This window comes from Mesocricetus auratus, unplaced genomic scaffold, assembly GCF_017639785.1.
Source record: "Mesocricetus auratus isolate SY011 unplaced genomic scaffold, BCM_Maur_2.0 Super-Scaffold_100003, whole genome shotgun sequence".
NCBI lineage: Eukaryota > Metazoa > Chordata > Mammalia > Rodentia > Cricetidae > Mesocricetus > Mesocricetus auratus.
In genome coordinates, this window is record NW_024429188.1 from 75,772,039 (window position 1) to 75,908,906 (window position 136,868).

Below are 136,868 nucleotides of genomic sequence, written 5' to 3' on the forward strand. Positions count from 1 at the left end.
ACTGAAACAGATTGTGTTTAGTGATAGAATAAGGTGTCAGGGAAAGAATCTACAGGCATAGGTTACAAGGAGATACTGAGTCTAGTTATGGAAATGACAGATGGCTTCATCAAAGGGGTCATATTTGAACTAAATTTTCTGTGCGGCAGGGAGGAAGGGTTAACTCAAGAAAATGATGTGTAAAGATGACATATGTAAATCTACAACTTTAAACTTTGTGTTTTATTTTTGAATTGTAATATAATTACATCACTTATCCCGTCCTCCCAAACTTATTTGTTCTGTACGATGTTATTTATATGTACATACTCAGAACTGAACATTTGGTATTCTGTATCCAAATGGTGGGCCTTCTCTGGGGAAGACTATTTCTCCCACTCTGAGCATTCCCTAGTTGCCTGTAGGGCTTTCCCTCATCTACTTTCAAATGCCTATTGGTATCTTCCCTTCCAGCTCACGTTTAGGAGGTCATGTTGGTGGGACTTTGTGGGTGTATCTTCTGACTTTACTAGGAAACACAGTTTCCCAGTAAACTCCTTGATCCCCTGGCTGCTAATTTTCCTGCCACCTCTTCCACAGTGCTCCTTAAGCCTTAGGAGCCAGAGTGTTTTGTAGATGTATCCAATGGTACTGGGCTCCACAACTTGTATTTTGATCAGTTGTGGTCTTTATTAGAAAGGAGAGTTTTCTTGATTAGGGGTTAGTACTAAGAACAGATGTTTATATTGTTGTTAGAGATTATGCTGGTTTAGTAAAATAGTGGTTGCATGTTCTCCAAGATCCATAACTTCACTACCCCTAAGGAGATGGCTAGGTTATCACTTGTTGAATGGGTCTTAAGTCCAATTAGAGAGCTGCTGGTTACTGCCAAGACAGGTGTGCCACTATTGCAACCTTGGGTTATTGTGTCATCCCTGTTGTTTAGGGGTTTGTGAACTTCATTGCTAGATAGAATGGTTCCTGAAGCTTGCATGGCACTTGCTGGTACTATGAAAACTGGTACTCAGGGAGGTGGCTCTTAGGTCAGTTCCAGCTCAGGAGTCTCTGAGCCCTGTGTCTGAAGTGCGTTGTGTCTTCAGTCACTTCTTGATGGGAACAAAGAGCAATATCAAAATGTTACATGTTTTGAGAGTCTCCTGGAGTGCCTTGGTCAGTAAGTTAAAGAAAGCTTTTCATGTCTGGTACTGGCATTTTTAGGTGCTATTCATTTCTATTTATTGTTGTGTCTTTACCTGGTTTTGGCATTAGAGTGATACTGACTTCATAGAAGGAATTTTGGAATATTCATTCTGTTCATACTGCTTCTTTTCCTCTTCCTCCTCCTTCTTAATAGTTTATGAAGGATTTGCTGTAGATGTGTGACTGTCTGTTAGAAGTGTACAGTGAATTCATCTGGTACTAACCCCTTTTTTGCTGGAAGGCTTTTCACTGTTATTAAAATATCCTTATTTATTAAGGTTTTTGTTTAGGTTTCTGACTTCTTCATAGTTTAATTTCAGTGGTTTGGATAAATCTAGAAATTCATCCATTTCTTTTAAGTTTTCCTGCATAATGGGGTATAAGTTTTAAAAATATTCCTGTATAATATTCTGTATTTCTTCATTGTGTGTTGTAATTTTTCCCTGTTCATTTCTGATTCTGGTCATTTCTGTCATCTCTTTTTATCAGTTAAGTCATGGTTCTGTCAATTTTGTTTATCCTCTCAACCAACTCTTAGGTCTTTAATTTTTTTTGTATTGCTTGCTTTGTGTTTCATTGATTTCTGATCTGATTTTTATCATTTATTGACATCAACTAGGTTTGCATTTGTTGTGTTCTTGTTTTTTTCTTCAACTTTTTCAGTTGTGTCATTAGGTGATCATTTCTGATCTTTCTGACTTTTAAATGTAGGCACCTAGAACTATATATTTTTTCTCTTTTTTTCCTTTTTTCTTGTTTTTTTTTTCGAGACAGGGTTTCTCTGTATTGTTTTGGAGCCTGTCCTGGAACTCGCTCTGTTGACTAGGCTGGCCTCGAACTCACAGAGATCCGCCTGCCTTTGCTTCCCGAGTGCTGGGATTAAAGGCATGTGCCACCACTGCCAAGCTATATTTTTCTCTTAAGACTGTTTTCAATGTCTCCAGTTCTTTGTCTGTTTAGTTCTTTATATATTTTTGATTCTAACTCATTATCAGATAAGTAATTGGTAAAAATATTTTTCTATTCTGTGGGATGTTGCTTTTCCCAAATGACAGTGTCCTTTGCCTTACAGAAGATTTTCAGCTCCATTAGGTCCCATTTAATAATTGTTGGTCTTAGTGCCTATGCTAACAGTACTCTGTTGAGTAAACAATTCCATATACAAAAGTTTATGTCTATTCCTTACTTTACCTTCTATTAGATTCAGAGTATGTGGTCTTATATTGAGATCCTTCATCCATTTGGACTTGAATTTTGTGGGGTTTTTATTTAAATTAGAAATAAGCTTGTTTTACATGTCAATCCCAGTTCCCTCTCCCTCCCCTCCTCCCCTGGCTCCCACCAACCCCCTATCCCATCCCCTTTCAGGTCCCCAGGGAGAGTGAGGCCTTCCATGGGTGATCTTCAAAGTCTGTCAGATAATTTGGAGAAGAGCCTAGGCCTTTCCCCGTGTGCCTAGGCTGAGAAAGTGGAATGGGCTCCCAAAGTCCACTATTATACTAGGGATAAATACTAATCCACTACCAGAGACCCCACAGATTGCCCAGACCTCCTAACTGACCCCCATATTGAAGGGATCTGGGTCGGTTCTGTGCTGGTTTCCCAGCTATCAGTCTGAGGTCCATGAGCTCCCCCTTGTTCAGGTCAGCTTTTTCCGTGGGTTTCTTCAACCTGGTCTTGACCCCTTTGCTCATCCCTCCTCCCTCTCTGCAACTGGATTCCAGGAATGCAGCTCAGTGTTTGGCTGTGGGTGTCTACTTCTGCTTCCATCAGCTACTGGATGAAGGCTCTAGGATAGCATATAAGGTAGCCATCAATCTCATTATAGGGGAAGGGCATTTATGGTAGCCTCTCCACTATTCCTTAGATTGTTAGGTGGTGTCATCCTTGTAGATCTCTGGGCATTTGCCTAGTGCTAGATTTCTCTTTAAACCTATAATGGCTCCCTCTATTATGGTATCTCTTTTCTTGCTGTCCTCTATTCTTCCCCCCCTCACCCCTGTCTCAAGACTCAACTTCCTGCTCCTTCATGTCTTCCTCTCCCTTTCTCTTTCTCCTAACTCCCTCTCCCCTCCCCATGCTCCCATGGACTTGAGTTTTGTATGGGGCGATAAACATAGATCTATTTGCATTCTTCGACATGCAGCCATAAAGTTTGACCAGCACCATTTGTAGAAAATGATGTCTTTTCTCCAGTGTGCATTTGTGGCTTCTTGGTCAAAAACCAAGTACCCATAGGTTTGTGTGTCTTCAATTCAATTCTATTGATCAACATGTCTGTTTTTATGTCAATACTATGCTGGATCTATATTACAACTTGAAACCTGGGTTGTTGATACCTTCAGCAGCTCTTTTATAAGTAAAGATTATTTTAGCTCTTCTGTTTTTGTTGTTGTTGTTAGGTTCCTTATGAAGTTTTAGACTGTTTTCTTCCCAATTTCTGTAAAGGACTGTGTTGGATTTTTGATACGACTATCATTAAATTTGCAGATTGTTTTTGGTAGGATATCACATAGCAATTTTTTTACATTTTATATTTAACAAATGTTATTAGTCAGAATTTTCTAGAGGAAGAAAACCAATAAAATTAGTATATATTTCAAGATGATTCATTAGATTGACTTACATGAGAGGGTTTGGGTAGTCTTATAAGGACCATCTGCACCCTCAAGAAGCTAGGAACCCAGTAGCTTCTCAGTCCACAATGCTAGATGCCTTAGCAGCAGCAATCTGGCAAGGAAGGCCTGATGGACTCCCAGAGAGCCTCACATCTTCACTGTACATTGGAAGTCTGAAGAAGATGGATTCCAATCCCAGCAAATAATGGTAACAGCAGGAGCAACCAAGCAGATGCACTAACCACAGCCAGGCTCAAACAATTCACATTTACTTAGAACTCCCTCCATCCTTTATATATTTACTCGAGGCTTCTCCAGTTCCCCACAGTGGGCAAAACCCCAACAGATCGTTTCTTTAGTCTCCCCATATTTGGGCCTCCACAGACCACACTCTGGGAAACTCTTCTCTCTCTTAATCCTTTCAGGAAATATCCTTATAGACCCTCCCAGAGGCATGTATCTTAGTTGACTCCAGGTGCAATCAAGTTGACAACCAAAATTAACTATCATAAGTTAATAAGATTTTTACATTATGTATTTTATTTTTTGAGATTATTACTTAATTACATAATTTGCCCCCTTCCATTCCCTCCTTCCAAACCTTCTCATAAATCAAAGTTGGAGGAGAACCTACAGTCGCCACTTAATTAAGTCATCACAATAATGTTTAAAATACAATCTTCATTCGATTTTCAAGTATATGGTACTTGGTGTGTGTGTGTGTGTGTGTGTGTGTGTGTGTGTGTGTGTGTGTTATAGTCCTGTTCAGATATTTATGTTTATTAATCAATTTTGATGACTGAACACCACTATGTTCTAGGAATATACTGCAATATATTCAATGCCATACCAGTGAGAATTTGGGGCATTTGAAAACATTCCCTGTTACTTTAATACAGTAACTTTCCTGGCACATATCTTTAGTACACATGTTCAGTGTTTTCCTAGAACAGTGTTCCTCAGTCTACTCTACAAATTCAAATAACCCAGGAAACTTCAGGGAACACATAACTATTTCTCCCTGGATATAGATGGAGTAATTCATAGCATGCAAATGTTCCTTAAAAGAATGACTGTGTAAAGTCAGGTCACTTACTAAAATAAAGTTTTAAAAGCATCTGAAAACTGCGGGGTCATAACAACTTAAGGAAAAAGTTCCCTATAGAATAGAGCCTTTTCAAGCAGTGTCAAATGTCTGACTTAAGTTGATTCTATGGGGATATTATCAGTTCCATGAGGACAGCTGCTGGAAGAATCAGCAGGTGATAATTTTTTTGTGATCAGAGAAAAGAGAAAGGAATGACTAATTTAAAGATGTGGGAGAACTTACACGCCCAGACAGAACCATTCTAAAGACAAATGATGGTTTCCACAATTGCAAAGATGCTGATGTTAAAAGTCCATAATTAAAAATAACCCAGAAAATCTGGGTGGAGAGGGAGGGAGGGAGGGAGGGAGGGAAGGAGAAGGGCAGCTCCCTTATAAAAGGGAACATAGTGAATGTGCACAGGTGGTGCTCTTAATGGTTACAGCTGACAATATAGTCTGTCAGAACCCTAAGGATAGGCCTGTACAGAAACCTGAATACTAACAACTTTCTTAACATATTTTGTCTTAGATACATTGCCACAGTAATAGAAAATCTGACTAATATTCTTGCTTAAGTCTTGCTTGAAGTTCCAGTTCAGAAACAATACTTTGAAATTCTGGCTTGTTTAAAAATACAGTAAACTAACTTTAATCATGATCCTCTTTGGCTATATCTCCTATGTCCCCAGTAGGAAGAATCTAAGGCTCAGAGAAACAACAGATGAACAAAAAAGTAACTTTCAATAACCTACTGTGCGATTCTGCTTTCCAGTTTCTACAGTGATAAGCTGGGGGGGGGTCTTGTAAATCATAAAACTATGGGGTGAATATTTTCTCATGAAATTTTATTAGGAGGCATTCGACAATGAGATATGAATGCTACTTAGACCTTTCAGGATGCCTGTGTTCAGGGGATAGAGTGTAGAAAGAAGAATCCCTGTTTATTTTGGCTACCCCATAGACAGAGGGTGGACTGACATGGAACTTTTGTTTCTGAGATGAATACAGATGGTAGCACCATATAAAAGAGTGAAGTTTTCATTACTACAGAATGATACTTTTTGTTAGAGTTAGATAATCTAAAAATGACTTGTGTGTTTTTTGAGACGTCTGCTAAAGTCTCAAGCATTTGAATACAATGTTCATAGTCAATAGTCTTGTTTAGGGAGGTTTAGGAGGTGTGTCCTTGTTGGAGGAAGTATGTCATTGGGGGCTAGATGTAAGGTTTTAAATTTTTCACATCATTCTCAGCGCTCTTTCAGCTTCCTGCTTGTTTTAATACATGAACTCTAAGCATGCTGCTCCAGCTGCCATGCTTGCCTAATCCCATGTTCCTTTGCTGTCGTAGTGACAGACTCTTAAAAAATTTTGAGCCCTAAATTCAAACAAACCCTTTGTTCTTTAAGTTGTCTTGGTCAAGGTGTTTCATCACAGAAATATAAAATTAACTAATGCAGCTCAAGAAAGTAGTAAAACGACCCAAATATATGTTTTTATTTCATATGCATGGAATGTCTGTGAGTATTTGTTAAGTATTGCAGCTCAGATGGAAAGGGACCCTGGCAGTAAGGAGTCAAGGACTATCACAAAGTCACCCTAAGCTAGCAGCTCACAGTTCTGTGCTCCAGGGAAAGGTTTCCCCAGTTTAACAGCTCAGCTCCATCAGGGAGGGTTTCCCCAGGGATGTTGTAACACTTCCTCTCAGGCCCCCATGAGTGTAACAACTCTGCTCCACTAGGGGGAGGTTTCCCCTGCAAAAGTGTTACTGTTCTATTCTGCTCTGGTCTGCTCCAATAGGGGGAGGTTTCCGAGGCGAAACTCTTAAAGCCCTGCTGGGCTCCACTCTGCTCCTGTTCCCAGAAGTTGTTACTTCTCTGCTCCACTTCATTTTTGCAGCAAAAGAAGGTCTCACCCAAGTCTCACTCAAGAGATTTATTGGGAGAGAAAAATCCAGGAGGTTGTCTGCCTCTGCCAGAGTTGAAAAGAGCATCTACCAGCTGAACAGGTACAGGGCTTATATAGGGCTTCTTAAAGGCCCATTTTTAACAGGGTGTAATTTTCAGGGTAGGAATTGAATTTCAAAACGTGAGCTTGGACAAGCTCAGATATTGGCTGAATTTCATGCTCAGGGATTGATTGGTTTCATACTCAGTAATTAGTTGGTTTTCCTGCCAAGGGATTGGTTGGTTTCTTGTTCAGGGATTGATTGATTTCCTGGACAGGGATTGGCTGATTTTCCTGCTCAGGGATTGGTTTGGTTTCTTGTTCAGGGATTGGTTGGTTTCATGCACAGGGATTTTTTTTCCTGCTCAGGGATTGGTTGGTTTTTGGTCAGGTACAGAGTGTGTTTCTTTGCGTCTGATATCAGAGTTAAAGTGTGTTTCTCTCACTAGCCCTTTTAAACTTTTTGGCTCTCGTTTCAGGGCTAGGATGTGTTTCTTTCTCTGGCCTTTTTAAACTTTTTGCTCTGCTTTCAGAGTCAGTGAATTGGCTCTGGTTTCAGGACTAAAGTGTGTTTCTTAGCTCTGGTGGGGGCTTGTTTCATCGGATGGCTTTTACCCTACAGTATCAATCGATGTAAAAAAAAAAAAAAACAAGAAGGGCTGATATAGTTTGAACCTCTCCTAATTGCCTTTCTTATCAGCTGTCTCAGATGTGAAGTACAAGAAATGAGGTAGAGACCAAGCTTAAATGATATCAGCTGTCAACAACTGGAGTCAGGACTCTCCACTTCTCCATGTAGATCAGGGTCATTGACCGCAATGATCAGGAAGAGCAATAGACTGTGTTACACAACAGATTCCACCATTATTTGTTTGACACTCAATGTTATTGATAATCCTTTGCCAAATATTTTTGGGAAATGTACATAAGAAGAAATATATGCCCAAATATAGCTGAGCATTTGTTATAGATATGGTTCTTCCATGTACTGTTCCAAATTCATGCACACATACACATGATAAATACATACATAAATGTAATTTTAAAATTCAAGTAAGATAGTCCTTGAAAGGACCAAAATTCCAGGTCGTTTACTAATAGGATTCACAGGTTCTATAATATATCCTTTCTTGAAGAGATAGTTCCATACTAAAATGATAACAGCTGTATCACTTTAAAAATTTGTATACTGTCATAGCCACTTATAATAAAAATAACACAATTCCTACTTTTACATATTATACACATTGAGTTATGTGTGGGATGACTAAAATTACAAACATTGTGTGTTAAAATTCTGTTTCCCAAGGCATTAGTGTTAGGAGATAGTGTTTTAGATAGGTCATTAGAGCAGAGCACTCATGAAGATCAGCATCCTTTTAAAACCTCTAAGTGAGCACTATCTACCTTGTGTTTCAGCTTGCAATGTGTATATAAGTTAGTATAAGAAGATGGACAACAGCAAGCTAGAAGATAATCCTTACCAGAACTGAACACACAGACACCCTCATCTTAGACTCCAAGGCTACAGTAATATGAGAAATAAATTTCTGTCAATGGGACTTCATTATAACCACAATTGATTTAGACATGTAGCAATAATTTATTACTTGTTTTTATATAAATGCATACACTACTATGTAGTATCAGTAATTTTTATTTGATTTGTAGGTTGTTTTAATTTTTTCACTGTTGGAAATTGAACCCAGTGTTTCACATATACTAGATATGTGATATAGCAATTGCTATACCACTGACCCTTCACTGTATTTATATTAAATATGAGATCTACCATCAAAAATATTTAAGACTATATTGAAGCATTAGTAACTACAGATTCTGTTTTACTGATTTCTAGAACCGTGTTATGTACATTGAATAACAACTCACAATTTTCTGCTCCCTATAGCAGTGGGAATCCTACTTTCTGTTTCTACAAGTATGACTAATCTAGATGCTACATACATATGGAGTGATATAGCTATTTGAATATCTGTGACTATCTTATTTGGATTAATATACCTAAGCTTTACCTATACAAATAGGAAAGGAAATAATCAATTTTATGTACATGTAATATTGTCTTTATCCCTCTATCATTTATTCAAATAACCCAACTTTAAGGTGCTTTAATTTTTTAAATAACATTTTAAAATTAAAATACAAGTTTATCTTTTCCTCACTTCCTTTTTGTCACTCCATGTTCTCTAACCCCTTTATCCCTATCAAATGTATGGCCTCTTTTGTAGCTGTGATATATGTTATATATATATATATATATATATATATGTATGTATGTATGTATAATGTATAAGTATATATTGTTTACTGTTACTACTACATATGTGTGTTTGTGATTTCAGGACTAACCCCTTTGTATTGTATAACCAGTTAGGTGGCTCATCCCTGGAGGAGACTAATTCTCTCACTTTCAGCTTTCTTAATTCTCTGTACTTCTTTGTCTAAGTGCAGGGACCCATGAAATTTCCCCCTTCCACAACAGCATGCATTTTTGGTCTTGTCCTTGTTCACATCCTACTTAGACAGCCATACTGTTGATGTGCCATAGATAAAGTTGCCCTGTCATTTCCAGGACATCCATTCTCAATTCTCACAGAAGATTAGAATTTCATACATGAATAGTAAATTTAATAATTTCTTCCCTTTACTCTCCACCATGTACTTCCTCTTGTGTCTCTTTTACTCCTTCTGAGGTTCAGGACCTTCTTTTCTATAACTATTGTTGTGATATGCACACACATACATACATACATACACACACACATATATATATATGCATGCATATATACATATATTTCTAGTTAACTTTTGTGTTGTTGTTTTAAAATACTGACTAAAAGCAACTTGGGGAGGAGAGCTTTCATTTTATCTTTTGCCTTCAGGTCACAACCAAAGTCAGGCCAGGAACTTAAGCAAGAACAAAAACAAGAAATGTAGAGGAAAGTTGATTATTGGCTTGCTTCCAAGTTGACATCCAACTACCAGATCCATATGCCCAGTGATAGTATTGCATACAATATCAGGGGGAGTTGCCTCATATCAATAAACAAACAATAAAATGCCTCACAGTTATGGTCACTAGATAATCTGGTGGAAGAAATTCTTCAACTAAGGTTCCTTCTTCCAAGGTGTGTCAATGTGACAAGCCAAATTAACTGTCATGTTGACCATGGTGTTTTATGGAGGAGTGTGGGATCTTCTAGAAGTCTGAATAAGAAAAGTGGTCAAATGTTCTAAGCAGAGCTTAATAAGCCATTCTAGTGGGGGCCTGAGTGACATTAGTGCTGAGAGGAAATTTCAAGACAATGTAACATTGAGTCTGTGGTATGATTATCACTAACAACTCTATGTAGGTCTAAACTGAAAAAGTGAAAATAGGATATGAATTTAAAAAGTTAAAAGAGAAAAAAATACTTGGAATCTTAATGTTACAGCCAAGGGACATCCTGCAAAAAGACAATGTACATGTTAAGGAGAAGTCACCTACTCTGTAAAGGAACAATGACAATAGTGCTAAACTTCTAACTGTGAAAGCAGAAAGCCTGAGGGGTTATTGGGTCCTAGAAAGCAATTGCATAAACACACAAAATCTATTGCTAATGTGGTAGAAAGAGGAAAAGTCCATTCTAAGATGGCAGCCAAAACATAACAATGCACTCCATGTTGTACATGCTTTGGTTCATGAATAATGCAAGAATGAGTACAGGTATAGATTTATCCTTCACTGTTTCAGAGAGCTACTGAGGTTCAGTTACTACATGGAAGTGCTTGAGTTTTCTACAAGAAGGCTCTGAGAGGCCATTGAATTAAGCTGTGAAAGTGAAGTCTATGTTGTATTAGAGATCCCTATAGGTTGGATACCAGATACATGAGACATATGCCAAGAAAAGCTGCATATTCAGAGTAGTGCCATGCCAAGAGAGAGATTTATGTTGCAAGTAGCAAAGCTAGACATGCTGGGCCATCAAAGCCCCTGAAAACTAAAGTCCCAAATACTGACATGGAGTTACAGGATTTGCAAATTACAATCACCAAATTACACTGAGTCTGAAGGGGCTGCACTTTTAAATAGTGTTCAGACTGAAAGACTATGGAGGCATTTAAAGTAGAACTAAATGCATTTGACATTATGATATGGCCACAAATCTGTGAGGAACACAGAGTAGAGTGTTGTGGTCTGAATGTGAAATGCATCCCCCCTATAGTCTCACATGTTTAAGCACTTGGATCTGGGTGGTGATACTATTTTGGCTGAAAGTATGGACTTTTAGGATATGGACCCTTCCTAGAGTAAGTGCACTGATAGGGGTAGGCTTTGAAAAATTATAGCCTCATGCAACTTCCAGTTTGTGCTCTCAGCTTCTTATTTGATTAAATGTGATCAGTAACTTTACAACTCTGGTCACCTGCTGCTATATCTTCCTTGCCATTATGGACTTCTCTTCTAGAACCATAAGCCCAAATAAAATCTTTTTCAAGTTGCTTCTGGCCATAAGATTTTATCATATCAAGATAAAGGTAACTAACATATATGCTCATTCTTTCAGAGATTTTGTCAAGGGGTTGGCTCAGGTCTGTTGCGATGGTAATGAGGAAAGGCATTACCTTGGTGGTGAAAGCTTGTGGCAGACATGTTGGGCTATAAGAAGCAGTTTCTGCTTAGGCAGGCTGGAGACCTTATATGAGACAAAATAGGTGAAGTAGGACATCTCTGGAGGGGGGCTCTCAGTCAGCACAAAATGGTTGATAGTAGATATCCAGAGAACCCCAAAGTAAACAGTGATGCAATCTGTCATATGACTGTTTCCAGCAGAATACCACCCTTATTTAGGTTTTGTATAAATGGGACCTCCAGATCAGAGACAAGAGGCTTAGACTGAGCTTTAGTTTTTGCCTTTGCCTCCCCAGCCTGCCTGAGCGTCTGTCTGTAGACCTGTATGCCTGCCTTTGCATGGCCCATGTGCATGCGTGTCTCTGCCAGCATGTATCTGGCCAGTGTGTGTTGGCCATGTGTGTAGGTACCTTCAGGCCATCACCTTCCTAGCATCCTGTTCTAGCAAATAAATTGTGTCCCGTCTGCAGGGAGCTGCTCAGTCTCTTCATCCTCCAGCCCCTGGTCCCCCAGTTTCCTGGCACTGGAGCATGAACCTCAGAGCTTCTTGCCTCATGATAGCTAGGAAAGAAGAAGACATTTCCAGAAAGGGCCAAAGACAAGATTTTTCCCACAAGCATACTCTCTCTCAAGTGATCCACTTCCTCTACCTAGGCTCCATTTTTTAAAATATCCAACACATTCCAAGATAGCACCGCCAACTGGAGACAAAGACTTCAACACATAGGAGTGTTGGCTACATTTCATATTCAAACATTCACATGGGCACACACAGCCAGCCTTGTGATCCATTAATCACTACAGAGAATCCAAGGGACCAGGGAATGTCCCTTGAATTCTTTGTCCCTGGTCATTTCAATGTCCTGAGTTACATTTATTTTTAGTATCTCTGTGCTGAATAGCTCCTCTACTCAGCCAATGGCACTTGCATTGTAAAGGATGCTTCATATGGCTTCAAGTATGCAGTGAAAACATGCCCACATATGTGTACATAGTGGAAGAGTAAAACAGCTTCTACATGGTAAGGGTGACAATCATGTAAAGAACTGCAATGGTATAAGGTTTCATGCTCAAAGTAGTTTCAAGAACAACATAGTTTCTTCCATAACACATCCATGAAAATTCTCCACTTTTACAAGGTAGAATAATACACTTGCCTCATTCTCTGCATCTGAATATGAAAGAACTGAACCTTGCTTTCACCTTCATAGCCATGAAACTCTTGTGGTGTTTCTTGTCACCTGGCAATACTGAAGGCACTTCCCATTCTGACTCATTTGTTTTACTGAGAGGGAGTTGCTGTTTAAATACTAGATCATGAAACTCTGAAGCAGACTTATGGCCATCATCACAAGCTCTATATACCAAATTATAATCTGTTGTATCCCAAGTGACTTGGGTCCTAGAAACATTGGGGCAACATGGGGATGAAGAAAGGACACACACGCAGATACAAGTCCAGTGAAGATGGGATCAAGCTGTAAACATCTGTAAGGAGGCAGCTGCAAGTTGCTAGTCTGTGCACACACTGATCAGTCTTGTAGCTTGACTCCCAAGGAAAGCTTTGCCATTCCTCTTGAGCCTGAAACATATGAGTAATGGCTTTGCCAGCTTCCCTTGTGTTAATTGTCTGTGGAGTCCTCAACATGGACATCCCCATGTCAAAATATACATTCACTCAGGACTCAAATCATGCGGAGATTCCTCCACTCTCTACAGTCATCTCTGAAGCTAACTTATTGTAATCATCCTAAGTTATATATATGTAAAACATCATTCAAGAAGCTTAAGGAATTCAGGGATTAACAATTTCTGAGTAACCTGGCACATTACACATGTTTATTGTTGATGTGATGAAATTTTCAAAGCCTACTCCTAGCAGTGCACTTCCTCTAGGCACATACAAACATAGATACCTACTGAATCTCCATTTTTAGCATTGCTAATATAGACATGTAATTATGATAGTCAATGCTATAGGGAATACAATATATTTATTTACCAGAGAGAGAGAGAATCACACAAGCTGGGAGTCAGAAGCATGGCCAGCTTTCAAAAGATGAGGTCCTTTTTCCTTTTGCTTCCTTTTATCTCTGCCTGTGCTAATTTACTTGTCCCCGCCCTCATGGGCAGATAACTTTGTGGGGTTCAGTCCTACAGACATGTTTAGGGCTAACTGCTTGGTACTGAATAATACATCAAGAGGCTCATTCTTCGAGGAAACTGATCCTCCTTCCCTAGTAGTCATTGACTGTAGTTCTTCATCTAGGAGCGAGGCCTTGAAAAATTTCCCTCATCCATGTTGGCATGCCTGATCATTGTCATTATGCAGGTATGTTAATCAGCCATACTGTTCATGGTCTCATGGGTTTAGCATCCCTAATATGTCTATAAGACACTGTGCAGCTGCAGATATACTGGTTCTCTGGTTCTTAGAATCTTTCCACCCCCTTTTCCCCAATGTTCGCTCACTCTTAGGTATACATGCTGTACTGTAGATGAATCTGTTTAGGTTGAGGAAACCACATTCATTTATTCTCTGCATATTGATCACTTGTGGATTTCTGCAATAGTTTTCATATTTGCTAAAAGGTGCTTCTTTGATGAGGGACAGAGCTACACTTATTAGTGTGTATAAGGACAAGTATTAGAATACAGTTGAAAACCATAGTGCTTTGAGGGAAACAGTAGCAGTAGGTTCTCTAGAGTCTATGACCTCTCCAGCCAGGAGACACTAACTAGGTTTACAATGTCTGGTGCAAACTTCCTCCTATTGAGTGGGCCTTAAACATAATTGAACAGTTGTTGATTACTTCAAAGATAAACGTGTCACTATTGCATCACTAGCAGGCTGATCACCAGTGTGATTCATAGGCTTTATAACTGAGTAGAGCTATTGATTGCTTTTCTCCCTTGGCAGCTTGCACAGTACCTCAGATACTATGAGAGCTAGTTCTCAGGGAGGTTTCCAGCTTCTTTCCACCTCAATTCCTCTAAGCCCTGTATCCTACATGTTCAGTGTCTTCAGCAATAAGGTCTTACATTGCAGTTCTAAAAGGCAACCATGGACAATGGCAATAGCCTATGTTGTTCTTTGGGGGGGTTGTCTTGCATTTTCACTGAATTTCCTAGGATTTGGTGAGGTCATAACAGCATGGATATTATTACCATTTCCATTTTCACATGAGGAAAAGAAGTTGTAGAGATTATGTACTTTGCCAAAATCACAAAATAGTGTACACAACAGAACCAATATTGTAAACTAATTACAGTGAAATGAAGCATTGTGCTAAGGATGAACTTTTTCTGTACCATAAGTCATCACCCTTCTCTGGGTTTCCAATTCCTTATCCACAAAGGCCAAAGTAAGTGTTGTAATTTTTAAAAGACAGTTCGAGAGAAAAAACTGCCATGTGACAGAGTTCAAGTGCATGGGTGTCTTTATTAGGGAAAGGGATCACAAAAAAAGGGAAAAGGGGATAGGGGAGACTGGCCTCTAGGAACAAGAGCAGCAGGAGAGAGGAAAGGGGGGAAGAAAAACATAGGAGAATAGGAGGTAGGCAGGGCCCCCTTCAAAAGTGGAAGTAGTGAATGTGCACAGGTGGTACTCTTAGTGGCTGCAGCTGAGGGCATATTCTGTCAGAACCCCAAGAAAAGGCTAGTACAGATGCATGAATGAAAACAATAAATATTATAGATAGAAAAGATATTCAAGCCCACTACAAATGTATCTAATAAGAAAAGAATAAAAACTAAAAACATATAGCTAAGCATATTTATTTATTTTAATATGGAAGCAAATATACACAGTATTAATACATTTGTTGCTCTTTTCCTATTAGTGAAAGACTGGAGATAGAATTTTGCTACTACATAATTAAATCTCACTGTTATATCTGTATTCCAAATTCTAGTATTGGTGTTTGAATACAGGAAGTGAAGAATAAATCTACTTTGATTGGTGAAGATAGAATAGCAGACATAGGCAGTGGGTTCTGGGGACACAAATATCCTATTTTATTGAGGAATACAGACAAAAGACAGGTTAACCAGGAAATTTCCATGAGACCAAGTGGGACAGATATACAATGCAAATGAGTTATCTCTCCATCGATACCTTATGAATTAGAACAAATGATATCTGCTAGTGAGGATGTGACTTGTGTGAGGAAACTAATTTCTCTCTATTCTGTTGTTGAATGCACATTTGGTAACAAAAGTTACATTTCTAGATGAAAGCACCCAATCTATGGCTTGATAGTATAGTGAAAGAAGCTTTATTAAAGCTAGCAGTAGCTATAATCAGACTCATTTTGAATGTGTAAAAAGAGCAGATGTTAATGTGAAGCTTATATACAAGCCACACCATTTGCATGTTCATTGATCATACTATTGAAATACTATAATGAGAAGACTTGACTTATACTGCAGCTATTGTCCAAAGGCATTTGTAATCCCAGTCAAATTTTCTAGACTTAGCTAATTGATGAGTAGCTTTATAGTGACTTACTAACATTGATCATTCCTCTAGTCTTAGGTAACAATAACTCATTGACTATCTGCATGTGTGGTCAAAGCATTAGCCTCTTCCACAGTCAATGTAGTCCTGAGAAGGTCCTCTATTATCCCTTGCACAAAAGATATAAAGTCCAAGCCCACAGAAAGTACATCAAGCTATGTTAAATGTTTATTTCCCATTATAATACGCACATACTCAATGGCCTCTTCCCCAATTACTCTTTCGCTGGGTTAACAACTTCCCCTAAAAAGAGAATGCTTCTGGTCCTTTTCTCCAAAATCATCAGTAAGAATGGTCTATCAAATCAGATAATAGGGTGAAGAGGAGCTACTTTTGGCTGATGCAGAGACACAGCTTCAGGAGCAGCTCCTTCTTTGGTTCCCTCTTCTCCAATGTGCAGCACAGCCTTGTGAAAAGCCTATGAGAGAAGAACACACACTGAACATCCCCTGAAAAAAGTGGCAAAAGCCTTTGGGTGTGTTAGATGTACATAAAGAAATACAGTGTATTGTGTTGATGGTACTTGAATGTGAATAGTACTTTGATAAATGTAGTTAGTGAATATATGTGATTTTAGGACTACTTGTTTGGGTATCATCCCATACTCCATCACCTTCCATCTCTAAAAGCTATCTCTTTGGTGCCTTTCTCATCTCCTCTAGTACAGTATCTCACAAGAGTCACTTCTGATCATTAAGATTTCCATTGTATTAGAGTCATCTTAGTACATGAGGGTTGGGGATGAAAATTTTATTTATTTGTTTATTTATTTATGTGTGTATGTATGTATTTGGGTGTTTGGCCTGCATGTATGCTTTTGCACCACATGCTTGCATTGTACCTGCAGAGACCAAAATATGGTGTCAAATTTCATGGGACCAAAGTCACAGACGGTTGGGAGCTGCCATGTTACATTGATGATGGAAACCTGAGTCTTCTGGAAGAGGAAACAGTTCTCTTACCTGCAAAGCCATTGCTGCAGCTCCAGAAATAACTTCTAAAATGATTTATTTTGAGTAACAAGAATGACTTTCATATGATACTCACCTAACAGAATCACACTGCTACTATAGACATGATATTTCTCATTGACTAAATGAGATGGGTGAATTAATTGACTCTCAATGTCCTTTCCAGCTCATACTGTAAAATACTAATCCATCAGCTTACATAAGATAGTTGTGGACCATTTTCTTCTGTCATTCCAGAAAAGTCAGCACTTTCAACAAAGGCATCCCTCATGCCCATCTTCTGAAGTGTGCTTCCAAGGTCGTATGTGGCAGAAAAAACAACTCAACCCATCTGTATGGGATACTGAATGGAAGACATTATAGTCACCATACTAATCACACTAAGATCTCCCTCCCTCCCTCCCTCCCTCCCTCCCTCCCTCCCTCCCTCTCTCTCTCTCTCTCTCTCTCTCTCTCTCTCTCTCTCTCTCTCTCTCTCATTCAACACTGCTACTCCTCTGAACATTGACAGCCATTAACATGGCACCAGAATAACAGAAGGCATTGCTGTAGAAATGATCTCTGACACAGAAAATGTTGGGTGGCATCACACAGTGCCGCAGCCCCTTATTATCAGATACATGTATCTCTGTGGTATTGAGCAAGGGTAGGGGTCTAATGGAATGAAGATCAAAGTGTAAGGCACAGGAAATTTCACAGTTTTCTGTCTTGCAGTTTTAGCTAAGAATGACTGCAAACTCCATGTCAACATAAAATCTTATCCATCCCAAAGCTCAATTTGGTCCCCCAAAAGGTATCAGCATCCTAGCATCATCACTCTGGGGAGCTTTTTGGGAATTACTAATTTGACAAATGTTCAAGACAATGTCTCCTTTGGCATTTTCTCAATATGCTTAGATGAAACACTGTGGAAAGTATCCAGAAAAGTGCCAGGCACACAGTACTGGACATACTCTAAATATCATCATACCCCTGCCAAGTGCTTCTGGATAATTTTCTTACCTCTAGGTTTCTTCTGAACTCAGCCTCACCTCCATTGTTAGGCCCACCCATAGTTCCTCATACCCTCTAAATTTTTTACCCTTTCTGTAGTAAGTAGTTCCATTTCTTCAGTGTCTTAGATGACATGGCTTCCTTCACCCACTCCAGGTGTCCCTCCTTTGGAAGGACAAAATGTGCCAGGGCATTCTCACTATAGCATAACTTTAGTACATGGTAAGTACTTAACACATAATAAAAGGTATTTGTGCAATATATCTAAATGTGCACAGGAAGTAGGGACCACATTATTCTTAGATACAAATTCAGTTGACTTGCTAAATACAGGCTTTCCCCACCTCATTAAATATTTTAGAAACTGTAATTATTTAGCCTGATATGATCAGAACATTCATAATATTGTCAAATGCATCTTTGAAAGTGTTATTTCCATAGAAATTTCCTGGAGCTATGTGTCATCCTGGAATGATCTAACACCATGCACAGATATAGACAGTAGTGAAAAATCACTGTGGTATGAGGGACACCTACTAATGCCAGTGATAAAAGACCATAATTCCTCCCCCCAATTCTCTATCTTAACACTAGACTGGAAATTGATGTCTTAACACCTTGCCTTTGAAATGAATATAGTTCACCAGAATCATCATAATGTTCAGTCTAAGGTCTTTAATTAAGCCTATAATTTTCCCTTTGGTTTGCTTCTCCACATAACTGTTGATCTCCTGCTGGGCTGCAGAAACATTGGAGAAGTCCGTAGGAAAGACTTCAGCTTCATAGAGGCTCTTGACATTATCCAAAAACTTTGCCCGTGGTTTCAGATGCTGCCCAATGAAAACTGCATTTCCCATCTGCAATTCTAGTTCATTCTTTGGGAAGTTCAATAAACAGATCAAATGCTGGAAGCCCTGATGTAATTCTGTCGTTGGAGTATCTGTGAGGTTAAACCCCAAGACCTCCAGAATCTGAGTTTGGGTGATAGAGCCAGGTCCAAAAGAAAGCATCGATAAAGCAGCAGATATGCTCACAGGGGAGAAGAAGACATTCCAACCTGGGTTCTCCACAGAGAACCTATTATATAGACTGAATGCAAAGTCAGCATTGATAGACGACATCTTACAGAGAGTGGCATTTTGTTGGCGCAAAGAGCAGGATGTTACTTTGCCTTCAGAGCTGTTATATTGTACACAATGGATTGTATCGTGAAGCCCAAATACCAAGAGAAATAGATAGAGGAACACTGACATTCTGGAATGAAGATGATCTACAAAACATGAAGTGAGATAACCATTGGGGGAGCTTAGATAGATGAAACATTTTCTGATCCTGAAAAACATAAAAGTCACCCACCTTGGTTTACAAAACTAAAGAAAGTATTTGAAGGTGTGTTCAAGGAGGAATAAGGTGTGGTAGTCTCTCTCTTCTCTAAAGACCAGTGACATGTCTACTAGGGAAAGAGAGTAGGATAAATGGTTTGCCTAGGCAACAGAAATACAATGCCATGAATACATTAACATATGGTAATAGAATGTGAAAATGCTAATACTAATTTAAACTCATGGAAATTGCATCATGTGTCATTGGAATGAAGGGCAGTTTTATGGGTATGAAGATTCATTAGAAAGAGCAAACATTGCCTCTGTATATTCTACATGTACATTAGAATTTTGGTTTGTGTGCATGTGTGTATATTAAATTGATGTTTTAAGATAAAATTTGTGATATGACAAGGATTAGTTATAATAGAAGGGTTATGGTTTATCGAGCCATGTACAACATAACAACCCAAATTCATGCATCTATGAAATATATGGAATCTACAAGAGTATTTCCAAAGGATAAGAAAATGAAAGTATAACATTCTTGTTTTAGAGACTTCTTTCTTTCAGTGCCACCTGCAGAGTAACTTCTCACTTTTAACAAATCTTAACCATCTTATTCTTATAAATATGCATGTCATTTTGTAACAATTAAAGAGGAAGTCCTATAGTTTCTAAGTGTGAAAAAGTACAAAGAAACCGGGAGAATGATGTAGAGTCATACACCAGTGGTTAGAAAAAAGGGATTCAAGGAATCAGTATAGGACCCTTTCCTAAGCCTTTCATTTTCTTCATGAATGGTCTCACTTAAAGTACTAAACTGCTATATTATAAATGTCCTTCTATTCCATACTGTCTTACTGAATTTTTACCCATCTATTCAGCTGCTACTAAACATATATACACTGTTTGCACGTTCATACTTCAGCCTCCACTGGGAGAACCCATTTTCCAAATGTAAATGCATTCTATCTCAACTCCCCAAACCCACTTCTTCATTTTCGTTCCATATTCCAATATATTGCACCCCTGGTTATAGATAGACCCATATCAAAAGAACTTGCTTCATTTTTATTCTCCACTTCTAATGCTAATGATGACCAATGAATATTGACTGAATACTTATCAAAACTTTTCTTTTCTCTCCATTTCCAATTGCCATTGCCTAAGTTTAAGGCTTTAATGACTTTATCAGCTTCTAGCATGACAAAGGGACTCTTATCTCCTTTAGCCTTCCTTCATCCACTTTTAGATCAAATTTCCACATTATCACCAGAGTACACTTACTGTTAAAGTCATCAAGGATGGCTAGAAGCTCAGTTACAGGAGGACCACTCTTAGACCTTGCCTCCTGATTCAAATTCAGTTTTTTGGAACTCTGACTTAGAAAAGTTCAATGTTGCTAAGGGAAAAAATACTTACAGCACATGCCCAAGAAGCCACTTGCATCTCTCAGATAGCAACGCCTTTCCATCTTTATAACATGCCCTCTATTGCAAAACTAGAGCATTCTTAGTTACAAATTAACTGTGACAGGAACGCTGTGATAACATTTCCAAAGTTGATGCACAAAACCAAGCCAAGTGGAAAAAAGTTTAAAAAATAAGGTTTGTACTGTGGATAAAATTTTAGATAATACTTTGGCTTCTGCATACATTCCCTCATTTAAAACAGTTCCTACTCCCAATGCCAAATAGTGCCAGAACAGGATGACTTTTGAGAAAATGTTATATACAGAGACTTGGTGAATCTTTCTAATTAGTGCTATAGTATGCATAGGTGAAGAAAATGCTGTCAAATCCTAGATTTTTATAATGGTCAAAGGGAAACTATTCATGTCTTCTGATCAGTAAAGTTCACTATACTGTCCACTCCCATGGACTCCAGAATATGGTACAGAAGGGACCAAGAATATGGAAGAAAAACAAACATTTTCTACCTAATGTGCTATATACAAAGAAGCAGTAGAAACTGGGTGGTGTTGGTGCACATCTGTAATCCCAGAACTTGGGAGGCAGAGGCAGGTAGATCTCCATATTTTGAGGCTAGCCTGGTCTACAAAGCAAGTTCCAGGACAACCTGAGCTGTTACACAAAGAAACTCTGTCTCCATTAGATTTCATCAAGAAACTCCAGTTCAACTCTGTCAGTTTCTAGGTAGTTTAGTAGTAGTAATGGTAACAGCTCCTCCTATTTGATCAAGTACATGAGATGACACAAAGTACCTGACTCTCCAAACAACTACTTTAAGAACTATATTAAGGATCAATGTATTCAGTCAGCAGCATAGATCACGGACATCCACATAACTTTCGGTAAATCCATGTTGATGTCCATGGCCTAGGCAGCCACTGGAGATCACATTGGTGTCCATGACCCGTGTTTCCTGGGAGGCCATATTGATGTCTGTGGCCTGTGCTGATGCCAAGGGCTATGATGGTGTTCATGGCCTGTGCTGCGGCAGAGGGCTGTGTTGGTGTCTGTGGTCTATACTGACACTGGAGACCATGCTGAGGTCCAAGTGGCCCATGTGGATGCTGGAGGCCATGTAAATGTTCATGGTCTGTGCTGTGGCCCAAAACCACATAGAAATCAGTGATCTGTGCTCCTGCTGACTGTAAAGGGCAAGGAATCTTCTTTTGCAGTGGTATTTATGGCTGCAGACACACATTTAAGAAAGACACATAATGCTTCTAGGAAAACCCCTACCCCACTCCACCCCCCAAAAGTAACAGCCTAGACAGGAAGCCATTGAAGAGAACTCTTAAAAATTGTGATAATGATGGCTTCTGGCAAGGGTCAGGGTGGGGAAATACTCAGTTTTCCTTAAGGGGCTAGCCACTGGGTGTTTGACTATATGGGCAACACAAATTGAACTTGTCTTTTTCTTTCTTTCTTGGTGGGGTATCACAAGGGTAAGAGAGCAGACCTGGGAGGAATGGCAAGTGAGTAAAATGGGGAGCATGTTGTTAAATTCCCAAATAATCAATAAAAATATTATGTTGGGGGAAAAAGGAACAACATGTTAATCGAGGGAGTAGTGAAAGTAACTGGGGCTAGTTCAAGTTAATCCTACATATAGTCTATGGAAGGACTTGAAATCCAAAAATAAATTGGACATACTTTAACTGAAACCCGTTAGAAAGACACTGGGGGATTTTTGAACAGGTGGTAAGTACAGTGAGGGTGACTATACTGTGCCACTATTTCTTTCCAATCAAATATAGTAAAGTGCTATTGTATACAAAACAGTATATTCAGCACTGGGATTTCAAAGGTGAATGCAGAATACTCATATTCCATCAAAGTGGCTGTTGTGATCTCATGGCATCACTGCCCAAACTCAACATGAAAGGACACATCTCACAAACAGGATGGTCACTGGCACGTGTCACACAGAAAGGTCATGTCAAGCGTCGGTCTCTTGGCTACCTATTTAGTTCAAACTCAACCCTGATAATAGCATTGTCGTTTTCTCAGATTCTATAAGCTCCAGCAAATCCTTTCACAAGAAACAAAAAAATTAAAAAAGAAAAGAAAGAAAAATAAAGAAAGTTTCTAAGCCTGTGTCCACTGGTGGCATATTTGGACAATGTCACAAGTTCAGGAAACAAACTTAAGGGAACCAGGTGGGACACACACACACACACACACACACACACACACACACACACACACACACGGAAAACAGAGGCAGAAAAATTAAATTATGAATTCTAAGCCTAATCAGATTCAGTCTCAAACAACAACAGGAAACATAAACAACAAACTAAAAAATAACTAATTCAAGGAGACCCCAAGCACCAACTTAGTCCCTCCTGAGAACAATGGACAATGGTCTAACTCTAAGCTCCATTTCACAATGTTTCCAGTACTTTTATACTGGCATGAGGAATATCAGGTCTCTAACACACACAACTCTTAGTAGACACATTGAAATCATCCCCAAACCATAGAAAAGTACTGGCCAGAAGCTGACACTGGGAATCCAGAAACTCCTAATTTTTCTCCATGTCATTAGCAAAAATCAGTTTCTTATCTCACTCAACCCACACTGCTGTTCAGCTTTCAGCAAACACATTTTCTTGAAGATGAAATTGACTCCTTTTATAAAGGTAAATTTAGCAAAATTTTAGGACTGTGTTAAGCCAGTCTCTATAGCATGTCGATGTAGATGTAGAGACGATAATGGATATGGAATGGTGAAATTAGCAAAGTGGCTGTCTTCCTGTTATCTAAGTCTTAAAGGCAAGTCAGGAACTTGGTCCTTAAGCAAAGTGAATAGGAATCCTCTTAAAAGTGTTAGTATACCACCCCAAGTATACACATGGACTTTGGACTCCCATAGAACAATGTGAGGTGCACTCTCACCCTGAACTCTTGGGGAAGGGTCTAGGCCCTGCCCTATATGAAATGACAGACTATGGACACCCCCATGGAGGGCCTCACCCTCCCTGGGGGAATGAGGGGATAATGGGGGGGGTTTGGGGGGAGGGCACGGGAGGAGGGGAGGGAATGGGAGAGGGACCTGGAACTGACTTGTGAAGCAATCTCGTTTCTTATCTAAATTTAAACTGGAAGATAAAATAAAATAAATTTTTTATTAAAAAAAAACTCCTGCCCCCTGCAACACAGGAGATGGGGTAGTTTCAATATTTAAATCTTTCTAAATCACTGTAGCTGCAAAAATTCCTAATGAATTGTGTATTTAAATTGTGTGCTTTTATACAGAGCAAGCTACTAAGGCGCATTAGTTATGCTTTATGCTATTTAATGTTATGTCAAAATCTGTTCTAGCATGCTAAGGTAATTTAACTACAATTAATCAATCAAGGAAATAAATAAATGTTATAAATGCCAAATAACAACCTCTAAAAAAAGTGTTAGTATATCAATTAATTCACTTAGATCTAACATTATGCATGTTATTTTTGATAAATGTCATAATTTATTGCCACACACTATCTTCCAAGTTTTCTTTTATAAATGTTTAATATTTCTTCAGTTACTCTCAAATATAAACATTCCCCCCTGGTTTTACTCGACATTTGATCTCCCAAATAGTCAGTCTAAGAGAAATAATGAGATCTCATTTACTATTTAGATGTAGAGAATAAATGGATGTTGGGTTATACAATCATACAACCAGATAAGGCGGATAAGGAAATGTAGAATGAGTAGAAACAGAAAAAGAAAGTTAGGTTGCTAGTACAAATATTACATTTTCTACTTTTATTCTTATATCCACTCATATTTACATAAAATGTGTTAATTGTACTTCATTTCTCAGCATGACAACCAATACACAAAGCAGGAATGAATATTATCCATAGATAAATGAAAGGGTTACCTTGGTTCATCCAGGATTCCACAGCAGTTTACCATAAACTGAGTTGTTTTTAAACAAGAGAAATGCATTTCTTAGCATCCTAAAGGCTGAGAAAGTCAAGTTCCCAGTGTTGAAAGATTCAATATCCATCCTCACTTTGTTTCTTGCTAATATGATAAAAAAGATCCTGACAAAATCCATTTTTAAGGGGAAAAGGGTTTGCTAAGTTTACAATTCCAAGTGACAGTCCATCACTACTGGGACATCAAGGAAGGAGCCTGAAGAATCTAGTCATACCCACAGTAAAGATTCTCAAGAATGAATACACATAATCTTATTACTCAGCTTTCCTTTTTCACTCTTATACAGTGTGGGACACAAACTCGGAATGGTGCTACTCATAGTGGACTGGGTTTTATGACATCACCTAAATCAATTGAGATGATCCTCCACAGACATGCCTACAGCCTTTTCCAGATGATACTATATGTTTTAAAGTTGACATCTAAAACCCTCATAGCAGAAGTGATAAAGGAATACCTCAAGGCATCCTTTGGGAGGGGACTGTTTCTATTCATTAGAGCTATGCAAGCAAAACTTCATCCCATCCTTGCAGAGCCATCTCTTAATACTTAATACGATCATCTCAAGTAGTAGGGTTACTTTTGTATAATATAAAAAGTAATTTGTGTGTTTGTGTGTACATGTATGTGTTCATGTGACAGTGCATGTGTCTGTTTTCATTTATTTGTTCAACATTTACAGATGTAAGCTTTATTTTTATTTTTTATTTAAATTAGAAATGAGCTTGTTTTATATGTCAATCCCAGTTCCCTCTCCCTCTCCTTGTCCCCTGCTCCCCACTGACCACCTATCCAATCCCTTTTCTGCTCCCCAGGGAAGGTAAGGCCTTCCATGGGGCATCTTCAAAGTCTGTCATATCATTTGGAGAAGTTCCTAGACCCTCCTCCATGTGTCTAGGCTGAGAGAATATCTCTTTATGTGGAGTGGGCTCCCAAAGTCCATTTGTGTTATAATGATAAATACCTACGCACTACCAGAGGCCCCATAGATTAACCAGACCTCCTAACTGACACTCACGTTCAGGGGGTCTGGGACAGTCCTGTGCTGGTTTTCCAGCTATCAGTCTGGGGTCCATGAACAACCCCTTTGTTCAGGTCAGCTGTTTCTGTAGGTTTCTCCAGCCTGGTCTTGACCACTTTGCTCATCACTCCTCCGTCTCTGCAACTGGATTCCAGAGTTCAGCTCAGTGTTTAGCTGTATCTGTGTGCTTCTGCTTCCATCAACTACTAGATGAAGGCTCTAGGATGGCATATAAAGGAGTCATCAATCTCATTATCAGAGAGGGGCATTTAAGGTAGCCTCTCCACTATTGCTTAGATTGTTAGTTGGGGGTAAACCTTATAGATCTCTGGGCATTTCCCTAATGTCAGATTTCTCTTTAAACCTATAATGGCTCCCTCTATTATGGTATCTCTTTTCTTGCTCTCCTCTATTCTTCCCCTGACTCAGTCTTCTTGCTCTATCATGTCCTCCCTTCCCCTCCTCTTCTCCCCTTTTCTTTCTCCTAACTCCCTCTCTCCTTCCCCCATGCTCCCAATTTGCTCAGGAGATCTTGTCCCTTTACCCTTCTCTAGGGGACCATGTATGTCTCTCTTAGGGTCCTCCTTATTTCCTAACTTTTCTGGTGGTGTGGATTGTAGGCTGGTTGTTGAGTGAAGCCTTTTCCTTGCTAGCCACTTTGGTTTTTCCCCACCAGTCGCCGGGGCTCTGCCATGTTGTAGTCCCCAAATAACACACAAGATGCCGTATTAATTATGAAGCTGTTGGCCTTGCTTGTTTCTTACTGGCTAGCTCTGACTTAAGTATTTACTCCATAATTGTTAATCTAAGTATTTCTCTTACCAGAGAAAAGGGTCTGGACTTCTTACCCCTGTGGCAGCTACATGATAACTCCCTGTGTTTCTCCTTCCCAGAGTTCTCCTGGTCTCCTAATCCCATCTATCTTGCTTCCCTATTGGCCAACAGTGCTTTATTCAACAACTAATAAGAGACAGATTTTAGAATGATATCTCCCATCAGCTGGTAATCCTTTACGCTGTCTAAAATCCATATATGAGTGAGTACATACCATGTTTGTCTTTTTGTGACTGGGTAACCTCACTCAGGATTGTTTCTTCTAGTACCATCATTTTTCCAGCAAATTTCAAGATTTCATTGTTTTTTTTCCACTGAGTAGTACTCCATTGTGTAAATGCACCACATTTTCTCTATCACTCTTTAATTGAGGGGCATCTAGGTTGCTTCCAGGTTCTGGGTATTACAAATAATGCTGCTAAGAACATGGTTGAACAGATGTCCTTGTTGTATGAATGAACATCTTTTGGGTATATGCCTAAGAATGGAATTGCTGGGCCTTGTGGTAGCCTGATTCCCATTTCCTGAGGAACCACCATACTGATTTCCAAAGTGACTTACGAGTTTGCATTCCCATCATTAGTGTAGGAGTGTTCCCCTTTCTCACATATCTTTTTAAGACAAGAAGACATTCTTGGGTGTAGTTCCTCAGGCTCCTTCTATCCACCTTGTTTTTTGGAGACAAGGTCTCCAATAGGCCTAGATCTCATTGATTAGTGCATCCTGACTGGCTACTGAGTCCTGAGGGAATCCATCTGTTCTTGCCCCCATGACCGCTGCACTGGGATTACAAACACACACACCCATTACCCAGTTTTTTACATTGCTTCTATGACTCAAAGTCAGGTCTTCACAGTTGTACATTAATCATTTTACTTGAAGTTCCAGGGTGTAAGATTTAAACTTTATATCTGAGAGGAACACAAGCACTCAGACCAAATCAGGGACTTGGTATCTTATTTCATAAAAAGGCTTCACATGTTTTGTGTTACACATGGCAAAACAGCATCCTGAGAGGTGGAGGGATATTTATTGTCCTTCCCATTCCTCACAAGTTAATTATGAATGCACTAACAACTAAGGTTGCTCTGTGCAAAGTTTGTACAATGCTGTGCTGGTTGGTTTTTGTCAACTTGACACAAATCTAGGCATATGTAGGAAAAGGAACTCTTGACTGAAAAAAATGCCTCTATCGGATTAGCCTCTGTAGGGCATTTCATTGGTTAATGAGTTATTAATATAACTGTGGGCATTACCTCTCCTGGGCTAGTGCTCCTGGGTTGCATAAGAAAGGAGGCTTAGCAAGCCATGAGGAGCATGCCTGTAAGTAGCACTACTTCATTGTCTCTGCTTCAGTTCCTGCCTCCAGGTTCCTGCCTTGAATTTCTTCTCTGACTTTCCTCAGAGATTAACTAAAAACTATAAGATGAAATAAACTGTTTCCTCCCAAGTTGCTTTTAGTCATAGCGTTTCATCCTATCCATATAAATCCTAACTAAGACAAATATAAGTTTGCTAAGACCAGATAAATGTCCCAGATAGCTTTTTTGGATGTTTTTCATTAGGATTGCTGGAAACAGAGATTCCTAAGCTTTGTAAAGCAGAAACATAATGGAAACCCTACTTTACTCTTTGAAGGATGATGTAGGTCTGGAATCCTCTTTTCTATCTGATGTTTCATCTTGTTGTCAATGATGTTTGATCTTGTTGTCATGCCTCTAGCTATAAGTGTCCTTTGCCTTCCAATTCTTTAATTTCTGTTCCAGGTTTAAAAGTCATGACAAGACTAACACTTCTCTTCCTGAATAACGTAGCATTGAATCTGTATGCCTAGGAAGGTAGAAAGTCTCTGTGAGATGGTTTCCATCCTAATTTCAAGTCCTGTCTTCCATTACATGTCTCCCTGACTCCATGTCCTACAAGCTGGGGCTCACATTGCTCTCTAGAAAAAGTCAAAGTCCTCAAGCAATTATACTGCTTCTCTACAGAAGTGTGCAGCCAAATGTCTAGTGAAAACACTTCTTCCAGAGAGGAACTTTCATAGTCTCCCCAGAGACTGCATAGAAAAGGAACACTAGTTTCTCTAACAAACATTGTATATGGGAAAATGGATTCCTCCAAAACAAATTTAGAGTTTTTACTCTGCAATCCTAGGAAATCAGTGGCCTCACACAATTACATGATTGAGACAAAAGCATTAGAGGTTTAAAACACCTAAAATCCAAAATCTGATATTCTTCAAAATAAAAAACAATATAATACAACAGGAGAAATTTTATACTTGTGTTTATATGAAAGATCAATGTTAAAATGCAGGTGTACAAAAATATTGTAGACAATTGTGTACAGGAAATGCATATAAAGGGCATATAATAGTAAAGAAATTTCAGTTTTAGACTTAAGTCCCATTGCCAAGATATCAAAATCCAAAAGAACTAAAAAAATACATTTTTAGCATCTAGGATAAATAAGGGATACTTCACCTGTTGATGTATACATGTGTAGCACACCACAATGCTAAATGTGCTTTTATGCCTGCTACTTTAAATGATTCTCAAAGCAGTCTCATGGAACAATGAGGGAATCAATTCATTAGTTTGGTAAATTACGAAACTACTGTTTGGGAATGACAAACAACACACCAAAAGTCACATAGGAGAGCTCAGGATAAAACCAAATTTACATCTCAGAGTGATGTGATTGTGACCCAGTTTTGTTGCTGAGTCAAAAGTTTTCTACATTCCCTTCCACATTTAAACCAAAAGAGTGAGGACCACTGTGCTCTCATGTTACGGTGAGACTGGAGGCAAAATTTAAATTATTGCAATTTGTTTAGAGTTGTGAGTGAGATTTGTTGGTCTTTTTTCTGAACTCTGTTATTTTTTAAGGTGTTCATATTTTTCTAAAAATAACCTCCATTGTTCTTTTTTTTTAAAAAAAAACCTTTGATGTAACCTCTGATGTCTCTATAATTTTAAGAAATATTTTAAATCAAGGTCATGGCTTAGGAGGGGCTAATTGATGAATCAGAGTCTTATTTGGTTACTGAGAAACTGTCTGTTACAAAATTTCTACTCAGAAGCATGTCACCAGGACCAGTGACTAAGGGATAAGTGTTGAGAAAAGAAAATAGCTTTAATGAAGATGGTAGAGACCTGAAAGGGTGAGAAAATTAGTCTCAATTCCTCCTTTTCCAAGATCTTAGGGAAGTACTCGATTTTTTACATTAATCAGTATAGGAGCAACATGCAGAAAACCAGCATTTTCCAGATGCCTTGAGTTGGGCAGTCTGGAGTTATATAGTAATCGAGTGATGATAGAATATGAATTATAGTTTATTGTTAACTAGAAGTCAAGCATTTCTGCAATGCAGAGTGAAGGCCAATTTCTCACAATGAGACAGAAAAAGGAATAAACTGAAGTGGAATTATTGATAGTAGCATAGTTGGTTTTCAAAGTATTATTCCTATGCACCCTTTGGAGGTTTGGTGTAATTTGAGAAGTATTCATTAAATATCTTCGACTGCTGTTTGTTTATTCATTGATTTTTTATTGTTAGTTGTGATGATGGATTAGTTTCTTTTTTCTTCTTTCTTTCTTTCTTTCTTTCTTTCTTTCTTTCTTTCTTTCTTTCTTTCTTTCTTTCTTGTAACTCTGGCTTGCCTACAGTGTGCTATGTAGGCTATGCTGGCCTCAAACTCAACAGAGATCCTTCTACCTCTGCCTCCCCACCCCCAAGTCCTGAAATTAAAGGCTTTCATCCTGCACAATTTCCAGCTTTGCATTTTGTTTAACTTTTCATCAACCTATTCTAAATTCGTGTATTCCAACTTTACATAATTTTCAAATAAATATGCTTACTAACATGAAAATATCTGAACAATCTTCATCTCTTTTTGTCTGAGACGTTTATATAACTGCTAATATCTGCTTTATGTACTATCTTTAATGCCTCTGTCCCTATTGATATGAGTGATCCCTAGGTTGAAATCAGGTAAACATCATAGTGTTCCATGCCTCAGAGTAACAGCTTATTATATCACTTTACTTTTTTGGTAGAGGAATTTATCAGCTAGACAGGCCATCAGTGAATTTAAAGTTACCCCAGAAACCTAAAGAATCAAGAGTATCAGATAATTCACTTGCTAAGGACCTACATCATTCATTGGACACAAAATATGTCAATCATCACCTCTCAGCAAATGACCTTAAGGCCCATTAGAAAAATAGAATGTTGTTTTATGACCCCTACAGATTCCACACATGTCAACTACCAATGTGAATCCTTCCTGCTCATCTTAGGTCTCAGGGTAAAGTAGCAGTTGTCCTCATCAACTCCCAGAAGGCTCCTTGGCCAACTGTGTCCCTCTCTGGTAAATAGCTAGAGTTCAACCATATTTTTTTGACAGGTGTGTGCTATAACATGTTATATTTCCAAGAGCGAAGCCCATTCCCAACAGATCGGGTTGGAGTTGGTAGACACATGAATCCATATGTGATTGTCAATGATGAAGGTTTGGTGCCTGAAGAATATGTGTCCTTAATCCCTGAAGAGATGATCCCTGTGGCTTTGGAAGCAGAAATGGAAGAATCTTTGGAAGGGGAGGAGGTCATTTGGTCTCATGTACCAAATGAAGAGGAGGAGAATCAGACTGAGACCCAGGTGGAAAACTGTGACTGTACTCACAATGTAGAAGAGGATGATGATGATGATGATGATGATGATGAAGCTAATTATAAGCATACTGAAAATTTTACAGGCAGTGGTGAGTTAACTGCAATGGGATTTTGGAACTTTACTTGAGATATCTATTGTAAAAGCCAAACTCTGCTCGTGGGCCCAGGCAGCCTATGTGGTGGTTAACCACCACTGAGGGTCTGGTAAAACACTGGTACTGGGGAAACAATATACTTTATTAGTTTGTAAACTTAAATGAAAATTTTTCTTTTGTTGGAGGGCAACAAATATCACCAGACCCAAGTGGCTTTGTTCGTTCTTGTCCCAAGAGTCAGAAATAGTTACCTGAACAAGATGGAAGATCTACTACAAAAAGAGGGAAATAGTTTTTTCTCTTTGTTTTTGATTTTTACTTTTTAAATTTATATTAGAAACAAGCTTGTTTCACATGTCAATCCCAGCTCCCTCTCCCTCCCCCTCCTACCCCACCCCCACCAGATACCCCAACCCCCCCACCTAATCCCCACTCTGCTCCTAGAGAGGGTAAGACTTTCCATGGGGGATCTTCAAAGTCTGTCACATCCTTTGAAGCAGGGACTAGACCCTCTCCTATGTGTCTAGACTGAGAGAGTATCTAAGAGAGGGGAATGTTATTGAAAACTATCAACCACTTACAATCTAGCCGTCAGTTCCAATCTGAGGACCATGTGAATGTAGTTTCACCCCCAAGGAAGGTACCTAGTTATATTTGTTAGTATTTTTGTTTGTTTGTACTTAGTTTTATAATGAGAGTACACTGCTACATATTACTGCTGATTAGGAACTAGAATCTTTTTTATTTTTCAGTTTAAATTTAGATAAGAAACAAGGTTGCTTCACAAGTCAGTTCCAGGTCCCTCTCCCTTTCCCTCCCCTCCTCCCCTGCCCTCCCTCCAGCCCCCCCATTATCCCCTCATTTCCCCAGGGAGGGTAAGGCCCTCCATGCGGGTGTCCATAGTCTTTCATTTCACATAGGGCAGGGCCTAGACCCTTCCCCAAGAGTTCAGGATGAGAGTGCACCTCACATTGTTGGATGGGAGTCCAAAGTCCGTGTGTATACTCGGGATGGGTACTGATCTGCTGCCCAAGGCTCAATAGATTACCTAGGCCTCCTCACTGACACTCACATTCAGGGGGTCTTGATCAGTCCCATGCTGGATTCCCAGGCTGATGCCTGGGATTCAAGAGTTAACCTTTGTCAGGTCAGCTGTTTCTGGGGGTTAAACCAGCCCAGTCTTAATCCCTTTGGATATCAGTCCTCCCTCTCTGTTACTGGCTTTCTTGAGTTCAGCTCAGTACTTAACCGAGGGAGTCTGCCTCTTCTTCGATCAGCCACTAAATGAAGTTTCTGTTTCCCAGACTCTCTGGCCATGGGATTGTAGGCTGGCACTCCCCAGATCTATGTCTAAAATCCATATATGAGAGAGTACATGCCATGTTTCTCTTTTTGTGACTGGGTTACCTCACTCAGGATGGTTTCTTCTGGTGTCATCCATTTGCCTGCGAATCTCAGGATTCCATTGTTTTTTTCTGCTGAATAGTACTCCATTGTGTAAATGTACCACATGTGGTAAAAAAATAAGAGAGAACTAGAATCTTTTAAGATGTTCTAGTCCTAATGTCTGTATATTTCTTTACTTATTGAAGTAAACGACCATACATATGAATGTACCCATGATGAGACCAAAGAAGCTGCATTTAGAGGGAAAGATGAGAATGAAAATGAAAACCAGGAGGTGGAAGATGATATTAATCCAAACTGAACTGAAAACAAATCCTAGAATCCAGGTATGTATATGTAGAATGTAGTATTCAATCATCCCTGTCTATGTTTATGTGTTGTGCGGGAGTATATTGTGTGTGTGGGTGTGTGTGCATGCATGTGATTGTGTTATGTTTAAAGTTTTCCTTGGTAAATCAAATAAGGAAAACTGTTAAAAATTAGTTCTTAAATTCAGTTTAAGGTTAACAATGAACACTAGATAGCACTGACTACAACATGTTCTTAAATGTTCAAATTATTTGTGTGTGGTTGAGTGTGTATATGTGTATGTATGTGTGTGAGTATGGTGTGTGGCAAAGTTTGGTATATTCATGCATGGAATATACATACTTGTGCAATCAGGAATCAGAAGAGGGCGTTGGGTATGTTCCCTTCATCTACCCTTTTTCTTTTGAGGTAGCATCTGTGACCCTAGAGTTCAAGGTTTTCTGACTAGCTTGGCACACCAGAAAATCCTAGTGATCCTGCCTCTCCTTTGTTCAGTACTTGAGTTAGAGGTATGCTCAAGATCATGACTAGCTTGTTAGGTAGGTGCTAGCATAAAAACCCAGATCCTCCTGTACATACAGCAAGTGCTCTTAACTGCCAAGACATCTGCCTAGCCCATATAGTCTTCATTTCCATTCATTCAGCTATGGCCATAAGGATCAACAGAAGGTTTGCCATATTGGGTAGTTGAGCCCATGATATTTGGAGAACCCCAAACAAATGGCTAAAGTAATATTTACATATAATTATTTAGACATCATCCTCTAGGAACAGAGATAATCTATTTTAACAGGGAGGAATGTTTGAGGTTGTAATGGCTTACAAAACTGTAGCAGCTAGAATCACTGTGATTAGTATGTGAGTATTCATTTTGTCGAAATTATTACATTTCATCTAATGGTTAACAAAAAATTAGTCATAGGAGGGTACTTTCCCAAGGAATTCATAGTTAGTTTATATCTAATTGTATAATTTCATTTATCCTTTTTGCCAGTATAGAATCTGTGGATTAGGAAAATATGATTCATGAATAGAGAACGCAGGGTTCTGGTTTTTTTGTTTGTTAGGTTTTTTACAGTGTCATAATATAGACCACACTGTCCTGGAACTTGTTACATATGCTAGGCTGGTATCAAACTCAGAAACTTTCTCTCTTCACATGTTGAATGCTGGGATTACAGCTAGCAGGGTTTTTTTTTGTTTGTTCTGATAGAAAACTATATTAAAATCCCAAAATGGTCTCTCCAAACTAAACAACAAAATAGAATTTTTCAATGTTGAAAAGGGAGAAAGATGAAGTTGCTACAGTAGGAGGGGTATGGTATAATATTCTGTATAAACATTTTCTTTCCCAACGATCTAGGCTATGATGGAGAGATACTGTGGAAAAACGTTGTTAAAACAGTACATTTGTATTGGATTGACTGCTTTCTTAGATTTGCAAAGTAGCTGGTGCATGTTAATGTTCTACAAGCGCTAATTATCCCTTATTACTTCCTACAACTTGAAGGCATAAAGATAAAATACAGGAAGTCTGAAACACATGAGGATTTTATCAACACTGATTGTGGTTCAAAGTTCATCACCCTTTTTAGTCAACTTTACTGTTGTCTGATTGTTTTCCTGTATTATTTTTCTATAACACACAATGTTTTTTCAGTTCAAAATAAAAGATTTGAAAAGCATAAGCAACGAATTCTTTGCATAAATAACGCCGACTTAATTTACTAATATTGCTTTTGTCTTGGCTTAGCAGATATCAAAGGGAATCATTTGCAGCTGTGTTTTAAATTTTTCCATTAGTAACCTCCAGCTACAACGACATTGGTGGCAAACAATTTATTTCAAGGGAGAGGCAGGGTTCTAGCTTCTATTCAAAGAAACTAATGAATGAACTGGCTTTGCTGAAAGCCAGATGGTGTCTCTGTGCAGTGGCAGCAGTAACAGAAGGAGAAGAATCAGTATCTAGGTACTTGTATGCATTTACACAAGCCCACTACAGACAAGCTAAGGCAGAAATGTTTAAGCTAAACAAAATCCTGCATTTTTAATAAGTCTTTTAGGTGATCCTAAAGCACATTAATACTTGAAAAACATTAGATTAGAGCAATGGGAGGCCAAGTTTCTGCTTTATGAGTATTAGTTAATTGATTCACTTGAGATCCTTTTCAGCAAAGTGAACAGGGAAATCAAGATTGAGGGTGAGCTTTGAATTCCTCAGAGTTGTGACATAAGATGTGGAAGCTTAAAGATTATTTAGTGGAAATGGAGAAAACAGGTAAGGGAAATAGCTAGTCCTAGAAATATACCAATTTTATGATGTCGTATATATACATGTTATAATATATAAAATAACCATATACTAATTGCAGTTATACAAGTATAAGAGAAGGGATACATGGGAGAGATGCCTGTGAGTGTAGACTACACAGAGGTGTGTAAGACAATAATAAACACCTTATTTAGGAGAATGGCTGAGAAAAGAGAGGATGGATCACTCACTTGGAGAAGGTACTCTTGACTCTATAAATCTGTGATCAAGTATTACCACAGAATCAAATAGCTTCAAACAAGACAATTTTATACTCAGACACTTCTGAAGGCCACAAGTCTGAAATCAAATTCAATCCAGGAACACTCACTTAGTAGGTTTAGGAAAGAATCCTTCTTGTTTCTCTAATTACTGGCCACTTTACATGTGATCTCTTGTTTATCTGTTTCCTCCAGAGTGGATATGACCAATGCCATCTTGAATCAGAGTTTCTGTGATAATTTACATAATAAACCTCCAGAGATCAGGCTTACTGTCTTTCCTAGTGGAGGGATGGAGTATATTTACAGAGTTTATGGGGATCAAAATCCTTGAGAGATCTTCCTAAGGCTCATTTTCCCCTGACATTATGTAGGAGGCACAATGTTGACAAGGTGTGGGACTCTGGGTGCACCAAGTATGTGGCCCATGGGGATTCTTCAGAGTTATACCTTTATGAGTAATTCACGAGGTGGACAGGATTTTTCAGTAGTATAGCTTCAGGTAAATTGTTCAAATAGCTTGGTATGAATCACCCATGCTCCTATAGATAACCTCAATAAACTCATTGGTTCACCAAGCTGTATTTGCATGCAATCCTTTCTTTGGTCAGTTAGTGCTATATCTGGGGTGAATATATGGTTCTTTATATCTCCTGAGGAAAACTCATGCATAATATATTTATCCTTCCTAGCTTTTCTCTTAGCCAAGAGCACCAATCATTGGATTTAAGACTCAAGAGAAATCTAAGATAATTCTATCCTGTATTTCTTTTTTGTTGATTTTTAAACTGTTATTGATTCTTTGTGGATTTCACATCATGCTTCTCAATCCCATTTATCTCCCTGTCCCCTTGTATCTATCCTCTGCCCATGAAACCTCCCTCAAAATGAAACAAAATGTAAAAGAAAACCAAAACAAACAACAACAACAACAAAATAGAAGAAAAAGGAGAAGAATCTCCTTGTGGAAGCAATAGTGTGGCCAATTGAGTCACACGGTTTATTTTAGTTCATTCATTTTTACTTGTAAGTGTTCATTGCTATGAGTCATTTGACTGGTTCAAGGCCTCTGGCTTCTGCCACTTGTAGTGAGCTCTCTCTGGGGATCCTCTTGGATATCCTGTTGCCCTGTGTCATGGAGATCCTGCAGTTTTGGATCTGTGCTTCGTCCCCTTCGCATGTTCCAACAACTCATTGTTGGAGTGGGCTAACTCACAGTCCTTCCTGGTTCTGGGCCTGGGTGGTAGCTGGGCTGGTCAGCCCACCAGCTTTCCCTCATCTTCACTAATCAGGCAAGCTCTCCAGTAATACCTCAGCTAGCTCACCCAATGCAGCCTGCAGCAAGGCTTGAGGCCAATTTTCCAGTTTTCAGGCCCTCAAATCTGGTTAACCTACACTCCTACCACCAGGGCCAGATCTATTGTTTTGCCCAAGCAAGGTGCAGGGCCCTATTTCCCAATTATTCTAGGGGACATAGGGGTGCCAGCTCTTCTGTTCTCATGACCTCAGAGCTGGCTCACCCATGCCCCTGTCAACATAGTCATGTTTAGTGTACTGCCCAGATGGGATGCAGGACTAGCTCTCCTGTGTGCTACAGATGATGAGGGTCAGGGCTGGTTCTCATTCTCATGACCCTAGGGTCACGTTTAATTCAAGCGCCAGCTTTCCTGTAAGGGGCAGGGCTAGCTCTCCTGCTACAGTAGCCAGTCATCCCAGGGCCAGTGAAGGATGTGACTGTCTCAGTAAGCCCTCAGATTTCGACATGCATGGTTCCTATGACTCCCTGTGCTGACACTGGCCACAGACATCATCACGGACCCCAGCTGCAGAAGAACCATAGAACCAGAAATGGCCCTCAATAGCAGGTTGGGCCCTGATGTCACCATGGCCCTAATGGCAGCCCAGGCCACCCAGATCAGTATGGTCCTGGTGGGAGCGCTGTCCTCAAATACTATGGTAGTTTGAAAGAAAATAGCTTCCAAAATGAGTGGCACTATTAGGAGGCATGGCCCTGTTGGAATAGGTGTGGTCTTGGAGGAAGTGTGTCACTGTGGGGGTGGGTTTTGAGTTCTCCTATGCTCAAGCTACTCTCAGTGTCTCAGATCATTTCCTGTTGCCTGCAAGATATAGGACTCTGAGCTACTTCTCCAGCACCATGTCTGCCTGCATGCCACCATGTCCCACTATGATGATAATGGACTGAAGTAAGTGAACTACCCCCAATTAAATGTTTTCCTATAAAAGTTGCTGTGGTCATGCAATTTCTTCACAGCAATAGAAACCTTAAGACAGACACTGACACAGTCTCAGGTAGCTGACTAGACCCTGTACATCTACATAACTCCAGTGCTAACAAGAGCCATGGACATCACGCCAGATCCCAGGCACTGCAGGGATACCCCAACCTGTTCTTCTTAAGTAAATTTGAATTTCAAAGATACCACATCCAATTAAAATCACATTTATAGGTAGTAGATATTGGAATTTGACATTCCTTATTTAGAGAATGAAATTTAGTCTATCACAAGGAACACAGAAAACTTTCATTGTTCTTATATATTAAGTAATGTGGTTGGTACATATTATACATACAATTGATTTCATATCTGTGGGTGCCACATCTATGAATTAAAGTATGGATCAAAATTTTTTGAAAAACAATTGTGCCATATATAGGTTTCTCTTTTGGTTCTTTAATTTACATAATATATATTATAAGTAATATAGAGATATTGGTGGCTTACTAAGGTTATATACAAATTCGGCATGTTTTATTAAGGTTATATACAAATGCTACACGTTTGGCTACATCATTTTATATGACTTGAATGTCAGAGAGTTTACTATCTTCATCAAGTCCTAAAAATAATCTCAACAGATCCTGAAGAATGATTATATCCTCTATAATATTGTATAACACTTAGATATTTATAAGGGAAAATGACAAAATTTAGAGGGAAATAGAAATGGGTCTAATATCTACAAGTTATTTAAGGAAAAGGAAGCCTTTAATTAACGTTTGTAGACAATCAGAGAAGGGAAAAGACCAGGCCAGGGATTGTTGGTAGAAGACCCTGTTTCTACATTTATATGCTCTCTCTTTAGCATTAACATTTTCCACTTATTTTCTTCTTGCTAAACACCTCAAAATTTACTCTTGTTAGAAACATTTTACAGTACCTCAGATAAACATATACCTCATCCTTTTAAAGTCAAAATGGCCACATGAAAAATCAGAAAAAATGCCATCATTACTCCAAAAATTAATTTAAGCATATTCATTGAGAAATGGGCTGTTACCTTTTTTGTAGAAATGTGATGTGCATGTTCTTTAGTTGCTGACATGTGACCAGCAAAATTGCTTACTGCCCCCCGATTCAGGTTGGTATGGATTAGGGAACAGCATAAACACAGCAGGAGAGCTTATGACAGGAACAAGAAGTTGCAGAGTCCTTACTTCTCAACAGAAAATCCATTACACTGGCTTATATGCCAAGCACTGTAAAAGAACATTCAGCAGCAGCACACTTAACAATCTGTAATAACCAGGAGCATCCTTAGTCTTTTCCAACATATAGCTGTTTGCACTGGTGCTCAGGAAGAATGCAATGCTACACTGGGAGTTACTCACAACCCCAAAACAAAGAGCATATGACACTTGAATATTTAAGTGTGTGACAGTGAATATTCCAAAATCATATCCAGTATGTTAGGTTTGGTTCTCATCTATGCAAATATTTGTTTTGAAAATAATTCTTAAAAGGGACTTAGAGAAATAGAGGGTCAACACCATGATGGATCATTAGAAGACAGTGTTAAACAACTGCAAATGTAGGTTTTAGGTTAAAAAAAAACCTCTCTGTTGGTTGATTCCTACAGCCTAGCCAAGCTGTACTCTTGGGAGACTCAGAGCTCAGCACAGTCAGCTGGCTCCAGTAACTTCCTAGATAGATAATCCCAAACAAAAACTCAATTGAGGCTGAGGACTAAAGCTGACTCATGCAAAAAATGAGCCCTGGGTGCACAATGACCTATAGAACGCCTTCTGAGACAAAGGGCTCCAGTCTGTGGATTATCCACATTATTGAACATTATTGAAGAAGAGCTCCCAGCTGAAATAGCAAACCTGTAAGTGGTTCTTGCATGAGGAGGGGCTCAAGGAATACTAGAGTAACTGAATAGAACATGTTTCCAGAGAAGGGCCAGAAGGGTTGATCATTGGTCATGGCCTGGGGCCCAACAATACTTCACATGAGTGAAATGCTGGGACACTGTTGGTCTGTCCAAGATGCATCTTCTGTGATCATTAGCCCATGTCTAAGCCTGCTGAGCTGGTGATCTCAGAATGATCCTTATTGTCTGGAAGTGGGAGCTAATGCTACAGGTTGTTCTAGGAAACTATGGCAAAAGATGACTTGTGCAAGGAAATCACAACCGGGCCACTGCTTAAAGCCAGCACACACCCTTCCTTTTCCTTCTCTATAGCCCAGAATCATTTGCTTCAAAGTCAGGAAAATCCATGAATATGAGAAGTGTGGTAAATATATTCTAAGTCCCTTCACATTTATTGATCTTTAGTGCTGTGGTGAAAGCTATCACACTGAGTCAAAGTGGGTATCCAAGCAGCCATTATTCCCATGTACTTCTCCCCACAAGGGAAATATGTCCCTTTAAAATGGGCATGTAGCACCATTTCGAGCCTCTCCACACAGACAGATTCTACACATCCTTTTCAATTGAGTAGCTTGGTGGGCTCTTCTGATCCTTCTTTCCACACATTCTCCCAAATCCATGGGTTGTAGAAGGAACCTATGTGGGGAGATAAGGAGCTCCCAAGATGGAAATAGCAGAACATGAGTGCAATGAAAGAGGAAATAGGTAAAGCAGGAGGGGGATCTTTAACTGGGATAGGGGAGAGTGGACAAGACAAAGGGAGAGGATGGCTAGAGGATAGCTAGATAACACTGAAGATGTTTGAAAAAGCCATATGGAATCATATTATTTTATGTTTGCCCAAGACTTTATAATATGTGCTCATGTGTTGTATGTGTATGTATATAATATAGTTAGACAGTTTAAATGATTGTATGCCACTTGGGATCATAATTTCCCACCTCAAAGCCTTAGACTAACAATTACACACACAAAAAGAGGCTTTTACCTTATTTTCAAGTTGTTAATCAGGGCAATCCAAGAGACTCCTCACCCCCAGAACATGATAGTCTATTGCCATTGCCCTTGGTTGCCTCTCTGATTTTAAAGGTAATCTCGTATTGCTGAACACACCACAAACTTTGGAAACAGGGCTTGGAGGCATCAAACAGCAACTGACCAAAAAGCTTCCTCCCTGAATATCAATCAGCTCCTATAGTGGTAGAAGGTGCTAAGAAAACTGCCAATGGAGAAAAACAATTGCAGCAAAACCTGTGAACCACAATAATAACCAGCAAGGCAAGATATCCCCAAAGGTGCAGCAGTTGCACTTACATACTGAGAACAGTCAACATCCTTCTAATTGTAGTTTAGGGCTGCCCAATAGCAGGAAATTTGTGCCAGGTACTATAAACCTAGCCATCTGTATATAGCTGGTGACTCCATGTACCCCAGATAATTTCCAACTGCCATTTTCCTAAATCAGTATAATTTCTAACTGCACTATAAATACTTAAATTCCTACCCACAGGTAAGGGTAGTTCTCACCTCTCATCAACATTGCTTGCTTTTGCTGCAGACAAAAACCTACCACAGAAAGCCTCAACTGGTAAAAATGCAGAGAACACATAACTAGAGGTTGTCTGGCCTCAGTTGATAAATATACAGCACATCCTCTATACCTAATGATCAGGAAACTTTGCAGACAAAGGGTCATATACATTGTAAGAGCCAGAGATCTAAGATGGTGGCTTCAAGGTTGTGTCTTCTATATAGAAGAGTGGCTGCATCCATGAATGGCTTCTGGAACTTTGACCACATAAGGAGAGGGGGTTGAAGAAAAGATACATACACACAAACAGAACAGCAGGGATTGGGTAGACTGGGGTCTCTGCTGGAGAAACACCACCAACCTAGAAGCTCAGCATGTTTGTTCTATCTACTTGAATGGGGAGGCAGGATATTGCATACAGCTGAACAAGGAGTCCGTGCTTATGGCATACAGCTGGATCAAGGAGGAAATTTTAGCTGATCTCAGTAGGACCAGTTTTGTTTTATCTACATTGTTCTATTAACAATACTCAGTAGTCAGATATTGGGGCAAAAAAGCTGATAGATCACTGGGCGGTGGTGGCACATGCCTTTAATCCCAGTACTCAGGAGGCAGAGGCAGAGGCAGAAGCAGGAGGATCTCTGAGTTCGAGGCCAGCCTGGTGTACAGAGTGAGTTCTAGGTCAGCCAGTGCTGCACAGAAAGACCCTGTGTTGAAAAACAACAACAAAAACAAAAAAAAACCCTGATAGATCAATGAGGTGGAGGAGCGACCAGCTGACCTTCCGTTTTTTATTTTTTTTCTTGGATGCATAGAAAGTGTGTCTCACTCCATACATTCCTCCCTCCTACTTCCTGTGCATCTCTCTACCAGTCTTCCTGAGATTTCTACACTCTCTATGGCCAATTCTTGTCAATTAGTTGCTGGCTCAGCCCCCTGATCCAAGGTTAATTTTATTAACACAGTCTCAGAGTTTCACAGTGTGATCAAATATCCCACAACGGAGCAGTCAGTCTCTGTACTGGTGCAATATTCAGATCATTGATATCCAGGGGAAGAAGTAGCTATGGTGAACATTTTCTGTATTCACTTGGTTCTCTGAGAAAGGCTTTGCCATTTCTGTCTAAGCTTCACCCCCAGGAGGTAGACTTTGCCATTCCTCCATGGGTCTGAAGCTCTGAGGTCCTTGACATGGCTCAGGTCGACACCAGACACTCACTGAGGACTTTGCTCCTTCACAGCTTCCATAGACAGGGAAGCTGCATCCATGAACTCTCAACAATATTTCATTGAAATAAGATCCGAACAATAGCAACACCACTTACCTTGGAGACATGATTGCAGGAACTTTCACAGGCCCCAGCCCTAGATGAGGTGCTACAGGCATCTAATTCTTGTTGAGTTGGGGAAAACTAGTATTCTCCCAGGAAAAGCCCCATGATTATTTATATAATCCCAGAGTATCAGCCCCAAACACATATACAAATAGGCAACACTAAATGAACTCATCAGGTTGTAGAGTTGACCCTGGAAGTATGTGTGTGGTGGGGGAGAACCTATGCCGAGGACATGAAACCAGACGTGCCCCTTGTTCATTGCTGTAAGGGACACACTAGCCAGGACAATGCAAGAGAGCTCACCCTGATGATAAGGACAAGGGAGTCTGGCAGCATGACTAACCCTGAAGCTGTCCAGGCTCAAAACCAGAGTCATGAGTTGGCCTACCACAATGTCCACCCATCTGTAAACTGCTGGAGCACGTGAAGGGGCTGGTCCTGCAGACCCAAAGCTGCAGGATCTCCATGACACAGGGCAACAAGAGGATAATCAAGAGAAGTTCCAGTAAGGGCTCAGTAACAATAGTGCAAGCAGAAACCAGAGACCTCAAATCAGACTCTTTGCAATGAACACTTGCAAGTAAAGATATATGGATAAAAGGGTAAATTCAGTGTGTCACACTACATTTTCCATGATGAGATCAATTTTTCTTTCTTTTTTCTCTTAAACTTTATTTTATTTTAATTTGGGGGGATTGCAAGAGTAGAGGGCAGATACAAATGAAGAAGGAAATGAATGGGATGGAGACGCATGATGTGAAAGCCACAATGAATAAATAAAAAAGAAAGTTACAAATGTATAAATGTAGAGAGCTGCAAAGTGCCTCACCCTTAAGATGGCGCTGGCTTCCACCTTCTGCTAGCCCCACAGCAGGTGCTCTCTATGATAAACAACACCTGTATTTGGTTAAGGCTGGATATCAGGCTTGCTTCCGCGTACGTGGACCTATCTGCATGTTCCAAGTGGCATACTGGGGTTGGCCGCCCAAGGGCTTTTAAGCTGTGGGTTGGGGCTCCCCGGCGCTCCCCGGGAGAAGAAGATTGTTCAAGGTTCCTGAATAAACTGCTTAAATAAGAGTCTGGGCATTGCGTCTTCCTTGCTGGTCGAGGTTGGGCGCGACATATAAACTTATAGTATTCCTTATCACAAAGTGAGACAGAAGGCACAGGTCCTTTTATCATCCTTGTTTAACTGGAAGTGTAAAACACTGGAAAGTTATCTATGTAGGTAACTGGGCACAGGATTTAAGGCCTGATAGCTCAACTCTATTTCCTCTCTCTTCCCTGCTTCGTGTTCCTCAAAGATGAGGAGTCCCAGCTTCACATTACTTTAACCAGGGAGCTAATGACTGCCATGCTCCTCCTCCATGACGGATTATATTCTCTCAAACTGTGAGCCAAAATAAATCTTTCCTTCTTCCAAGTGTTTCATCACAGCAACAAGACAAAGAATTATACAGCTCTACTAGATATTCAGTTTACATATTCCCAGTGGGCCTGTAGTAACTACCTTGAGGAGTTAACATTGCTTTTTGCTGCCCACATGACCTTTTCTGGGGGATGAAACTGATGTACATTTGTCCCAATATCAATGCCCTAATCTTGATAGTTCCTGTATGTAATTATTTTCTGGTTAGTTTGAGGAATAACTGTTGGAGTATCCACATAGAACCTTGGCTTGAGATATTCACATGCATATAGGTGTGGCCTGTCGATGTCAGGGATGGAAAGTGGGTAGAGACAAATGATTATAGGCTTACCTGAGGCCAAGGGGCTAGAAGGGTAGTGGTCAGTATTCCCACTCTGATAGTATAAAGTGCACAGCAGTCAAAGAATTATAAATTCAAAATTAACCTCTTGGGTCTTTACTATGGTGGATTTATTATGGAATAAAAATTTTGCTAGTGGATGGGGTGGATGGGGCCCAGGTCTTTTGTGTTCAGGTTCTTGGCCTCTTATCCAAAGAGTTAAAAATAAGAGCTCATGCAAATTTACTAAAAGAGCAAGATAAATTCATTTGGTGCAAACTGATAATGTAGGTTGTAGAGTCATGCACTGCTAAGACTGACAGTCTGCCGTGTGAGCAGGAGTACTCAAAGCCCACTTGAGCCAGGCAAGCTTGTGAGTCAGTTTGGTGTACCCATTTGAGTTTGGGTTATGCATACTCTTGTAGCAATCTACCTGGTAGGCTTCCTTCTTCTACATATACTAAATGTACACCTTGTGGTAGTTGAATGTAATTGGCCCCCATAATCTGATAGGCAGTTATGCTATTAGGAGGTATGGTTTTGTTGGAGTAGGTATGGCCTTGTTGAAGGAAGTGTCTCACTGTGGAGACAGGCTTTACGGTTTCCTGTGCTCAGGATACTGCCCAGTGTCTCAGTCAACTTCCTGTTGCCTGCAAGATGTAGGACTCTCAGCTCCTACTCCAGCACCAAGTCTACATACACACCACTGTGCTCCCCTCCATGATAATAATGAACTGAACCTCTGAAACTGTAAGCAAGTCACACCAATTAAATGTTCTCTTTAAAGAGTTGCTGTGGTCATGGTGTCTCTTCACAGCAACAAAAATCCTCAGACACACCCTACTCCAAATAATGTACCTAGCACCTTCATAACTCCCTCCACCCCTAACTCATATTGGGCTACACTTACTCCCATTTCTGACCAACGTTGTAAGTTTCTCTGTCCCAGCTCACAATCAAATTTAAAAAGTTCCATTCAAGTGTATTTCTGACATATTGGGATATAAAAAAAGACTAGGACAGGTCTGACCTGAAGTAGGTTTGAGCATGCTCAGTAAAGCATAACTATCCTCTAGTAACCTCTTGTCAAGAATCCTATTTACCATCTTACGGGTACATGCAATTGGGTGTGAATATCATTGAAATCAAATGTATTTCGAGAAGGGTCATGCACAGAACCTAATCTATGGATCAAGATAGAGAACCACCGAAAATACATTTCTTAGGAACCAGCCTGTCTTTCTCATAGATCCTTAGAAAGATACAGCCCAGGATCATAGAGTGCTCTGACTCATGTAACCTACTGTCAGACTTAACAGCATATTCCTCTAACAATTTACACTACTATTTTGCTCCACAGAAAAGTTATCTTACGTCCTTCACAAGTCTCTGTGAGCCTTTCCTTTCCAGTTTTTGGATAAAAGGTCAAGAACCTGAAAACAGTCAGCCCGCAGCCAATAAACAGTAACAGATACACGTTGTCTTATTTAACAGGTAATTCGTTGACTGAAACATTTAAAATCATTATATAGATATCATGCAGGCCTCTAACAGAAGCCTTCTCCTAAGCCTTGTAAATTTCACAAATGTTACAGGTGCATTATGTTAAATATTTTGTCTACCCTTTCCCCATGGACCTGCGGGGCTTCTCTTGGTGTTTTGTGCCGCTTTATACTAAACAGATGTGCCTTTGCCACAGTATCAATGCCCTGACTGTATTCCCTATCTTCAATTCCCCTTACTCCTCACAAATACTACAAACACTTAAAGTGACAGGGCTGAAGGAAGTGACACGGCCCATTCCCACAAATTAACTGCAAGGATTCCCTGCCGGGTTTGTGGCTATCACTGTTATAAGAAAGAGAACTATAGACCAATTTCCCTCATGATCATCGATGCAAAACTACTCATTAAAATACTCGCAAACTGGATTCAAGAACACATCAGAAAAATCATCCACCATGATCAAGTAGGCTTCATCCCAGGAATGCAGGGATGGTTCAACATTAGAAAATCTATCAATGTAATCCACCATATAAACAAACTGTGAAAGAAAAACCACATGATCATCTCACTAGATGCTGAAAAAGCCTTTGACAAAATCCAGCACCCCTTCATGATAAAGGTCCTAGAGAGATCAGGGATAACAGGAACATACCTGGATATAATAAAAGCAATATACAGTAAACCAACAGCTAACATCAAGCTAAATGGAGAGAAACTCGAAGCAATTACTCTAAAATCAGGAACAAGACAAGGCTGTCCACTCTCCCCATATCTCTTAAATATTGTACTTGAAGTTCTAGCTACAGCAATAAAACAACAAAAGGAGATAAAGGGCATACAAATAGAAAAAGAAGAAGTCAAACTTTCACTATTTGCAGATGATATGATAGTTTACATAAGTGACCGGAAAAACTCCACAAGGGCAGCAGATCAGTTCCCACCCCAAGTATACACACGGACTTTGGACTCCCATAGAACAATGTGAGGTGCACTCTCACCCTGAACTCTTGGGGAAGGGTCTAGGCCCTGCCCTATATGAAATGACAGACTATGGACACCCCCATGGAGGGCCTCACCCTCCCTGGGGGAATGAGGGGATAACGGGGGGGGGGGTGGGAGAGGTTGGAGGGAGGGCACGGGAGGAGGGGAGGGAAAGGGAGAGGGACCTGGACTGACTTGTGAAGCAACCTTGTTTCTTATCTAAATTTAAACTGGAAAATAAAATAAAAAAAAACTCCACAAGGGAGCTCCTAGAGCTGATAAACACCTTCAGCAATGTGGCAGGATACAAGGTAAACTCAAAAAAATCAGTGGCCCTATTATATACAGATGATGAAGTGACTGAGAAAGAAATCAGAGAAACATCACCCTTTACAATAGCCATAAACAGCATCAAATATCTGGGGATAATGTTAACCAAGGAAGTGAAAGACCTGTATATCAAGAACTTTAAGTCTTTAAAGAAAGAAATCAAAGAGGATACCAGAAAATGGAAAGATTTCCCATGCTCTTGGATTGGTAGGATCAACATAATAAAAATGTCAATCTTGCCAAAAGCAGTCTACAGATTCAATGCAATCCCTATCAAAATTCCATCACAATTCTTCAAGGACCTGGAAAGAACAATAATCAACTTTATATGGAAAAACAAAAGGCCCAGGATAGCAAAAACAACCCTATACAATATAGGAACTTCAGGAGGCATCACCACACCTGACTTCAAACTCTATTATAGAGCTATAGTCCAGAAGGTACTGAAACTTCTTTGGTTTATTGTGATGGTGGGAATAAAAATGTCCCCTATAATTTAGGTTACTTGAACACTTAGTCTCCAGTTGGCGGTGCTGTTCAAGAAGGTGGGAGTAGGTGGTCTAGCCTTGCTAGAGAGGGTACACCACTTGAGGATGGCTATGAGATTGTGAAGCTTCTCACCACTTTCAGTTCACTCATTCTGCTTCATGGCTGTGGTTGAGGATGTAGGCTATCAACTTCCTACTCCAGCTGTCATGCCTCCCTATCATGAAAAACCCATTCCTCTGGAACCATAAGCCCCCCCCCCAAAAAACCATTCCTTCTGCAAGTGCCTTGGTCATGGTGTTTTATCACAGCAGCAGAAGAGTAAGTTATTCAGTTAGGGAGGTGCTATTCCTATGTCATTAGCAAAATCTAGCCACATAACAATAATCCTTGGAACTAAGCTTTACTAGAGTTTTGGGTACCTAAAACACTTGAAGCCAGGCAATGGCATACTACTCATGATGAAAAGCTTCAACTGGTGTACTAGTAGGCATGGGAATCAAGGGTTTTCATAATCTATATTCATATTTGTGCCTCTGGCATTTTCAAGATGAATAGCCTTTTAAAGAATCTATTAGTAAGATTTCTGTAAATAACACTTCAGGTGTGATATTCCTAGGAGCTTTGTGGATCTTCTCTCAGGGACATTGATAAAATTTGTTATTTACATGGGTGTTGGAGTGTGTGCATGTTCTTGTGTATGCTGGTTTACATGTGTATACTGCACAGGCAAATGTGCAATATGTTGTTCTTCAGGAACTTTGCATCTTTTATTTTTTCATACAGGGTCTCTCACTGGGACCTAGAACTTGGTGATTCAATTAGATTGGCTTGCCAGAGAACCCCAGAGGTCATCAACTTGCCTCCACCTCCCCAGCACCAGAATTATGCGTGTCAAAACCCCTAGCTTCTACATGAATGCTAGGGGTTGAACTTGGGTACTCAGGTTTTCATAGAAAGCATTTTTTATTAAAATATCTCCCAGTCTCCAAAATTGTTTTTTAATCCAATTGACTGCATTCTTTAGAAGTGATATTAAGGTCATACATCAAGCAAAGCAACTTTAAATCAAGAAAATCTATATAAATTCAATAATAATAATGAGAGACTGTGATACCTGAGCCAGTTTCCACACCCTTTTTCTCCCTTACACAGGGAGATGCAAGACTGTTGTAGTTAATAAAATAGGGCATTATCTTCCTCCAGCTACAGAGTGATGCTTCTTCTTCTTCTTCTTCTTCTTCTTCTTCTTCTTCTTCTTCTTCTTCTTCTTCTTCTTCTTCTTCTTCTTCTTCTTCTTCTTCTTTTTGGTGTTTCAAGACAGGGTTTCTCTATGTTGTTTTAGAGCCTGTTACAAGAAGCTTTCCTTTACTAGCTGCTTTGGTTTATCCCCCCCCCCCCCAGCTGCCTGGGCTCTGCCACGTTGTAGTCCCCAAATAAACACACAAGACACTGTATTAATTATGAAGCTGTTGGCCTTGCTTGTTTCTTACTGGCTAGCTCTGACTTAAGTAATTACCCCATAATTGTTAATCTAAGTATGTCTCTTACCAGAGAAGTTTCCGGGCTTCCTACCCCATGACGGTTACATCTCAAACTCTCTGTGTTTCTCCTTCCCAGAATCCTCGTGGACTCCTAGTCCCACCTATCTAGATTCCTATTGGCCAGCAGTGCTTTATTAATAAATGTACAGGACTTCCCCCATCAAGAGCCTGTCCTGGAACTAGCTCTGTAAACCAGGCTGGTCTTGAACTCACAGAATTTGCCTGCCTCTGCCTCCCGAGTGCTGGGATTAAAGGCGTGCACCACCTATGCTCGGCCAGAGTGATGCTTCTTAAAAGAGCAGAACACCTAAAGATTTAATCCTGTTTCAACCTACTTTTTCCCAAATCTGATTTCAAAGTGAATGCAGTGTAGATGTAGATGCCCCCCCCCATATTTTATGATGTCATCCCTTATAAGATGAAAACCCTAACACGGACCGAACACTGCTGAGTGTATTAAGCCCCCAGCAGGGTAAAGAGATTCTTCTCTAGAAGACACAGTCCTTTAGAGTACTTCCTATTTCCCTCTCATGCCCTTTGAGAGAGAAGCTGCAGCAACTTATACATCTGACGTTCTTAGTGCAAGATGGAGACTGCTAGATAGCCCTCCCCAGCAACTCTCTCCCTATGTTCAGATAGCAATGTGATCTCCTCTTTGCCCTATGATGTCTCCCTTTTTCTTGCAAACAAAAGAATTAATTAAAGATTTCATTAAAGCCTTACCTGTATTCCTGCATACTTGGCTGGGTGTCCTTTTTATTGCCTGTATCGCAGAGCTCCTGTCTCCAATAATACAGTCATTGAGTACATACTTCCTAAAGAAGAGTATCAATTATTAAAAGATCACCTGTTGCATGACTTTTTCAGGGAGCTACATAATTAACATGTGACTACAACCTAAAATAATATAAACATCCCAAAGAATAACTTATTGAAGTTAATGAGTAAATTGAGTTTATTTGTAGTTACTTATGGAGCACTGGACTATTAGCACAGCTGTTATTTTTCTAAAGTCCACTTATTATACCATTCACTCCCCCATCTCTGTTCATCATGTTCCTAACTTATACAGCTCTATGTCTACAACAGAATGGATGCAAGCCTGAGTTCAGAGCACTACCAATTGTTAATGCAGATGAGGAGACACTATGCTCAATTGATACATGCCATAAATACAACCAGATTCTGAGAGTTCTAAATTTCCATGCATTATGTCCTTACTCTTATCAAGGATTCTCCTGGTCTTGGCAGACTCCATCTAAGCTTGGAATGAACGGCTTTTTGTTGAATTTGGTTGCACAGAACAGCTAAATGGTGTCTGCAGCAAGATGGAGTTACTCTGGATAGGATTTGAAGGACTGCTTCCACACTCTTAATCATTTCTCCCTATCCCCCAGGTCCATATCCACACAACAAAAATTTTGCCCAGGGAGTAATGCAACTCATGCAGCAGGTTTCTGCATCTTTTCCCTCAGAGAGTTAATCTACTTGCAACAGAGTATAAAGCCAAAGCTTATGATGCTCTCAATAATTAATAGAGTCTGTGGTTAGAAGCAATTAAGAGGAAATAGAATCATTACAAATAGAAGCTAAAGTAATAAGCAAGCTATCTTGCCAAAATAATCGAGGATAAAGATACTTAAGAAGACTTGCTGTTGGGGTCAGAACAATTTCAAGTATAGCTTAAAACATTATTTCTTCAAAGGAGCCTGAATTTAATTGGACAAATCTGTTGAGCAGTGTATTTCTCAATCAGCACTGAATAGAGAGTAACGGCTGAGAGTGGTCAGGGAAACAGATGATCAAAGTGAGCCATGACAAAACCACTCCCATGGTGACTATGTGGCAAACATATGAAGGCAATACATCCATACAAAGATCATCATTACTGTCGTGCCATAAGGGAGGGGGACATAGACATTGTCAAAATAATCCAACTAGTCAATAAACAAAAGAGCAAGTGATGAGAGAGATAGTCTAAAATATATGCTGTCTAAAATATGGTGTTTCCCACAAAAATAAAAGACAAGAAAAATCCAAGTATGTCAAACTCTGATCCTGATTTATTACTATTTACAGTGTCACTCTACCTGAAACAGTAAGAGATTACTAAACACCCAATATTCAACATTAGGCACACTAAATCTAACTGAATTTTAAAAATCAAACAACCAGTGCCAGAAAAGACCATGGTGTGGCATGGAGGGCAATATAAGTCTTGAACTCAGGAACAATGAATTTGTGGAGACTATGGAAGCAGCCCTTATAGAAAAAAAGGGACTGATTTGATTCTGGTCCTTACCATAAGGGATAATAGACAAGAAGACAGAATAAAAGTGATCATTTGCAACTAACTGCTTCCCAGTTACTATTTGGGAATAGGAAAATTAACTATGCCAGAGTCTTGCCACTTAATGGCATGCTCTCTGTCTGGTAACATCCTTCCTTTCACAGCTTGGTTTGGGAAGCTCCTTTGTCCTGGGACCACATGTATTAGTAGATATGATTACTATGATGTTGGCATCTTCTAACACAAATAGCATGATTTTCAAATATTTTGGTCAGTGGTTAATACACTTTTTGGTAGATAATAAGTGCTTCCTTTAGCCACACAAGGCCAGAGAGATCTTCTGTGATGAGGAGAAATCCTCTTTTACAACCTAACGACCAACATAAATCCAAAGGTTAAAAAGAAATATGATACACTTGAAGACATGATAACAAGAGAAATAACAATATCCATAATGAAATATGAATTTAAAGGCCTCCAAAAGCCCTGCCCTTCAAGCAGTTGCTTTCACACTCTCACTGCTAACCTAGGCCACTGAGTTCACTTCAGAAAGTGTAGCTTTCTCCCTTTCCTCCCCTCTTTCTATTCTGCTTCTGACTTTAAGCTTGCTGAAAGTTCTCAAGTGCTGGGTTCAAAGGGGACATGGAAAGTTGGGAGCAAGACATTTATTAGAAGAATGTTTAACACCACAGTCCGACAGGAAACAGCATGATGTGGGACTCAGGAATTCAGGCCCCAGAATCATAGACAGACAACATATGGGGGCTCCAGCTAAGTAGATTTGGGGGCCCATTCTTACAGGTATTTGAGGAAGTGGAGACGTTTGGGGCAGCATGGAAAGCCATGGTGGGGAGATGCACTGTCACTGATAACCAATATTAGCTCTCTGCTGCCTGAGTCTGGCAAGCCTTTTTGAAAAGTCCCGGGACTTTTATGTAGGGAGTCTGCTAGAAAATTAGAGTCACCAGCAGACTCCCTTTCAGTTGACTGCCAGTGGCAATGAGACTGCAGAGAGGGAACTGATGCTGTACAGAACGTGGCCTGAGCATATGTCCGCCTTGTGTTTTAACACCTGATGACCTTGATATTCACTGACACCTTGAGGCTGTCCAACCTCCATACACATACTCAAAGACTCCACTTTAACTCAGAAAGTATAACATTTCTCTCCTTTTCATCTCCTTCCCCTGGGCAGCTGCCAAGATCTCCAACTTGCCTGTCCTGATGTTTTCTCTGTTTCCAATAAATTCCTTAAGTTGCTTTCTGAGTCTGTTTTTAGATCTTTGAATATATTCTAAAAAGAAACATTCAGGTCCCTCAATTTGATTATCAGAGTACTGATTAAAAAATACTCTTTAGGAATTTCCTGATGGCAGAAAGAAAAGGCTGAATCCTGGTGACCAGCAGAGGATGAACTTGTCTCCCAGGAAGATATTTTATGAGATGCTGACATCGTGTTAGAGTACCTTACTGGAGACACCAGAGCACAGAAAAGAATGGTTCAGTAATAAGTGATGGGCAGTCCCACGCCTTGGCCAGGAATGCTTAAATTACAACTCCATGGCCCACTATCTATGCTTTAACTCACTTCAGGATCCCAAAGACGCATTTGGGGGCCAAAGGGCAGTCACTGGATCTCTTTGTTCCTTTTCACCAATGTGATCACATTGATTAAATCTCTTATTTCTGTTTTACACTATCAATTTGGCTATTTCAATTTATTTCTTGAAGCCGAAACTGGCTTCTTGGAGTAAAGACCGACTCCAATCTCAATAACAATAATGAAGTTATAAATCACACAACACAAAGTTATAATTAGAAGATGATCCTTCTTCTGGAAATCACCGAAGGCCTATTGTTGGGGACTGTCTTGTCTTATCAATATTTTTCCAAACAATGAATAACAATAAGACATGATCAGAGTCTCTAGGACAGACTGTGGAGGCTGAAGAGATAAGAAAATATTTTTATATGGAACAGGTGGATAAAAAGTGCTACTGTTGCTACAAAATCACAGATTAGGCATGTTCTAAAACTAAGCAGCTCAAGTTAGGCTATTGAAAGACAAGGACTTATAAGAAACAGACAAGACTGTTGTAGGTACCTTCCTTTAGACTTGATAGTTGTTATTCATCAGCTCATACAAAAGGCTGCCTAGAAATAAGGATGGAAAGCAATTTGGCATTTATTATTTCATCAAGCTTGTTCCGTCCCTGAGAGAAAATAACTAAATGGCAAAGCTGTTCCTCCATTGAAAACAAGCACGGTCGATTTCTGCCTATTTTTAGAAACACTATTGTGCTGTGGTCCATCTAAATGAGCTAGAAGACGCACTGTCTCCTTCCCTGATCCTTTTCAAGGTATCTTTTATCAGGTTTATGTGCTATTAAGGACATAAGTGAAAGAATCCTTTAAATTAACAACTCAGTTGTATAATAGTCACATTTCTACAAAGAAGATAGTGTGCAAAAACAAGGCACAGTGTATATAAGTCTCCAAAATGCACATAGTTGGGTATCAGCCTTTCTGTAAACACTGTTAAAAAACTAAATACAGGACTAGGAAGCAATCTGACACCGTATTAAAAAATTGGCAACCCTCAACCAGGCTTTATTTATCAGCATTCTAATGGAATCCCTATGGAAAGCCAGATTATAGATTAAAAATGTGCTGCAAGAATTCCTAAAATTAATTTAATTTTTTTGAAAACTCATATATAGATGAGTGCCCATTTGATCTCAACACCAGAGGTAGATTTCATTTGAATACTTTTTTTACTCAACATTAGCACAAAGATTTTAAAAATCACCTAATGAGAAAAAAATGCAGCAGGACTTATGAAAGAGAGAAAGAAAGAGCGTGGAGTTAAGTTAGTGGGACATGGGGAGCATCTGGGAGGAATTGGGTGAGGGAAAACCCCCATGAACAAACATAATTGATTGCATGAAACTTTCTTTTAATAATAATATACTCATTGTCATTGAAATCTTTAATTTTATATTATCTCTTGCTTTTCAACATTTTGGTTTCCAATAATAACTAGTCTTTACAGAAGTTCATTTCAGATTGTGTAAATACAGTAAGTAAAAAGCAGAAGATTAGTACAGGATGGTTATAGTTTATGAAAATTATCTTTCTGCTACAATAGATTAAGTGATTAAAATTTAAGGAAACTTTTCTTTTCTTTTTCTTTAGTGATCTACATGGGTACAAAGCCACTTTTCTATAGCTTTGAGATTCTCATCTCAAATGAAATGGCTAGTAAATTCCAGTTTACGTTCCTGCATTGCATTACACTTTTTATAATATTGGCTCTTACAAAAACTGAACTGTAATTTGTAAATATTTTGTGTTGACTTTGAATACTATTTTTGTATTTTTTCTCCATATTAAATATTAACTTTAAATTCTTGCAGTCTGCGTAAATTATAATAATAAAGATGTATATTTATATGGACTTCTGTAATGTTTTACTACAGATGATTCTTCTTAAAATAAACGGATTTAGAAAAGATGAAAATGTTTGTATTCTTGATACATTGAAATTTAAGCTATTGCATTCCAAATGGTGATATATTTAGTAATACACAAACATAATGTATAAAAGTTCACCTTGTATTTTACTATGTATGCCAATCTGTGCAGAGAAAGAATTTAGGCATCTTTTTGGTTCAATACATTACTGTTGCTTTTTGTTTTCTCTATGAATTCAGTATAGTGACTCAATATTTTAAACTTTATCTTTGACTTTCTAACACACACATATACATATATATGTATATATATGTTTTTTCCTTCAAAATGAAAGATTCAGCAAAACTAAGCAATTGATTTTTTATGTTGAAGTTTAATTTTTCAATCCCTTTTTATTTATTAAATTTGTTCTTTGTATGAACTGACAATTCTTTTGATTACGGTCTTAGATACAATCAATTTAAAACTCAATGTAACACTCTTAGTAACTATACTACTTCCATATATTCCTGAGGCACAACACATTCAAGCCACCAATGCTGTTAATCAGACACAACGGTGTTTTCTGTGTTGTCTTTAAGGCTTGGTTCAGTGCTGTGGATGTAGCTCAGTGTGGTAGAATATATATGAAAGCCTGTGCTCAATCATAACACCAGAACACACACCTGTTCTCTAATGAAGCTACTGTAAGAGGTTCATATTTAAACAGAAGCAGTCCTTTCATGGTTCTTAGTGTCTATGAATGGCATTATAGACTGAAAACAAACTTTAACCATGTGGCCCATTGGGGAACATTCCAGGTCTTAACTATTACAGAAACACAATAACAAAAATCTATGACTATGTGTTTCTTCTCATTTCTTATCTAAGAATCTTTAAAAGTGGTAAAATTATGTAAATCAGTAACTATAATAACAAATGGTTTACTTTGTAGCATTTATGTATGTAACTGGTATAATTTGGGAGAGGCTTTGTGTTTTCTCCGGATCATAATTATAAAAGCATTCCTTACCTCTTGCCTGCATTAACTTGCCACAGGCTCAGACTCTTTTTGTATAATAATGTCAGAGGAGACAATTTTCTTCTTGAAATTTTATAACGTAGGTGCTCATTAAAATCAACTGGCAATTTAAGAGTAAATTAATTTTATGGGAGTATTTAGACAGTGTATTATACATATTAGAAGAGCCTTTGTTTTTAAATGGACTCTTAAAATGAGCTGGTCTTATTAGAAAAACACTAAACTATTCTATCATTTATTTCAAAGGTATGAATTCTTTCAGATTTAAATTGTGCAACAAGTTGTTTTCATTCAGTATAATCTATTGTGTGTGCTATTAACATATTACATCAATGAACTACTTAAAATTTATTGTATGGAAAACTTTTAGTCAGTGAAGTTTTAACATGGTTTATGGAAAAAACAACATTTATAATTCAGAATAGTGGTGTTTTATACAAGAAACATATTTTGCTCATAGGAAATAAAAGTAAATTACTGTAACAAGAACAATTGATATTATTTCATTTTTAGGATACATGAGTATCTTTCGCCCATCTCTAATCCCTCTTAAAACAAATCTCTTACCCTCCTCCTCCCTTCTTACACAACTTTTGAGTTTTCTGCTATTTTTCCCTCCCCCCATCAAGTCCAGGTTGTTTTATACAAGTAGCCTTGTGAGTGAGGCCAGGCCTGGTATGCGGTTTACCTCCCAGGGGTCATGTCATTAAACAAAACTGACTCTCCCTCTCCCAGCAGCTATCAAATGCCAGTAGCTCTTCAGCTAGTGGTAGGATTTTGTGCCTACTTCCCCCTTCCATGCTGAGATTTTGTCTGACTTGAGCCTGTGCAGGTCTTGTGTGTGTGCTGTCACAATAACTGTGACTTCATATCTGCAACTGTTCAGTCTTTCATGTATAGAGAACACAGTTTCCTTGATGTTATCCACCACCTCAGGCTTTTCCAATCATTCCACCCACACTGCTGAGAGTATTACTGAGCCTTGGATGTAGGGAGTGTGATACGTATGTCCCATTTAGAGCTGAGTACTCCATGGTTTCTTGTTTCTCTGAATATTGACAAGTTTAGAGATTCTGTTATTTCTCATCTACTACAAGTAGAAGCTTCTATGGTGAGGGTTGAGAGATGTTCTGATCTATGGTAATAGCAATAAGTCATTGGAAGCCACATTAGTTTTATGTCTATTTGTAGAATGATGATAGTATTAAGTATTACTAAAGCACCAATAATCTGTGCAGTCACAGTTTCTTGGACATTTAAACAGTACCTGATATGGGTTCTATGTCATGGAGCAGGACTTAGATCATTCAAATCGAAGTTGGATATATTCCCATAACATCCATGCCACTATTACACGGTATCTTGTCAGGAAAGGTGTTGTAGCTTGCAGAGAATACAGATGGAATCAAACATGGGTCCTCTGGAAGAGCAGTAAGTATTCTTCTGAGCAATCTTTCCTGTCCTTCTACAATTGTTTTATGACTGTCTATATTGGCATAACCCATGCCAAATAGAAATCAGCGCAGAGAGGCTCTTTAATATTGATACACTACTATTGTGCTGACAATATGAAGTGTAAAAGACAGGGCTCCTAGAACTTTTAAAGTATCCCAAGACAGTAAGGCCTCAACGGAAAAAGGTGTGATTCTAAGAAGTCCCTTGAATTCAAGGGACGTTGTCCCTCATTGGACACAAAGAGTGTAAATCATTGTGTCGGCGAATGAGCTTACAGTCCTGGTGACGTGTGAGAGGGGCCATTATTACCCTTCAAGGCTCCGCCCCCTCATACCTGGTCCTCAGCCATCTTGTGGCCCACCTCAGTCCGTTGCTCCTCCTGGTGCTGTCTAGCCCTTCTTTACTCAGGGGCTCCACACGTACGAACTCCATAGGTTCAATAGTGGAAAACCTTCTCTACTGCTCTCAGTGCCTCCAAGGACGCACCTGCAGCCAACATCCTCACTCTTCTTCGTGGTAGTCGCCTTCACAACAACGCCTCAGCCCACCAACCCCTTCAAAGCTCAGCGTTTCAATAAGATCTTCGCTGTCAGGTAGTTTCTATCATGTCAGCTGTTATAGAGCAGGAGCCTGGATTACCTGATCAACAGCAAGAAGGTGGTGGGATGGGGCACGATGCGAGACAAATTGTCTTACACGTGCTTCCAATCAAACATGCTAATGATGACATCGATGGAACCATAGCGTTTCTGGTTTCTCAAGCAGTCATGAGAGCAATGGTGGAGGAAGGGTGTCGGCAGGAGGAAATGTGGCATGGAGTTGAGGACATGTGGCCTCAAATGGAAGATATCTGGTGTGAGGAAGAAGTCTGGCCTGATGTGTTGGAAGGGTGTTGGCAGGAGGAAATGTGGCCTGGTGTTGAGGAGATGTGGCCACAAGTGGAAGACATCTGGCTTGAGGAAGACGTCTGGCCTGATGTGGAGGATATCTGGCCTGAAGACGAGGAGGTGTGGCCAGACTTGGAAGATGACTGGTATGCCTGGAACAATGACCAGGAAAATGAGGAAGCTGAGGAAGCAGAAGATGACCAGTACTACAATAATGAGAAAGATGAGGAGGACGACAACGATGACAACTATGAATACGAAGAGGAGGAGTATGAGGAGGAGGAGGAAGAGGACACAAAGAGGACAAACAAGAAGAGGTTCAGGGGGAGGAGACCATCCTGCATGCCTGTGAGTTCACCTATTGTTTCTCTTAAATATACCACACCACTAAAGTGTGTATATGGGATATTAACAACTGCATTCTTCTTCAGCCATGGAAAGGCACAAAAAGTTCAGTCCCTGAACAATCACAGATTCAAGAGAGACAAAATATCCCCAAGAAGTCCAGACCTGGCAAAGGAAGCATGGTATTGGGAATGTGAGTGTCTAATCGGAGGAGCTACCTTTTATAACATCCCCAAAACAATCTCAAGGTCCATAACACAGCTCAGAAGAAGCTGAGGGTGACACATTCCAGTACAGTGAGTCCTTGACTAACACTTCCATACTTTATCAGGTGCTTACTATGCAACAAAGCAAACAAGGTCACGAAACATCAGCAAAGCTGTTTGCCATCCAGTATCTGTTGACATTGGTAGCTCACCTGCAGGTTATACACAGAAAACATGGGGTTCAAGTAGAAATGTAATTCTATAAATATCCTGCTATTGGGTTATTTGGGGGGAGTGATTTGTTGCTCTTTGCCAATCTGTTTAATAAGATTACCAATTCAGTATACAATCCTACATTAGCTGACTATTGGTTGTTAAGGAATGCTTAGGAAGGAGCTTGGGAGGATGGAGACACCAGAGGCAAACAACAAGCAAATCCTATATATTGCTTTTGGATGAAAGTTTTAAGAATGCAAAAATGATCTAATGTAGGATGATCCAAGACAATGCTGAAGAGCTATGAGAATACTTAAAAGTTGTAAAAATCAAATATGTAGAGGTTGGGGGAAATGAATGAGACAGATGCACTAGAGAGTTTGTCTTCAAACACAACAAATGCTTTTTCAATGAAGGTCTAAACATATTTAAATTCAACAAGATGGAAATGATTCTACTTCTTTCCAAAGGATCAGAAATAATCAAAAGGAAAGGATGTTCATGCTGTTAGGAAATGGGGAAGGCACCCTAAAGAAATGTATGCAGCAGCAGAAATGTGAAGTTCAGAAATGTATCTACCACTGGACACTGCGAAGACTACTGGATTTTGGTTGCCTACTTCTTTAAATGGAAAGGCATGAAAATTTTAAAACTTATGATTTATTAGAGGGCAGATATTTTAACATAGAATAACCTATTTGTGTCTTCGCAAGGTCATAGTATAGCCAGAAAAAAACAAGTACTTTCTGGTATTAGAGAACCTTTTGTGGGTTGGCTGATTGAAGGCATTAGATGATAGAAGTATCCTGACACACAAGTGTTTGTGTTTCAAGAAGAAAATATGCTCAATGGTTTTGTTAAGAAAACAGAAGTATATGATTGATAGACTAGCTTAAGACCAATAAAAGTAGTTCATGTTAATGTTTTCCAATTGTTAATTATTTCTTATTCTTCCTACAGATAGAGGGAAAAGGAAGCTATGAATGAAGATGGAATCGATGACTCATTTCTTCATGGATTTGAGATCTTCTAAAATTTATTCACAAATGAAAATTATCGCCAGTGATACTGTCCTCAACTTCTTCATCCAAAAGTCTATACTGAAAACTTCCCCCATTGTTTATTCAATTTTTATATTCAAATTAAAAATCATTTGAGTTGAATGAATTGTAGAAATTTTTGTATCAATAATACTAACTCAAGTTTATAGATGTATATTTTTGTTTTAGCCTACCAGTCTCAGAAGCAGATCACTTTTAACTGTTTTAAATCCTCTTATTCCACTCTCAATAAATTGCATTAATAAGTTTTAAACATTTATTGAAAAAAACAGAGATACATAAGACCTAACCAGACTGGCTGAATGTGGGTGTCAGTTGGGGGTCCTCGACAGATTATTGGGCCTCTGGAAGTGGAACCTGCATTTAGTCCGGGTGCACAATGAACTTTTTGGGCCCATTCCCTATGGAGGGATACTCTCTCAGTCTAGATACATGGGGGAGGGTCTGAGTCCTGCCCCAAATGATGTGACAGACATTAATGAAGCCCATGGAAGGCCTCACCCTCCCTGAGGATTTGATGGTGGTGGGCGGTGGGGATATGGTGGGGAGAATGGGAGGACCAGGAGGGAGAGGGAACTGGGATTGGCAAATAAAATACGATTGTTTATAAATTGCAAAAAATAATCACACATATAGAGTTCTAGCAGAGTCTGAATTGTATTCACAGAAACTGACAAGTGACCCATTTTGTCTGGAAAAGAGATGAGGCCCTTGAGCACAGAGAAAAAGAAAGGCTGCCTTGGGATTTGTGAGCAAAGCCAACAGCTTGGCTCCATTCAAGATGCAATGGATAGTACATTCTCAAATTGACTTGGGAGAGCTTCTGAAGATCTTGTTTATTCTTTATGTCATCATAATTTTAAAACTGCTAATTCTGAGTAATGCTCCACTATGATTGGACCAGCATGATATCATTGAATAGAGTCCCTTTAAAATAAATTGAATAAAACAATTAATACTGGATCCTGGATAAGGTATGGTAAAGGGAGACCCTGCAATTCTCAGAAGATTAAGACACCACAGAGAACATCCTAAAAAAAAGCCAATATTGGATAGTGTAGTTGAGAAAAGCATATAAGAAGAAAAGGGAATTTATGGATACATTATAACACACATATAAAGTTTAAAAAACAACATGTAAATCAACAATAATTACAAGTATATAAGCATAAATAGTAAAGTGATTACATGTGATGCATGGTTATATAGCATGCAAAGAATCTTCTATGAGAATGAAAGTACCTATTAGAATTACTTGCTATATTTTTAAGGAAAAGGGGAGTATTTAAAGGGTAGGGGCACGTGATTGACTTCAACTGCATCATACTATATTACTTAGGTTAGTTCAAGGGGGTGTATATATGTAAGGACTCACTACACCTTTGTCTAGGTTAGGAATGTTTCTGGAAGGGAAGTAAAAAAACAAGAGGGGTAAACAGAAGGTTAAACAACTAGAATTTCTTTAAGAGAAAAAGATGTATGTGTCTATAGTAGAGAATCAAAGGAAAAGGGACAGGATTTGGGGGTGGAAGTTATGGTCTACTAGTATTATAAAGCTTCATAGGTACACAGTGCCTTAACATCTTCTGTTGTATTCTATGGGACCACATCTCATTTTACAATATTAAGAAACATTATTCACATGCAAACCATTGTCATCCTCTAGAGGTCAAGTTTCTAAATTATTAGGAACTTTTAAAAGGTTGACTTAGTGTGTTGGTGGCACATGCCATTAATGCCAAAACTCCGGAGGCAGAGACAGGCGGATCTCTGTGAGTTTCAAGCCAGCCTGGTCTACAAAGGAAGTTCGAGGACAGCCTCCAAAATAACACAGAGAGACCCTAGCTCAAATAAAACACACAAAAAAGTTTGACTTACATACCTTTCTTAAAGTACCCATTATTGTGTTTTACACTTTATAGATGTCTAATAAACATTTCTTCAAAAAAACACTTGCTCAATGTACACAGAATTCCATTTGGGCTAACCAGTGTTGACATTTAAAAGCACATTATCATTGATGGCACAATAAGGACCAAGACAGAAAAAGACAGAATGGATTCATTATACTGTTATTTAATACAAAAAGGTAAGTACAGTCTAAAATTATTTGTTTCATATTTTTTAAAAACTAGAAGAGGAAAGTTTTTTAATTATTTAAAAAGGAACAATTTGTGAGGAAAACCGGATGGCGATTATTTCAGTGAACAATCATAAGAAAATTGAAAGAGTGGCTGGAGTGGTAGTTCAGTGGTTAAGGGAACTTGATATTGATATTTTTGCAGAGGCCCACTGTTTGGTTCCTAGCACTTACATGGTGGCTCATAATTGCCTGAAACTCAAGATCAGTAATTCTAAACCTTCCTAATGCTGTGACCCTCACATGTTGTGGTGAGCCTTAATCATAAAATTATTTTTATTATTATTTCATAAGCATAATTTTGCCTCTTTTATACAACATAATGCAAATATCTGATATGCAGATATCTGATTTCTAACCCCTGTGAAAGGTTTGTTTGACTCCCTCAAAGAGGCTGCAACTCACAGCTTGTGAAATGTTGCTGTAGATCAAGGAACTCCAATGACTTTATGACGTCCATGCATGAGGTGCACATTAACTCACACAGGAATACACACGAATAAAAACAAGTAAATAATTTAAGGAAAATTCAAAAAAGTAAACGAATCATGGGCTGAATAAGTTAAAGTTGATATTATAACAACACCTCATCAAATGGTAAATATAAATGAAAACACAGAGACTATTTTAATAACAAAGCAATCTTCTGTAGCTGTAAACTCAAAACATAAAAAAGATATTAGAGCACCTTAACAGCAGATAAGAATTATCAGAATAATTATAAAATCTGAAGACAGATGAAAAATCATCATACCATCAATGAAAAGTCTATAAATGAACATTCTCAATAATGTGAAAAATATCCACCTAGCTCTGATTTTAGTGTCTCAAGAGAATAAGCAGGAAGGGAAAGTGGAGGGCATTTGGCCCCGAACACTTATATGAGCATAAAGCATACATCACACAGAAAAAGACACACATACACACACACACACACACACGCATACATGTATGCACAAGCACATATGTACATCACATGAATACAGTGTGCATACTAGATAAAACACATACTGAAAAAATAAGACATTAGAGAATTGTCACTAGCCTCTGTGCTATACATATAACCAAACCAAAAAAATAAAAAATAAATGACATTTTTCGGGCTAAGAATGTATTATTTCAGCTGATAATTTGAATCCACTCACACAAAGGAGAATCAGTAATAGTAATTATATAAGTATTAAAAGTCACATATATTCTCCATTCTTAACCATATGAAGAACAATTATACAACATAATATTTATATCACATTTTCTCTGTAACATATGTGCACAAATATGATATATTTGCCAACTACAGCACACAAGTTATAGTTAAAAGTGTGGATTTATATTTCTGGCCAAGAATTGTGCTTCATATAGTAACTTGAAGAGACAGAAAAACAAAATAATATACCATTATAAAGGAGGTAAATTAGCTTTATATTACTGTTACAAACTACCTGAGATAAACAAGCTTTGAAAAATAAAAACACGTTTAGTTATCAGTGTCAGAATGTTTTGTCCAATGTTGAGAGACCCCCCACTCCTTTTAGACCATTGAAGAGGTAGCATAACCATTTTTCATTTTTTATTAATTTTGAGATTTTACCCAATGTCTTATGATCATTTTCATCATCCCCCCACTATTTCGTAGGCCCAAAACACTCTCCTATTGACCTGTTGTAGTTTGAAGAAGAATGCCCCCCATAAGTTCAAATATTTGAATGTTTGATCTCCAGTTGTTGGAACTGTTTGGAAAGAATTAGGAGGTGTGGTCTTGGGAGAAGGCGTGTCACTGGGGTGGGCTACACCATTCCCAGATTTTCCCATCTTTCTGCCTTTACCTTGCTAATAAAACATAAACTTTCACTTACAGCCCAGTGTCATTCATGACTGCCTACTGCTATGCTCCCTACCATGATGGTCATGGACTATCACTCTGAAGCCTCAAATTAAATGCTTTGTAAGTTAGCACAGCAGCAGAAACTGTACAAGGGCACCACCTAACTTCATGTCTTCTTTTGTTTCTCAAGCCCACTGAGTCCAATTTAAGCTGCTCATATACTCTTGAATATGTAGCCTTCCCCTGCAGTGTGGCTGATCTCCCAGGAGCCACACCCTTAGAGAAAACTGACTTTCCCTCTCCAAGCCACTATCAATTGCCAATAACATCTCATCTTGGCGAGGGACTTCTTGTCAACCTCCCCTCTCCATATTGAGATTTTTGTCTATCATGAGCTTGTGCTGGTCTCCTGCATGTGCATACTAAGGCACATCTGGATGAAGAACACATAATTTAGTTAAACTCTTCATCTGAGAGTCATGAAAACATATTGTTGGGTAGAGACAGCAAAGGAAAGGAGAAGAGAGGAGAAGAAACACAAAAGGGGAAAAAAAGGAAAGAAAAAAGAGGAAAGAGGAATGAGGAAAGGAAGGGATAGAAAAGGAAAGGAATGTGAGTGATTAAGGAGATTGGTGGGTGTAATACCCCTGAAATGGGATGTTTTTATGTTTAAAGATTTTCACTCTAAATATGAAATGGTATTGAATTTCTTCATATTAGAAAATGCTTTATATTTTGGAATTTTGAATTCTTGTCTAACTGGGAAAATGAAACAGAAAGTCTTAGTTTAGATAACACATCCTAGAAAACCTGTCTTTTTATTTTGTGACATGATTTTTCTCTTTTTGCATGCATTTATAGGAGGATTAATGTGGATTTGGCAGTGGGAGTTAAATACTTTCCATGTCCTGGTTTGTTTGACTTTTCACTTTCAATCCATAGTTTTGACTGTAACCATTTAAACTTTTCAATATTGGCTCTTTCCTGTCTCCTTTATTTTTACCACTGCTTGAATATGAGCTATACAATGATCAGGTTTTAATTATTTTAGATCTTTTTTCTGTGTGTATTAGTGCTATTTCTGGTATGTATGCCTGTACATCATATGTATACAATGCCCAATGAGATTAGAGGGTACAAGATGTCTTGGAAGTTGAGTAACAAATGGTTGTTAACCACCACGTGGGTGCTGGGAATCAAACCTGGGTCCTATAGAAGAGCAGTAAGTATTCTTCTGAGCTATCTTTCCTGTCCTTCTACAATTGTTTTATAACTGTCTATATTGGCATAACCCATTAATGTCCTGACAATATGAAATTTAAAGTACAGGGCTCCTATCACCTTAAAAGTATGCCAAGACAGTAAGGCCTCAACGGAAAAAGGTGTGATTCTGAGCAGTCCCTTGAATTCAAGGGCCGTTATCCCCGATTGGACACAAAGAGTGTCAATCACTATGTCTCGACGAATGAGCTTACAGTTCTGGTGACGTGTGAGAGGGGCCATTATTACCCTTCAAGGCTCCGCCCCCTCATACCTGGTCCTCAGCCATCTTGTGGCCCACCTCAGTCCGTTGCTCCTCCTGGTGCTGTCTAGCCCTTCTTTACTCAGGGGCTCCACACGTACGAACTCCATAGGTTCACTAGTGGAAAACCTTCTCTACTGCTCTCAGTGCCTCCAAGGAGGCACCGGCAGCCAACATCCTCACTCTTCTTCGTGGTAGTTGCCTTCACAACAACGCCTCAGCCCACCAACCCCTTCAAAAGCTCAGCGTTTCAATAAGATCTTCGCTGTCAGGTAATTTCTATCATGTCAGCTGTTATAGAGCAGGAGCCTAGATTACCTGATCAACAGCAAGAAGGTGGCGGGATGGGGCACGTTGCGAGACAAATTGTCTTACTCATGCTTCCAATCAACCATGCTAATGATGACATCGATGGAACCATAGCGTTTCTGGTTTCTCAAGCAGTCATGAGAGCAATGGTGGAGGAAGGGTGTCGGCAGGAGGAAATGTGGCCTGGTGTAGAGGACATGTGGCCTCAAGTGGAAAATGTCTGGTGTGAGGAAGTCGTCTGGGAAACGGAGGAGGAAGGGTGTCGGCAGGAGGAAATGTGGCCTGGTGTTGAGGAGATATGGCCTCAAATGGAAGATATCTGGTGTGAAGAAGTCGTCGGGGCAAAGGCAGAGGAAGGGTGTGGGCAGGAGGAAATGTGGCCTTTAGTTGAGGAAATGTGGCCTCAAGTAGAAAACATCTGGTGTGAAGAAGTCATCTGGGCAACGGTGGAGGAAGGGTGTGGGAAGGAGGAAATGTGGCCTGGTGTTGAGGAGATGTGGCCTCAAGTGGAAGACATCTGGAGTGAGGAGGACGTCTGGCCTGATGTTGACGAAGGGTGTCAGCAGGTAGAAATATGGCCTGATTTTGAGATGTGGCCTCAAGTGGAAGACTTCTGGTGTGAGGAAGATATCTGGCCTGATGTTGAGGAAGGCTGTCGGCAGGATGAAATGTGGCCTGCAATTGAGGAGATGTGGCCTCAAGTGGAAGACATCTGGCGTGAGGAAGACTTCTGGCCTGATGTGGAGGAAGGGTGTTGGCAGGAGGAAATGTGGCCTGGAGTTGAGGAGATGTGGCCTCAAGTGGAAGACATCTGGCGTGAGAAAGTCATCTGGGCAACAGCAGAGGAAGGGTGTCGGCAGGAAGAAATGTGGCCTGGAGTTGAGGAGATGTGGCTTCAAGTGGAAGACATCTGGTGTGAGGAAGTCGTCTGGGCAATGCTGGAGGAAGGGTGTGGGGAGGAGGAAATGTGGCCTGGTGTTGAGGAGATGTGGCCTCAAGTGGAAGACATCTGGAGTGAGGAGGACGTCTGGCCTGATGTAGAGGACATGTGGCCTGAAGATGAGGATGTGTGGCCAGATGTGGAAGAGGACTGGTATGTCTGGAACAATGTACAGGAGAATGAGGAAGCAGAAGATGACCAGTACTACAATAATGAGGAAGATGAGGAGGAGGGGGACGATGACAACTATGAATACGAAGAGAAAGAGGAGGAGGAGGAAGAGGACAACAAAGGGGACAAACAAGATGAGATTCCATGTGAGGAGATCATCCTGCATGCCTGTGAGTTCACCTACTTTTTCTCTTAAATATACCACACCACTAAAGTGTGTATATGTGATATTAACAACTGCATTCTTCTTCACCCAAGGCAAGGCACAAAAAGTTCAGTCCCTGAACAATCACAGATTCAAGAGAGACAAAATATCTCCAAGAAGTCCAGACCTGGCAATGGAAGCTCAGCATTGGGAAGGTGAGTGTCTAATTGGAGGAGCTACCTCCAGGACCGCTATCATTTGTAACATCTCCAAAACAATCTCAAGGTTCATAACACAGCTCATTGGATGCTGAGGGTGACACGATCCAGTAGGGTGAATCCTTGACTAACACTTCCATACTTTATCAAGTGCTGATTTTTCAACAAAGGGAACAAGGACACCAAACATCAGCAAAGATGTTTGCCATTCAGTATCTGTTGGCATTGGTAGTTCACTTGCAGGCCATACACAGAAAACTTGGAGTTCAAGTGTAAATCGATTTGTAATAAATACCCTGTTATTGGGTTACTTGGAAGGAATGGTTGTATGCTTTTTACCAGTCTGTTTAATAAGATTACCAATTCAGGATACAATTCTACATTAGCTGACTATTGGTTGTTAAGGAATGTTTAGGAAGGACCTTGGGAGGATGGAGACACCAGAGGCAAACAGCAAGCAAATCCTATATATTGTTTGGATGAAAGTTTTAAGAATTCAAAGATGATCTAATGTAGGATGATCCAAGACAATGCTGAAGATCTATGAGAATACTTGAAAGTTGTAAAAATCAAATATGTAGAGGTTGGGGGAAATGAATGAGACAGATGCACTAGAGAGTTTGTCTTCAAACACAACAAATGCTTTTTCAATGAAGGTCTAAACATATTTAAATTCAACAAGATGGAAATGATTCTACTTCCTTCCAAAGGATCAGAAATAATCAGAAGGACAGGATGTTCATGCTGTTAGGAAAAGGGGCAAAGCACCCTAAAGAAATGTATGCAGCAGCAAAATGTGAAGTTCAGAAATGTATCTGCCACTGGGACACTGCCAAGACTACTGGATTTTGGTTGCCTACTGTTTTAAATGGAATGGCATGAAAATTTTAAAAATTATGATTTACTAGAGGAGATTTTATCATAGAATAACCTATTTGTATCTTTGCAAGGTCATAGTATAGCCAGAAAAAAACCATGGCCTGCCTGGTATTAGGGAACCTTTCGTGGGTCGGCTAATTGAAGGCATTAAATGATAGAAGTATCCTGACATACAAGTGTTTGTGTTTCAAGAAGAAAATATGCTCAATGGTTTTGTTAAGAAAACAGAAGTATATGATTGATAGACTAGCTTAAGATCGATAAAAGTTGTTCATGTTAATGTTTTCCAGTTGTTAATTATCTCTTATTCTTCCTACAGATAGAGGGCAAAGGAAGCTATGAATGAAGATGGAATCGATGAATCGGTTCTTCATGGATTTGAGATCTTCTAAAATTTATTCACAGATGCAAATTATCACCAGTGATACTGTTCTCAACTTCTTCATCTAAAAGTATATACTGAATACTTCCCCCATTGTTTAATCATTTGTTACATTAAAATTAAAATTCATTTAATATAAATGAATTGTAGAAATTTTTGTATAAATAATACTAACTCAAGTTGACTGATATATATTTTTGTTGTAGCCTACCAGTCCCAGATGCAGATCACTTTTAACTGTTTTAAGTCCTCATATTACACTTTCAATAAATTGCATTAGTAAGTTTAAACCATTTATTGAAAATAACAGAAATACATAAGACGTAACTAGGCCGCCTGTATGTGGGTATCAGTTGGGGGTCCTCTACAGTCTATGGAGCCTCTGGCAGTGGAACCAGAATTTAATCAGCGTGCACAAATGAGCTTTTGGAGCCCATTCCCTATGGAGGGTACCTTCTCAGTCTAGACACACATGGGAGGACCTAGGTCCTGCCCCCAAATGATATGACAGACTTTGATGATGCCCCATGGAAGGCCTCACCCTCCCTGAGGATTGGATGGGGTGTACAGCTGGGGGAATGGTGGGGAAAATGGAAGGACGGGAGGGAAGTAGGATTGTTTACAAATTGCAAAAAAAAAACCACAGATGGAGTTCTAGCATAGTCTGAATTGTATTCATAGAAACTGACAAGTGACTCACTTTGTCTGGAAACAAGATGAGTCCCTTGAACACAGGGAAAAAGAAAAGCATCAGTAGCAACTGGGCGTTTGTGAGCAAAGCCAACTTCTTGGCTCCCTTTAAAATAAGTTGAATAAAACAATAAATACTGGATCCTGGATGAGGGACAGTACAGGGAGATCCTACAATTCTCTGAGGTCTAAGACACAGAGAAAGTCCTAAAAAAGATATTGGATGGTGTAGTGGAGAAAAGCATATAAGAAAAATAGGGAATTTATGGATACATTATAACACACATATAAAGTTTAAAAACAAACATGTAAAACAACAATGACTACAAGTATTTAAGCATATATATTAAAGCGAATATGTGTGATGAATGCTTATGTAGCATGCAAAGACTCTTCTATGATAATGATAATACCTATTTAGGATTACTGGCTATAATTTTTAGAAAAGGGGAGTATTTAAAGGGTAGGGGTACATGGTGAACTTTAGCTGCATCATACTGTATCACTTAGGTTAGTTCAATGGTGTATACATGTAAGTACTCACTATACCTTTGTCTAGGTTAGCAATGTTTCCGGAAGGGAAATGCAAAACAGGAGGAGTAAAAACAATAAGGTTCAACAACTGGAATCTGTTTAGGGGAAAAGATGGATGCGATTAGATTAGAGAATCGGAGGAAAGGGGAAGGGATTTGGGGATGGAAAGCTATGATCTACCAGTGTTATAATGAGTTCATAGGTATTCATTTCCCTTAATACTTTCCATTGTATTCTGTGGGGCCACATCTTATTTTACAATATTATGAAGCATAATTCACATGTATACCTTTATCATTCTCTAGAGGTCAAGTTTCTAAATTACTAGGACTTTTAAAAAAATTGTATCCCTCAAATACTAACAGAAATCATGTGTCCGTAACACAAAGAGGGTTGCTCTCTCTGCCTGGACTCTTAGGGAAATGCCTGGACCCTACCCTGAATGAAATGATAGACTCTAGATATCCCCTATGCGGAAGGAATTGACAATAGGATGGGAGGATGGGGGGGATGATGGAGGCGTGCAGGAGGAGGGGAGGGAGAGGGAACTGGGATTGACATGTGAAACAAGCTATTTGAAATTTTTAAAAATGTTAAAAAAAAGAAACCAACATTTTAAATCCAAATTTTCGATGACTTCAAGTCTGTTCTTCTATTGGTAATGACAAAAAGGTACATTTAGTATGAGTGACTTGTATGGACACAAGTTTAAATAAAAAGTTACTAATAACTACAAGAGTAGATAAAAAATCTTTCTTAAAGTATTGTGTTTTCCACTTGTTAGATGTGTGATAAACATTTCTTTTTTAAAATGGCTGCTTAATGTACACAGAATTCTATTTGGAGTCACTGATTTGACATTTAAAAACACATTATCAGTGATGTGATAATAAGAACCAAGGCATAAATAGAAAGAATGGATTATAGTGTTATATACTACAAAAGGGTAAGTATAAGTCAAAAATAATTTATTGCATATTTTTTAAAACTTAGAGGAAGGGGCTGGAGAGATGGCTCAGAGGTTAAGAGCACTGCCTGCTCTTCCAGAGGTCCTGAGTTCAATTCCCAGGAACCATATGGTGGCTCACAACCATCTATAATGAGATCTGGTACCTCTTCTGGCCTCTAGGCAGACATGCAGGAAGAACACTGTATACTTAGTAAATAAATAAATAAATAGATAGATAAATAAATAAAGTCTTCAGGGAAAAAAACTAACCATTTAAAAAAAACAAAACAAAAAAATTAGAGGAAGGTTTTTTAATTATTTAAAAATGAACAAAAATGTGAGCAAAACCATAAGTCAATTGTTTCACTGAACAATCATAAGAAAGCTGAAAGTGTGGCTGGAGTGATATCTCAGTGGTTAAGGGAACTTGATATTGACACTTTTGCAGAGACCCAACTGCCTGAAACACTACATTAGTAATTCTAAACCTTCTTAATGCTGTGACCTTTTAACACAGTTCCACATGTTTTGGTGAGCCTCAATCATAAAATTATTTTTATTATTACTTCATAACTATAATTTTGACTCTGTTATAAACCATAAAGCAAATGTCTGATATGCAAATATCTGATTTGCAACCATGTGAAAGGCTTGTTTGATCCCCTCAATGGGGTTGCAACTCACAGCTTGTGAAATGTTGCTGTAGATTAAGGAACTCCAACGACTTTATGGCCTCCATGCATGGAGTGCACATTAACTCACACGGGAATACACACAATTAAAAACAAGTAAATATCTAAAAGAAAATTCAAAAAAGTAAATGAATCATGGGCTGAAAAAGTAAAAGTTGATATAACAACACCTCATCAAATGGTAAATATAAATGAAAAGACAAAGACTATTTTAAAAACAAAGCTATCTTCGGTAGCTGAAAACAAAAATCATGAAAAAATATTAGAGCACCTCAACAGTAGATGAGAATTATGAGAATAATTATAAAATCAGAAGACAGATGACAAATCTTCATAACATCAATGAAAAGTCTATAAATGAACATTCACAATAATGTGAAAAATATCCACCTAGCTATAGTTTTAGTGTCTCAAGGGAAAATTGAGGGCATTTGCCTCTGCACACCTACATGATCATATAGCATACATCACTCACACACACACACACACACACACACACACACACCACATGAATATCATGCACATACTAGATAAAACAAATACTAAAAAATAAGACATTAGAGAATTTGTCACTAGCCTTTCTGCTTTACATATAACCAACCCCCCCAAAAAATACTAAATGACATTTTTCTGGCTAAGAATATGTTATTTCAGGTGATGATTTGAATCCACTCACACAAAGGAGAATCAGTAATAGTAACTATATAATTATTAAATGTCATATCTATTCTCTTTTCTTAATCATACGATGAGCAATTATACAATATGTCATTTATATCACATTTTCTCTACAACATATACATACAAATATGATGTATTTGTAAATTACAGCACACAAATTATAGGTAAGAGTGAGGATTTATTTATCTAGTAAAAAATTTTGCTTCATATAGTAACTTGAATAGACAGAAAAACAAAATAAAACACCATTATAAATGAGAAGGTAAATTAGGTTTATTTTACTGTTACAAACTATCTGAGATAAACAAGCTTTGAAAAATAAAAACACATTTAGTTATCAGTGTCTGAAGATTTTGTCCATTGTTAAGTGATCCCAATCCTTTTGGACCAGTGAAGAGATATCATAACCCTTTTTCATTTTTGAAAATTTTTATTAATTCTTTGAGAATTTTGCCCAATGTATTATGATCCTTTTCACCCTCCCCCAACTCTTCCTAGACCCAACATCCTCTCCTGTCCAGCTGTGGTAGTTTGAATAAGAATGACCCCCCATAGGCTCATATATTTGAATGTTTGTTCTCCAGTTGTTGGAACTGTTTGAAAAGGATCAGGAGGTGTGGTCTTGGGAGAAGGTATATCACTAGGGGTAGGCCACACCATTCCCAGATTTTCCCATCTTTCTGCCTTTGCCTTGCTAATAAAATATAAACTTTCACTTACAGCCCAGTGTCATTCATGACTGCCTACTGCTATGCTCCCTACCATGATGGTCATGGACTATCACTCTGAAGCCTCAAATTAAATGCTTTGTAAGTTAGCACAGCAGCAGAAACTGTACAAGGGCACCACCTAACTTCATGTCTTCTTTTGTTTCTCAAGCCCACTAAGTGAAATTTAAATTGCTCTATACTCTTGAATATGTAGCCTTCCCCTACAGTGTAGCTGATCTCCCAGGAGCCACACCCTTAGAGAAAACTGACTTTCCCTCCCCAAGCCACTATCAATTGCCTATAGCATCTCATCTTTTTGTCCACCTCCCCTCTCCATATTGGGATTTTTGCCTATCGTGAGGTTTTGCTGGTCTCCTTCATGTGCTTGTTGAGAAGTCACATCTTGTTAGAGAACTCATAATTTAAACTCTTCATCTGAAAGTCATGAAAACATATATTGTTGGGGAGAGACAGCAAAGGAAAGGAGAAGAGAGGACAGGAAAGGCAAAATGGGAAAAAGAGGAAAGTCAAAAGGGGAAAAAGAGGAATGAGGACAGATGACAGAAGAAAGGGAAGGGAAGGGAGGGGAGGGGAGGAGAGGAGAAAGGAGGGGAGGGGATAGAGAAGAGGGGAGGGGAGGGGAAGGGAAGGGAAAGGGATGGGAAGAGAGGGGAGGGGAAGAGAGGGGAGGGAAATGAAGGGAAGGCAAGGGAATGAGAGGGAAGGAAAGGAAAGGAAAGGAAGGGAAAGGAAAGGAAAGGAAAGGAAAGGAAAGGAAAGGAAAGGAAAGGAAAGGAGGAAAGGAAAGGAAAGACTTTTTCACTTGGACGTTTGGAAGCATTCAAAGTTGCAGGAATAGCAGAAGGTTAATAACAAAATCTCTGGGATTGTAGGAAAGAATGCTCATAGCATATATTGCTAAAAAGTGTGCACCTTTACCAGGATAACACAAGCAAAATATAGGTCTTATTATAAGAATATAGAATAAAAATTGAAATCCAGGGGGCTGGAGAGATGCCTCAGACATTAAGAGCACTTGCTGCTCTTCCAGAGGTCCTGATTTCAATTCCCAGCAACCACATGGTGGCTCACAACCATCTATATTAGGATCTGGTGCCCTCTTCTGGTAGGCAGGCATACATGTGGACAGAAGACTGTATATATAACAAATAAATTAATTTTTAAAAATGGAATCCAGATTCACCTATGAAATAGGTGAAAGAAAAGATTTTTACTTGGTGATAAAAACACAGTTGGGTGAGAGAATTAACAGGGACAGTGGAAAACCTAAGATAAAGAATAGTTCCCTAATGCAGGAAACAAAAACTATTCCAGAGGCAAAAATATAGTAATAATGGAGGTTCCCAGATATATGGAAAGTAGACTCCCATTTACTTTTCTTCCTTTAGCAATTATCCAGTTTACAAATACTGGCTTTGTGCTGGTCTTTGCTTTTAAAATATTCGGTGGGGTACACATTTTAGCAAGAAGAATGAAAGCTGTAAAATTAAGGGGAAGGTAATTGCTTTAACCCACTATCTTGGAAAAAATAATCCCTCCTAGCAGAGCCACAATACTTAGATCACATGGTATTTTTGCATTTACTAACAATAGAAACACTAGTATTAGAACAACTATGAACTTCCTAAGGTTAAGTCTCTGTGTCATTTTAAAATCCCTTTGTGTTGTGAACTATTATTTTAACTATGTAAAGATGTATTACATGTATTTATGATGCAGAATATTACTTTAACTGTGTAAAGTTGTGTTACATTTGTTTCTGCTGCCTTTGTTTAACAATGTGAGAATGTGTTATACTTGTTTTTGTTGCATTTGTTTAATTATGAAAAGATGTGTTGCTGTTTCACCTTGACTGCCTAAAGCACCTGATTGGTCTAATAAAAAGCTGAATGGTCAATACTTGGCAGGAGACAGAAAGTGGTGCTGGCAGGCAGAAATAATAAATAGAAGGAGAAATCTAGGCTCAGTAGAGGAATGAGAGAAGAAGGAGAGGAGAACAAGGGAGAAAGAGAGGTACATGCCCGGGGCAAGAAGTTAGGTACCGTCCAGCCTGCCAGACACAAGTAACAACAAAAGCAAGATATACAAAAGAAAAGAAAAGTAAAAATCCCTGAGTCAATAGGTAGGTAAAAAGGAGCAGATTAATTTAAATTAAAAGAGCTAGCCAGAAATGAGCCTACATTAGGCTGAGCATTCATAATTAATAATAAGTCATAATTTGGGAGCTGGTTGTTGGCACAAAAGAAAAAGTCTGCTACACCTTTGATCCTCTTTTCTTGATTTCTTGATTCCTTCCTTCTTTTTGTCTGTCTTTATTTCTTTTTACCTATCTATCCACCCATCTAATTTATTTAAACTTTTATCATACAATATATTTTAGTCATATTCTTTCTCTTCCTCTGACTCCTTCCAGAACCTACACACTAAACCTCATATTCTTTCTCTCTCCCAGAAAAAAGACAAAAAAAACCAGAAAGACAAGAATAGAAAAATTAAAAGTACACAAACTCTATAGTATCTGTATTGTGTTGGCTAACTATCCCTGGGCATGAGGCCTGACCTGGAATGTGGTTGATATATAACATAATAACTACAACAAACATATCATTTTTGTTATATATCATATATACTTATAATAAGTACTGTTATAACATGCAACAGTATTACACAAATAGTAAAAGGGTATAACTATATAGAATAATATTTTGTTATGTCATAATGTATGTCATCATTTTTTACAACTGATATATACTAATGAAAAGAGGGAAAGGAATATTTCTAGATCTAACTGGAATACAGTAGTATAAATCTGAAGATGCTTCTCAAAACTATGCATACAGTAATCTTTAAAATAATAACGAAAATATAAAGGAGTTTAAGGGACTGGTGATGTCACTCCGTGACTGGAGTACTTGCTTGCTTAGCCTATACAAAGCCCTGGGCTGGGTCTCTAGTAACAAATAAACCTGGCTGGTGATGCAAGCCTGTAATCCTAAAACTCAGGAGACAGACACAGAAAGATTCAAAGTTAAAATTGGTCGTTTGGGGCTTCAGAGAAAGCTCAAGGAAAGTGTAGAGTACATGGAACCCAATCTCAAAATTAATTAATCAAAATATATATCAGTTTGTTAGTTTTTAAAAGCATAAGATTTCTCTTGTATTCAAAAATCTTGATTTAAATTTGTACATTATACATATGCACATGGGTGGGAATACTATGAAGTACAAAGAAAGCTACGAATGGGGATGAAGTTATCATAATTGATGGGGGAGGGGAAAAGAGATACTAACGTAACAAACATTATGTATGGATTAGAAATGAGAGCTATTTTGAGGAAGGGACCTGCAAAATATACAGTACAGGGCAGTGGGGGAAGAGGATGAATAAGATCAAATAATAACATTTATACATGAAAAACGCCATAAGGAAACACTTTAGCTTGTATTCTAACCTAAAAATGTAACAGGGGACAATATTCACCCTAAATGAAAAAGAAAAAGTGAAGAGAAAAGTTGGAAAGGGGAGGGGAGGGGAGGGGAAGAGAAAAAATAAAAGAAATAAAGGAAGGAGGGGAGGGGACGGATATTAAGAGTGTTATTCTAATTCCTGGTTCAAACCTTAAGTACAGCTTTACTTGACTGACTATACATTGCTAGAAAAGTTTTTACTTAGTATACCTCACGGGAGAAAATGTCTCTCCTCACATCAGACGTGTACAACAGATGCTTTGTCCTCCCAGAAAGGAGTTTCTGTCAGTCAGCCAGAGCCCTAGTCAGCCATGCTCTCCCACACGGTTGTTTCTGTGGTCCAGTTGCCTCGGTTTAGTAACCTCTCTCAGGTGTATTTGGCAGACGCTTTTGTCAGAGACCTTTGCTGAAATTTTTGTGAGAGATGGGAAAGGAATGATTTCGCATTTCGAAATAAGCAATTGCCTTTGCTCTCCAGCATTCTGCTCTGATTTCTTATGGCATTAGTAATGTGACCCCCATGTCTTTGTCTATCTAGCTCTTAACTAGTGCTGTTCTGTGGACGAAAGAGAACACAGAGGAGTCAGAACTTCTTCCACATTAGTGATTTGCTTGTTGCAGTAAGCAAGTCAAACCTTGACTCTTCTCTTGATTTTGGGTCAGTGTCTCAAACAGATACCCTGACACCTCGACACTCAGCTCTCCTTCTCAGTTTAACTCCTGCCAAAGGGTGCAGTGATCTGAGTAGTCAGTTAACCCCACTGCCATTGAAAAAAATGCTTGAGGATTGCAGAGTCCCTTTGAGAAGTGTTAGAATCTGCAGAGGATCTCAGGGGAGTTGCTATTGGATTTGGTTTCCATGAGACTGAGGGTTCCACGGGCCACTTTACTAGCTTTGTACATGACCTTTGAACATATTAGAGAAAACTATGGGACATTCAAAGGTGTTATCTGATGTATGTATAAATATTTCAGTGCCAAAAGAGACTTAGGTCTTTCTGTTTAATCCTTGACACTTTAACTGAAATCTACAAGCCAGTAGAGAAGGAATCCAATGAAAATGTTCAAAAAAGTCAGTGAAGCAGTGTCGTAGCTCCAGTATGGGACAATGACAGTAGGGTCAGAAATAGGGAAAGGGGAATATTCCCTCACAAATGGAGTAATGGCGAATTTGTCTCTGCTGCAAATATACACATTTACAATGCAGCAAGTTGTGTAACTTCAAAAGGAAAAAGACGTGTAGTACCCAAGAGCCCTGAAGAGAGTTTAGAAACTTCATTTGATCTGCTCTAATCCCTTTAGAAGTAAGCCTGCTAGAGCCAAGGGTGTGGATGTTGCTCTGAATACCCTTCTTTACTGCACCCTAACAGCGGCCTTAGCCATGACAACAGTAACAGCAGTGGGAGAGCAGCTGGAACCATCTAGATGCTATGTCCCTCCAGGGAAGTCCAGACTCTGCTTCAACGCTTCTCTCTGAATAGGCTCAAAAGTCCCAGCCAAGAAAGAGCCATTTGCCTCAGCCCAGTCCACACCCTGCCTGTGCCAAAGCCAGCCAGTTGGCCATGGGCAGCACCTGAAAGTGATGCCTATCCTGATCTTTGTGCCCCTCTCTGGAAGCCAAGGGCTAGATTAAAAGGTCCCACAGTTTTTGCTCACAAAAGTCAACTTTCAAAATCAAGCAAAACTTTTCTGTCCAGAAATACTCGAGGAATACCTGTACCAAGATTAGGATTCAATAATCCTTAACCTGCTCTGGCACATAGGTGGTTGTGATTCTAAAAATCCCTGTACTAAGATGAGGGAAAATAGAGAGTTTAAAGTTTAGAGTTTAAAGGCATTGCTCTAAAGATCCCTGCACAATCCCAACTACAAGTGAACTATTTGGGGTCTTTGCAAATCTCTATTTTCCTGAACCTTACCATTGAAGTTTATGTTATATGTATGGCCCTGAAAGCAGCCACTCCTAGATGCTAATGAGAACTGGAACAATTAGGGCCACTTTAAGTGACATGGAAAGCTGGAAATCTGTATTATAGTTAATGGCTTGGCCATTTGACTAGGCCACTGGCAAGCCTCAGTTGGAGCATAAAACAAACCTTCCTAGTGGGAACATTTCATCGAGATAAAAAATCATTTCTGTTCTTAATAAGATCTTTGTCACCTGTGCAGATACACACCACAACATTTATGTTGACAAGGTGAAATGTAATTGATGAGTAGATTGGGGTTGAGAACTAAATACAGAGGCTGAAGCATGTTCTGACCTCATAAAAGGATGTCATAGAAATTCATGCATCAAATTTGGTGATGAGGTCTTCAGTGGGATTGGGTGTGGCCTTGTTGGAGGATGTATGTCACCATGTGTGGGCTTTAAGGAGGTTTCATATGCTCAAGCCAGGCCCAGTGTCACTCTCTCTTCCTGCTCACTTCAGATCTAAATGTATAACTCTCAACTATTCTCCAGTGCTGTCTACCCTACCTGCATGCTGTCATGCTTCCTGCCATTAAAATAATGAAATAAATCTCTGAACTATAAGTTAGCTGCAATTAAATGATTTCTTTATAACAGTGTCATTGGCCAGTAATTGAAGCCCTAACTAACACACAAGTGAAAAAAATGTAAGAAAAGTGAGAAATTAAAACACTATCCCAGAGTTTTCTTGTATACATGAATAGCTTTTGTCACTAAAATGATAAAGCAGCATAGGAAACATGCCTCATCTGTTAAAAATATTCTACCCAGCTTATGCCAAAACCTGTCATGGATAGATAAAGCAAGTCAATAGGTCATGGCATTTGTAACCAGTTAATCACATTGAACCACTGAGTCCCTTTAAGGGTATTCACTGGATCTTGAAGAAAGTAGCTGACACTTTTTCCTAAGTGAAAAAAATTTACCTGTTCTTCTCTTAATACAAACTTGTTATAACGTCAGTACACTGCAATCTATAAAAGGATATGGGTTCATGGACTCAGGCCTACTTGGCTGGCTGTGCTTTTCTGTACTCTTATATTCCTTGTCTAGTTACCTTCACTTAGAAGTTGCTTTATTGGAGGCCTTCAACACAGAGCTGTCTCTTCTCTGGTAGTTCTGCCAAAACATCATTAAGAAGGATTAAAATTCTTTGTTTCATAAGTCTGGCTCTTTAATCAGTATTTTTCTACTGCTAGTGTTTCTCTCCCCCTACTTCTTGCTTCTAATGTACAGAAATAAGCAGGTATGTTGTTTGGGGTTCCATGAAAATGAACAGGGTGTCACAAAATGTTCTCATGTGTGAACTGATCCATTTGCTTTTTGAGTCATCCATTCTACAGAGAAAAACAACTGAGAGAAAGGAGTTGGTTCTTTGTTGAATTTGTCCTCTTTCCTTAAACAATTAATGACTGTATGGTTAATATAATTTTGGCTATTGTCATCATCAGCTATTCTGATACCTGGCAGTTCAATCTCATCCCCAGTACAGCTAAGATCCTAGTATAAAAACCCTTAAGTACACCAAAATGCCATTATAAAATATTCACAAAGTATCAAAACAGTTATAGAAACAAAACTAAAGATAAAGCTTATACACAACATACACAAAATGATGGCTAATGGTGTACATAAATCCAAAAATATCAATAAGAACATCAAATGCAAATGTATTTCCTTCATAAGACAGTAAGTCTTAAACTGGATAAAAGCATACAGTCTAATCATATCTTATCTATAAGAGAGCTTAGAATTAAAAATACACATAGATTTAGAGTAACACAATAGAGTCAGATGGATCATACAGATAGAAACCATAAGACAGTGATAAGACCTATACTAGTAAGAGATAAAGTAGACTTTCAACAAAAAAAAAATTGACTAGAGACAATCCCCCTTGGGAATCCTCTTCTTGTCCTATTGTGTATAATTACTTTCTCTCTTAGAGTGCCTTTATTTCTGTTCGAATAAATCCAACTTTTCTTCAAAAATGTAACTAAATAGAAAATCTTATAAAAAATAAAGTATAATAATAGTGAACAATACTGTTCCATTGGGTATCGTCAAAGTCTGTCATATCATTTGGAGCAGGGCCTAGATGCTCCCCCATGTGTCTAGGCTGAGAGAGTACCCTCTATGTGGAATGAGCTCCCAAAGTCCATTTGTACACTAGGAATACATACTGACCCACTACCAGAAGCCCCATAGATTACCCAAAAACACATATTTCTGAGGGTCTTAGGAACTGAGACATCGTTCAGTAGCAAAATTGAAGTTATAAAGTTGTAATGGAAATAACTTTATGGTTGTGGGAGGGGTCAGCACAGCATGAGGAACTGTATTAAAGGATCGCAGCATTAGGAAGGTTGAGAATCCCTGCACTAGGAGATCAGTGACTCCATATTAATTCCCTTTCACAGTTTTAATGGAAAGTATTCTGGCCTTATAGGATGTCCAGGTTGAATAAGGGTATGTTTGTGGTTGTTAGTGACTCCATCATGCCTGACTTAATTCTACTAGCCAAATGGAACAATGTAACTAACACAGCAGTTTAGTTTTAACACTGCATAGAGGTGGCACTTTACTCCAGTCCTAACCCTGAAACTGATATTTTGTGCTGTGTCTTCAAAATCCAGTGTGTAGCAACAAAGGGGGAGGGAGGACTAAATTGACTTTGCTCACATACTGTTGTCATCTATGACATTTTAGAATCTTCCTCTTTCCTAAGAGGAAGTCCTTTAAGGGACAAAATTTGAATTGGAAGTTACAGCTACCACCTGGCTGTTTTGGCACCCTCATGGAAGTAGGTCAGGAGGCAAAGGAAAGGGTTACTATACTACAAGAACAAAAAGGCCCTAAAAAATATGCGGAATTAGGGTTTTGCCACATAATCAGAAAGGGGAAGAAACCAAGATATTTCAGGGAATCTTTAGTACTTCAGTTTCTAGTGACAAAGATAAATTAGGAAGTTATGTCACCATACATTGACAAGGGGAAGGGAATGAGAGGCTCAGACACTGAAGATGGCCAAACTTCAGGACTGGTCTCAGCAGAGTAAGGACTTGGCAAGGGAAGAAAGTGAGCTGAACAAGGATGGTCAGGAGACTCTTGCAGCCTGACCGACTAGCAGCCAGAGTGATTTTTTTAAATTTATATAAAACTTAGTAAGTGGTGATATATTCATGTTGTTCCAAAACACAGATCATATAATTGTTGGCTTTGGACACATTTCACTTCCTTTTGCTCATCTTTTAGTCATCATAAACAATGACAGAACATTTGCCTCAAGTTTTGACATTATTGATAAAGCTATCTTTCATAACCATTTTTACTCATCAGCTACACAACCCAATTTTTAAGAATTTTAAGAATCTAGAGGCATATTACAGCCGGTTCTCAGGCTGGTAATTTTGTGGGTACAAGGATACTAGACCAAAACAATCTTCAAGCCATCTCATGCATACTGCCATGTCCCAAGCAGTATATTATTAACTCTTAATGGTCAGAGTGCCCAAGAAATGTCCTCAGGCTAAAGCTGGTGTAGTTATTACACAAAATTTTGGCAAAATACAATGTTCATATTTTATATCTTTATAGAATACTTTTATTATCTATTTACATTATTCTCTGCCCATCAGTATATGTATCTGTATAGGACAAAATTAACTTCAGCTAATCTAATTTTGTTGCTGTATATGTCATATAATTACCTGAGTGTGCAGTGGGAAGAGGTCTGCAATCTGATATGTGGCCAACTCCTTTAGCCCACCAAATCTTGTTGACCTTTTTAAAGTTTACTTTGTTTTGAATATTTTGTTCCTGTGTAAGTACAGGAACAGATGTTCCATGAGTGTCTCATAGCCTCAAAAAGAGACCACTGGCTTCTTTATGTGTGTCACAACCTCCAAGGTAAAGACCTTCAAGTAGATAAGGATGTCCCCCTGAAAGCAGAGGGGTAGTGTGTTCATGATTTTCCTGGGGAAGCTTAGAAGCAGTACTTCTGGGAAAGGGCATAAATGATTCATAATAAATTTTCTATCAATCAAATATCCTTAAATTGTACAAGTATCAAAAGTCTCCCAAGTATGCAACAGGTGGAGATGAAACCCAAAGGTGGCACTGCAGCCATCGTGTGTCTCAGCTTTGCTGGATATTTGTCCAACAGCTGTGCTGGCCTTATGACTTTTGCTGTTCCCCTCAGATGACTAGGCCATATCACCCTTTTGTTTGTTTGTAAAAAGATAACTGGAAGGACAAAAATAAAAATAAGCACAACTTCCAGGAATATAAACAAGTAATAATAGAACAAAAGCTCTGTATTGAGACAACAGAAGTAAGAGTTCATAAGAATATGTTACCTCACAAGCTGAGGAGGACTCCAACTGAGCTGGATTAATGGCTGTAATTTGTTGATACAAAGGCTGCATATTTATAGCTAATATAGAATTTTTCCATAGGCCATGGAGGTGGGACCAAACCTGTGTCCATGTTACCTTAGAAGCACTGTATGGAGGTGGAGTGACACAAATCAATTTAATCTAACTTTAATGTGTTGAGTTTGATTATCCATGAATAAGATTGCTTGCTTTGCCTTCAGGAGGGTACAAAGGCCTGTTATTAACTTTGTAATCAAGAATCTTTTCCTTGTTCATACTAGTTCTGTGTTTCTGAGGTAAAACACAAAAATCCCAAAATGTGTGTCAGCTTCTAAAATATCCCTAAGCTTTTCTTCTCAAATGATCTTTTCCAGATTCTAAATCTCATGCTCATTAGTACCACTTAATTAATAATTTCCAATGAAGACTCAATTTCTTATACAGCTAATTCTCCTAGGGAATGACCATAGGTTTTATTCTTAAAATCCGCTCTCATAAGAAGTGTTACATTGTCCCAGTTCTAGCCTTCAGTGAGGGGCCTTTACCAAGAGTTATATATCAACTTCCAGCAAGAGCAGTCCAAGTCATCTGAGCACTGTGATCTTTGTCAAGCAGCCACTCTGGATGCTTGGCATTGCCACAGTAGGGTAAGAAAATATGACCATTTAGGCTGTGGTTCTCAACCTATGTGTCAAACCCATTTTGGGGGTTGAATGGCTCTTTCAAGGATGTCACCTAAGACCATCAGAAAACACAGATATTCATATTAAGATTCATAACAGGACAGAGCCGCCCCTCCCGGCAGGAGTCACGCACCCCAGATTCCTGGTCATCTCTTCCACCAACAGGAGCAGGTAAACCAGGCTCTGTATCCGGGCCTGCCTTCCATTGCCTGGGGACTGCTACAGAGCCTCGCCTCTGGTGGGAGCCTATGCACCAACACCCCAGATTCCTGGTCCTCTCTTCCACCAGTGGGACTAGGGGACCAGGTAAACTGGGCCCGGTATCCGGGCCTGCCTTCCAGTGCCTGGGGACTGCCAGAGAGCCTCCCCTCCTGGTGGGAGCGTATTCACCCCAGTTTCCTGGTCTTCTTCTCTACCCACTGGACCAGTGCCTGCAGACTGCTAGTGAGTCTTCCCTCCCACCACAACACTAAGCACCTGAGTTTCCCTGTCTTCTTCTCCGCCCACAGGACCAGGCAATTTGGGGTCTGTTTCTGGGCCCGTGCTCCAGTGCCTGCAGACTGCCAATGAGTCTCCCCTCCAGGTGGGAGCCTATGCAACCCAGATTCCCATTCTTCTTCTCCACCCACAAGACCAGGAATATGACCAGAAAGAGGAGAACTACCAGAGTATTGGATGTGCTTGCACCCAGCGAAAGGGAACTCTGGTCCCCTAAAGTCCAGACTAGTAAGGGGCTCTTTCTGCACTCACTAGAAGAAGGGAAGGGAAAGAGACAATACAAAAACACACTTAGCAACAGAAAAACAAATATGACACCACTAGATTCTAGAGACTCCACACCAGCAAGACTCCAACGTTCCAATGCAAATGAAGCAGAAGAGAATGACCTTTAAAAACTTCATGAAAATGATAGAGGCCCTAAAAGAGAATATAGGAAAATCCATCAAAGAAATGGAAGAAAAAACTAACCAAAAAAAATCCAAAAAACGCAACAAATGGACAAAAAGACAAAGCAAAAATTGCAAGAAACAATCCCAACAGTGCAAGGGTTAAAAACTGAAATAGAGACAATTAAAAAAAACACAATCTGAAGGAAGGCTGCAAATAGAAAAGCTGGGTAAACGCTCAGGTACTACAGATGCAAGCGGAATCAACAGAATACAAGAGATGGAAGAGAGAATCTCTATGTTGAAGATACAGTAGGAGAAATTGATTCATTAACCAAAGAAAATCTTAAGTCCAACAAATGCCTAACAAAAACATCCAGGAAATATGGGACACCATGAAAAGACCAAGCCTAAGAATAATAGTATAGAAGAAGGTGAGGAAAATCACCTCAAAGGGGCAGAAAATATATTTAACAAAATCATAGAAGAAAACTTTTATAACCTAAAGAATGACATGCCAATGAAGATACAAGAAGGATACAGAACATTAAATAGAGTGGACCACAAAAATGTCCCCTGACCACATAATAATAAAGACCCCAAACATACAGAATAAAGAATATTAAGAGCAGCTAGGGAAAAGGCCAAGTTACATATAAAGGAAAACCTATCAGAATTACACCTGACTTCTCCATGGAAATTCTGAAAGCCAGAAGGTCCTGGATAGATATTCTACCAACACTAACAGACCATGGATGCCAGCCCAGACTACTATACCCAGCAAAGCTTTCAATCACTATAGACTGAGAAAACAAGATATTCCATGACAAAACCAGATTCAAACAATACATATCCACTAACCCAGCTCTACAGAAAACACTCGAAGGAAAACTACAACCCAAGGAAGTTAACTACAATCAGAAAAGCATAGGCATTAGATAATCCCACTTTACCAAGAGCAAAAAGAAAAAGGGGTGCAATTCCACACATAATTGCACCACCAATGACAATTCCAAATCAAAGAAGAATGAGCAATCAATGGTCATTAATATCCCTCAGTATTAATGGTCTTAACTTGCCCATAAAAAGACATAGGCTAACAGAATGGATTTGAAGACAGAACCTATCCTTCAGCTGCATACAAGAAACATACCTCAGCCTCAAAGACAGACATTATCTCAGAGTTAAAGATTGGGAAACGATTTTCCCATCAAATGGACCCAAGAAACAAGGGGGTAGCAATCCTAATATGTAACAAATTAGATATTAAAATAAAATCAGTCAAAAGAGATGAAGGAGGTCATTACATGCTCATCACAGGAGAAATCCACCAAGATGAAGTTCCAATTCTGAACATCTATTCCCCAAATACAAAGGCATCCACGTTCATAAAAGAAACATTACTAAAACTCAAATCACATATAAAGTTGCAAACACTTATAGTAGGATACTTAAATACCCCACTCTCACCACTAGACAGGAATACCAGACAGAAACTTAACAAAGAAGCACAGGAACAAATAGACGTTAGGACCCAATTGGGATTAACAGACATCTATAGAACATTCCATCCAAATAAAAAAGAATATACCTTCTTCTCAGCACCACATGGAACCATCTAAAAAATTGCCCACATACTTGGCAACATGTCAAACCCCAACAGGTAAAAAAATTGGAATAACTCCATGCATCTTATCAGACCACCATGCATTAAAATTAGAATTCAACAACAACACAAATCGCAGAAACCTTACAAACTCATGGAAATTGAATAATGCACAATTTCACCATTCCTGAGTCAAAGAAGAAATAAGAAAAGAAATTGAAGACTTCCTAGAATTCAATGAAAATGAAGACACAACATACTCAAACCTATGGGACACTTTGAAAACAGTGCTACAAGGGAAGTTCATAGCACTAAGTGCTCACATGAAAAAACTGGAGAATAGTCACGCTAGAGAATTAACAGCACAGCTGAAAGCTCTAGAACACAAAGAAGCAAACTCACCCAGGAGGAGTAGACACCAGGAAATAGTCAAACTGAGGGCTGAAATCAATAAAGTTAAAACTAGGAAAACAATATAAAGAATCAATGAAACGAAGAATTGGTTCTTTGAAAAAATGAACAAGGTAGACAAACTTTTGTCCAAACTTACCAAACAGCAGAGTGTGAACGTGAACATCAAAATTAATAAAATCAGAAACAAAAAGGGGAACATACTCTGAAGAAATTCAGAGAATCATCAGGTCATACTTTGAAAACCTGTAATCCACAAAATTCGAAAATTCAAAGGAAATGGACAATTTTATTAACATCTGTGACTTGCCAAAATTAAATCAAGAACAGATAATCAATTTAAATAGACCTACAACCCCTATGGAAATAGAAGAAATCAACAAAATCTCCCAACCAAAAAAGCCCAGGTCCAGATGGACTCAGTGCAAAATTCTACCAAATATTCAAAGAGCAGCTTATGCCAATTCTTCTCCAAGTATTCCACGCAATAGAAGCAGAAGGGTCTTTGCCAAACTCTTTCAACTAGGCTTCAATAACGTTGATACCCAAGCCACATGAGGACACGACTAAGAAAGAGAACTTCAGACCAATGTCCCTCATGAACATTGATGTAAAAATACTCAATAAAATACTGGCAAATCATTCACCACGATCAAGTAGGTTTCATCCCAGCGATGCAAGGATGGTTCAACATAAGAAAATCCATTAATGTAATCCACCATATAAACAAGCTGGGAAACAAAAATCACATGATCATCTCATTAGATGCATAAAAAGCCTTTGACAAAATCCAACTCACCTTCATAATAAAGGTCTTGGAGATCTGGGATAACGAGAACATACCTGAACATAACAAAAGCTATATACACCAAACCAACAGCCAACATCAAACTAAATGGACAGAAACTCATTGCCATTCTGCTAAAATCAGGAACAAGACAAGGCTGTCCACTCTCTCCATACCTTTTCAATATTGTACTTGAAGTTCTACCTAGAGAAATACGACAACAAAATGAGATCAAGGGGATACAAATTGGACAGACAGAGGTCAAACTTTCACTATTTACAGATGATATGATAGTTTACAAAAATGACCCAAAAAACTCCACCAGGGAACTCCTACAGGTGATAAATACTTTCAGCAAAGAGGCAGGCTACAAGATCAACTCAACAAAATCAGTAGCCCTACTATATACAGAAGATAAAAGGGCTGAGAGAGAAATAAGACAAACATCACTCTTTACAATTGCCACAAACAACATAAAATACCTTGGGGTAACGCTAACCAAACAAGTGAAAGACCTATATCACAAGAACTTTGAGTCTTTAAAGAATGAAATTAAAGAAGACATCAGAAAATGGAAAGATCTCCCATGCTCTTGGGTAGGTTGGGTCTATGTAGTAAAAATGGCAATCCTGCCTAAAGCAATCTACAGATTCAATGCAATCCCCATTAAAATACCAGCACAATTCTACACAGACCTTGAAAGAACAATAATGAATTTTGTATGGAAAAACAAAAGACCCAGGATAGCCCAAACAACCTTATTCAACAAAGTGACATCTGGAGGCATCACCATCCCTGACTTCAAGCTCTATTATAGAGCTATCATCTTGAAAACAGCTTGGTATTGGCACAAACATAAACAGGTAGAACAACGGAATCAAATTGAATACCCTGATATTAACCCATACATGTATAAACATTTGATCTTCAGAAAGAAAGAAAGCATCTTCAACAAATGGTGCTGTCATAACTGGATGCTGGCATGGATAAGAAGGCGGAGAGATCCATGTCTATCGCCAAACACAAATCTTAAGTCCAAATCGATCAAAGACTTCAACATAAATCCAGCCAAACTGAAACACTTAAAAGAGAAAGTGGGGGGCATCCTTGAACAACTTGGTACAGGAGACCACTTCCTGAACATAACACCAGTAGCACAGACAGTGAGGTCAACAATTAATACACAGGACCTCCTGAAACTGAGAAGCTTCTGTAAGGCAAAGGACACAGTCAACAAGACAAAAAGACAGCCCACAGAATGGGAAAGATATTCACTAACCCCACATCTGACAGAGGACTGATCTCCAAAATTTACAAAGAACTCAAGAAGCTAGTCTCCAAAACACCAAAGGATCCAATTAAAAAGTGAGCTACAGAACTACATAGACAATTCTCAACAGAGGAGTCTAAAATGGCTGACAGGCACTTGAGAAAATGCTCAATATCCCTAGCCATCCGGGATATGCAAATCAAAACAACTCTGACTTACCATTTTACTCCTGTCAGAATGGCTAAAATCAAAAACACCAATGAAAGTTTATGCTGGAGAGGATGTGGTAAAAGGGAAACACTCCTCCATTGCTGGTGGGAGTGCCAACTTGTACAGCCACTTTGGAAATCAGTATGGAGATTCCTCTGAAAAAATGAGAATAAGCCTACCACAAGACCCAGCAATTCCACTCTTAGGCATATATCCAAAAGATGCATATTCATACAACAAAGATGTCTGTTCCACTATGTTCATAGCAGCTTTATTTGTAATAGCCAGAACTTGGAAGCAACCTAGATGCCCCTCAACCGCAGAGTGGATAAAGAAAATGTGATACATTTACACAATGGAGTACTGTTCATCAGAAAAAAAATGGAATCTTGAAATTTGCAGGCAAATGGATGGCACTAGAAGAAACCATCCTGAGTGAGGTAACCCAGTCACAAAAAGACAAACATGATATGTACTCTCTCATATATGTATTTTTGACATAGATCTGCAGAGTACCAGCCTACAGTCCCACGACCATAGAGTCTGGGGAACAGAACCTCCATCCAAAGGCTGATAGAAACAGAGGCAGACTCGCACAGCTAAACACTGAGCTGAACTCAAGGAACCCAGTGACAGAGAGGGAGGACTGATGACCAAAGGGGTTAAGACTGAGCTGGTTTAACCCCCAGAAACAGCTGACCTGGCAATGGTTAGCTCTTGAATCCCAGACTGATGGCTGGGAATCCAGAATGGGACTGATCAAGACCCCCTGAATGTGGGTGTCAGTGAGGTGGCCTAGGCAATCTATTTGGCCTTGGGTAGTAGACCAGTATTTATCCCTGGCATACAGATGGACTTTGGGTGCCCATTCAACAATGAGAGATGCACTCTCACCCTGGACTCTTGGGGAAGGGTCTAGGCCCTGCCCTGGATGAAATGACAGACTATGGACACCCCCATGGAGGGCCCCCTCACCCTCCCTGGAGAAATCAGGGGATGTTGGAGGGGTTGATGGGAGTGCATGGGAGGAGGGGAGGGATGGACATGTGAAGCAACCTTGTTTCTAATTTAAATTTAAATTTAAAAATAAAAATGTAAAAACCCTGTGTTAAAAATGATACATAACAGTAGCACAATTCCAGTTATGAAGTAGTAACAAAAATAATTTTAAGGTTTGTGGTCACCACAATGTGAGGAACTGTAGTAAATGATCACTTAATCAGGAAGGTTGAGAACCACTGATTTAAGGTAAATTGGATAGTAGCAAAAGCTAAAAGAGAATAATTATGATGACCCAATCAGCTGCAAACTTTCAGACTGACAAGGACAACACCATTAGACATGCTAACATGGAAAGGGAACATCTCAAAGGGCCCCAAACCTATGAAAGGAACTACAGGCATTTAAATAATGCTGAGAGAAGACGAAATAGTCTTCCCCAGAGAAGTGCACACCAGTTGGTTATTCAATAACAAATAATTAACCCTCAAAAATAAATCATATATATACATATATATAGTATTACATATACTAAGAAAGTTGTATTTATAAATTTAGGAATATATAAGTTAGAGAAAAATTGGCTAGAGGCCCTGGATCTGAGAGAGAACAAAATGTGATACAATGGGGGGTTTAGCGAGAGATCTAATTATGTACCTGTGACACTGACCATGCCCATTTTGTCGTGGTCACAGGTGTGTACAAGAGAGGAAGACAGGGGTATGGCAGGTGTTGCAGAGAGGAAAGGTAAAGGAGAACGTAATTTAATTTTACTTTAATTTCTTTTTATTCATTTTACATAACAACCCCAATTACCACTCCCTCCCCTTCTCCTACCCCACCTCTCCTCATTCCACCCTCCATCCACTCCTCAGATAGGGTAAGGCCTCCCATGTGGTGTCAACAAAGTCTGGCATACAAAGTTGAAACAGGACAAAGATCTCCCCCTGTATCAAGGCTGAGCAAGGTATCCTACCATATGGAATGGGCTCCAAAAATCCAATTCATGCACCTGAGATAAATACTGCAATCCCCTCCAACAGATGAAGCCACATAGCTGTCACCCACATTCAGAGGGCCTAGTTCAGTCTCATGCAGCTTCCCCCAGCTGTCAGATCATAGTCCATGAGCTTCCACTAGCTCAGATCAACTGCCTCTGTGGGTTTCCAATTATGATCCTGACCCTTCTTGTTCATAAGATCCCTTGCTTCAACTTAACTCCAGGAGCTCAGCCCAACACTTGCCTGTGGATCACTCCATCTACTTCCATCAGTTACTGGATGCAGGCTCTATGATGACAATTGGGGTAGTCACTAATCTGATTATAGGGCAAGGCTAGTTCAGGCACCCTCTCCACTGTAGCTAGGAGTCTAAGCTGGTGGCATCCTTATGGATTCCTGTGAATTTCCCCAGTGTCAGTTTTCTCACTAACCCCATTATGGCTCCCTGTATCAAGATATCTCCTTCATTGCAATATCTCTCTTTCTCTGTGTCCCTCCCTCCAATTATGCCATCTCAAGCCCGAATGTTCCCACCCCCTCTCTTCTAGTGCCCTTCCAGTTTATCCAGGAGATCTTATCAATTTACCATTCCTGGAGCCCATATGTATACCTATAGGGTCCTCCTTTTTACTTAGCTTCTTTGGGGTTGTGGATTGTAGTCTGGTTATCCTTTGCTTTCCATCATAAAAATGATTCAAAAATCCTTTAGACTGAAATGGTTTTATTTCTCCTTCATGTTAATATCAGCATAAATATATCAATACCTAATAGTTTATTATATTTTTATTCTCATATTGATTATGTTTATATAAAAGTTTCTTATTGAACTTAATTTTAGAACATGTCAAAGGAGACTTGAAGGAGGCATGAGGATTGCACTCAAACAGACAACAGGGATGCTTTAGTTTATTCAGGATGCCAAGCAGAGTGCCATTGACTGAGTACTTTTACTCAACAAAAATGCACTTCCCAGAGCTCCGCATGCTGAGAATACAAAGTTTGAGATATTAAAATATTTAGTAACTGAGAGACAATACTTTCAGGTTCACATATAGTTGCTTCTCCTTATGTTCTCATGGGGAAGTAGCCACATCAAAATCTCTCTTGGAAGGGCATTGGTCCCATTCATGAGAGCTATGCCACCATGGCTTTATACTGCTCCTAAGGATGCATCATTTACTATTGTCACCTCAAGGAATAGGATTTCAAAATAAGGTTTAGGGGAACACAAACACAGAGACTAACATGGGGATTTTATACTCTGTTTTGTGAAAAGTCTTTGCATCTATTGGTGTATAGAAGCAGAGAGATGATATTCCTCTTTTCTATGCTAAAAATTAAATATGCATTAAAATGATTCATATGTGTGTCACAGTTACAAGGCTGTTCTGTTAGACACTTGTAAAGTGTCACTTGGGCTAAGCTCAACTCTACATCCCAAATAGCTTTCTTTAAACACTTCTCACTAGGTGGCTCCCAACAGAAGTTTTTCTGAGTTTTAGAAAGGAGAAGTGACATAGTAGTCCTGCTTTAGTTTTTGATGTTGTAGGGCAGAGCCCTCTTTTCCCTCTTCAGGTCTATCTTGATGCCACTGGCAGTAGTTACCTTCATGGCTATAGGGAACATGATCCACTGATTCCAGACCTTGGGTTCAAGGTTGGGGACTTTGGGGGAATACAAACACTTCTCCTATGGGTTCCACATGGCAGTAAAGATGTTTGCCTAGAGATGGACAACATCACAGTGAGAGTTTCTAACCTTGCATATCCCATTTTCCATATATTCCTCCACTTCATACTCACTCTTCCCTTCTGGCCCCATGTCATATGAGTGAAGGCTTACACTTGGTTCTAAATAAGCAGCTATATCAATATTGTTTTTACCAGTTTCCACTGAAGCATGCAGCTAAATATCCATAGTGATTATCTTCTTAACACATTGGTGCTTCTATAACAAGATGCTATATAGTATGTAACTTATGAATAATTGTATGTTATTTCTTAGTATATTGGTGCCTGTGAATCCAAGACTAAGTCACTGACAGTTGCTATGTCCATCTCATCTGCTTGCATGGTGGCACTATTTTGCTTCATCTTCCAGAAGGAATCACTATTTTGTCTTCATTTTACAAGGCTCTGATCTTTCATTACAGGAGAGCCCTTATGATCTCATAACCTACTAATATGACAATAGATATTGTTGTGTTAAGCATTAGTCTTAAATAAGAACTTTAATAGAGAAAGAAACATTCAGGCCACAGCAGTGAGTCAAGTAATTTAAAAGATAATAAGCACATTTTGAATTGACCGGAATGAGCCTCATGTTCCATACACAGGGCTCTTTGGTCTCTTTTGAAGTCCAACATAAGTCTTCGTTTTTATATCCCACAAACTGGTTCTCTGTCCTGATTTTTTCAAATAATTCTTTTTTTTCCAGTGGTAAATTTTTTTATTTTATTTTCCAGTTTAAATTTAGATTAGAAACAAGGTTGCTTCACAAGTCAGTTCCAGGTCCCTCTCCCTTTCCCTCCCCTCCTCACGTGCCCCCCAACCCCCCCCATTATCCCCTCATTCCCCCAGGGAGGGTGAGGCCCTCCATGGGGGTGTCCATAGTCTGTCATTTCATATAGGGTAGGGCCTAGACCCTTCCCCAAGAGTTCAGGGTGAGAGTGCACCTCACATTGTTCTATGGGAGTCTAAAGTCCGTGTGTATACTTGGGATGGGTACTGATCTGCTGCCCAAGGCTCAATAGGTTCCCTAGGCCTCCTCATTGACACCCACATTCAGGGGGTATTGATCAGTCCCATGCTGGATTCCCAGGCTGATGCCTGGGATTCAAGAGTTAACCTTTGTCTGGTCAGCTGTTTCTGGGGGTTAAACCAGCCCAGTCTTAATCCCTTTGATCATCAGTCCTCCCTCTCTGTTACTGGCTTTCTTGAGTTCAGCTCAGTACTTAACCGAGGGGAGTCTGCCTCTTCTTCGATCAGCCACTAAATGAAGTTTCTGTTTCCCAGACTCTCTGGCCATAGGATTGTAGGCTGACACTCCCCAGATCTATGTCTAAAATCCATATATGAGAGAGTACATGCCATGTTTCTTTATTACTTAAAATGAAAATATAAACACATCACTCCCCATTCCCTTTCTTCCATTGATAGCCCTTCCAATGAATACGCTCAACTTGCTAGCTCTCATTTTCACTGCCTCTTTTTTCTTTAATGGTTATTTGTATCTAACGCTAGACAAAGAACTGTGAACAACTGAGGAGTGTTAAGAATGGGAGAATCAGTGTTCTCCAGAAAGAACACTCCATCCTGATATTTTATAGGCAATATATAACATGAAACATGCCATAGACTAGTTCAGGTTTAACTTTTGTTCCTATCATGATCTTGAAAAGCTCACTTCACAGCATATTTTCAATGTATAACAGAGCCTCTCATCAATGGTGGAGAAAGTCTGGTTGGGTCCACTGAGGGTCATGAAATTTCTTTGTGTTTCAATAAGTAACCTTTCTACATTCACTTTAATATCTATGTGTTTTATGAAAACGTGTTCTCCTTTTTGAAGTGAGAGAGTTTACTAAACTACTACATTGTGTGGGAGTGATTAAGGAGATTGGTGGGTGTCGTTTTCCTCAAATGGGATGGTTTTGTGTTTAAAGATTTTTCACTATAAATATAAAAAGGTATTTGATTTCTTCAGAGTAGAAAAATGCTTTATATTTTTGAATTATTAATTCTTGTCTAACAGAGAAAATGAAACAGAAACACTTAGTTTAGATAACTCATCCTAGAAAACCTGTCTTTTAAATTTCTGAGAAAATTTTTCTCTTTTTGTATACATTTATAGGAGGATTAATGTGGATTTCACTGTATTTGATTTCTTCAGAGTAGAAAAATGCTTTATATTTTTGAATTATTAATTCTTGTCTAACAGAGAAAATGAAACAGAATCACTTAGTTTAGATAACTCATCCTAGAAAACCTGTCTTTTAAATTTCTGAGAAAATTTTTCTCTTTTTGTATACATTTATAGGAGGATTAATGTGGATTTCACTGTGAGAGTTAAATATTTTCCAGGTCCTAGTTTGTTTGACTTTTCACTTTCAACCCCTAGTTTTGACTGTAACCATTTAAAATTTCCACTATTTGGCTCTTTCCTGTTTCCTTTATTTTTACGACTCCTTAAATATGAGCTATACAATGATTGGGTTTTTAATTATTTTAGATCTTATTTTCTATGTGTATTGGTGCTATTTCTGGTATGTATGCCTGTACATCATATGTATACAATACCCAATGAGACTAGAAGGTACAAGATGTCCTGGAAGTTGAATAACAAATGGTTGTTAACCACCACGTGGGTGCTGGGAATCAAACCTGGGTCCTATGGAAGAGCAGTAAGTACTCTTCTGAGCTATTTTTCCTTTCCCTCTACAATTGTTTTATAACTGTCTATATTGGAATAATTCCTGCCAAATAGAAATCACTGCAGTGAGGCTCATTCATGTTGATACACTATTATTGTGCTGACAATATGAAGTGTAAAAGACAGGGCTCCTATCACCTTAAAAGTTTGCCAAGACAGTAAGGCCTCAACGGAAAAAGGTGTGATTCAGAGCAGTCCCTTGAATTCAAGGGCCGTTATCCCCGATTGGACACAAAGAGTGTCAATCACTATGTCTCGGCGAATGAGCTTACAGTTCTGGTGACGTGTGAGAGGGGCAATTATTACCCTTCAAGGCTCCGCCCCCTCATACCTGGTCCTCAGCCATCTTGTGGCCCACCTCAGTCCGTTGCTCCTCCTGGTGCTGTCTAGCCCTTCTTTACTCAGGTGCTCCACACGTACGAACTCCATAGGTTCAATAGTGGAAAACCTTCTCTACTGCTCTCAGTGCCTCCAAGGAGGCACCGGCAGCCAACATCCTCACTCTTCTTCGTGGTAGTCGCCTTCACAACAACGCCTCAGCCCACCAACCCCTTCAAAGCTCAGCGTTTCAATAAGATCTTCGCTGTCAGGTAGTTTCTATCATGTCAGCTGTTATAGAGCAGGAGCCTAGATCACCTGATCAACAGCAAGAAGGTGGCGGGATGGGGCACGATTCGAGACAAATTGTCTTACACGTGCTTCCAATCAACCATGCTAATGATGACATCGATGGAACCATAGCGTTTCTGGTTTCTCAAGCAGTCATGAGAGCAACGGTGGAGGAAGGGTGTGGGCAGGAGGAAATGTGGCCTGGAGTTGAGGAGGTGTGGCCTCACGTGGAAGACATCTGGCGTGAGGAAGATGTCTGGGCAAAGGCGGAGGAAGGGTGTGGGCAGGAGGAAATGTGGCCTGGTGTTGAGGAGATATGGCCTCAAATGGAAGATATCTGGTGTGAAGAAGAAGTCTGGCCTGATGTGGAGGAAGGGTGTCAGCAGGTGGAAATGTGGCCTGGTGTTGAGGAGATGTGGCCTCAAATGGAAGACATCTGGTGTAAGGAAGAAGTCTGGCCTGATGTGTTGGAAGGGTGTTGGCAGGAGGAAATATGGCCTGGTGTTGAGGAGATGTGGCCTCAAGTGGAAGACATCTGGCGTGAGGAAGTCATCTGGGCAACAGTGGAGGAAGGGTGTGAGCAGGAGGAAATGTGGCCTGGTGTTGAGGAGATGTGGCCTCAAGTGGAAGACATCTGGCGTGAGGAAGACTTCTGGCCTGATGTGTTGGAAGGGTGTGGGCAGGAGGAAATGTGGCCTGGTGTAGAGGAGATGTGGCCTCAAATGGAAGATATCTGGTGTGAGGAAGAAGTCTGGCCTGATGTGTTGGAAGGGTGTTGGCAGGAGGAAATGTGGCCTGGTGTTGAGGAGATGTGGCCTCAAGTGGAAGACATCTGGCTTGAGGAAGACGTCTGGCCTGATGTGGAGGATACCTTGCCTGAAGACGAGGAGGTGTGGCCAGACTTGGAAGATGACTGGTATGTCTGGAACAATGACCAGGAGAATGAGGAAGCTGAGGAAGCAGAAGATGACCAGTGCTACAATAATGAGGAAGATGAGGAGGAGGGCAATGATGACAACTATGAATATGAAGAGAAGGAGTATGAAGAGCAGGAGGAAGAGGATCATGAAGGGGATAAACCAGATGAGTTTCAGGGGGAGGAGATCATCCTGCATGCCTGTGAGTTCACCTAAGGGGGGGGTTAGGTCCTGATAGAGAAAATTTGTTTCTCTTAAGTATAGCACAACACTAAATGTGTATACATGATATTGATGACCGCATTCTGCTTCACCCAAGGCAAGGCCCGAAAAGTTCAATGCCTGAAAAATCACATATTCAGGAGAGAGGAGAAATCTCCAAGAAGTCCAGACCTGGCAAAGGAAGCATAAAATTGGAAGGGTGAGTGTCTAATAGAAGTACCTCCAATATGGCTATCTTTTTGTAATATCCCAAAAGGAATCTCAAAGTGCATAACACAGCTCAGAGGAAGCTGAGGGTGACATGTTCCAGTACAGTGAGTCCTTGACTAACACTTTTGTACTTTATCAGTTGCTGATTTTAGCAACAAAGGAGACAAGACCACCAAACATCAGCAAGGCTGTTTACCATTCAGTATCTTTTGGTATTGGTAACTCACTTGCAGGCTATATACAGATAACTTGGGATTCAAATGGAAGCCCAATTCTATAAATACCCTGATATTGGGTTATTAGGAGGGAGTGGCTTGCTGCTTTTTACCAATCTGTTTGATGAGATTACCAATTCAGCATACAATCTTATGTTAGTTGACTGTTGGTTGTTAAGGAATGTTTAGGAAGGAGCTTTGGAGGATGGAGAGACCAGAGGCAACAGCAAGCAAATCCTATATATTGTTTTAGGATGAAAGTTTTAAGAATGCAAAGATGATCTAATGTAGGATGATCAAAGGCAATGTTGAAGAGCTATGAGAATACTTGAAATTTGTAAATTCAGATATGAAGAGGTTGGGGGATATCAATGAGCCAGATGCACTAGACAGTTTGTCTTCAAACACAACAAATACTTTTTCAATAAAGCTGTAAACATATTTAAAATTCAACATAATGGAAACGATTGTACTTCCTTCCAAAGGACCAAAAATGATCAAAAGGACAGGATGTTCATGCTATTAGGAAAGGGGGAAAGCACCCTAAAGAAATGTATGCATTAGCAGAAATGTGAAGTTCAGAAATATATCTACCACTGGAAAGATTCCAAGAGTACTGGATTTTATTTGCCTACTTCTTTAAATGGAAGGGCACGATAATTTTTAAAATTATGGTTTATTAGAGTACAGAATATTTTAATATAGAATAACTTCTTTGTATCTTTGCAAGGTCATAGTATATCCAGAAAAAAAACAAGTACTTTCTGGTATTGGGGAAATTTTCAGGGTCAGCTGATTGAAGGCATTTGATGATAGAAGTATCCTGATACACAAGTGTTTGTGTTTCAAGAAGAAAATATGCTCATTTTTTGTTAAGAAAACAGAAATATATGATAGACAAGCATAAGACTGAAAAATAACAGTAGTTCATGTTAATGTTTTTCAGTTGTTAATTATCTCTTATTCTTCTACAGATAGAGGGCAAAGGAAGCTATGAATGAAGATGGAATTGATGAATAGTTTCTTCATGTTTTTGAGATTTTCTAATGTTAATTCACAGATGCAAATCATCACAAGTGATACTGTTCTAAACTTCTTCATCTAAAAGTATATACTGAAAACTTATCCCAATGTTTAATTATTCCTTAAATTAAAATTAAAAATCATTTGAAATGAATGAATTGTAGAGGTTGTTCTGTCAATAATACTAACTCAAGTTGACTGATGTATATTTTTGTTGTAGCCTACCAGTCGCAGAAGCAGATCACTTTTAACTGTTTTAAATCCTCTTATTCCACTCTCAATAAATTGCATTAGTAAATTTAAACCATTTATTGAGAAAAACATAGATGCAAAAGACCTAACCTGGTTGGCTAATTGTGGGTGTTGTGGGTGTCAGTTGGGGTCCCTGGACAGCCTGTGGTGTATCTGTCAGTGGAACCAGCATTTATCCAGAGTGCACAAATGGACTTTTGAAGCCCATTACCTGTGGAGAGATACTCTCTCAGTCTAGACACATGGGGAAGGGTCTAGGTCCTACCCCAAATGATGTGACAGACGTTGATGATCCCCCATTGAAGGCTTCACCCTCCCTGAGGAGTTGATGGGGGTGGGGTTGGGGATATGGTGGGGAGAATGGGAGGACAGGAGGGAGAGGGAACTGGGATTGGCATATAAAATAATATTGTTTACAAATTGAAAAAAAACACAGATGGAGGCCTAGCATAGTCTGAATTGTATTCACAGAAACTGACAAATGACCCATTTTGTCTGGAAAAGAGATGAGGCCCTTGAACACAGGGAAAACAAAAGCCACCGCAGCACCTGGAAATTTGAGAGCAAAGCCAACTCCTTGACTCTATTCAAGATGCACTGGATAGTATATTCTAAAATTGACCAGGCAGAGCTTCTGAACTCCTTATGCTTATTCTTAATGTCAACATAATTTGAAAATTGCTAATTCAGAGTAATACTCCACTATTACTGGACCAGCATAATATCATTGAATTGAGTCCCTTTAAAATAAATTGAATAAAACAATAAATACTGGATCCTGGATGAGGTACGGTAAAGGGAGATCCCACAATCCTCCGAGGCCTAAGACACAGAGAAAGACCTGAAAAGGAATACTTTGGATGGTGTAGTGGAGAAAAGCATATAAGAAAAATAGGGAATTTATGGATGCATTATAACACACATAAAGTTTAAAAACAAACATGTAAAACATCAATGACTACAAGTATTTAAGCATATATAGTAAAGTGAATATGTGTGATGCATGCTTATGTAGCATGCAAAGAATCTTCTATAAGAATGAAAATAACTATTTAGGATTACTGGCTATATTTTTTAGAAAAAAAGGAGTATTTAAAGGGTAGGGGTACATGGTGAACTTCAGCTGCATCATACTATATCACTTAGGGTAGTTCAAGTGTGTATACATGTAAGTACTCACTACACCTTTGTCTAGGTTAGCAATGTTCCCAGAAGGGAAATGAAAAACAGGAGGGGTAAGAAAAAACGGTTCATCAACTGGAATCTGTTTAAGAGAAAAAGATGGATGTGACAGATTAGAGAATCAGAGGAAAAGGGACAGGATGGAAAGGGATGTTCTAACAGTATTATAAGGCTTCATAGGTGCTCGTTTGTCTTAATGCCTTCCGTTGTATTCTTTGGGGCTACATCTCATTTTACCATATTATGAAGCATTATTTACATATATACCATTGTCATTCTCTAGAGGTCAAGTTTCTAAATTATTAGGAACTTTTAAAATTTGATTTCCACATCTTTTTTAAAGTACCTATCATTGTGTTTTCCACTTGGTAGATGTTTGATAAACATTTCTTTAAAAAGAATCCTTGCTTAATGCACACCGTATTCCATTTTGGGTCACCAATGTTGACATTAAAAAAACATTATCAGTGATGGGATAATAAGGACCAGAACAGAAATAGACAGAATGGATTCATTATAGTATAATATAACATATAAGGGTAAGTATAAGCCTCTAATAATTTATTGCATATTTTTTAAAACTAGAGGAGGAAGGTTTTAATTATTTACAAAGTAATAATTTGTGAGGAAAATCAGATGTCAGTTATTTCAGTGAACTATCATAAGAAAGCTGAAACAGTGACTGGAGTAAGAGCTCAGTGGTTAAGGGAACTTGATATTGATGCTTTTCCAGAGGCCCACTGTTTGGTCCCTAGCACATACATGGTGGCTCACAACTGCCTGAAATACACAATCAGTGGTTCTCAAACTTCCTAATGCTGTAACCCTTTAATACAGTTCCACATGTTGTGGTGAGCCTCAATCATAAAATTGTTTTCATTTTTACTTCATAACTGTAATTTTGCCTCTGTTATAAACCATAACGCAAATATCTGATATGCAGATATCTGATTTGCAACCCCTGTGAAAGGCTTGTTTGACCGCCTCAAAGGGGTTGCAACTCACAGCTTGTGAAATGTTGCTGTAGATCAAGGAACTCCAATGACTTTATGGTGTCCATGCCTGGGGTGCACATTAACTCACACAGGAATACACACAAATAAAAACAAGTAAACATTTAAAAGAAAGTTAAAAAAACTAAATGAATCATGGGCTGAAAAAGCAAAAGTTGATATTATAACAACACCTCATCAAATGGTAAATATAAATGAAAAGACAGAGAATATTTTTAAAACAAAGCAATCTTCTGTAGCTGAAAACAAAAAAACATGAAAAAATATTAGAGCACCTCAACAGTAGATGAGAATTATGAGAATAATTATAAAATCTGAAGACAGATGATAAATCTTCATACCACCAATGAAAAGTCTATAAGTGAACATTCTTAATAATGTGAAAAATGTCCACCTAGCTATAATTTTAGTGTCTCAAGAGAATAAGCAGGAAGGGAAAGTGGAGGGCATTTGTCCTCTGAAAACCTACATGACCAGATAGCATGCATCTCACTCACACACACACACACACACACACACACACACACACACACACACGCACACACACACACACGCACGCACGCGCACACACACACGGGTGATAATTTGAATCCCCTCACACAAAAGAGTATCAGTAATAGTAATTATATGATTAATGAAAGTCTTATCTATTCTCCTTCCTTAATCATATGAAGAGCAATTATATAATATAATATTTAGAGTCAGTCCCATTTTGGCCCCTGCCTTGGGCTTGTTGTGAGTACGGGCTCTATTCCTGGCCCTAACATGGACATCCCCCTGCTTCTGTCTCCCTGGGCATGTTCCATACCTAGGGTGGACCCGCCCTGCCAGATAGATCCACCCTGAGTCTGGCCACACCTCAGTCTTCAGTCCCCTCTGACTCCTCCCCTGTGCTTGAGGTGAGTGGGGGCTCTGCTCTGGGCCCCAACTCCCGACATCCCCTTGCTTCTACCTCCCTGGATGTGCTCTGTGCCTAGAGTGGACCTGCCCCACCAAAAAGGACCTCCCTGAGTCTTGCAACACTTCAGTCTTCAATCCTCTCTGACCCCTGCCCTGTGGTTGAAGTGAGTGGGTGCTCTGCTCTGGGCCCTAACTACCAACATCCCCCTGCTTCTCTCTCCCTGGGTGTGCTTTGCACCTAATGTGTACCCACTCTGCAAGAAAGGACTACCCTGTATCTTGCCACACCTCAGTCTTCAGTCCCCTCCAGCGCCCTCCCTGAACTTGAGTTTTCAGTCTGCTCCAGCATCTGCCCTGCGGTTCAGAGTGTCTCAGACCCACCTGCACCCATAGTGAGACCCATCAGAGTATTGGATCTGCTGGAACGCACTGGAAGAGAACCTTAGACCCAAACCCAGAAGCTCCCAATGAAAGAAGTGATGGGAATACGGCAATATAAAAACACAGTCAACAACAGAAAAAAAAACCAGTATGACACCACCAGAGTCCAGAGACTCTACACCAGCAAGACATGAACATTTCAACACAGATGAAACATAAAAGAATGACATTTAAAATAACCTCATGAAAATGATAGAGGCACTCAAAGTGGATATGAGAAAATCCCGTCAAGAAATGGAAGAAAAAACAAACCAAAAACTACAAGGAAATCCAAGAAAAATAACAAAACAGATGAAGGAAACAATTCAAACAGTCCAAGACCTGAAAAGTGAAATGGAGGCAAAAAACCCTCAACCTGAGGTAATGCTGGAAATAGAAAAGCTGAATAAACAATCAGGGACTATAGATGCAAGAGAATACAACAGATAGAAGACAGAATCTCATGCACTGAAGATAAACTAGAGCAAATAGATTCATCAACAAAAGAAAGTCTTAAATCCAACAAATCCTTGACACAAAATATCCAGGAAATATGGGACACCATGAAAAGACCAAACCTAGGAATAATATGTATAGGAGAAGGCAAAGAAGCCCAACTCAATGGTGCAGAGAACATATCCAACAAAGTCATACAAGAGAACTTTCCCAACCTGAAGAACAAGATGCCTATGAAAGTACAAGAAGCTTACCAAACACCAAATAGACTGGACCAAAAGAAAAGTTCCCTTGCCACATAATAATCAAAACACCAAAAATACAGAATAAAGAAAGAATATTAAGAGAAGCAAAGGAAAAAGGTCAAGTAACATAAAAGGCAAACCTATCAGAATTACACCCAACTTCTCCATGGAAACTCTGAAACCCTGAAGGTCATGGATAGATGTTCTACAAGCTTAGGAGACCACAGTTTCCAGCCCAGACTACTATTCCCAGAAAAACTCTCAATCATTATAGAAGGAGAAAACAAGGTATTCCATGACAAAACCAGATTTACACAATATTTATTCATGAATCCAGCCCCACAGACAGTTCTAGAAGGAAAACTCTAACCCAAAGAAGTTAACTACACTCACAAATAGGGGAAAAATTCATACACAATACCACTACCAAAACCGTATCCAAAGCAAACAAGAATCAACAACCAATGATCACTAATATCCCTGAATATTAATGGTCTTAACTCACCTATATAAAGACAAAGGCTAATAAAATGGATACGAAGACAGATTCCATGGTTCTGCTGTATACAAGAAACACACCTCAATTTCAAAGACAGATATTACCTCGAGGTTAAGGGTTGGGAAAAGATTTTCCAATCAAATGGACATAAGAAGCAAGCTGGCATAGATATCCTAAAATCTAATAAAATAGAGTTCAAAGGAAAATAAATCAAAAGAGATGAAGAAAGTCATTTCATATTCATCATAGGAAAAATCCATCAGGATGAAGTCTCAATTCTGATCATATATGCCCCAAATACAAAGGCACCTGTCATTATAAAATACACCACAAGAATGGTGAGTGTATAGGTAACTATTGTAGAAGGTACTTTCAAGAGAAATTCGCAACGTAAGTGAGTCAGCAATTTTTTGAGACCGGACCAAAACCCTGAAAGGCAGTGTGCATCTCGCCTGCACAGCATTTTATTTCCACATCCGTATGTGCCTCTAGCCACTCCCAGTATGGTCAACGGCACAGGTATCTAAAGTCTCTCCCTACAATTCCCCTTTTAGTCTAAAGAAGATATTTAAAATTAAAACAAAACTACATTGTGTTAACATGCAAAATATCTCAAACATATGTAAAGCATATATACATAGAAGATGATAAGGATATTAATACATAGAAAGAAGACTTTACACAGTATGGCGAATTTTGATAAACAATTTATAAATTACCAGAAGATATAATAATCTACCTATATCCCATCCTAAGCATATCTATTCCATCTAAACCTAAGCTTATCTGAAAGAGATGCCCAGGTCTGAACACCTCCTTCCAATCCCAAGACTAAAAAATTTGGGATTCTGTAGGAAGAAAATGTTAGTGTAGTGAAAGTCTCGAATAGACTGGCTACAACATTTGTACCCAGTCTCTGTTTAGCAGGAGATACTTGATTGAAGTTCTTGACCTAAGTTCCAATCTTGATTGAAACTCTTGTCTGAGACTCTGGCCAGAGTGTAAAAGGTACACCATATCAGTTCATTGCTCTGGAGTTTTGTAGAGCAATGTAGTCCCAAATCAGTTTCAGGATGGTACTTGTCAGTTCAGATGCATCAGGTGTGATCAGATGGAATCGATGAAGTAGGGCAGTTCAGAGGCATCAGTTCTGATCAGGTGGAGTCAATGAAGTAGGTCCCCATTTTCTTTCCCAAAGTTTTTGAAGATTGCTCTTAAAAAATTCCTTGTTCTCTGGAATACTCAAACATTAATGTTTACAGAGAAATTTCAACTTTTATATGTATGCATACCAGGAAAGGCAACAATAAGGAAGATAGTAAAAATGTGGGAAATTAGACTTTCGGGAAAGGAACCGAGTATAAACAGATGACAATCCCAAGTTTTGTTTTCTTCTATAATATATCAATGGCTCCATGTTATAATACATAAATTCTGAATTTTATTTTAACAAAGTGCTTAGATTTAGAGGAAGAGAGCCAATCCAACTCCAAAGCCAGTTTCAGTTTAGGTGAATTGGGACCAAAAGAGCATTAGGATGTAAAGAGAAATAGATATGATAAAGCCAAAATTAAGTGAATTAAACATTGATACCAAGCATTAGATTCTTTTTTGTTTGATGGTCCTTTGGGTAGCCATCCTCTCTTCTTCAGGATTCCACACAGTCAGTATGTTCTTGCTGTTTGGAGATGGGTTTTGTGAAGACAAAAACAAAACATTTCCCTTTCCTTTTTTGAGATCTCCATATACCTGATGGAATATGACTTTGTGGATGATCTGTGAACTTTCCTCCTCCTGAGGTCTCTCCTGTTCAGATCGAATCTTGATCAATTTGAATGGAATCCAAAGCTTTTCTTCTCTTGTGGAAACAAAGGCAAAACCCCTTCCCCAACGTAACACATATCCTGGTTTCCAAACTGAGGTCATAACATCCTTGAAATACACCAGCTGATTTAATTCAGAAGTTTTTTCTGTAGTCCAGTGTCTTACCGAAGCTGTTGGTCCTTTCTCATTAGCAGAAATAAAGTTTAATGTTAATAAAGCATTATGTAATCTGTGTTTGGGGGGTCTTTGTTCCCCCTGGTTGTTTACGGAACATTTCTTTTAAAGTTCAGTTAGATCTCTCAATCACTGCTTTTCTTGTAGGATTGTAAGGTACAGCAGTTACATGTTGTATGTTATAACATTTGAAATACTGTTCCAATTTTCTGGAGACACATGCTGGAATATTGTCAGTTTTTATTTGTGCAGGTATACCTATAACAGCCATCACTTCTAAGAGGTGTGTGATAACAGAAGCAGCCTTTTCAGAACTAAGAGCAGTAGCCTATTGGAAGCCTGAAAGTGTGTCCATGGTGTGGTGTACATATTTCAATCTTGCAAATTCTGGAAAGTGAAATACGTCCATTAGCCAGATTTCACTTCTGTGAATATCTTTGAGATTGCCGCCTGCTGGTAATGGAGTTTGATTATAGAATGAACAGGTGGGGTGTTTCTTACTATTTCCTTGGCTTGTTTCCAAGTGATAGAAAAAATCTTATTTAAGCCTTTGATACTAACATGTGTCTTTTATGAAATTCTGAAGCTTCCATCACACTTCCTATTAATAAACAATCAATCTCATCATTACCTTGTTCTAGAGGACCTGGCAGACCCGTATGGGATCTGATGTGTGTTATGTATACAGGATGAGTTCTATTTCTGATGGTTTACTGTAATTGTACAAACAATGAGGTTAATTCTGTATCATCAGGAACAAATTCTGCAGTCTCAATGTATAAGACGACTCTCTCTGCATACCGAGAATCCATAACTATATTGAGAGGCTATGTAAAGGCTTTATGTACCATGAGAATGGCATACAACTCTGCCTTTTGTAGAGAGTTGTAAGGGCTTTGAAATACTTTACTTATACTTCCTGATTTATAATCTGCCTTACCTGACTTGTTTGTATCAGTGTAGAATATAAGAACTCCAGAGATAGGCGATATTCTTACAACCCACAGAAGAATCCAAAATGTTTTTTCTATGAATTTGATTCTGTTTTGAGAAAATTATTACTAATTGTTCCCACAACGTCACTGCAAGCCCTTTGCCAACATTTATTATCCTTCCATAAGGAGGAAATTTCCTTATTTGTTAAAGGTAAAATAATTTCTGCTGGGTCCTCTCCAGTCAGTTGATGAAGTCTTAACTTACATTTTAATATCAAATCAGAGATCTTGTCTATATGTCTTCACTTTTTTGTTCTGTTTGTGTGGCAAAAATACCCATTCTAGTATTATGCCTTCCCTCTGCATTAAAATCCCTGAGGGGTATTCTCTAGATGATAAAATAACCAGAATGCAGTACAGTTTTGGATCCACATGTTCTACATGTGCCTCTAATATTCTGTTCTCTATCCATTCTTAATCTTTTTCAGCTTCACATGATAATATTCATGGACTATTTAAGTCCTTGTTTCCTTTTAGGGCCATTTTCAAGTGTTTTAAGTCATGCCCTTTTACTTCAATAATTGTCTGTAGTTCAGAAATTTTTCCTAGTAGTTTTTGAAGATCATTAAGAGTATGATAATGATCTCTCCTAATCTGTACTTATTGTGGTCTAATTTTATGTAGGACTATTTTATAGCCCCAATAATTAATAGAATCACCTCTTTGTATTTTTCTGGGGCAATCTGTAATCCCCAGTGAGGTAAAATTTCTTTTACTGCCTCAAATATCTTTTCCAACATAACTTCTTTCAAATCAGTCAACAATATATCATCCATACAATAATATATTATGTGTTATGAAAATTGTTTATGAATTATTTCCAAGGGTTTTTGCACAAAATACTGGCATAAAGTCAGACTATTTAACATTCCCTGTGGCCGAACCTTCCATTGACATCTTTGTACTTGTTTAGAATTATTATAGGTAGGCACTGTGAAGGAGAATTTTTCCCTACCTTTTTCTTGTAAAGATATAGTGAAGAAGCAATCTTTTAGATCTATAACTATAATTGGCCATCATTTAGGAATCAGAGAAGGTAATGGCATCCCAGGCTGTAGAGAGCCCATAGGCTGAATTACCTTGTTGATAGCTCTCAGATCAGTAACCATCCTCCATTTCCCAGACTTCTTTTTTATAACAATTATAGGAGAATTCCATGGACTGGTAGATTCTTCAATATGTCCAGCATTTAGGTGCTCCTGACCAGCTTTTATAAAGTCTCTAGCTTCTCAGAGGTCGTAGGCCTTGACCTACCAAGACAGGTTCATCTGTTAGCCATTTTAAGGGTGAATACTTTTGGTTCCTCTGTAGGTGTGGCAATAGCATCCTGTTTCTGTACATCCTGTATGTTTGGCATCTGTTTAATGGAGTGCCTTACAATATATTTCTACCACTAAGAGCTTGTTTATGATTCATATCTGACACAGGAGAAATGTTAATCTGTGTATTCCATTGCTGTAATAGATCACGACCCCAGAGATTTATAGTGATGTCTGTGACATATGTCCTCAGTCTTCCTCTTTGTCCTTCCGGACCTAAACAGTCAACCCATCTCATTCTTTGTTTTACTTGAGATAGGGTTCCAATCCCTAAGTATTGAATGTTTACTTTTTATGGGCCATCTGAAAGGCCAAGACTTTTGATGGTGATGTCAAAGCCAATGTCTAAAATTCTGATAATCACCTTATTATTCACTTTAACTGATAACTTGAGTCTGTGATCCTATATAGAAGTTTTACAAAATATACGTTTCTTTTATTTCCTGAATTTACAAATGGTTCATCCTCAGTAGCTAATCTATCATCCAGAGCCATATTATTTACAATAGGCAGTGGATCTTCTAATTGTCCTGGGAGAGACTGTCCTCCACTGTGACTGGGAATAACCAGACCACTTTTGACATGGGGACCTTCGAGAGACCCCTTGAGCAGTTTCCTGATTGCAAAGGGTTACATTGCTAGTCTGTGTTCGATCAACATTCATTGGTCCAGTGTCAGCCTTTGCCACATCTTTTACATCATCCAGAAGGCTAAGGCCTTTTGTTCGAATCATTCCTAGGAGGAGGATTATTTCTAGGAAGGCATTGTCTACAATTCCTTCTTAGATGTCCTATTCTTCCACAGTTAAAGCATTTAGTATTTCAATGTCTTTTGAAACCTCTGGAGATTACCTCTCCTACCCAAGCTTCTATATCATCACAGTTAAGGCATTGGGCATCTTGGTGCCTTTTCAAACCTTAAGAAATTGTTTCTCATACCCAAGCTTCTGTTTGCTGAACTTTATATTCAAGGTTAGCTGTATAGAGAGCCCATTTTTCCAACGATGCCAATCTTCTTTTTAATGGCCAAAGTTGTTTGCATAGTGGATTTGCATTCTCATAAGCTAAAGATTCTATAAGTATTCACCTAGATTCTGAATCTGTTACCTTTACTTCTACTGCTCTGGACAATCTTTCCAAAAATTCAATGAACCTTTCTCTTGGACCCTGTACCACTTTGGTATAGGGTTCTATTGTCTGTCCTGTTTCATAAACCTTATCCAAAGAATTCAAATCTGCTATATGGCATAAAGACAATATGTGTTCACCATATGCAACTTGAGCCTGTTGATCAGCATAAGCACCCTCACCAAGAATATCATCTTGGGGTGCTTCATAGCGTTTCTTTAATCCTTGGATCTCTAGGGCTTTTGCCTCTTTCCTCCATAAAGCTCTCCATTGTATTTGACATAAATTTTTGAGCACCGCTGAGGCCAATTTGTTCCAATCCCTAGGGGTCACCCTATTTGTGGTTGCCCATGAGTTCAGGAGCTCCCTGACATAGTGAGAAAGAAGACCATGTGAGATAATGGCTTCTTTGATTTGTTTTAGGTACTTCATCAGTATCAGTTCCCATTGATAAGCAACAAAGCCATTTGAGTGTTTCTTCGTTGTTGGTTTTTCAGTCATGGATACTGAGAAGACCATAGGAGAGGGAATAACAACCTTAGGGATGTCTTCCAAGCATCTGAGAGGTATAGGTAAACCTCTGCCATGACCTGTTGCTTGTATGTATGATTCAGAAGTATCAGATTGGACGTATACTGAAACCTGCAATCTATTTATCTGAGCTCTTGAAGTTCTTGGGTCAAATAAATTTCCAAGGACTTTAAGGAGTCGTTCATTGTTTTGGATTCATTATTTATATGCGATTCCAAACATTTAATATTTTCATCCTTAGAAATTATATGAATGACATGTAAGTTGCCTTCCAAAAACAGTGTTCTATCTGTTAGTTTGTAATTACTCTCAGACATGGAGCAGGCTTTTTTGTTTAAGTATTTCAACATTATGTTCCAATTTTTCTATTCTGTCTGTTGAATCAGTACATATTGAACATATTTTTCCAGAAGGCAATTCAATTTTATGTTCCATATTTTTCAACCTGTTTGTCAGATCTTCATTATCATTTTGAATATACTGAATATATTTTTACCAAACCTTCCTTCCCATTCTCTAAAACATTTTCTATTGTCTGAATTCTTTGTACTAGGTATTTATACCCATCCTCTGATGACCGAATAATTTTGACATTTTTGCCCTATTCTTGAACCATATCTTTAATGAAATTGTATGCATTACCAAACTGATAACCATTACAGCAGATATAATGTATATACCAGATAGGGTCTCAACCTCTTCCATTACATACATACAAGAAACAAGAAAAGTCCTAACATCCTGCATTGTAATGTTATTTGCCATATGTAAAGAGCAGTTAATCTTATTACCAGTTTATATACTACCAGAATACAGCTTAGCTTCAACAATTCCAAACTGAAGTGTGCATTTTTATTTGCAGTAACTGCGTTTGGCCAGTAGGTGCCAGAGGTGTACCGCCAAACACTGTTCTGTTGTGGGTGCTAAGAGTTTTTCCAATGGAATCTGAAAAAGTTCTAAGTAGCTTTTAATTGAAATTTAGAGAGCAGGCTTTTGCTAATAGGAAGGGAAAAGAGCTTCATGTAGATTGCAGGGACCCGCTGGGAGGAAGGGGCCAAGTTCAGCAGGCTGCCAGTAAAGGAGAACTTGGCTACCAGAGAACTCTTGGGAGACTTCAGAACCTTACCTGCAAGCAAACCCAACAGCATCTGAGGTGCTTGTTCCAGCTGTGAGATGCAGCAGGGGAAGCATCAGGAATCTTGCCTTGCCAAGCTTTGAGAATGCACGAAGTGGTAGAGAATCGTCTGTTTGCTGGATACAGCTAAGCAATAGGACTACCTACTTGTATCCAGAGCTTGCAGGGCAGGCAATGTTTGGGCCGCAGAAGAGCAGCCGCTTCAATAGCACCTTCTTGATCCGGGTTCCAATAGCAGCTTCTGACAGCAAATTGTCTCCGTAAAATAAACCACATGTTTGCTGAGGGTACAGGTAACTACTTAATTTAGAAGGTACTTACAAGTGAAACTGGCAACCCAGGTGAGTCAGCAGCTTTCCGAGAAAAGAACGCAGTCCCAAAAGAGAGCAAGTGTCTATCATGCACAGACATTTATTTCCATATCCGTATGTGCCTCTAGCCACGCCCAAAATGGGCTTGGTCCTTGGCACAGGTACCTAAAATATCTCCCTACAGGCACTTATATACCTAAAAGAAACATCACTAGAACTCAAATAACACATTAAATCCACACACTTATAGTGGGAGGCTTCAACACCACACTCATTCATGTTGATACACTATTATTGTGCTGACAATATGAAGTGTAAAAGACAGGGCTCCTATCACCTTAAAAGTTTGCCAAGACAGTAAGGCCTCAACGGAAAAAGGTGTGATTCTGAGAAGTCCCTTGAATTCAAGGGCCGTTATCCCCGATTGGACACAAAGAGTGTCAATCACTATGTCTCGGCGAATGAGCTTACAGTTCTGGTGACGTGTGAGAGGGGCCATTATTACCCTTCAAGGCTCCGCCCCCTCATACCTGGTCCTCAGCCATCTTGTGGCCCACCTCAGTCCGTTGCTCCTCCTGGTGCTGTCTAGCCCTTCTTTACTCAGGTGCTCCACACGTACGAACTCCATAGGTTCAATAGTGGAAAACTTTCTCTACTGCTCTCAGTGCCTCCAAGGACGCACCTGCAGCCAACATCCTCACTCTTCTTCGTGGTAGTCGCCTTCACAACAACGCCTCAGCCCACCAACCCCTTCAAAAGCTCAGCGTTTCAATAAGATCTTCGCTGTCAGGTAGTTTCTATCATGTCAGCTGTTATAGAGCAGGAGCCTAGATCACCTGATCAACAGCAAGAAGGTGGCAGAATGGGGCACGATGCGAGACAAATTGTCTTACACGTGCTTCCAATCAAACATGCTAATGATGACATCGATGGAACCATAGCGTTTCTGGTTTCTCAAGCAGTCATGAGAGCAACGGTGGAGGAAGGGTGTGGGCAGGAGGAAATGTGGCCTGGAGTTGAGGACATGTGGCCTCAAGTAGAAGACATCTGGCGTGAGGAAGACTTCTGGCCTGATGCAGAGGAAGGTTGTGGGCAGGAGGAAATGTGGCCTGGAGTTGAGGAGGTGTGGCCTCAAGTGGAAGACATCTGGCATGAGGAAGATGTCTGGGCAAAGGCGGAGGAAGGGAGTGGGCAGGAGGAAATGTGGCCTGGTGTTGAGGAGGTGTGGCCTCAAATGGAAGATATCTGGTGTGAGGAAGAAGTCTGGCCTGATGTGTTGGAAGGGTGTTGGCAGGAGGAAATGTGGCCTGGTGTTGAGGAGATATGGCCTCAAATAGAAGACATCAGGTGTGAGGAAGACGTCTGGCCTGATGTGGAGGACATGTGGCCTGAAGACAAGGAGGTGTGGCCAGACGTGGAAGAGGACTGGTATGTCTGGAACAATGTCCAGGAGAATGAGGAAGCTGAGGAAGCAGAAGATGACCAGTACTACAATAATGAGGAAGATGAGGAGGAGGACGATGATGATAACTATCAACATGAAGAGAAGGAATATGTGCAGGAGGAGGAAGAGGACAACAAAGAGGACAAACAAGAAGAGGTTCAGGGGGAGGAGACCATCCTGCATGCCTGTGAGTTCACCTATTGTTTCTCTTAAATATACCACACCACTAAAGTGTGTATATGTGATATTAACAACTGCATTCTTCTTCACCCAAGGCAAGGCACAAAAAGTTCAGTCCCTGAACAATCACAGATTCAAGAGAGACAAAATATCCCCAAGAAGTCCAGACCTGGCAAAGGAAGCATAGAATTGGGAAGGTGAGTGTCTAATTGGAGGAGCTACTTCCAGGACCGCTATCTTTTGTAACATCCCCAAACAATCTCAAGGTCCATAACACAGCTCAGAAGAAGCTGAGGGTGACACATTCCAGTACAGTGAGTCCTTGACTAACACTTCCATACTTTATCAGGTGCTTACTATGCAACAAAGCAAACAAGGTCACCAAACATCAGTAAAGCTGTTTGCCATCCAGTATCTGTTGACATTGGTAGCTCACCTGCAGGTCATACACAAAAAACATGGGGTTCAAGTAGAAATGCACTTCTATAATTACCCTGCTATTGTGTTATTTGGGGGGAGTAACTTGCTCCTTTTTGCCAATCTGTTTAATAAGATTACCAATTCAGTATACAATCTTACATTAGCTGACTATTGTTTGTTAATGAATGTTTAGGAAGGAGCTTGGGAGGATGGAGACACCAGAGGCAAACAGCAAGCAAATCCTACATATTGTTTTTGAATGAAAGTTTTAAGAATGCTAAGATGATCTAGTGTAGGATGATCCAATACAATACTGAAGAGCTATGAGAATACTTGAAATTTGCAAAAATCAAATATGTAGAGGTTGGGGGAAATGAATGAGACAGATGCACTAGAGAGTTTGTCTTCAAACACAACAAATGCTTTTTCAATGAAGGTCTAAACATATTTAAATTCAACAAGATGGAAATGATTCTACTTCCTTCCAAAGGATCAGAAATAATCAGAAGGACAGGATGTTCATGCTGTTAGGAAAAGGGGCAAAGCACCCTAAAGAAATGTATGCAGCAGCAAAATGTGAAGTTCAGAAATGTATCTACCACTGGAACACTGCCAAGACTACTGGATTTTGGTTGCCTACTTCTTTAAATGGAAGGGCATGAAAATTTTAAAAATTAGGGTTTAGTAGAGGACACAATATTTTAACATAGAATAACTTCTTTGTATCTTTGCAAGGTCATGGTATAGCCAGAAAAAAACATGGCCTGCCTGGTATTAGGGAACCTTTCGGGGTCGGCTGAATGAAGGCATTACATGATACAAGTGTGCTGTTAAACAGTGCTTGTGTTTCAAGAAGAAAATATGCTCAATGGTTTTGCTAAGAAAACAGAAAGATATGATAGACTAGCTTAATATTAATGTTAATGTTTTCAATTGTTAATTGTCTCTTATTCTTCTACAGATTGAGGGCAAAGGAAGTTATGAAGAGGGAATCGATGAATCGTTTCTTCATGGATTTGAGATCTTCTAATATTTATTCACAGTTGCAATTTATCACCAGTGATACTGTTGTCAACATCTTCATCCAAAAGTATATACTGAAAACTTCCATTGCTTAATCATCCATTAAATTAAAATTGAAATGCATTTGAGATGTGTGAATTGTAGAGGGTTTTGTATCAATAATACTAACTCAAGTTGACTGATTTATATTTTTGTTGTAGCCTAACAATCCCAGAATCAGATCACTTTTAACTGTTTTAAGTTCTCTTACGATACTCTCAATGAATTCTATTAGTAATTTAAACCATTTATTGAAAAAAAACAGAGATGCATAAGACCTAACCAGGCTGCCTGAATGTGGGTGTCAGTTGTGGGGCCTTGACAGTCTATGGGGCCTCTGGCAGTGGAACCAGCATTTATCCAGGGTGCACAATGAACTTTTGAAGCCCATTCTCTATGGAGGGATACTCTTTTAGTCTAAATACATGGGGCAGGGCCTAGGTCCTGCCCCAAATGATGTGACACACTTTGACGATTCCCCATGGAAGGCCTCACCCTCCCTGAGGAGTGGATGAGGGGTGGGGATGGGTGTATGGTGGGGAGGATGGTAGGATGGGAGGGAGAAGGATCTCAGATTGGCATATAAAATAAGATTGTTTACAAATTGCAAAAAAAACACAGATGGAGTCCTAGCATAATCTGAATTGTATTCAAAGAAACTGACCAGTGACCCATTTTGTCTGGAAACAAGATGAGGCCCTTGAACACCCTTGAACACCTTGGGAAAACAAAAGGCACTGCAGCATATGGGCGTTTGTGAGCAAAGCCAACTCCTTGACTCCATTCAAGATGCACTGAATAGTATATTCTAAAATTGATGACGCAGAGCTTCTGAAGACCTTTAGTTTATTCTTAATGTCATCATAAGTTGAAAACTGCTAATTCAGAATAATGCTCCACTAATATTGGACCAGCATGATATTATTGAATTGACTCCCTTTAAAATAATTTGAATAAAACAATAAATACTGGATCCTGGATGAGGGATGGTACAGGGAGTTCCTACAATTCTCCGAGGAAAAAGACACAGAGAATGTCCTAAAAAGGCAAATATTGGGTGCTGTAGTGGAGAAAAGCATATAAGAAAAAAGGGAATTTATGAATACATTATAACACACATAAAGTTTTAAAACACATGTAAAACATCATTAACTGGAAGTATATAAACATATAGTAAAGTGAATATGTGTGATGCATGCTTATGTAGCATGCAAATCATCTTCTATGAGAATGAAAGTACCTATTAGAATTACTGGCTATATTTTTACGAAAAAGGGAGTATTTAAAGGGTAGGGGCACGTGATTGACTTTAACTGCATCATACTGTATCACTTAGGTTAGTTCAAGGGTGTATACATGTAAGTACTCACTACAACTTTGTATAGGTTAGCAATGTTTCTGGAAGGTAAGTGAAAAGCAGGAGGAATAAAAAAAAGGTTCAACAACTTGAATCTGTTTAAGGAAAAAAGATGGATGTGACTAGAGTAGAGAATCAGAGGAAAAGGGACAGGATTTGGGGGTGGAAATCTATGATCTACCAGTACATAAAGTTTCATAGGTACTCATTTGCCTTAATACCTCCCATTGTATTCTGTGGAACCCCATCTCATTTCAAAATTTATGAAGCATTATTCACATGTATACCATTGTCATTCTCTAGAGGTCAAGTTTCTAAATTATTAGGACCTTTTAAAAGTTTGATATAAGTATCTTTCTTAAAGTACCCATCGTTGTGTTTTCTACTTGGAAGATGTTTGATAAACATTTCTTTAAAAAATGCTTGCTTAATGCACACAGAATTCTATTTGGGTCACCAATGTTGACATTAAAAAACATATTATCAGTGATGGGATAATAAGGACCAAGACCGAAATAGACAGAATATATTCATTATAATGTTATATAATACAAAAGGGTAATTATAGTCTAAAATTATTTATTGCATATTTTTTAAAATCTAGAGGAGGAAGTTTTTAAGACTCCCAACACAGAAATTCAAATGTTTTATTATATAGTGTGACTAAGTTTGATTCTATCATGAAACATTGTATATAAATATATGTGGCATACTATCACACTATACTCCTTAAACCTGGTCTATAGAGCAAGTTCCTGGACAGGCTCCAAAGCAATACAGAGAAACCCTGTCTTGACAAACCAAAGACAAAACAAAAAACAAACAGAAAAGAAAATATACAACCAGATCCACCACCTATAGAAGCTTTCAAAGTGCTACACAGATGCTAATTTTCTCATCACTGCCAGTGCTATTGGATCTGCTAGGCCACAATGACCAAATAGCACAGAATTTTACATGATTATCTAGAACTATTATGAGGCATTTTCTTGTTCTGGGACATATCCAAAAGTGGAAGCTTTTCAGGTGACTAAAATAAATGGGTATGTTTTGTAATCCCAAATACATATATTATTCTTTCACAATAAAAAATAAGTCCACGAGACATCATGACCTGGTAGTGGGCAACAGATGCAACTTCAATTTCCACTTAGAAGAAATAATTTCAACATGATTTAGACCACTGATTACCTAGAAGATGTGCTAAAGACACAAGTCCCTAAATTTCTGTGGGACTCACATACTCTGTAGTGTAAACATGTCTTAACAACACTACATCCTGCTCATCAGCTCCAGTCCACAGCAACCAGTCACAAGTGATGCTGGCTAGAAGATCGAAGTCTGACTGACTGATGTGCCATGATTCTTCCAGAGGTTCTATCTGCATTGACTTGTATGGGATCGGGACATTAGTTTCTGCCCAATGTTATATTTTCCCAGTCGTAAACTGAGTTCCACAACAAACTCCTGGGCTTAATACCCTTCTCTCCTCCCAATGAATACAATCCACAGTATATACAGCAGAATAATATCCAGCTATATTAAAAAGAAAATGAAACCATAGCTTATACGGCAACATGGATGAGATTGGTAATCATTATGCTAAATTAAATAATCCAGGCACAGAAAGACACATACCACATGATCTCATTCACACGTGGATAAAAACATCAATTTCATAGACAATGAGAGCACAGTATTTGTAATCAAAGGCCTGGGAGAATGAGGAGTAGGATAGAAAGATGTTGAACAATGAGTATTATGATGTACTTAGACAGGGATAATGAATTTTGATATGATATTGCTCAGTCGAATGACTACAGATAATGATAATGTATTGTGTATTTCGAAAAAGAAGAGATTTGAATATTTTCACCATAAGAAATGATGCTTGAGAAGCTAGATGTGTTTACCCTAACATAAATATTGCATAATTTGTGCATGTACTGAAATACCACATGCCTGTCACAAACATATCTTGAGTGTGCAGTTTTGTATATTAGCTACAAAGTAAACTTTAAGTAAAAATACAAGGAAAAGGTGACAATCAAATATTGCAGAAAAAAGTTTACAAATGGTAAATAAGCATATAAGAAAAACAGGTCTCTATAAAATGCCTAAAATCATTAGTAATCAAGGAAGTGCGAATCAGAACCTGTATATTTAACATAAGAGATTCACACTATGTACCAACTACAGGTAAAGATGTGAATGACTGACTTAATGTACTTCTAATGAGAATTCAGTAGGCAATTACTGTAAAAAGAGTTTTTCTTTTTCCTATTCTTTTGTGGCGTTTTAGAGACAGGGTTTCTCTGTGTAGCCCTGGCTGTCCTGGAACTCACTCTGTAGACCAGGCTGGCCTCAAACTCACAGACATCATCCAGCTTCTGCCTCCCTAGTGCTGGTATTAAAGGTGTGCACCACCACTGCTCGGCAGAGTTTTACAATTTCTTAAAATGTTACATAAACGAACTATAGAAATGATCCCTGAATGCCGGGCGTTGGTGGAGCACGGCTATAATCCCAGCACTCGGGAGGCAGAGGCAGGTGTATCTCTGTGAGTTCGAGGCCAGCCTGGTCTACAAAGCGAGTTCCAGTACAGCTTCCAAGACAATACAGAGAAACCCTGTCTTGAAAACACCAAAAAAGTTACATAAACAACAACCAGATGATCCGTTCATTCTACTCCTAGATATTTGTCCAAAAGAAAGAAAAATTGTGCTCATACATCACAGGCCTACCTATGAATATATGCAACAGCTTTATTTGTGACTCCCAAACCTGTAATCAAAACTTAAATTTATGAAAAACTCTGGCATATTCATTTAATATAATATTTAATAGTAATAAAAAGAATGCACTATTGGTACATGTAATAATAGTAATAGATCTCAAAATAGCCATTATGAGTAAAGAATAGTGACAAAACTTGGTCACTGTACAAATGTTCTGGGTGAGGGGAGACATTTGTGGAGCAACAGAAAGCAAATGAATGATTGGAGATAAGAACTCGAGAAGGAAGTCTTATGAAAGAATATGGGAAAATTTGTTATCTTGGTTGTGGTAGTGATTTAAATAATTTTAAGTCAGAATTTATGGTGTTATAACTCTTAAGTATATGCTGCTTATTTATTATATGTCAATTGTTCTTCAAGAAAGCTAATTTTAAAAAGAAAGTAATGAAACACTGGGATTGTTTCTTAGTTTTACCCTGAATCTATAACAGGAATCCCCTAAGCTGGCAATTTCTAGATAATATAAATTTCTTTCTCACGATTCTGATCAAAGCATCAACAAGGGGTAGGGGTATAGCTCAGTTGGTACAGTACTTGTCTAGCATGCAGGAAGCCCTGGGTTTAAACCTCAACATCTCATAAAAACAGGTACATGGCTGTAATCCCGGTACTCAGGAGGTAGAGGCAGGAGATGACATGTTAAGCAAACTGGGCTACATTAAGACCTTATCTCCAGACAAAGGCTTTGCCAAGTATACTGGCTTTTGCCTTTAATCCCAGTATGTGGGAGGCAGGAGGATCTCTGTGAGCTTGAGACTAGCCTGGTCTCTATAATGATTTCCAAGACAGCCAGTAGTGTCTAGAGAGCGCTTGCATCTTCTCATTGCATTCTTATATGGAAAGAGGTGAATGCCGTGTATTGGTACAACAAAAAATTTGACGAGTAAAGTACCTCTGCGAAACCTATTTGGTTTTTTTCTTTTCTTTATAATTTTTACTTTGGTTTGAAGTTTTGATTTTTTTTTAGTTTTTAAAAAATCTTTAACAGTTTCATACATTTACATGATGAATTGGTGTGGAATAATGCCCTTGTATACTGTAAAGGTTTGTCACTTGTATCGGTTTAATAAAACACTGATTGGCCAGTAGCCAGGCATGAGATGTATAAGCAGGGTTACCAGACGAGGAGAATTCTGGTATGTGGAAAGGCAAAGACAGAGTCGCCAGCCAGATGCAGGAGAAGCAAGATGAGAACGCCTTGCTGAGAAAAGAGATTGAATGGCTGCAGAAGTGGGCAGGACAGAAACTTCCATCTACAATGAATATTAGTTTTTCCTCATTCTGTTTCCCTCCTCCACCATCCCCTCACACATGGAAACCCTTCTTTCCAGTAAGCCTTCCTCACACTATCTTTTTGTGTGTGTCCTGCTGAATAGTTTCTTACCTGAGCACGGGTAGCAGAGTATTTGCTGGAGCTAAGGCAACTTAACCCCCCACAACCATTCAATGCAAATAGTCATTTAGGGGGATTGGTCTCATGGACCATTCCCATCCATGAAGAAGTGTTGACTGATCAATCCTATTCAGGTCTTTAGCAAATAAGCACAGCGTCAGAGAATTCATGAGTGTAATGATTAAATCGTGTCCAGAAGACACCTTTTTACTGTCCATGTCACCATACTCTGGCTCTTATATTTTTTTCTGTCCCTCTTGTTTAAATTTTATTTCATTTTGCTTATCTTATTCTACTTTATTGTATTTGTATGGGTGTTTTTCCTGCATGCATGTCTGTACACCATGTGCATGCAGTGCCCAAGCAAACCAGAAGAGGGCAGCAGATCCCTAGAGCTGGAATTTGTAGAGCATTTTCAACTGCCATGTGGGTGTTGGGAATTAGAACCCAGATCCATTGGAAGAACAGCAAGTTCTCTTAAGGTCTAAGCCATCTTGCCAGGCCCCTAACCCTCTCCTTTGATGTTTTCTGAGCCTGAGTGAATGTGATATACCTGTCTCATTTAGGGCTGAGTATACTACCATCATTTAATCTCTGCACATTAGCCAGTTATGGATTTCTGCATTAACTGTTACCTGATGGAGTAAGAAGCTTTTCTGATGATGGCTATGTGTAGCACTCATCTCAAATGGCATTCAGGACTTCAGTCCAATTATCATGGGGTCTCTTTTATAAAAGCCTTAACACCATTCACAATGTAGAAAGCTTCTGACTTATTCAATTCCCCAAAGACCTCTCCTCTCTACATTATCACATGGGGTTTTAAATTCAAACATACAAATTTGGGGAAACATACACATCTACACAATTACAAATGGTCTATCCATATGAGATGGCAATATATTACTGCTAAAATTGTTTATTTGAAGTTATATAAAAGCTTGTCAAGATAGGTGTTTGGTATCAAAGCAAAATCAATAGTTCCATTAATCTTATTGTCATATTTTTGAAACAAAATGAATGAATTTAATCAATATGTTAAAAGAATGTAAAATACCAGCAATTAACAGAGAATATTTGGGGAGATAGGCAAGGAGTGGGAACAGTAGATATATGGTCGTATACCAACACATCTTGTGAAAACTAGCTTCATATCAACTTGATAAAAGCTATAGTCATCTGGGGAGTACATGACCTCAATTGAGAAAATGCCTCCAGAAGATCTGGCTGTAAGAAGACAAGTCTGTAGGGCACCTTCTTAATTAGCGATTGATGTGGGAGGCCCAGCCCATTTTGGGTGGGGCCACCCCTGGGTTGGTGGTCCTGGGTTCTATAAGAAAGTAGGTTGAGCAAGACATGAGGACCAAGAAAGTAATCAGTACCCCTTCATTGCTTCTGCATCAGCTCCTACCTCCAGGTTCCTGCCCTGTTTGAGTTCCTGTCCTAAGTTCCTTCATTGATGAACAGTGATGTGGAAGTGTAAGGCAAATAAGCCCTTTTCCTCCCTAAGTCTCTCTCTACAATGGACTGTATTCCCTCAGATCCTGGGTTAAATAAACTCCTTAAGTTGATTCTTCTCCAGTATTTTGGCTATGGTAAAGAGAAAAATAATTAATAGAGAAAATTGGTACTAAGAAATAGGATCTTGCTTTGAAAATACGGCTAGTTAGTTCTGAGGTCATTAGGATTGCTTCATGTGAGGAATGTAGAACATTCTGAAACTCTGACCTAGAAAAATCACTAGAACAGAAGAAGCTGAGCTTAATGACAAATTCTTGTGAGAGGTAGGAAGACCAGAATGTCGAGAGGCGTAGGGACCCTGCAGGCCTAACTCATGATGCTTCAGGGAGTAAGGACTCTAAAAGAAAATGTGCTGGAAGCAAAGAAAACGAGTCTGTCTGCATTCTACCTGTGTCCCGAGATCTTTAAAGTCAAAAGTAATGAACCAGTTTGTTTGGAAGAGGAACCCTCAAGAGAGGACATTCAGACCGTGACACAATTACTGTTCACCTCTTTCATGCAGGTCTGCAGTGAGCAAGAGCAGCAAGTGGAGAAACGTAAGAAAAATGTAGTTTTTCAAGGAAAGGGGCAAGCAAGAGCTTAAAAGTGTAGACAAGATGAATGGAAATGTAGATGTAATTGTGCATTAAATAGAAACCTGGTGTTCTATATTGCAGTAAAGGTACTCTGAGAATAAGGCCTCACTTATTAAGGGCTCCTACATGTATGTGTAAAGGTGAATTCATTTGAAGGGAGGAAACCTAATCAGATGCTGCTGAAGGAATTTCCTGTTGGAAAACAGCTGCCTATGGAAGTGTTTCTCCAGGGTCAGCAAACAGAAGCAAATTGAAGGAAGATGTAATTGGACAGGCTCAATCTCAGGTTGGCAGTGTAACTTTTTAGTATCATCCATGTGAGACTTGTTCCATTGAACGAGAGATGCTAAGAGTAAGGCAATCAAAGTTCCTGATGGCTACTGAGGCAAGGCAATGTGTGGCAGGGCTGGAGTTCCTACAAGGACATCCTGAGAGGCCACTGTGTGAAGCTCCGAAAGTGAAGCTCATGTTACAAGGGAGATACCAAGGATTCCAGGACCATGAGACAGCCATCAAAGGCAACTCCAGGCATGAAGGCAAGTGAACCCAAGAGAGAGACAACATGTGCTCCAGGAAGCAGATCTCTAACAATGGAGCTACTGACACAAGCCTGAGGGAGCTCAGATGCTTTATCACATACTGTGGATGCCAGACATCCAAGATTTGGTGTTTTGTCTTCCTATCTTTCCTTACCCATATTCCTTCTCGAATTAGAATGTCTACTGTGTACTGTTGTACACTTGAAATATATAATTATTTTAAATTTTGTAGGAAGCCACAAATAGGAGACTGCCTTGGGTCTCATAAGAGGCTGGGACATTGAACTTTTAACAGTGTTAGAAATGGTAGCGACTAAGAGGACTTTTAGGGACAGACTAAATATATTTTGCACTATGATATGAAGACGAGACTTTGGGAGTCAGCAATAGAATGCTATTATGTAAAAACATGGTTGTCCATTGGAAAAGGGGTTGACTTATGATGGGTAATCTTTATTGTTCCCTTGATGGGATTTTTAATCACTGTAAAACACACCTACAAGTTTTTGAGAGTGCTTCCAAAATAGTTTGCCTGAAGAGAGAAGGTTTTCTACCTTTAGTGTAGATGGTTCCATGGTCTTGGGTCCCAGACTGAATAAAGGAAAAAATGAACTGAACACTAGCATTCATATATCTCTGCTTCCTGTGAACACAGTGTGAGCAGTTGCTTCCCATTACCACCAGTATGGTTTCCCTGTCAGAATGAACTGTGTCCTCCAGAATTATGAGCTAAAAATAAAGTCTTCCATCTTAAAGTTGTTTCTTTTCCAGGTGTTTTGGTCTCAGCAGTGAGAAAAGTAATTAATACAGGAGACTGTAAATAGCCAAGGATAAGGAACTATGGTGCCTGATCTCTGCAAGTGTTCCAAGGAGTGGCCAAGCATTACAACCCAGGGAGCTGAGACACTCTTGGCTTAAGAGCTGCAATAGTAGTTATTAGAAGACAGAGGTTCTTAACCTGGGGGTTGCAGCCCCTTGTTGGGGGAGCGCATATCAGATATCCTGCATACCAGATATTTACATTATGATTCATAACTAGCAAAATTACAGGTAGGAAGTAGCAACAAAATAATCTTATGGCTGGGGGTCAGCACCACACGAGGAACTGTACTAAATGTCGCAGCACTAGGCAGGTTGAGAAGCACTGATGTAAGGAGTGCAGACTCCAGTATCTCACAGCCATTCAGGAGCTATATTTGTAGCAAACACTGCTTGCTGCTGCTTTCTGATGCTGCTCCTGGCTCCCTGCTGCTAGAATTTGAGGATTAAAATTGTTGCCAAATGCTAAGGTTCCTGTGGTTAAAGCCCAGAGCAATAAACCTCCAACTTTCTTGCCTAGAGCCATAAATCTCTGCCTGCTAAAACCTAGGACAACAGGCCCCTGGATCGCCTTGCTTGGAGCTGTAAGTAATTAGGCTATGTGTGCTCAAAGGCAAGGGACAGCCAACACTAGAAGAGCTTGTCCTCGCCTACTCATGATCTCTATCACAGTTGAGCAGAAGGATTCCGGCAGCTGACTGCTGCTAATTCCATTGTTTCTGATGCTTCCTTTTTTTTTCTTCTATCCTTCTGTGTGAAAAGTGACAAAGACTGTCTTTCCCAGATTCCCCTGGCAGCTCTATGTTAGGTTATCTCCATGGGAGATTTAATCATTGAGAGATTGGAAGGTGGCAGAAAGAGAAAACAATTATTTGTGGCTTTACTACAATCCTTGCCCCCATCTCTCTGTCTCTCCCTCTAGTCACCTCTTCTTTCAATGACTTTAAGAACTGTGGCAGCAGGGGCCAGGGAGAATTGGCTCTTCAGCGAGAGTGTGATTTCCTCAGTAGAAACATGATCTGTGTTCCTACTCAGGGAGAAATGCACTAGCTGTGGTGGGAAGTCATAATGCTCTGGCAGATGAGACATGTGCGTAGTCCTGACTGACTCTCAGAGAAGCAGTGGAAGCTCATGTTTGCATTCCCGCAACTTTAGGAATCTTGTGTGCTTTGTTTCTAAGGACAGTAACATCTATATTTCCTCACACATATGAGTGTAGATGGATAAGAATGTGTCTTAAAATAGATTAAAAAAGAGAATATATTGGTCTTAGGATGTTAGGATACACTTCTCACAGCTCCTTATTTATGCAGTCTAAGTTTGGGGCCTCCTCTCTTTTATCCATTCTCACTTGTACTTCATTCTCATTGACCATTCCCTTCTTTGATAACAACATAGCTTTGTGGGTTCTTCCTTTGTGCCTTGTTCTTACTCCAGTGTCCTTAAGTAGTGCCCATTCAAAACTTCATGTTTTAGGAGAAAAAGATGAGGTGCTAAAGATGAGATAATAAGCAAGACATAACCCAAAGGCCTAATAAAAAAAACTCTGCCTGGGAATAAGGAACTAAAGCAAACCAATGATGTAAGGATTTCACCAGATTGTAGAGAATCCATGCTAAATTTCTAGTCTATATACATATACACCAGTGGGCCACAAATAATCTAAAACTACCTTATAGATTATTTGGACCTTATTTTCCTTTCTTTCCATCTGTGTTATGTCTTCATTTGATGCTTATATATACCTACAAAAGTTACTACCACATACCCTCTTATACTTCCTTTAAGCATAACTTCATATATCATAGTATTAGCTTTCCTTATACTTACTTCTTTTGCAAATTTTACTTGAAATTCATACATGACTGATTTTCATGTGGACAACAGTATTGATTTAGTTGCTTCTATCAACTCTAAGAAATAAGTATTAAGAGGAGTCACATATTAAACAAGATGAAACCAGTTTGGAACAATCATGGAACTTAAGATGGCACAACTAGGGACAGAGTGGGAAGTAAGCTGTGACTATCTGACCGTGTGTTGTAAGGAGGATAGCGCGTATGTCAAAACCTGAGCTGAAGGCCTTGTGAACAGGTTCCTGTATATCTGCGCTGGAAAATCATGGCAGCATCTATTCAAATTAAATAAAGAAAATAACTGGTGTAGCCTGACCCTCCTGTTATGAGTCCTCCAGGGAATATCATATGGTTCCTTCTTGCTTTAGAATCCCCAAGATGAACATGTTTGTCAATTGCCAATGCACTGCGATATTTGCACTTGTTAGGTTTTCAGCAATGTTAGTTATACTTAAAAGTAAATTTGTGCTATAAAATAGTACCTCAGAGCAGTCTAACCCATAGGAATATTGCCCACTGGTAAAGTATGAGTTTTTGTATCAATATAGAAGGACAAAACTAGTAAATGTGACAAATTCAAAGTTTATCCCAATGAACATGTGTTGGAGAATTCTGCTGTCCTCACTGGGAGCACTATTCCTTCTCCCACTGCTCATACATATTAGACAGAGATTTACTGGCTCCATTTGGCTCTGGAAGTGACACACTGACCAGCTGAATTTTCTTGGTTTCTAGGAGCTTAATAGCACATTTTTCTTGTTCTTGCACTTCAGGTGGGCTCATATTTAGCCAGTGCACATTTTATTCTTTCTATTCTTTGTTTAGAGCCAGTGTTAGCTATTGGTTGGGGCCTGTACTTAGGGTTTATTATAAAACCTGAGAAATTTTTTCTTTAGATAAATTTACCTTCAGCAGTGTCATACTTATTATTTCAGTAGCACAGGGATGCACACCTGCATGCACAAATTTCAAACAGTAACCCAGAGGAGAAAGCATTGAAATATTGAAATAGAATGACTAGAAATTTGGAGACTAGGAATGTTTACTACAACATGCACACAGGCACACACGCACGCACATGCACCCACACTTCAAAGAATATTCCAGAACAGAAAGGATGTTGAAATATTGAAATAGAATGACTAGAAATTTGGATGCTAGGAATGTTCACTACAACACACACACACACACACACACACGCTTACACACACGCACGCATGCACACTTCAAAGAGTATTACAGAACAGAAAGGATGTTGAAATATTGAAATAGTGACTAGAAACTTGGAGACTAGGAATGCTTACATTAAAAGGTAAATTTTTGTACTAATTAAGAAGTCATCTGTTCACAAAGTCTTGAACACATAGTGTTCTTGGCAAGTGCAACTACAGAAGATTTGGTAGTACAGTGCGTGCAGACTATCAGATAAAAACAGTGCAGTCAAGTAGCAAATGGTAAGGCTTGCGATAAAAAATTTTCATCTACAAGATTACTGTGTAATGGGAATACCTTAAAAAAAGCATGAAAGAAAGCTGATAGAGGTTAGAGGCAGAGCAGGGGGTGGGGAGTTGTTTTCAAGGATGCAGAAGACAAAGTCTGCAAATTCCTTAGTTTAGCCACCTTTTTCTTTTGACCTCTTTCCCTCTGAAGCATTTAAAGTTATTGTTTGATTGAACATTAAAGAATTACATATATGGGGCTACGTAGTCATGGACTCACTTTTATTGTTATTAGAGCTATGATTACTGGCAAAGTTTGTACTTACTCATTTTATATCATTGTTTTATATTGTACCTCAGTGTTCAACACCTAGAACAAATTTCCAAGTGAAATGACCAAGTAGATCAATCCTGTTTATTTTAAGACAGGGTCTCTCTATGGTACCCAGGCTGCTCCAGGGTAGTCTCCTTCCTGATCTGATATCTGATCTCTCTCTCTCTCTCTCTCTCTCTCTCTCTCTCTCTCTCTCTCTCTCTCTCTCTCTCTGTGTGTGTGTGTGTGTGTGTGTGTGTTATTGAGAGGTATTTTGCTATATAGGTCAGTGTGATATGGAACTTGATATGAAGCCCTTGTCCTGGAACTCAACATATTCCAGCTTCAGCCTCTTGAATACTGATATTAGCAGTGTACCACTATACCCAACTACTAAATCAATCTCACTGATAACAAATTAATTTGTCCATTCATCTAGATATTTAGATTATACTCTGTTCCTGTATACCCTGGATGAAATATTTATTAACATAATCTATTAAATATACACAAACCCTATTGTAGTATTACTAAACCTTTTTGTGATTAAACTATCACACCCAGATATCATTGTATTTTTGTTTTAAAAATTTTAAATTACTACATACAGTGAAATACTTATGACATACACACACATATGTCATTTTAGTTTATTTCCCCTCCATTTTTCTCCCCATGTCCCCGTGCCTCCCTGTGTCCCTATGCCTCCTATCTCCATCTATTCCTCTCCTAATTCACCTTCTTCCACTTTTATATCCAATTCATTCTATTACCATCCCCATACCATTTAAATTCTCTTCTTTTCCCTTTCAGGTTTCCTGGCCTCTATTCACTGCTGTTGGGAGGCAGCCAATAAGGAAATAAATATGGATGTTTCTAAAAAATGAATATAGAATTGTCATAATACCTAGCTCTACCACTCCTAAGCATAAAAGACACAGATAAACTAGCACACACAGTTTTTATTGGTGCTCTATTCATAACAACAAAGAAATGGAATCAACTTAGAGGTCCATCAACTGATGAGTGGACAATGAAAACATGATACATAGGAAGGATGGGATTTTATCTAACCATAATGAAAAATGAAAAAAATGACCTTTTCAAGTTCATTGATGGGACTGATAAAATACCTCATTAAGTGAAGTAATATTTTTGACACCAGGTCTCATGTAGCCCAGGCTGTCATCAACTTGTAATGTACCTAAGGACAGACATGAATATCTGATCCTTCTGCCTTAGTCTCCAAGATGCTTGATTATTCCAGATATGTTCTATGTGGTTTCTGTTAGATTCTCCTTCTCTAAGGCAAGAAAATGCAAATCAAGCCATTTCCTTCTGATTGTTTTCTAGTCCCATTACTATGGCATGACAATCCCATTCTTTTGGGTGCATTTATAGTCTTCCCATCTTCTGTATATGAGGCATTTGGCAAGGAAGGGGGAAGACAAGGTCTCATTCTGTAGATCACACAGAGGTAGCTGTGGCTGCCCTTAAACTCTGCCTCCTGAGTACTGAGGTTGCACATGGGAACAACCCCCTGGTTTAAGAGATGCTCTTTGATTCTTGTAAAGCAGAATAGTTTCCTGGGAGACCTTTTAAAAAGCCTCACTAACTATAGTTCTTATTTTTGGTAATAGGTATGTTAATTGGGACTAAGTAATTTTAATTGTACATGTAGCTTTTCTGTTTTTGTTCAGTCCGAGGTATTTATTGACTTCCTGGTATGTAAAATACTGCATTTATTACTAGGGACAGTCCTTCTTCTCATGGACTTACAGTCTAAGAGGAAAATATGACCTTCATCAAATAATCACATGAATTTAAAATTGCGGCTGTATGGAATAAAGATACCAAATGGGCCACAGCCTGAAAAAAAGATTAATAACTATAATAAAGAATTCCTATACATGAACCAATAAAAACACTGACAAATAAACCAATGGCTAACTTAGAAAAAAGTAAAGCCAAATGTCCAATAAACAAAGTATGTTTAAGTATGTTTTTGTCTCCCTGATTTGTAAACAGAGAATTGCACATTAAAACTCTGAAATGCCATTTCACACCCATTAGCTTGGCAACAACTTTAAAGTTTGACATTAGCAAGTGTTGAAGATATGGAACATGGGGGGACCCTCATATGAGGCATGGAACTGTGCACTGGTACAACCTCTTTGAAAACTCACTGAGCCATAGCCAGCAATGGTGCCACTTCCCATGTCAAGAGCCCAATTCCACACCTGAGTATATACCCTGAAGTCTTCCATACCAAGGAATGGGATTTATTTATTTTTTAAGGTTTCATAGTGTTCCATTTATTTTTCCTTTTATTGAAGAGATTCTTTTCTCATATAATATTTCACGATTATGATTTCTGTAGTAATTAAAAAAGGAAAAGACAATTTCCCTTCCCTCTACTCTTTCCAGTTCTTTCCTACATCCCCTCCCATCCAGCTACTCCATTTATATCTCTCATTAGAAAACAGACTTCTGCCGGGCAGTGGTGACGCACGCCTTTAATCCCAGCACTCGGGAGGCAGAGGCAGGCAGATCTCTGTGAGTTCGAGACCAGCCTGGACTACTAAGTGAGTTCCAGGAAAGCCTCCAAAGCCACAGAGAAACCCTGTCTCGAAAAACCAAAAACAAAAAAACAAAAAACAAAAAAGAAAACAGACTTCTAAGGGCTTTTAATATATAATATATCCTGATTATGGTTTCCCTTCCCTCTACACCTTCCAATTCCTCCCTGCATCCCCTCCAATCTTGATCTATCCTCTTTCTATCTCTCAACAGAAAACAAACAGGCATGACTGGTTTAGACTAAAACCAATTTAAGGAGAACAAGTCCACCCCTGACACTGACTGGAGCACCAGGACCCACAGGCTGGATGACCCAGAGACCTATAATAGAACAAAACACAACTGGAGAAAAAAGTCAATGTAATGAATAACATCTAATGATATTCTGCCATACTCATAGATTGGTACTTACCCCAGTTGTCAGCAGAGAGACTTCATCCAGTAACTGGCAGAAACAAATGCAGAGATCCACAGCCAAACATTAGGACAAGCTTGGGAAATCCTGTTGAAAAGAGGGAAGGATTGTAGGAACCTGAGAGGTTAAGGACACCACAAGAAAACCCACAGAATCAACTAACCTGGGTTCATAGGAACTCACAGAGACTGAACCATAAACCAGGAAGCCTGCGTGGGACTAACCTAGGCACTCTGCATATATTACAGTTGTGTAGTTGGTCTACTTGCACGACTCCTAACAATGGGAGCAGGGTCTGTCCCTATTGCTTTGGCTGGCTTTGGAGAACCTACTCTTCATACTGGGTTGCCTTGCTCAGCCTTAATACAAGGGGAGGTGTTTAGTCTTATTGCAACTTGATATGCCATATTTTGTTGATATCCATGGGAGGCCTGCCCCATTCTGAACAGAAATGGAGGAGGAATAGATTGGGGGGAGTTAGAGGGGAAGTGGAGGGAGGGAATGGTAGAAAAAGAGGGAGGGGAAACTGCGGTCAGGCTGTAAAATAAATAAATTAATTATTCTTCTAAAGAATAATAATAAAATACATAATGTAATAATATAAAGCAAGAACCTAACATATCAGAATAGGATAATACAAATATATAAAAGGAAAAGACACTAAGAAAAGGCACAAGAAACAGACATAGATGTAGAGACCCACATATGTAGTCTTTCTGAGTCAAGTTGTTAGTTCACCTGTGTAATGCCATCATTTGAGAAACTGATTAGAAGGATTGTTGTGACTTCTAAATGTGCCTGTGCTACATAGTATGTTCCAGGATAGCCTGGGACACATAGAGACATATGGAGATATTGATATGGTTGCAGCAAATAATTCTGACTTCAGGTATTATTTGGAATATTTTTAACTCTTAAGGTAAGTATTACACCTACATATATTTTATTGAAGTAGGAACTAAGATACATGACAGTTAACTAAATCACTTAAAATTGCACAATTAAGTGGCAGAGATGAGAAGCAAATTTGTATTGATTAGAATGTCTATAATATTTAAAATAATAAAATAGGTAACCTGCCTCTCACATGGTTCACTGGTAACATAAAAGCAAAGCCAAGCAATGGGATTAATAGATAGTCTCCTATGTACCTAGTCATCATTATTAAGTTTTCTAGTCTCCTGAAAATTTATATTTTTTACATTAAAAGCTATCAATGTGAAAAAAGAAAATTTTGGCTCTGGATTCTGATGGGCTACTAATAGCATATCTGAGGGTTTTAATGTGGTATATATTAATATTTGGTAACATAAGCCATACAGTATTCTTTCTATAGATTTTCAGGTAATGACTTGAATTTCAGACAACTTAAAGAGTGAGATATTTCTGTTCTCTGTGATTACTGAGAGCTAGAATAAAAAGAAAAATGGGAGAGGGGACATTTCTAAGATAAAAACTTGAACACGGACGTCAGAATCCAGATATAAAATTCAAAATGTAAAACATCCCAGGATGACCGGATAAGAATTACAATTTTATCATTCCTTTCATTTGACCCTCCCTTAGTCTCAAGCAATGAATTCTTGTTCCATCTATCTTGAATTGAAAAACTGACTCCTGTGCAATAGTCTGGGAAAATCTGAATCATGGATACTTTGTTTAATCTGTTTCACTGCCATTCTAAGACTTTTTTAAGTCTTTTTTTTTCTGTGATGCCAACACTTGTCTTGCAGATTGTGACAGGTACCCCAAACTACATAGGTAGATGCAAGACCGACAGGCACAGATTCACTTATTAGAGTGATTAAGTACATGAAAATGGAGAATTGCCTTTCTTGTTGGATGTAAGGCATGAGCAGTAATTGTCATAATTAAACATCAGAATACTTTATGTATTAAACTAACAAATCGCTAAGAGTTTTTAAAATCTTCCCGGAATGTATAATCATAATTATAATTAACAATCATAGGATAGTATTCATATATATTTGCAAAACATGAATAAGAACATGTTTTTATCTATCTTAACAAAACACAGCCACTGAAGCATATGTATACCAATAACCCTTTAGCTATGCAAAGTTGATCTAGTACAAATTGATTTTCTCCTTTTGATTTGATATTTTCTACAACATATAAAAAAGATAGTTGCATTTTATACTTTGAATGGAAGACAAAAATACACTGAAGTATATTTTTCATCTTTCTTTTCATAAGGTAAGAGGAGACTTTTGTATTAATTTCTAGCTATATGGAAGCAGACAATGTTGATTGGAATGCAAGAAACACCTTGACAGTTTTATTGTTCTAAATTAGGGTCAGATTCGAAGGAAGAAAATAAGAGACTATTAGGGGAAAGTGGCTGCTCAAATAAAATCAGAACACAGACACCACAGAGAACAGAAAAGTTATCTATGGCCATATCACCCTGAATGTGAATGACCCTGGAAGTCAAGCAGTGTTGGTCCTGGTTATTGATTGCATGAGAGAATGGAACAGTTTTAGCCATGAACTGTAGTGGCAATATGATATTTAAATAAAAAGCACAGAATGAAGTACAAAAACAAAATTTATCTTTTGTGAATCGAAGAATCTATTTACATCAGTCAGCATTAAACAATATAAATTAAATTTGGTATAGTTAAATTTTTTTCTTTTTTTCTTTTTTCTTTTTTTTTTTGAGACAGTCCTGGAACTTGTTTTGTTTACCAGACCAGCCTCTGCATCCCAAGTGCTGGGATTAAAGATGTTCACCACCATGCCCTGCAAGGCATACTGAAAATTTAAACACATGCTATATGTCAAATATTTCACTCTAATGATGGAAAAATAAAAAATAAACTATATATTTGCATTATATATTGTACATTCTAAGATTGTTTTTCCCTTTAAGTGTAAGCCTCTCTATTCCATCGTTTTTTGAAATATACTGTACATTAATATATTATATGTATGTATTTAAACATATAGACACATATAAACAGATGCACTTAAACACATATTAAAGAAAAGTGTAAGTATAATTTTTTAACTAACTTATTTTTATGTGTATGAGTGTTTTGCCTAAATGTATATCTGTGTATTACATATGTATCTGGTACCTGTGGATACCAGAAAAGATGATCAGTTCTCCTATGATTGGAGTTACAGATGGTTGTGAGCCACCATGTGGGTGCTAGAAACTGAACCTGAGTCCTCTGGAAGAACACCAAGTGTTCTTAACTGCCGAACCATCTCTCTAGTCCATAAACATATATTTGAAACTATTATTAATCTCTTAATATATTAAAAGGTGATTCACATACAATATTGATTTTATCATTTTAACTTGAATTTCTAAAAATGCTGTTACTAAGCATGTAGATATGATTGTTTTCATGAAACTTGATATGCTTCACATTATGTGTTTATTGGTTTTTACACTTTTAGGAATTTTCTAGATACAAAAATGTTTACTTTATACTCAAAGTCTTAAATTTATTTGAAGAACTCAGAAATTAAACTAAGTCAGATATTAAGGAAAAAAAGAATCAGCAGTAAAACCTGAGCTTTATAATGTGACAGTACAAATAGATTAACTTTACACCTATATACCTTTTTGTATTGTTTGAAAATTTTAAGAAACAAATCTTTGTCAAAACTTGTCATATTGTGGTTTAATTAATCCTTACCTGAATACTTGAATATGTTATCCTTTCTGACAGTGAGCTCAGCATATAGGAAATTTATTCTTTTTTCTGATGATCATCCCAAACCTTGCAAATCTAGAAGACAATTGAGAAGACTTATGTAGACTATAAGGACTATATTTCCATACATTTACTTTGCACCATTCTAAAGAATTTTGACATGCATCCCCAAATAATTTGACTTCTAGCAAATATATAATTGTATAAGAATAGTAGTGAAATTTTATTATATACATTTAAACATTCATAAATTGAAGTTTATAAAACAAATATGAAAGAAAATAAAATAAACTTAGAATGTTCATTTCTTATGTTCTGTGGTATGCTCTTATGTTTCCTCTGGAGCCACAGACCTTTCTTTAGTGGAGACCATTTGTTTTCTCTCATGTACAAATGTCCTTTTTCTTCTGAAAGCTTTACGCTGTTTTTGGTTTACTTCTCTGATGTTTTGTTTTTAGCAATGATATCCAAACATTTTCAGAAATGTTGGTCACAACGTAAGTGATATCTGGCATCACTGTGTGAACCTGATATTGTTTTCCTTACTAATATTTGTATTTACATTATTACATGTTTTGTCATATTTGTGTTTAATTAGTTTTTAAAACACTTTTAATTTAAAAGAAAAATATTATCAATAACAGCTTTAAAACAAGGCAACTCTAGAAAAGAGCCTTTTTGTTATAAATAGCGTTGTTCTTCAAGATCTTGTGATTTTCAATAACAAATTTTATCGGATCTCCTCCATTCTTAGTCAACAACATTTCTTAGCATTATGTCCTTGATATGCATTAGAAGAACTGCTTTGAGACTTTCCCAGATTTCCACTCACAGAAACCATTTCTTAAATTTCGTTTATTATTCTTTCACTTATTTATTTTGGGGCCAGGGAAGGATGCCACTTTCTGCACATGGAGGTCAGAGTATAACCTACAAGAATCAGTGCTCTCTTTTTACTACGTGGATCTTGGGGCTAGAACTCCGGTGGACAGCCTGGTGGCAAGTGCCTTTAGCCACCAAGTTAAATCACCAGCCTGATGGCAACTATTTTATTGAACTGAAGAACTAGGAATCTTTTAATATATATGTGTTCTTTGGAGAACTTCCCGTTAGTAATCATATGAATGCACAAGAAGAATTCAATTTAAAAAGTGCAATGGATACAAGTATATATTTTTTCCCCAATGAATATATGCAAATGACAAATGGGTAGACAAAAAGACACTTAATAGCACTAATATAATCAGCAAGAATAAGAGACACCATAATGGAGGGGGTCATTATAAGTTTTAGGAGAGATCTGGCACTAATGAGATTTCTAGAGATCTACAGGGATGACACCAACTGGCAATCTAAGTGATAGTGGAGAGGCTACCTTAAATGCCCTTCCCCGATAATGAGATTGATGACCACCTTAAAAGCCATCCTAGAGCCTTCATCCAGTGGCTGATGGAAGCAGAGGCAGATACCCACAGATAAACACTGATTTGAACTCCTAGAACCCAGTGACAGAGAGGGAGGAGTGATGAGCAAAGGGGTCAAGACTGGGCACGTGAAACCCACAGAAACAGCTGACCTGAACAAGGGGGAGCTCTTGGACCCCAGACTGATGGCTGAGAAACCAGTGTGGGACTGATCCAAACTCCCTGAATGTGGGTGTCAGTGAGGAGGCCTCAGCAATCTTTGGGGCCTTGGGTACTAGATCAGTATTTATCCCTGTCATCCGAATGGACTTTGGGAGCCCATTCCAAACGAAGGGATGCTCTCTCAGCCTGCACACATGGGGGAGGGTCAATGCCCTGCCCCAAATGATATGACAACCTTTGGAGATCCCCCATGAAGGGTCTCACCCACCCTGGAGAGTGGAGTGGGGGCTGGGTGGGGGGTTGAGGGTTGGTGGGGGCAGGGGAGGAGGAATGTGAGAGGGAGCTGGGATTGACGTGTGAAGCTAGCTTGTTTCTAATTCAAATAAAAATATGTAAGATTAAAATCACTGATCTAACATCCTTTACCTGCTAAGATGGCCATTACCTAAAATTCAAAAGTTAACAAATGTTGATTCAGAAGAGGGGGACAATTACTATACATGATTGCTAGAAATGTATATTAGTATACTCAATTTAGAAAAAAATGACGTTCCTCAAAAACATGAAATACCATATGATCTAGCAATCTAACTTCTGAGAATATATTCTAAGAAACAATATAATCATTTCAAGGAAATTTATGTGTGCACATGTGCATGTACCACTTATACAGGTTATGGAAGCAAATTGTGCTCTTGGGTGAATAATTTGATAAATATATATACACAATATTGAGTCTTTTAAAAAGGATATCACATTATTTCTAAAAGCATAAATAAATGTGAAGGATATGTTAATAGAAATAAGCCAGACACAGACATGATCTCTCATACGGAATCTTAAAAGGTCAAATTTGGGGACTGGAGAGTTGGTTCACTGGTTGAGCCTACCAAGTGGGTTTGATTCCCAGCACCCACAAGGCATCTCACAATCTTCTGTAAGTGTAGTTCTGGGGAATCTGAAGCCCTCTTCTGATTTCTGCAGGCACCAAATATGCATGTGGTACACATACATACACGCAGAAGAAACTTTCATACTCATAAAATAATAACGTGAGTTCAACCTCTAGGTCCCACAGAGGCAGGAGAAAACTAACTCCCTAAAGCTGTCCACATATGAGCCATGAAAAGGACAAACACACACACACACAACAACAACAATAATAACAAATGTTGCACATGCCTTTAATCCCAGCACCTGGTAGGCAGAGGCTGGCGGGTAACAAGAGAGAGCTCCAGGACAGCCTCCAAAACAATACAGAGAAACCCTATCTCGAAAAACCAAAAAAATGTAATTGAAAACATTTATTATTCATGTCTCTGTGTATGTGTGTGTGTGCGTGCATGTGTGTGTGTGTGTGTGTGACACTAGAGCTACAACCCTATGTGTGGGGCAAGATGACAACTTTGTGAAGTCAATTCTCTCCTGCCTTTATGTGGCTTCTGGGATTGAATTAAACTTGCCATGCTTGTGTTGCAAGCACATTTACCTGCTTAGCAATCTCCCTGGACCTCTAGTGATATATTTCTACTTGTTTCTAAATAGTACATTTTTAAGATAACTTAGTAGGTACATAAAAGTACAATTAGCTAATTGTGATATCAGTAAATGGACTAACACACTAAAGGAAAAGAGTGGAGGGGAAGGGAAATTGCAGAATCTTCTTTGTTGTGAGAGAGTGACACAGGACTAATGACATCTCATTGCTAAACAAAAGCATCTACCAGTCTAAAGACTGCTCTGAACGTTCTCTCTCTCTCTCTCTCTCTCTCTCTCTCTCTCTCTCTCTCTCTCTCTCTGGTTTTTAGAGACAGGGTTTCTCTGTGGCTTTGGAGGCTGTCCTGGTACTAACTCTTGTAACCCTTGGTAGACCAGGTTAGTCTCGAACTCACAGAGATCCACCTGTATCTGCCTCCCCAGTGCTGGGATTAAAGGCGTGCACCACCACCGCCAGGCAGTTTTGTCTTAATGAAATGCAAAAGCAAGCTTAGTAGTATTTTGGTTTATCTGATGGCTTGTACTGGAAATCACATCTCCATTTCTGGGTGATCATTGAATTTGGCTTCTTATGGTCTTACAACATTTGGTTGCTCTTTTGAAAGTGTTTTACTGTGTAGCATGTTGGGCTTCCCTAATGAAATGGTTGATAACAAAATATATACCACCATGCCTCAGCGAGTCTTATAATTAATTTTATATATTTGATTGAAAATAAAATTTTCATACAATATAGTCTGATCAGTTAC

The 136,868-nt window shown here is 38.9% G+C and overlaps 5 protein-coding genes and 2 long non-coding RNA genes across 8 annotated transcripts in view; 4 read left to right on the plus strand and 3 right to left on the minus strand.

The window, feature by feature from the left end:
* The first annotated feature begins 6,656 nt into the window (after positions 1 to 6,656).
* On the plus strand, positions 6,657 to 34,709 carry LOC110342156 (glutamic acid-rich protein-like). 2 transcript variants are annotated; one of them, XM_021231020.1, is made up of 4 exons: positions 6,657 to 6,891; positions 30,947 to 31,303; positions 32,902 to 33,042; positions 34,389 to 34,709. In XM_021231020.1, exons 2-3 carry the CDS (start codon positions 30,961 to 30,963, stop codon positions 33,015 to 33,017), a joined length of 459 nt encoding a protein of 152 aa, XP_021086679.1. In that variant the 5' UTR covers positions 6,657 to 6,891; positions 30,947 to 30,960; the 3' UTR covers positions 33,018 to 33,042; positions 34,389 to 34,709. The 2 variants fall into 2 exon arrangements, with proteins under 2 accessions (XP_021086679.1, XP_021086678.1); XM_021231019.1 differs by having other exon boundaries at positions 34,536 to 34,709.
* Positions 15,436 to 20,700, minus strand: Serpina7 (serpin family A member 7). The gene is given in 7 exon segments (XM_005076706.3): positions 15,436 to 16,400; positions 17,153 to 17,268; positions 17,271 to 17,284; positions 18,035 to 18,193; positions 18,195 to 18,290; positions 18,562 to 19,216; positions 20,694 to 20,700. Coding segments are annotated over 7 exon segments (1,251 nt in total). The 3' UTR covers positions 15,436 to 16,196.
* Positions 34,710 to 48,946: 14,237 nt separating the features above from the next.
* On the minus strand, positions 48,947 to 57,899 carry LOC110342155. The gene is made up of 4 exons (XR_002384162.2): positions 57,768 to 57,899; positions 53,588 to 53,637; positions 49,917 to 50,008; positions 48,947 to 48,997 (listed from the first exon to the last, which is right to left on the minus strand). It is a non-coding gene; the product is annotated as an uncharacterized LOC110342155 (long non-coding RNA).
* Positions 57,900 to 65,919: 8,020 nt separating this feature from the next.
* On the plus strand, positions 65,920 to 95,651 carry LOC121139782 (FK506-binding protein 4-like). Its single transcript, XM_040743773.1, has 4 exons — positions 65,920 to 66,162; positions 66,967 to 67,225; positions 67,314 to 67,415; positions 95,524 to 95,651. Exons 1-4 carry the CDS (start codon positions 65,920 to 65,922, stop codon positions 95,649 to 95,651), a joined length of 732 nt encoding a protein of 243 aa, XP_040599707.1.
* LOC110342141 (golgin subfamily A member 6-like protein 22) lies at positions 95,403 to 98,407 on the plus strand. Its single transcript, XM_040743868.1, has 3 exons — positions 95,403 to 96,785; positions 96,903 to 97,004; positions 98,205 to 98,407. Exons 1-2 carry the CDS (start codon positions 95,660 to 95,662, stop codon positions 96,992 to 96,994), a joined length of 1,218 nt encoding a protein of 405 aa, XP_040599802.1. The 5' UTR covers positions 95,403 to 95,659; the 3' UTR covers positions 96,995 to 97,004; positions 98,205 to 98,407.
* Positions 98,408 to 111,180: 12,773 nt separating this feature from the next.
* On the plus strand, positions 111,181 to 113,826 carry LOC121139849 (golgin subfamily A member 6-like protein 22). The gene is made up of 3 exons (XM_040743869.1): positions 111,181 to 112,267; positions 112,356 to 112,457; positions 113,642 to 113,826. Exons 1-2 carry the CDS (start codon positions 111,439 to 111,441, stop codon positions 112,445 to 112,447), a joined length of 921 nt encoding a protein of 306 aa, XP_040599803.1. The 5' UTR covers positions 111,181 to 111,438; the 3' UTR covers positions 112,448 to 112,457; positions 113,642 to 113,826.
* Positions 113,827 to 129,337: 15,511 nt separating this feature from the next.
* LOC121140019 overlaps positions 129,338 to 136,868 on the minus strand; it is a 194,345-nt gene continuing 186,814 nt past the window's right edge. Inside the window, exons 3-4 of the long non-coding RNA XR_005876842.1 lie at positions 133,019 to 133,111; positions 129,338 to 129,434 (exon numbers count right to left, since the gene is read on the minus strand). This is a non-coding gene — a long non-coding RNA (uncharacterized LOC121140019). The remainder of the gene's footprint in view (positions 129,435 to 133,018; positions 133,112 to 136,868) is intronic.

Bases quoted from the DNA above. Each gene is read 5' to 3' on its own strand.
- LOC121139782 (XM_040743773.1), top strand. From the start codon at position 65,920: ATGTCAGCTGTTATAGAGCAGGAGCCTAGATTACCTGATCAACAGCAA. The intron at 66,163-66,966 runs GTCTGGTGTGAG...TGGAGTGAGGAG, and splicing joins TGTGGCCTCAAGTGGAAAAT to GACGTCTGGCCTGATGTAGA. The intron at 67,416-95,523 runs GTGAGTGTCTAA...TACTGCTCTCAG, and splicing joins GGAAGCTCAGCATTGGGAAG to TGCCTCCAAGGAGGCACCGG.
- LOC110342141 (XM_040743868.1), top strand. From the start codon at position 95,660: ATGTCAGCTGTTATAGAGCAGGAGCCTAGATCACCTGATCAACAGCAA. The intron at 96,786-96,902 runs GTGAGTTCACCT...GCTTCACCCAAG, and splicing joins GGAGATCATCCTGCATGCCT to GCAAGGCCCGAAAAGTTCAA.
- LOC110342156 (XM_021231020.1), top strand. From the start codon at position 30,961: ATGTTATATTTCCAAGAGCGAAGCCCATTCCCAACAGATCGGGTTGGA. The intron at 31,304-32,901 runs GTGAGTTAACTG...TACTTATTGAAG, and splicing joins TGAAAATTTTACAGGCAGTG to TAAACGACCATACATATGAA.
- LOC121139849 (XM_040743869.1), top strand. From the start codon at position 111,439: ATGTCAGCTGTTATAGAGCAGGAGCCTAGATCACCTGATCAACAGCAA. The intron at 112,268-112,355 runs GTGAGTTCACCT...TCTTCACCCAAG, and splicing joins GGAGACCATCCTGCATGCCT to GCAAGGCACAAAAAGTTCAG.